This window comes from Diospyros lotus, chromosome 11, assembly GCF_014633365.1.
Source record: "Diospyros lotus cultivar Yz01 chromosome 11, ASM1463336v1, whole genome shotgun sequence".
Lineage (NCBI taxonomy): Eukaryota > Viridiplantae > Streptophyta > Magnoliopsida > Ericales > Ebenaceae > Diospyros > Diospyros lotus.
In genome coordinates, this window is record NC_068348.1 from 21,488,144 (window position 1) to 21,632,322 (window position 144,179).

The window sequence follows — 144,179 nt, forward strand, 5'->3', positions numbered from 1 at the left end:
CACCAACTTTCTTTCTGTGAGCTTAGCAGCATCCTAATAAAAGAATGAATTGGAATTTGGTTTATTTTTATTCCAGTTCAGCTCTAATTTGTATCTGAAATTGGTTCCAGTTTTGAGTTTTCCAATGGCCTGTCCACTCACTTGGCATTATTTCCCCTTCTCTTTTTCTTCTATGTTCTCTTAACAAATACAAACAGTTCCTGGGAACACCCACTATAAAAACTCATCTCCTGTCCCCACCCCATTTAGGAGCCTCAGTTAATCTTCTAAGCAGCAAAGAAATTAAAAATCAGAACTACATATCATTTCTATTTGCAGTTTAACAAGTACTAGCAATTTAATGATTCCATACATATGTTCTCATCCGCAAAGATTTACATTGAATAAAGGAGTCATCAAACTTTGAGTCATTCAACTTTCTTCTATGATAGGTGGACAGGGTTGGAGGGAGGGTTTACCATGTGATTAGCTCGGGATTGTCAGGGAGCTAAGCTCTTTTTCTTGCTCCAAGAGCCATGGAACTGCAGAAGTAACGAGTTGGTAACAACAAATATTGAGCTCAATGCCATCAATCCACCTGAAATACAGCAAGCGTTCAATTTACTGTCCAATGATCTATGTATCAAGAATAGAATATGTAAATCTGAATGCCGATATGTGTGGTTCCATTGCCAATCCTGCAGATATAGTTTGTTGGACAAACCAAAAAGTGGTTGAATACTGTTGCAATCTGCCCATTTTGAGCAAGCCAAGAATTTAACCAACTATAATGTCCCTCCTATTGACCAAGACTGCCCCTTTTACCAGATGGACGATCGATGCGGAAATTATAAAACATAAGATGAGGTTTCTAAACAAATCCAGGAATCCCAATTTGGGATTTTGAATTTCCACGAACATTTGTGTACTTTTATGCTATGGTGAGCACAGGGAAACAATCTTTCAATAACTCCATTACTAGGCTTGGTGGGAAAAGATGATGTCCTGTGTTTGAAATTAAATAGTAGAAATTGCCCTTAACTAAGAGTGTAATAAAAAATTCAAAAATAACGGGCAATAAATTGATATAAACATTAAAAAAATAATATATGTACAAGAACTTAGAAAACAATAGATTAAGTCATAGGTTGAGTAGTGCCTTAATATTTCTAGCCTTGAAGGTATTTCTCCTATTCACAATTGGTATGAAGTTGAACAAAGGAGGGTTGCATTTGGTAGCCAATACCAGGTAAAAATTTTCAAATTTTATATCATGATTCTAGATATTCAGGTAAGCAACCTCCCCTGGTAGGATTAATGCTTGATATTGCTGTTAGCAAACCATAAATTGTCATTAGAAATCTAGGAAGTGGAAATACTTCATTTGGAGTGTCATACCTATGTCAACACATGAATTAGACACAAATACTCATTAGACACCTTGAAATATATGTCAAACATGTCAACTTTCATTTCCTAATTGTTCATAATATTTTAAGTTTAGTTTAGTGATGCAGAAGCCAAACCAAAGAAACAAGGATAATCCTGATTATTTGAAAATAGTAGCAATAAATATTATTCATCAAAGTCTTTCTTTCAATGCTTCTCTAAAGAATTATTTATAGACAACTAATAAATAGAAACCTATTCTAACTAAAATTTCTTGGTATAATCAAATTAAGATTATAAAGGTAATCCCTATCTAATTAGGATTTTAGGAAATAAAAGAAATTAAAAGAAACTTAGGAAACAAATTATAATAAAGAAACTAATAAAACAATAAACAATACTAATTTTTACTGTTACGCCTCAAATATTGTTTCCCAAAATATTTTTCTCTATGATCTTCATCATGAAGTTCCAAATAAGGCACCGTATTTTAGCCTCAGGGATAGTTTGATCACTGTGCTTTAAGAAGGACCAAATAAGACATTGAAGTTTTAGATTTGGGGCCAATTTAGCCCCTATACTTTAAAAAGTGCCAAATAAGCCATTATACTTTCAAATTCAGGACCACATTAGGCATTGTGGTAGATGTTTTTCTAATGTCATCCAATGGCATTTTAATTTTATTAATAACGCCAACTCCATCCCCTTTTAGAATAACCCACATCGTCACAAACATGGACCATACAGTTGCAGTTTGTGCTTTTCAAAGTACAGTGACCAACTTGGTCCTAGCTCTTAAAAGTATAGTGGCTTATCTGGCCCTTTATAAAGTACAGTTGCTTATTTGGCACTTCACTCTTTTAAGTTTTTGACACATTAGGACACAATAGACATGTATGCATACGGGTAGGAGATGTGATAAACATACCTGAGGAACAAATGAATTTCTAACAGAATTTTTATTTTTATAACAAATATGGTAAAATTTTTAGATATATAAAAACAAGAAACACAATTAACCTAATTAAAACACTCAGAAAAATAAGGACATTCTCTTTTTAAATGATGTTTATATTATCTTATATTTTTTGGCTAGTTGATGTTTATATATTATTAGTATGAATTTAATGGTATTTTTATGTTAGTGATAACTTTTCAACAGTTTTCTATATTACCATTACCATAAAATGGACATTAACAAAAAAAGATACAGAGATCTTATGTTTTTTTATTTTACCATATCTGTATCTTTATCTTATTAAATCATATCTGCATCTGGTTTTGGGATATGTACCAAATAATAGTGCAGAATAATCTTAATTACAGGTATAGTAATATCTTATTTACCTGAAAGTGAAGGTGTCATGGCAAAATCGAATTTGGGAAGAAGTACCCCAGCTGCTATGGGAATGGCCACTACATTATAGGCTACTGCCCATGACAAATTTTGATGAACTTTTGTCATTGTTGCTTGAGCAAGATCTAGCGCATCTACTAGCTGCAAGGAACAAATATAATAGATGTTGGTGGGAGAGTTTAATCAAATAAACTAAAATAAGTAGACAGAGATGGATTCTGAACACATTGGTTGTTATTTCTTCCATATCAAGGGTAGCTAGAAATATATTCTAGATTCCAACAACTGATATCAATAGTTCATATAGACCTTTCTAAGTCATAAAATTGTAAGGGGGTCACACTCGAGAAACAAAATATCAACCTTGAAGAAAATACCCATCAAAACAGAATTATATTAGAATATTAATTTAATTTTAAAATACTTGATAAAGATCAACTTCTTGCAAATATAAATCTTATGGGATTTTTTTTTTTTATGCACTGAAAATTCAGACATAGGAAAGCTAAAGAAATTACCATTACATGTGAGTGCAGCACCCCATACCCTCAAAATCGGATAGGGTACTACCACTGATGTGCAACACTCCAAAGTGTCCAATTTCTAAGAAATGAGATGATGGTACCATCTTCTATGAAAAAACCCGGTTTATACCTTTGGAAAATTTGATGTAATCAACAACTAAATTACAATATTCTAACCTTAGTACACTGGCTGTTTATGATATCTATTTTTGCTTCTCTGTGGTACTAGGCAAGACATCAAGAAACATGATTTCTTGCCATCAAGGTTGAGAAATCAACTAGATGCTACTCCACTTTCTGTGGATCTGGAACAGGCTTTGACAAATTATTCACTTACAGCAAGGTAGAATATATATATATATATATATATAGAGAGAGAGAGAGAGAGATAGATACAGACCTGTGAAAGTTTGTTTCCAAGTAGTATTATAGATGCTGAATTTGATGCAGCATTTTCTTGATTTCCAATTTGCAAAGCAATCCCAACGTCAGCAAGGGCCAAAGAGGGCGCATCATTAATGCCATCACCAACCTTCAAAGTATCCAAGCATGTTAGTAGGATTATGGATACTACTAATAGATAATCTATAACAATGGTATATAATTTGGGAATACAATGTCTTGCTTGGCAGTTGCAACAGAGGAGCTAGCAGTGCAGGAAATTTTATGCCTAAAGATTTGCTAAGGACGAGCAAATTATAGATAGGCATTGTATGACCAAACTAATGATTGATAATTTAGACAAGTTTAAAATTTTTTTAAGTTCAATACAAGTTAATGTAGGTTGGTGCCCACATTCAACAACTTACCCAAAGTGATGTTGCAGGCTATGTATGGATATTAAACTAAGCTGATTGATCTGGTGTAGAAAACATAAGTGTTATTTACTGGTAATATCTTTTTGCAATTGCTACATCTGCTATGAGTTCTGTATTGTGAAGCAAAGCCAACAGGAGAAAAACATATCTGCTGATGGAATAACTTACGCCACTGTTATTCAGTTAGCTACTTCCAGAGAGGGTAAGAAGGATAGATAAGAAAAAGGAGAGCTCAAATTAGGTCATCTAGAAATATTCAGAGACTGCCATAATTGACTATACTTTTTGTTCTTCAGCATTGCAGGACGGAACTTCATTTCTTTTATTTTAATACATATATTGTATGAAAATAACTGCCTGACAAGCTATGATGTCAGCCTTATCGTTGAGTTTCTAACTAATCACTTAAGCATTTCAGGGTATCAGAACCAAATTCAAGAAAAATACAAAATTTTTGCATATATATATATATACAAAAATAGCAAGTCAAACCAAGCCAATTTATATATAGATATATAAATTGGCTTGGTTTGACTTACTATTAAGGATATATGGTTTAGCCTTGGATCAAAAGTTTGGAAATAACAATTGCCAGTTCAGCTCTAGGTCTAGTGAAGCTGAACCATGAGAATCCCAACATGCCTTATTTTGTTCCACCTTTGTTAGTAAGATAAATAGGACAGTACAACTAACAAAGAACCAACTCAAAGACTTGTAAACTCAGCAAAACTGAAGAAATCTACACACACTGACTACCCAACAATTAGAGGTTAAAATGAGCAGAAACAGCTTTAAATAGCGCCCCCCCCTCACCAAATTGAATAAAATAACTGAAACATATTGTTCTAGCAAAAATAATAACAAAACAAAGCTAGGAGGCTCTTCTACTAATGTAGCTGGCAAGCAAAAGGAGGATTCCGAGCAAGAACAAAAAGAAAATAATAGGAAGAACAGCGAAGCTTGAGAGAAATTCTGGAGAGATTCATATTTCTCTGGAAAATTGTGAACACTGAATGAATGAACTGAATAATACAACTTGAGTTAATGTACTACCTCGACTAGCTAAAAACTAATTCTCTAACAAACTAACAGCTCAAAGCCTCCTGTCAGTAACAAACTAAAAAATAACTGTTAACAGAACAGAGCCTCCTCTTTCCTTAAATATCTCTATTCTCGCACACTTTTTTCTCAACACCAAGTATCAATATGCTTGCAACAGCTCCAATCAAAAGATTCCACAAATTAGGTTTTCTAGATAAAGAAAAAGGAAAAGTTATCAAATGAGAAAAAAAAAGTTTCATGAATGGATATGGTAGTAGACTCACCCAATGCCACTCTATTGGAAAATTTATGATGATCTTAATATACTTTTTTACAAGATAACCACAAATATGGGGTCAAGCTCTGGGACAAACTTAAATTTCCAATAAAACAAAAGTAAACAAAAGAAAGATGAAAAATGGAAGAAATGTGAGGAGAGACGAGAGATAGAAGCAAACGACATAGATGGCTAATAAGAGAAAATCTATGATCAACTTCCCATGCTTAATGAGGTATAATGAACATAAATGCCATCTCATGCTAAATCTTAAATAACATAAAATTCCCCAAAACCAACAAGAAGTTAATATGATCAACTTCTCCTAACCCCATGTACTTACCTTAATGAGGTATAATGAACATATATACCCTCTCATGCTAAATCTTAAATAACATAAGATTCCCCAAAACCAACAAGAAATTAATTGAACTGAATATCTATCTTCATTTGAAATACCATGGTAAGAGCCAAATTTTGCCAGAGTTACAAAAGATATGGTGATGCAGGACTGCAGATGCAAAAAGTTGAAGAATAAGAGAAGAAAATGGGGGAAGATGGATAAGAAGAAGAATTATAGGGGAGGGAACCCCAGAGAGAGAGAGAGAGAGAGAGAGAGAGAGAGAGAATTCAGTATTCTTATTCAAAATCAATAACCTCAACAATTTATAGGCTAAAACTAAAAGATAAATATTCTAGTTAAAAGTATCCAAGTGAAAAAATAAAAGCTAAAAAATCTAAAATCTAAAATCTAAAATCTAAATAAAATAAAATAAAATAAATCAAAAACTAAATTTCCTATCATATGGTCATGGATAGAGATGGTTGAAAAGCTAGAATTCATGTAACTAACCTCACCTAGTGCAATTATCAATTAAGGCTTCCAATTGTTTTTGTTGTTTGCTTAGTATATCAAGATCTGGATTATTAATCAAAAAATCAAATGAACTAGAAGGTCTGGGATTAAGGTCTATAGCAACCCAGTACATTCACCTTAATGATGGATAAAATACTTAAAAACCCCCTCATACTAAACCTTAAGTAACATAACACATTTCCAAAACCAATAGGAAGAGGGGGTTCATTGAATTTAACATCTTCTTTCATTTCATACATGATAGTAATGGTCGAGTTTTTGACAAAGGTGCTTCCTCAGTATATCAAATTTTGGATTATTAACAAAAGTATCTAAGGAATTAAAGAGAGAGATTCTTAACACATCAAAATTTATGATTTCATTGGTATAGAACACCCTGATTAAAGAGGATTACCATAGCCACGCGATGGCCTGAAGCTTGAAGGGTTGATATGATACCAGATTTCTGTTGTGGAGCCAAGGAAGCATGGATAAATTCACTTCCTATTCCAACTGCATTGGCTATAGTTGCAACTGCATCTTCCCTGTCTCCTGATAAGAGGATTGTTTGGATTCCCTTCTGAGAAAGCCTGCCAGACAGGAGTACAATTTAAGAACACATACTAGAGGCTATCACATGCTAAGGAATGGGAAGTGGAAAAATCTCAGATCAATAAATTCATGAAGAGTGGGATTCCACACTCCTAATGCAAACTGTAAAATAAAATAATGTGAAAGTGTATTTCATAAAAGAGGTGTACAATGACTTATATACATGCATCCTATTCTAATGTAAGGAAACAATACATTCTAGGGATATACACAAAATACATATAAACCATCAAAGTATATATATATATATAGTTAGTTAGTTAGTTAATATAAAGATCATGATCCTCTTAATCCCCGTCAAGGTAGAGCATAAATGTTGATTATGCCAAGCTTGGTGCATATGTAGCTGAAACGAGAACCTCTGAGCGATTTAGAGAACAAGTCAGCTAATGGATCATGAAAACCCACAAAAATGATGTGATAACTGTTGGAAAAATTAAAATCAAATCCTAGAACTTTCTCACATAGCTGAGAACTAAGTGATAAGGTTGCTTTGAGTTTACAAGATTAAAGGATGAGGTGATAAGGCTGTTAGGAGATAAGAAAGGATTACAAGATTACAGAGATAAAGGTGATAAGGTTCCAAGATCAAAGGGATGAGGCAGTTTGAAAAAGGATAATTCCGGCAAGTTTAAAGTTCATTTGATGTACTTTATCTTCAAAATTTGTTCCTGACTTTTAGGAGATATTTTAGATGATTTCTTGTATATATATCCCATACTTGAATTCAATAAGAAATCAAGTAAGCTTTCCAGATTATTCAACTTATTTTATTCTTGTTCATGGTATCAGAGCTTGGTTAATGGCCAATACCAATCCTTCCACCAATTCCTCATCGTTCTCTGCACTAAAGGGTACAACTTCTTCTATACAAAACCCTAACCAGCCATCATCTTTTGAAAATCATTCCCTTTAGATCACTCAACACAAACTAAATGGAACCAATTTCAGATAATGGTTATAGTTCGTCTTCCTTGTTCTCAAGGGTAAAGGAAAAGTAGGGTATGCCACTAGTGCAATTCCAATGCTCGCCTCACAGACATGACTTATGGTGCTTGAGATGTAGAAAATTCCATTGTAATGGCATGGTTAATCAATTCCATGGAACCAAAAATCAGGAGAATCTACTTGTTTTACAAGACAACCAAATAAAAATGGGAGGTAGTGCAAGAAATATACTTAGATTTGGAAAACACATCATAGTGTTTTGAAGTTTAGTAAAAAATCCAAGAAACACGACAAGGGAATAAATCAGTCACTGAATACTACAATTCATTGACTGAATTATGGCAAGAGATGGATTTGTTTTATGATATGGAGTGGAACTATCCAGAAGATGGAGTCAAATTTACTCAAATGCTTGAGAAGGAGTGGATCTTTAATTTCCTACTGGGGTTGAATAAAGAATTGGATAAGGTACGTGGCACGTTGCTAGGCACTAAGCCCTTTCCCACTTTTCGTGAAGTTTTTGCAGAATTTATACGGGAAGGGAGTAGAAGATGGGTATTGCTCACCAGCCCGTCAACTACCGAGTCAGATACATCCTTATCTGCATTGACTACTCATCAGAACAAGACAAACTCTTCAAATCAACAAAATCAGAAAGCTGGTAAGGATCAACTATGGTGCAATTATTACAACAAGCCAAACCATACAAAAGATACATGTTGGAAACTCCATGAAAAATTAGCTGATTGGAAACCACGCAGCCAGAGGGAGTCAAACCAAGCCCTTACTACCAAAACATCCACCGACAAAAGATAAGTCTGGTAATTTAAGCTTGTTTTCTGAACAGATTAAATTGCTACAAAATTTATTGAGCAACCCAAATCTCCATAAGGAAATAGAAGCTACATCCACTCCTTCTGTGGCCATTGTTGCTCATAAAGGTAATAACAGCCTTTCATGTTTTACAAATAGTCATATAGATGAAGGTTGAATAATTGATACTGGTGCATCAGATCACATGATTGAAAATTGAACTATTTTTTCAACTTATGAAGAGTGTGGTGATGATATTAAAATCATCAAGGCAAATGGCTTAGTGTCAAAAGTAGTGGGTCGTGGTTTTATTGCTGTACTAAGACTAAGGTTAAAATTGATTTTCTATGTTCTGAAATTAAACTGCAATCTTGCTTCCATTAGCAAGCTTTCGAGAGACCAAAAAGATGCGGTAACATTTTTCCCTTCTCTTTGTGTGTTTTAGGACATGTCTTCGGGAGAGACGATTGGCAGTGCTAACGATAAAAATGATCTCTACATTCATAACAATGTCGGTTCTACCTCTAACATTCAATTACCTAAAAATGTTTCATTGTCTATTTCTTCACATACAAAATAATGCTTTGGTGTAACATTCAATTACCTTAAAACTTTGTATCCAAACTTGTTTAGCAATAAAGATCCTGTCATGATCCTAGGATTTAGCTAGGGTCTTAGAAGGAATTGGAAGGAATTTGGGGAAGAACAGAGAAGAAATGAAGGGGGAGATTGAACATAATTAGGGAGAAAGTAAAGAGAAATGAGAGGGAGGATGGAGAGAAATTTAGAGAGAAATCAGAATATTTATTTATCATTCCAAACATAATCATCTCTTCTTACAATGGGCCTTTTTATAGGCATAGGTAGCTCCTTAACTAATTTCTAACAGCACCCATGTACTCCTAACAAACAACCAAATATCTCGTACCAAACTAATATAAGTCTATTACAATATTACCCCTTTATTATATCCCTATCATAATATTACCCTTCTAATCCTCCTAGGGACATGACAATTTCCTCCACTTGAAATGTTTCTTGTCCCTAAGAAACTTATTACCACCTAGCCATTGCTTCTTTATCCAATGCCCGCCTTCTCTATTTGATTTTTCTTTCTTTCTTTCCTTGTCCTTCTAGGCCTTTTCTTCTTTCTCGTTCTTAAGTATCCAAGATCAAGCCTCATCGTAATTCAGCCCAGAACTCCAATAGGAGCAATCTGATAGAGTTCAAGTTCAATACTAGCAGCAATTGTTCCTACACCTCCATGGTGCACCACAGCTGCACATTGAAAGATATCAACAGCATCCTCGAAATGTAGCAATGGAGGATTGCAGATTTGCCTTGGATACTCATACCAAGGCCGTTTGTGAGCATTAGCATTAGGAGTTGCTGCAACTTCAATTTCAACCAACGATTCATCCCTCCATGCAGTATACAACAACTTGGATTTGCTAGTGGAAGTAAAAAATAGCACAGCAACAGAAGTTGTGTTCTCCTTAGCAAAACCTTTGGCTTCTTCCGCTATATCCCTTAGCTTTCCTCCAGCTAGTGCTGTCTTCACCTTCTCATTGCCTATTTCATCCCAAGTTAAGGATAGTTCAACCTGCTTCGGAACCAAAATCCCATCGAAAGAATGCCTCTTCTCAACCTCTAGCTTCTTCCTTACTGCCAGTCCAAGTTCATCAGCCTTAGGGTCAATTTCCATAGAGTCAATATAAGATTGTTTAGGTCCTTTGATACCATTTCCCTAATCCCATGCTGTTCCATCAGCATCTCTATCTCTCTATTTCTTCTTTAGTGCCTTCAATGTTAATTCTTATTAGCATCTCTATCTCTCTGGTTCTTCTTCAGTGCCTTCAATGTTAATTCTTGGAGCCTAGCACTATCAGTAGCACGCTTGAGAGTCTTGGGCTGAAGCACCGTCACCATTGGCCTCAACTCTTCGTTCAAGCCAATTAAGAAGCTTGAAACTAAATAGGACTCTGTCAAATAGGGGTTATGATTGAGCATCAAGGCTATCAGCTCTTCAAACCTCAATTGGTACTCCATCACTGACCCCACCTGCCTGATTTTGTTGAACTCCTCCACCACATTAGACCAGCCCCAATCTCCAAGCCCCTTCTTAGGCTGCCTCATTTTAAGGGACTCCTCTTGGTTAGAACTTCCGTGATAATCATCAAAGAATTCCGCGGAAAAGCTATAATGATACTTCTTAGTTAGTATCATTGCAAGCTCCTGTAATTGCTCCTGTAACATATGGCCGGATTCCTTGCTTGTATCATGCACCACACTCCCTGTTTCCTTGTTGTTCCTAGCTGAAAATACAGCCTTCTTTTGCTGCCCTTGAGACTCCATTTGTCTCATGCATGAACTGCTCCCCATGGTCGACTTCTCACCAACGGAACACTGCAAAGCCCAACGAGTAAAAGTCATGTACATTGAATCCCTTATCTCCCTTCGATATTTGCTTCACAACAAGCACCTTGGATAAACGATTGCCTCTCAACACTCCACGGCCTTTATTTCTCAGCAAGATGAGCCACCTACCTTCCCTAATCTGCAATTAATTGCTGATCAGGAGTTTAGGACTGACGGCAATCCAAGCTGATTGCTGAAATTCACTGCAACGGACCACTACAGATCAGTTGTTGCTCCGATTTGCTCCACTTTGGATATGCGAATGTGGCTGATCTGTCCTTGAATTCCGTAACCAAGATAGTCTGAATTTGCTGGAATTCACGTGTATTCCTTCCACTCCCTAGAATTCCGCCCGATTGACGGCATTTCTCCAATGGAATTGTTTGCTACAATCGTTTCCAACACTCGATCACAGCAAATCCAAGATCGCCCAGACTCTCTGTGTGACTGTTGTGATTCAACGACTGCCCCAATCACCGTCCAAGCTCCCAGCCCAATTTGCAATCGTTTATGATTCCAAAATTCACCAGAACTCACTGCTAGTTCAAATCACAACACCCACTGCAAAATAGCGATCACTTCGAATTTCAAGCTGAGAACTGCCTACTCGCTGGTCACGACACCTTCCTTGAGTGATTGTGCTGCACCCACAAATTTTTTTTTCTGGAATTGAGGATCGATTACTGTGGAAGGAGGTTGAGGACCGTCGCTAAGATACAACGGCCAAGATCACCTACTCGACCAAACCATGATCGCTAGAACCCCGCTACACAACCGTGATCGCTTGCTCCTAGCCGTTTGCGTCAACCTCTGGTCACCTCCTCTATCACGGTCGGATATGAAAATCACTAGCCAGATACCGTCCTTCGAAGTCACCTCCAGAAGTCGGCAACACTGAGTTTCACAACCGAGCGTCACTGCTGACTTCGCCTCCAAAAAATCGGCAATACTTCCAATTAGTTCCTTCAACTCAACCACCAGAGTCTTAGCTGAAGTCACTCCTCCAAATCCGAGCTGACACTCACCTCCTCGTGCATCGGAATCAATTTCGAGATTCAAGGGACGTTTTCGTTTTCAAAACTCGGACAATAATGTCTCTTATATGCAACTGAATTGCCAATCAGAACCACCTAACATAACGGATCAACCACCTTCGTACTCACCAGATTTCATCATCGAGAGTCCTTCGTTGGAAATTACCTGCGTCCAGAAGCAGTAGCCCCGACCCAATCGGAATTCGTCTGGCTATCTCGCCGCCAAAATTCGCTTTATCGCAATTGCCAAGGAAAACTGCCCACCACGGTAGTCGCCTTCAACTGGAATCAAATCCACAACCAAGGATTGATTGCTTTGATATCATTTGCCATGACCCTAGGATTTAGCTAGGGTCTTAGAAGGAATTGGAAGGAATTTGGGGAAGAACAAAGAAGAAATGAAGGGAGAGATTGAACAGAATTAGGGAGAAAGTAAAGAGAAATGAGAGGGAGGATGGAGAGAAATTTAGAGAGAAATCAGAATATTCATTTATCATTCCAAACATAATCATCTCCTATTACAATGGGCCTTTTTATAAGCATAGGTAACTCCTTAACTAATTTCTAACAGCACCCAAATATCTCCTAACAAACTAATATAAGTCTATTACAATATTACCCATTTATTATATCCCTATCACAATATTACCCTTCTAATCCTCCTAGGGACATGATAGATCCTTCCTTATTTCAATGTGAACATTGCATTTAAGCTAAACAAACTAGAAATAAATTATCCTTCTCATCTATATCAAATGTCAAAACCATCTCATCTCATACATAGTGACATTTGGGGTTTTGCTCGCTCACCTTCTATCATAGTTTCTAAATGATTCATTACATTTATTGATGATCACACTCGTGTTTGTTGGGTGTACCTTATTGTGATGTTTTGAGAGAAAAATGTTGTGTCTATTATTCACAATGAGATACATATGTATATATACCAATAAGGTACAACTAGGTTTAGCACAAGGTACAATTCTATCTCTAATATATATATATATATAATATATATAATATATGTACAATACTATATATAATATATGTATAACACTAATTCTAACACTCCCCCTCAAGCGGGCGCATATGTATCATATGTGTCAAGCTTGGTACAAATGTAGGCAAGTCGTGGACCTCGTAACGCCTTGGTAAGAAGATCAATCAGCTGGTTATTAGAGCCAACAAATGACGTACTAATCTCTTGAAATATTAATTTCTATCTCACAAAGGTACAACTAGGTTTAGCACAAGGTACAAATCTATCTCTAATATATATATATATAGTATGTACAATACTATATATAATATATGTATAACACTAATTCTAACACTCCCCATCAAGCGGGCGCATATATATCATGTGCCAAGCTTGGTACAAGTATAGGCAAGTCATGGACCCCGTAACACTTTGGTAAGAAGATCAGTCAGCTAGTTATTAGAGCCAACAAATGACAAAGGTATAACTCTATCTCTAATATATATATATAATATGTACAACATTATATATAATATATGTATAACACTAATTCTAACACTCCCTCTCAAGCGAGCGCATATATATCATATGTGCCAAGCTTGGTACAAATGTAGGCAAGTCATGCACCCCGTAGCGCCTTGGTAAAAAGATCAGTCAACTATCATGACCCAAGGAATAATAGAAGGGCATCATTGTAATAAGGTTGCAATGGTTTGTTAGGATATTTTTACAAGTTGTTAGAGCACATGGGTGCTGTTAGGATGCTGTTAGAAATTAGTTAACTAGCTACCATGCCCGTAAAAAGGCCAATTGTAAGAGGAGAGGATAAGCTTGATTTGAATGAATTCTTGATTCTCATTTCTCCCTAAGACTCTCTCCAATCTCCCTCAAGTTCTCCCCTTTTCTCCCATTATCTCTCCCTCTTTCTACTGATTTTTCCCCTCCTACAATTCTAATTTCTTCTCCCAATTCCTATCACAATCCTAACTAATCCTAGGGTTGTGACAAATGGTATCAGAGCAGTCAATCATTGGCTGTGGATTTGATTCCAGTTGAAGGCGACTACTGTGGTGAGCGATTTTCCTTGGTGATTGCGGTAAGGCAGATTTTGACGGCGTGTGGATTTGATTCTAGTTGATTGGAACTTCCAGATGAGCAAGCAAGCCCAACCCAGACGGTGAGAAGCGATTCTGGGTGAGGCAAAGCGTTGCGAATAGACAACGCTCGCGATTGGTGAGGGAGTCCGTCAAATGCGTTCTCGGAAGCTCGTGGACTGCAGTTTGCACATCGTCTGGCGAAGTCAAGTAGCAATGTCGGAAGCGAGTCAAGTTGCTTAAGATGAGGACGAGACTCACTTCAAAAGGCGACTTTGAAGGACGGTAATGGAGTCGACCTCGGCTATCCAAGCAAGCTTAGGGAGTGACAACAGTGACGCAGGTTGGTCAAGCAACTGGAGTGGGTGACACGAATGGCCAGGAGGTCGTGATTTGGACTTGGGAGTGTTGCGACTGTCCAAGGTGAGCATGAGTCCGTCGAAGGTGAAGCAGACGACCTAGGCGCGTGCGACTGAAGCGGAAGACAGGTTGCAGGAGCTCCGCTGGAGTTGACGACAAGGGTGAGGAAGGCTGTCGCAGCCAGTTCAAATGGATTCGGTGAATAGCCCTTGTCAAATGAGGAAGAATTGAGAGAGAAGCAGGTGGTAGCTTCGAAGCGGGAATTCGACTGTCGAAATAGATAGCAACAATTTCTGACGAGCTAGAGTAGCGTCGATTGAACAAGGAGGCGAAGCTGAGCAAGCATTTCGGCTCTGGAATTAAATTTGACGCTGGCCAGGAGAGTGCCGACGGTGATACCGAGCTGAATCTTAAGTCAAATAAGAAGGGCTTAGCTAATCGATTTGGATTGAGGAGACAAAGGTGCCAATTCTGACGTGGAGGGACGACGTGAAGAGGGAATAGGTCTAGGTCTCGGCTAAGAAGCCCGGTAATTTCAGTATTTGATTCCAGCAAGGTTCGGAGCAGCTGGGAGTGAATTTTTGAAGGCGAATTTGGATGGGTGATTCTGGGCTGTGACTTGTGGCGCTCCTTTGCGGTAATTATGATCAAACTTCATTAAGGTAGATCATAATGGAGTAGTAATTTTAGGCGGTGGATTCCAATCGAAATTCTATACTGTGAGCAAAGGGAAACAAAGGTTAATTTTGGCTTTGAATTTTGGTTAACTTGTTTGAAGAAGAGTGGTATGTATTGGTCTTTCAAGTGTCATGTTCGTGAGATGTCGACCATGGGAAGCAGGGCACACATGAAACAAAAGGGGTCTCAATTGCAGTCGAATGATGCTGCTTTTTCAGTGGTTAATTTTCAAGCAAGAGAGCAGCCTCAATTATAGGGGAATAGTGCTGCATTTTCAGTAGAGTGTTCTACTTGTGAAGCTAGGCGAGGCAGTGCATACATGGGTCAGATGAGCCTTCAATTGCAGCAGAAGAAAGCTTCCTTTTCAGTTGGAATGGAGCCTTAATGACAGGCAAAGAAGGCTGCATTTTCAGTTGACCAGAAGCATCAAACATGGGGAAAGGATTTTGCGAAGGAGATCAGCCACGGGAATAAGGAAAAAAGAAGTGGGATTGATGAAGAGTGCGAGGAATTTGGCCGTATGTTCCGTGAGAAGCTACAAGAGTTTGCGATGATACTTATTAAGAAGTATTTTTACAATTTTCCGGTAGAATATTTTGATGATTATCACGGAAATTTTAACAAGGAGGAATTCCTTAGAGTGGAGCAGTCAAAGGAGGAGACAAGATTACGAACGATCAATTCACTGCCTACTCTAGACTTTGGGTAGAAAAAGAAACATTTTGACGGAGGCAGCAGTGACTAGAAAGATGGCTGCAATATTGAGAGTAATTTTGGTGGTGAAAAGCATAATCTCAAGGAAAATTATATTGATTAGGTTGATAGGACAGCAGATCAAAAGGAGCCCACGAATCCTTTTGAAGGAGAAGTGCATGTAGAGAAATATCTCGACGAAGACGGGGAAAAAGAAGCTGCTGGATTACTTGCATGGAATCAAGAGGAACTAACTGAAAAATCAATCAATATTAAGGAAGTTGTTGCTGGAATCAAAGCCAATTTATCAATGGTAACTGTTAAAATATCTGAAGATAGAGATAGGTTGCAGCTGAGATCAAGATAGAGATAGGTTGTTTTTTATTCTTTTATCTTTTGTATTTATTCTTATGTTTTATCTTCTTATTGTATTTAAATTGATGTAATATAATCCTAGATAGAAGGTAAGTAATCTAGTCCTAAAATATAGGATAATTCTTAGGAATCTCTTGTATAAATTTTATTATTGACATCAATAAAATGATAAGGAATACTGGTTCCTTTTTCCCAACATGGTATCAAAGCTTGCTGATCCAAGCCTTCTCTTCTAGTAACCAGTGCCTTCATTGCACAATCCTTTTTTTTAGTGCCTTCATTGCTCGTGCCTTAATAGCACCCGTTTTTTGGGTTCTAGCCATCTAAACCATTCATCATTCTGCTCTTCCTTCATAACCATGTCAGAAACATCAACAAATCCGTCTTCTTCACCATCACTAGAGAAACAGTTCCAGTGGATCAACCTCCTTTTGCCGGCGAACTACCAAGTGTTCACCAATCATACCGGCTAGATGGTAGGAATTTTCTTCAATAGTCGTAGCTAATCAAAACCTTTCTTAAGGGCCGAGGAAAGAGCACTCACCTAACTGGGAATCCTCCACCGAAAACTGACCCAAGCTTCAGTACATGGGATATGGAAGACTCCAGCATCATGTCGTGGCTATGGAGCACAATACAACCAGATATTAGCAGGAACTTTATGTTCCTTAGTACTGCCCGAGAAGTTTGGAAGACTATTTATTAGACTTAAAGGCCAAGGATGCATCTGTAATCTTTGATGTCAAAACAAAGATCAATGGTTCAACGCAAGGCCAATTAATAGTCACAGAGTATTATAATCTGATGCTAGGCCTATGGTTAGAGATCGATCAATACCAAGCTATAAAGATGGTGTGCCAAGCGGATACTACTACCCTCAATCAGATTCTTGAAAGAGACTAGATAGTAGAGTTCCTAGCAAGCTTAAATCCCGAGTTCGATCAAGCACGGGTTCAAATTCTCGGTAAGGATAAATTACCTAGCCTAAATGAGATGTTTGCTATTGTTAGAAGTGAAGAAAATAGGATAGGAGCCATGCTTGGTGGATCCATTATGGAAGAATCAGCACTCCTTTCCAACAACAAATCATAGAAGCAGTCAACAAACCAGAATAAGTACAAATCATAGAAGCAGTCAACAAACCAGAATAAGTCCGGACGAGAAGGGCAGTGGTGCACCTTCTGTAATAAGCCGAGGCACACTAAGGAGACCTGCTTCAAGTTGCATGGGAAGGAAGCAGTCCTCAACAGACTTGGTGGATTCAAGAATATAAGGACTCAAGGTCCTCCACAAAACTACCCTCAAAACTACCTTTCAAACAAAGAACATGAGGGAGAAGCAGAAAAGGAAGAAAGGCCGGGTGCTAGAACTGGCACTGGTGTTGGAATGGACTTCAACCAACTCAATAAAAAGGAGATTAATAAGCTGAAGGAGTTCTTAAAGACCATTTAAGATGGAGGAGCATCCTGCTCTATGGCTCAACAAGGTAAACGAATATGTTTTACTCCTTTTTTAGCCTCCAAAACTGGTAGGAATAACACATGGATCTTGGATTCAGGGGCTACTAACCATATGACACCCAATTTCCAGTTTTTTCATACTTATGAGCCTTTTACATCATCCAAACAAATCACTATTGCCAATGGGACCACAATTCCCATTAAAGGAAAAGGCAAAGTTAACTTTGGTCCAAATTTGTTAATAAATTCGGTACTTTATGTACCAGATTTAACCCTCAAACTTATCTCCATAAAACAACTCACTCAAGACCTCAATTGCAATGCTGTTTTCTCTCCATATGTGTGTAAATTTCAGGACATGGACACGGGGAGGACGATTGGTGTGGCTAAAGAGCAACAGTATATCTTACAAGGGAGGAGCACTAAGCCTAAAGATTAGCTGCAGGCAGCCTACTCAACCCAAAAAACAGCCTCTAATCGAGCTGCCATTTGGCTTCATCATCTTCGCCTAGGTCATCCTCCTTTTAGTTTAGTGAAGGAAATGTTTCTTACTTTGTTTAAAACTCTTGATCCTAGTATTTTTCAGTGTGATGTGTGTGTTATGGCCAGACATCATAGAATCTCTTATTCAATTAGCAATAAACTATCATCTAGACCTTTTGCTTTGATTCATTCAGATGTTTGGGGTCCTTCAAGAATTTTCAAATCAGTTAGGGGGCCAAGTGGTTCATCTCAGATTCTCATTCATAGATGGTTGCACTAGAATGTGTTGGGTTTTCTTATTAAAGGATAAGGCTAGTATTGGGACTGTTCTCCCTTATTTTTGCAAAATGATTCACACACAATTTGGAACTCAAATTCAAAAATTTAGGACAGATAATGCAAGGGATTATTTCAATGCTCACTTACATTGGGATAGTCAGCATAAGTACACTCTTGACTTATTGACTGAGACTGGACTGCTAGGAGGAAAGGGAGCTCAAATTCCAATAGATCCAAAAACCAAGCTATGAGAAAATTACTCTGGAGAAGCAATAGATAAAGGGCAGTTCTAAAGGTTGATAGGGAAACTGATATATCTCTCACATACTAGGTTAGACATAGCATTTGGAGTAAGCCTAGTAAGTCAATTCATGCATAGCCCCAATGAGGAACACATGCAAGCAGTAAGGAAAATTCTTCATTATTTGAAAGCTACACCAGACAAAGGCATTCTTTTTGCACCAGGAGCTATTCTAAAAATTCAAGGGGACACGGATGCTTATTATGGAGGCTCTTTAGTTGATAGACGTTCCACAACTGGGTACTGCATATTCCTAGGAGGAAATTTGGTATCTTGGAGAAGTAAGAAACAAGGAGTAGTAGCTCGGTCAAGTGCCGAGGCTGAATTTAGAGCTATGGCTCTTGGTGTGTGAGAACTCTTGTGGCTGAAAATTATCCTAGAAGATTTGAAGATTCAAATACAATATCCTCTTGAGCTTCTATCCGACAATAAATCAGCAATCAATATTGCTCATAATCCGGTACAACACGACCGAACCAAGCACATTGAGATTGACAAGCATTTCGTGAAAGAAAAACTGGAATCCAGGCCGCTGCAAATCTCCTATGTTTCAACTAATCAACAGGTGGCAGATCTTCTCACTAAAGAATTTCCTATTAGGAAATTTGAGGAACTAGTAAGCAAGCTAGGAATGGAAGACATCCACTCACCAGCTTGAGGGGGAGTGTTAAAATATCTGAAGATAGAGATAGATTGTTTTTTATTCTTTTATCTTTTGTATTTATTCTTATGTTTTATCTTCTTATTGTATTTAAATTGATGTAATCTAATCCTAGATAGAAGGTAAGTAATCTAGTCCAATAAAGTAGGAATGTAATCTAGTCCTAAAATATAGGAGAATTCTTAGGAACCTCTTGTATAAATTTTATTATTGACATCAATAAAATGATAAGGAATACCGGTTCCTTTTTCCCAACAGTAACTAAGGATTCAGAACATGAAAGTAGATTGGATGAGGAGATCTGCAAGATCACACTTTACAAGAGTTGGAAGCTAATAAATCAGGGATTGAAATCACAGCAGCCCCTAATTCCAATGCTCACAAACAGCATTGGTTTGAGCACCCAAGGCAAGTCTACAACTCTTCATCACTATATTTCCAGGATGTTGTTGATATTTTTGCAACAAAGATTGGCCATGGGTTGAATGGGAACACAGTAAAGGCAGCCATGGCTGTAGATTCATTATCCATCCTTGTATTGGAAAGGGAGACCGATTTGGTTGGCCAGCTATTGCAGAAGGTGGGGGCATCGAACTTGAACTCGATCAGATTTCTTCAATTGAAGCTCTAGGCCAAAGTATGCTTGGGATGGACCTTGGAAACCTAAGAACGAAGAAGAAGAGGCCTAAAAAATGCAAGCAAGCAAGAAGAATGAAACGGATTGAGAAAGCGGGTATTGGATGAAAAGCAATGAATAGTTGCTGCAAGTTCTTGGAGACAAGAACTCTATCAAGGAGGGGATAATTGTCATGACTCAAGGAATAATAGAAGGACATCATTGTAATAAGGTTGCAATGGTTTGATAGAATATTTTTACAAGTTGTTAGAGCACATGGGTGCTGTTAGGATGCTGTTAGAAATTAGTTAACTAGCTACTATGCTTATAAAAAGGCCAATTGTAAGAGGAGAGGATAGGCTTGATTTGAATGAATTCTTAATTCTCATTTCTCCTCAAGACTCTCTCCAATCTCCCTCAAGTTCTCTCCCTTTCTCTCATTATCTCTCCCTCTTTCTACTGATTTTCCCCCTCCTACAATTCTGATTTCTTCTCCCAATTCCTATCACAACCCTAACTAACTCTAGGGTTGTGACATCAGCTAGTTATTAGAGCCAACAAATGATGTACTAATCTCTTCAAAGATCAATTTTTGTCTCACAAAGTGACAGTCTATCTCTACGTGTCTCTATGTGTTTAGTCTGTTTATGAAAATCTGGATTAGAGGCAATATGAAGAGCCGCTTGATTATCATAAATAAGTTGCATAGGTCTTGAATCTCTAAATTTCAACTCTGTACGTAAGAAGTTGCTTGAGCCAAATCAACTCACATGTGGCTAAAGCCATAGCTTAATATTCCGTTTCTGTGCTAGATCTAGCCACAACATTCTACTTCTTACTATTCCAAGACACCAAATTTCCTCCAATCAGAATACAATAACCCGAGGTAGAGCGCTTATTTGTGGGACAACCAGCCTAATCTGCATCAGTATATCCAACAACTTGCTTGTGTCCTTTGTTCTCAAACAACAAGCCTTTACCAGGAGCACTTTTAATGTATCTCAAGATACGCACTAAAACGTGTCAGTGACTATCACATGGAGAGTCCAAGAATTGACTTACCACACTAACAACAAAAGAGATGTTTGGCTGTGTGATGATGAGATAATTAAGCTTCCTAACTAGTCTCCTATATCACCACGGATCCTCTAATGGTTCCCCCTATCTTGGTACAAACTTAACATTAGGATCCATAGGAGTATCTATAGGCCGGGAATCAAGCATACCAATCTCTTCCAAAATATCTAAGGCATACTTCCTTTGAGAGATGCACACACCATGGGCAAATTGAGCTATCTCAATGCTAAGAAAATACTTCAACCTGCCCAAATCCTTGGTCTGGAAATAAGAATGCAAATGAGTCTTCAACTGTCGAATACCAACATCATCATCTCCTGTAATAATAATGTCATCTACGTACACCACCAATAATATGACTCCACCAGGAGAATGACGATAGAAAACATAATGATCAACTTCACTTCTACTCATACCAAAAGATTGGATGACCGAATTGAAGCGACCAAACCAACACCGAGGAGATTGCTTCAGGCCATATAAGGATTTCTTCTTGCGACATACCAGTTGGGACTCTCCCTAAGCAACAAAACCAGGAGGTTGCACCATATACACTTCCTTTTAAAGGTCGCCGTGAAGAAAAATAATTTTAACATCCAACTGATAAAGAGGCCATTGTTGAATAGTGGCTATAGCAAGAAAAGCACGAACATAAGCAATCTTAGATACAAGAGAGTGTGTATCACCATAATCTAGGCAAAAAATTTGAGTATAGCCCTTAGCAACCAACCGAGCCTTTAGACGATCAATAGAACCATTCGGACCAACCTTAACTGTAAACACCCACCGACAATCAATAGTAGACTTCCTCGGAGGGAGAGGCACTAGATCCCATATCTCATTAGCCAACAAGGCAGACATCTTCTTATCCATAGCATGTCTCCACCCGGGGTGAGAAGAGCTTCAACATCTGTCTTAGGCATAGAAATAGACGAAAGAGCAGAGACAAAAGCAGAATAAACAGATGACAAACGGTGATAGCTCACAAAAGTATAAATGGGATGAGGATTGCCAGTGGAATGTGTACCACAACAAACAGGAGCTTGGGCAGAGTCGGAGGGAGACGAAATAATGACACCAGTTGGAGAAGGGCATGGGTCTAGAGCAATACCATCATCAGCAATAAGAGTGGGTGAGGGAGGCACTAATGAAGGCTTAGAACGACGTTGATAAGTTTGGAAAGGAACAAGAGGAACATAAACAAGTACTGAGACCAGAGTAGGAAAAGAAGGGACAGGAAGAACCTCATGAATGGAGGAAGAAGACCCATCAGACGAAGAAGAGAAAAAAGGTGTAGACTCAAAGAATGTGACATCAGAAAAGACAAAGTACTTACCAAGTTCAGGGGAGTAGCACTTGTATCCCTTTTGATGGCGAGAGTAGCCTAGGAACACACACTTGATCGAGCGAGGAGACAATTTATCACGACCAAGGGAAAGAAGATGGACAAAATAGGTTGATCCAAAGACACGAGGAGGAATAGGATAGATGGGACCATGAGGAAAGAGTAAAGTATGTGGAATGGCCCCATTCAGAATAGTAGATGGCATCCTGTTGATCAGATAACTAAAAGTGAGAAGAGCGGCATCCCAAAAGACAACAGGCAAATGCATGTGAAGGAGAAGTGTCCAAGCAGTCTCAATGAGATGATGGTTTTTACGTTCAACCACCACATTTTTGTTGCGAAGTACAAGTAAAAGAGAACTGATGGACAATACCCCGAGATGAGAAAAACCTGAAACACATGAGAACAATATTCTTTAGCATTATCATTGCGAAGGACCCGAATGGTACGACCAAATTGAGTAGAGATTTCATTACAAAAGGAAGTAAATAAAGATTGCAATTCAGAACGATCTTTCATTAAGTAAAGCCAAACACAACAAGAATGATCATTGTTGGAGTAGTTTAGTTTGCATGTTGTGTTCTTCTCTTAGCATTTACATATGTTGTTGTTTATTCTTTCAGTTAGCGCTATGTAATAAGCAGTAGTTGTGTTTGTTATGAGTTGTCTATTTAAGCAGCTCATTATTCAGAATCTAATAGAGGCTTGATTTGTTTTTCTCTCTGCTGGAAATTCCGCTCGTATTCTTTCTGGTTTCATTTTGTGCCCTAAATTTTTCATTACATGGTATCAGAGCCTCAACTCTAAATCGATGGCCTCCAATCAAACTCTCAATTCTTCCTCGTCTCCTTCTCCTCATTCTTCCTCCTTGTTATTGACTACATCTCAGTCAAATTTCTCGTCAGTTGCTAAGGCGTTAAATTTCGCCCCGATTAAACTCAATTCTGGCAACTATATCTTTTGGAAGGCACAAGTCCTTGCTATGACGCGTGCCTTTGATCTCGTGTCATTTCTCAATAAAGCGACACCTCCTATGAAGTTTTTGGCTGCATCCGATAGTGAAGAAACATAAGTTAATCCAACATATTTGAGCTGGATTCGATCCGATTAGCTTTTGTTGGGATGGCTGTTCTCAACAATCGATCAAGAGGTACTTGCACAGGTGATTTATAGTGAGTCATCGGCTAAGGTATGGAGTATTCTAGAAAATTTGTACTCTCGCCACACTATAGCTAAATTCTTTCAATTAAAACAACAGTTGCGATCTATGAAAAAGGATTCTCTATCTATAAATGATTTCATTCTCAAGATTAAAACAGTTGGACACGCTTTGGCAGCAATAGGTGAACCACTGAATGACAAAGAATTGTTACTTGCAATTCTTAATGGTCTAGATTAGGAGTATGAGACGGTCGTTAGCCTTATTACATATCAAATGGATGAGATAGACTTGGAGAAGGTACAATACTTCTTGTTGATGCATGAGCAAAGACTTTCAGTCAAAAACTCGGCAGTAAATTTTGATTCGGTCTCTACTATGCATGTAAATGTGGCTTCAATACCTTCTGCTCAGAATTCTAATTTTGGTAGTACTCGAGGAGGGTCCTCTTAGCGAGGCAATGGATATGGTAATAGAGGAGGAGGAAGAGGACGAGGTAGAAATTCTAATAGAAGAATTTACTGTCAGTTGTGTGGTAAGCCAGGCCATTTTGTGGATCAGTATTATCACCAATTTGATAAAAATTTCCAGCGGCCATCAAAGACAAGTTTTGGCAGATCTGATGGTGGTAATCCACCTTAGTTTGTTAATCAGCCTCAGTTTATGAATCAGTATCCTTCTAGAGCTTACTTGGCCTCCTTTAGTGATTCTAATGGGGTCTACACTAATGACATGGCTTCAATGCAAGGCGCTCACTATGGTAGTCCTTCTAATTCTCACACCTGACAACTTTGCAACCTCTCATTCTCTTCCAGATTCAAATTGGTTTGTTGACTCTAGAGTAACTAATTATATCACCTCCAACCTAAATAACCTTTCTTTGCATGCTCCCTATACTGGTGGAGACAAAGTTGCTGTTGGTAATGGTAAGCAACTTCCTATTACTCATGTTGGCACTAGTTATTTGCAATCCCAACCACATTTAGCTCTTCCCTTGCCTAATGTTCTCCATATTCCTAGTATGAAGAAGAATTTGATTAGTGTATCTCAGCTTACTCATAACTATAATGTTGTGGCTGAATTTGATTCAAATGTTTATTTGATTAAGGACAAAGCTTCCGGACTAGTGCTGCTTCGGGGACACCTTAAGGATGGGCTTTATTGGTTGACTCTAGCCTCTTGTTCCGCTGGTGGCAACATTCTTGCTTCATCCCTAGAAACTTCCTTTGCTCCTTCTGCGTTGCTTTCAAATACATGTAATAAACTAGATACATGTACAAGGTCAAACTCATTTTGTCATGAGTCACCACATGTTGTAAATGTTGTTCAGCATACTCAAATTTGCCAATAGTGGCATGATAGATTGGGACATCCTTCTATAAATGTACTCAGATCTATATTGAATAAAATGGGAATTTCTTGCTCCGTTTCAGATTTGTCATTTTGTGATTCTTGTAGGATTGGAAAATTAAGTCAGTTTCCTTTTTCAAGTCATGATATCACTGCTGTTAAACCCTTGGAACTGATTTATTCTGATCTTTGGGGACCTACCCCTGTTTTGTCTGTAGAAGGCTATAGATACTACATCATTTTTGTTGATGCATACACTCGGTATACTTGGATCTACCCCCTAAAGCTTAAATCAGATGCCTTGTCTACTTTTACTATATTTCACAAGTTTGCTGAACTTCAATACAACACTAAGCTTAAGGCTTTGTAAACTGATAATGGGGGGGAATTTCGAGCTTTCCTACCTTGCCTTCAAACTCATGGAATCCAATCTCGATTTACTTGCCCACATACTCATCAACAGAATGGTGTAGCCGAGCGCAAGCACAGACACATCGTTGAGATGGGTTTAACATTGTTGTCTCGTGCTCGTATGCCTCTTTGATTTTGGGTGGACTCTTTCCAAACAGCAGTTCATCTTATTAACTTGCTTCCTTCTTCCTCTCTCAAGTCCTTAACACCATTTGAACTGTTGTATAACAAACAACCTAATTACTTCATTCTCCAACCTTTTGGTTGTGCTTGTTTTCCTTTTCTTCCTCCATATAATCGACATAAGTTTGATTTTTACTCTGCCAAGTGTGTTTTTCTTGGCTATAGTCATACTCAAATCGGTTACAAGTGCTTGCATCCATCTGGAAGAGTGTATGTGTCTCGGCATGTCCAATTTAATCCTAGTGATTTTCCTTATTCTTCTTTGTTTTCTACTTCTTCAGTGCCTAAGTCATCCATCCCTCAAGGGTATTCTATTGCTTTTCTGGAACCTATTTTCACTCACTCTAATTCTTCATGGTGTTCCTCGGTTGCCCCAGTTCCGGTGGGTCTCCACACCGTCTGGTAATCAAAGAAATGTTTCCTCTCCATTTGCAGAACACTTACAGGAGATGCAATCTAATCCAGCTTCTTCAGCTGTATCTGTGCCCCGTCCTATATCTAGTTCAGCACCTTAGTCTCAACCTAAGCCATCTAAACCTGTTCCTGCCCCTTCTTTCATCCTATGATCACAAGATCCAAGTCCAAACAGTTAGTTGCTCCTTCTCCTCATGCCTTAGTGAGTTTCGTTGAGCCTAGTTGAGTTAGTGAGGCCCTTTTAGACTCACGATGAGTTCAGGCCATGAATGAAGAGTATACAGCCTTGCGGAAAAGTCACACTTGGGATTTGGTTCCTCTGTCTAAGGATATGAATCTGGTTGGTTGTAAATGGGTGTTTAGGGTGAAATACAATACTGATGGTTCTGTTCTTAAGTATAAAGCTAGGCTGTTGCTAAGGGATTTCATTAAACTCCGGGTGTAGATTATGCTGAAACCTTTAGCTCGGTTGTTAAGGCTCCAACAATTCGAGTTTTGTTTGCTTTGGTAGCTACCTATGGTTGGGACATCCAACAAGTTGATGTAAATAATGCTTTTCTCAATGGAGACTTAACCGAAACAGTTTATATGGTCCAACCTGAGGGATTTGTTAATACTCAGCTACCTACACATGTTTGCAAGTTAAAGAAGTCTTTGTATGGGTTGAAGCAGGCTCCTAGAGCTTGGTATATGAAGTTGAGAACAACCTTACAGTCATGGGGTTTTGTTCGTGCTGTATCGGATGCGTCTTTGTTTGTTAAGAAGACTGTTGATTGTGTGCTTTATGTGTTGGTCTATGTTGATAATATTCTACTCACTGGTTCTGATAATGATGCACTTAAGTCATGTATTAAAGCTTTGGACACTCATTTTGCTCTTAAAACTCTTGGTTCAGTGAACTATTTCTTGGGTTTTGAAGCTTACAGAGACAACAGTGGTATTTACCTCACTCAAACTAAGTATGTACTTGACTTACTGAAAAAGGCTAATATGCACGATAGCAAGCCATGTGATACTCCTATGGTTGCTGGTGTTTCATTAACAGATGAAGGAGAACTATTTTTCAATCCCTCTTTGTATAGAACACTCATTGGCCCACTGCAATACTTGACATATACTCGTCCGAACATAGCTTTTACAGTTAACAAACTGAGACAATTTTTTTCTAGTCCCGAGGTGCAACATTAGTTAGCTTGTAAGCGTCTTTTTCGATACCTAAAGGGCACAACTGGCTTGGGCTTGGTTTTCCCTCCCTCACGAGATGATTTGTCCTTACAAGTGTACACTGATGTAGACCATGCTGGCTATAAGGTAACTCGTCGCTTTACCAGTGGATTTTGTGTCTTTTTTGGCCAGAATCTTATTGTTTAGGGATCCAAGAAACAGACTGTTGTTGCTAGATCTGTATGAGAGGCCGAATATCGTGCTATTGCCTTGGGTGTGATTGAATTAATGTGACTGAAAACATTGTTTTAAGAGTTAGGCTATCCTTGTGCTGCTGTTCCTATTGTGTGGAGTGATAATTTAGCTGCCAAAAGCATGTCCGCAAATCCAGTTTTTCATTCTCGAACCAAACATATTGAAGTTAATGTTCATCTTGTTCGAGAGAAAGTGGAGAATGGTGAAGTGGAGGTTCGATATGTTCCTACAGCTAATCATGTGGTTGATGTTCTTACAAAAGGGCTGCCTAGAGATCGCTTTAAGTTTTTGCGAACAAAACTTGGTTTGACATTATCTCCTGTGCATGCTGGCTCTATGGTCGCTGAAAGATTATCTACATTTGATCACTTAACCTCAATGGAGTTTGATTTGAGGGGAAGTGTTGGAGTAGTTTAGTTTGCATGTTGTGTTCTTCTCACAACATTTACATATGATGTTGTTGTTTGTTCTTTCAGTTAGCGCTATGTAATAAGCGGTGGTTGTGTTTGTTATGAGTTGTCCATTTAAGCAGCTCATTATTCAGAATCTAATAGAGGCTTGATTTGTTTTTCTCTCTGCTGGAAATTCTGCTTGTATTCTTTCGGGTTTCATTTTGTGCCCTAGATTTTTTATTACAATCATTAATAAATGTAAGAAAATAGGAAAAACCTTGCTTAGACTTGACTTTACTAGGACCCCAAATGTCTGAATGGACAAGATCTAAAGGAGCATCAGCTCATTTATTAAGATGACTAGGATAAGAAGAATGAACATGTTTTCCTAGCTGACAGGACTCGCATTCTAGAACAATTAACGAAAACAATGAATGAATCATTTGTCGAAGAGTAGATAAGTGAGGATGACCAAGCCAAGAATGAATTTGAATAGGAGATGCTTTTGTAGTAGCACAAGTAGATGTTATAGATGATGGCAGGGCAAGATGGTAAAGTCCCTTAAACTCATGTAGGGTGCCAATCGTTCGTCTCGTACTCCGATCCTGTACAAGAACAGATTCAGAATCAAAGATAACAAGACAATTCAAAGAATGAGTGAGACGACGAATAGAAATGAGACTATATGGGCAACTAAGGACATGTAAAACAAAATTAAGAGAAATAGACGAAAGTGGAGTAGTCCTACCGATACCAGTGGAAGGGTTTTAGACCCATCAACCACAGTGATAGGAGGAAGGGATGTAGAGGAATCAAAATGAGAGAATAAGGATTTATTACCATAAATATGCTCTGAAGTTGCTGAATTAAGAATCCAAGGACTAAGTTGAGAATGAGTAAGACAAATATGAGAAGTACCATTGGGTGATTGTGCAGAAGAAGTAGATTCTTGGGCGATAGAAGCTATGGGAGATGAGGCTTGTCGAGTTGCCCGAAGGTTGATGATACTTAGCCAACTCCTCAGCAGAGATCATATATGTAAAGGTTGAGCGCTCAGTGTGAGAAGTATCAGATACCACAGACTGTGCGTCTGTGCCATAAGGAATTGCAACATTGGCCTTGGGAGGGCGACCATGGAATGCTGATAGAATTCTAAGAATACTTAATTCAATAAGCAAAAGTCCAAACCGATTACAGCCGAAGAAGAAAGGAAACAGGGCAATTCGAGAGGCCCTTGATCTCTCCTACTTTCTGGAAAATTCTTCAACCCCCCCCCCCCCCCCCCCCGCTCACCACCAGCACCTCTCTTTTATTCCTCATTCTCTAACGGAATTGGAATCCGCACATGCAGGTTGTTACACAACCTTGCAATTCCTGCTCTACCCCTCATCTAACAGCTCATCTTCCTAATTCCAAAATTATCCTTGATTCCTTGGACGCCTTTGGTATGTCCAGTGAATCGGTGGTCTATCAAGTGCATAACATGTATCCTTGTAATGACCAGGGCGATGATAGTAATTACAATAAGGGTGCCTACCACTGAGACCCTACCCAACACCTCGACCACGACCACCTCCAGGTCCAAACTTAGAGGAAGATCTAGGAATCTGAGAGGTAAGTATAGATCGCTCTCCAATTGAAGCCTCAGAAAATGCTTGTGTACTTTGAAGGATCTGGGCAAACACCTCTTCCATGGTAGGAATAGTAGGACTACTCAAGATTTGAGTGCGAACACCCTCCATATCGAGCCCAAGGCCTATCAGGGTGAGCACCATAAACAACTTGTCCCTCTGCTACTTCTGCTCATTGAGATCAGTTGTAACCGGGAGCATAGCGTTAAAATCTATCACAACATACTGGATACGACCCAAGCAAGTAGGCACATCTGAGTTTCCCCTTTTAATACTGAACAAATTACTAATGATAGTGTATAAACGCACAATATCATTAGTATATAGCTACTGAGTATGAGACCAACTATCGAAACAATTCTCGTAGACACGAAATAAAGGAATTAGATCAACAACTATAGATTGCCATAACAACGTAACCAATTGTGCATATATGCAATCCCAAACAGTCATATATGTTTCATTAATGTCAGAAAGCCTTGTAGTCAAATGGTCACTAACACCATGCCCACGAAACCACATTCGAACAGACGCTAAACAAGACATATAGTTCTTACCATTCAATTTGTTGGTGGTAATGGCGGTAATACCAGATAAAGACGGTACATGGATAGGTACAATCACCGATGAAGAGGAACTTACTTCTTTAGGTTTTAAAGAGGCCATACCGAAAAAACCCAAGCCCAACTAGATAGATAGAACAGATGCTACTGCAAACCAGATCTGACCCTAGATCTGAAATCGGAGAGTTGCTGCACACTAGATTTGAGATTATGAAACCCAGATCTAAGCCGGCCAGGAATAAGATGACCGGATTTGAGGGATTGATGGTCAGATCTAAGGATTTGACAGCTGGATCTGAGAAATGATAGCTAGATTTGAAGACCAACGGCTGGATCTGAGTGACAACAATAGTGGCGGCTCGCAGATCTAGATGACGACAACGTAGATCAGTGGCCAACGGTGGCTATGGAGGCGAGATCTCGAGAGATTCGATAGTCCCAGGTGGCAAATTTGAAGGTCGCAGGGTGGAGGTGACGGCAACAGAAGGGCCTCGAACGACGGCAACTGTGGAGGCAGTAAGACACCAAGGAAGTACAGGCGGTGAGGCAGTGGGGCGACATCGCAGATCTAGGAGAAAGCGATCAGATCTGGGTGAGCTAGGTGCGGATTTGAGCAGTGACGATCATATCCTGGTGATGGCAGATGGAAACGACCACGAGATGTTCTGGATTTGAGAACTGGACAACCACACAAGTGAGATATGAGAAATGGCTGTGAGAGATAGCGACGGTGACGGCAAAACAACAACAACTCGAGACCTCTCCCATATCTAAGAAGTAGCTGCGATCGGCGATGGCAATGATAACTGGGGAAGAGAGATATAGTGGCGACCGCGATAGTGAGGGGAGGCCGTCGACCGATGATGATGGAGAGCCGCCCAACGGCAACTATGATGGTGAGGACTAATTTACAATGGCAGAGAGGAGATTTGATAGTCGACGGTGGCTTCTGGCAGTGGGCAATCAGTTATAACTGATTGCACACCCCTTTCTACAACTAGGTATTGCACAAAGTTATGGGGGAATCTTGTGACATGGAGGAGCAAGAAATCTGTCGTGACTAGGGGTAGTGCTGAAACAGAATACCGAGCAATTGCAAAAGGAGTATGTGAACTCATTTGGATCGAGAGACTTCTAAAGGACCTAAACATTCTTATAACATGTCCTATGAAGTTGTACAGTGACAACAAATCAACAATAAACATAGTTCACAATCCTAAAAAACACGATTGGATGAAGCATATGTGTACTGATAGAAACTTTATCAAGCATGAGATTGATTTTGGAGTTGTTAGCCTATCCTATGTCTCTACAAAGAATCAGGACGCGGACATTCTTACCATTGCATTGTCCAAACTAGGATTCAAGTTCTTAATCAGTAAGTTGAGAATGATAGATATCTATTCACTAATCTGAGGGAGAGGATTGGAAAAATTAAAATCAAATCTTGGAACTTTCTCTCATAGCCGAGAACTAAGTGATAAGGTTGTTAGGAGTTTACAAGATTAAAGGGATGAGGTGATAAGGTTGTTAGGAGATAAGAAAGGATTACAAGATTAAAGAGATAAAGGTGATAAGGTTCTAAGATCAAAGGAATGAGGCAGTTTGAAAAAGGATACTTCCCGTAAGTTTAAAGTTCAGTTGATGTACTTTATTTTCAAAATTTATTCCTGAATTTTAGGAGATATTTTAGATGATTTCTTGTACATATATCCCATACTTGAATTCAATAAGAAATCAAGTAAGCTTTCCAGATTATTCAGCTCATTTCATTCTTGTTCAATAATGCCTCTAGAGAACAACTTCTCTAACCAAATAATAGCTAATCTTGATATGTTTAGTTCTCTCATGGAACAAGAGATTAGAAGCAATATGCATTGTAGCCTGATTGTCACAAACAATGTTCTAAGATGCGCTAGGAGCTAGTTGGCCGCCAGATGGGAGCTTAGCACTTAGGAAAAATGATTTTTTTTTTAATTTTAATTTTTTGATGTTATTTAAGATGAACAAGCAATAATGACGCAGCGTGTAGCGCGAGTGTGAAGAAAACACACCAAAATAAACCCTTGAAAGAACAAACTTCAATGGTTGAAGCTTGACTTTCAAGAGGACGCAAAAACAAGACTGTTTTGCTAAGAAAATCCAAATAGGTTGCTGAAATTTGATTGATTAAAACTTGATTACAAACTCTAGATCCTAGGTATATTTATAGTGTTTAGCTAATTCAAATCCATCTAATATTTGGAAAACAAAATCTAACTAGAATTCTAATAGAAATAAATCCTAAATAAAAGTCAACTAGAATCCTAATAAAAATAAAACTCTAATCAAACATGAAGTAGAATCCTAAATCAAGTAGAAACATGAAATAAAATCCTAAATCAAGTAGAAATATAAAATAGAATCCTAAATCAAGTAGAATTCTAAAACTTAAGAAGTATTAAAATAACATTATGGCACTACTATTTTGGTGATACTGTTTCAGTTTAATTGGGTCGGCCTTGGGCCGAGTCTTGATTGGTGACCGCATAATTCACCTTCACTTGAGAAAAAATTCGACCTCGAATTTTGATCCTGTTTGGACAAATCCACATCCGATAAGTACGAAGAGAGATTAGCCACTTTGAATGTTTAAAAATACCCATATGATTAGGCAAATCCACAACATAAGCATTGTCATTAGTCTTCTTTGGAATCTTGTAAGGACCATACTTCTTTGGCTTGAACTTGTTTTGCTTTCCTGCTGGAATTTGTTCCTTCTTCAAAAAAGATCATAACTTCATCTCCAATCTCAAATACCTTGTGCTTCCTATACTTGTCAGCTGTCGCCTTATATTTCTTATTTGTGCAACTTTTGCTTGACATCTTCCTGAACCGCTTGAACTTTTCTGCTAAGGGAACATGAGCAAAGACATTCCTCCCCTTCTTAGCCATATCAGCATTGGCATGGGTCCAATCATCGCCATGTTTGTTGCCTTCTGCCTCCATTGCATTATTACTGTTAGATTGAGGACGTTGAACCTTCCATCTTAAGTGCTTCTTTAATCTAGTAGATCTTATTGCCTTCGATTCAACCATGCCAGATCTTGAATAAACTGTAGAAGGATTTGCTACCATGACCTCCATCTCCTTTACAGTCGCAAGTCGATAAGAGGAAACACCACCATCCTCGGGTTGCGAAGCAATGCTTGAGCCATCCGGACTGGAAAATACCCCAGTATGAGTCAATAACCTTGGAGTTTCTGTCATGTTAGCAGCATAAATCAGACCTAAGTTTGCAAATGTTGAGGTTGCTGGGACAACATAATCTTCGAAATCAAGCTCCACTTTAGAAGCTTTGGTTTGATTCTTTTCCACTATGGCTAACAAAGTATAACGCACACCTTCTTCCTTAAGCTGATATGTGTTCTTCCTACCCAAGTGCTTAGCATCCACATCAAATTGCCAAGGCCTCCCAAATAAAATATGGCAAGCATCCATATCAACAATATCACAATAGACTTCGTCGGAGTACTTACCAATAGAGAAAGGCACCCTGCAACGTTCATCCACATGTATGCCATCAACTTCTTTGATCCATCCAATCATGTAAGGGCTTGGATGTTTTTCAGGAGTTAACTGCATCTTTGCCACCACGTCTCTTCCTATTATGTTCTCCTGACTTCCACGATCAATAATCAACTCAAAGATTTTTCCTTTCACCGTACATCTCGTGCGAAAAAGCTTATGCCATTGAGTAGTATCTTCATTCTTTTGAGATAGCATTAACTTCCTCACTACACAGGTATATTGCCCGTGTCCATAATCTTCTTCGTCATCCTCCCCATCAGGCCCGCAATATACTTCCTCTTCAGCAACATCTTCCTCTTCCTTTTCTACAATGTTAACTGTTTTTCTCCTTGGACAATCACTAGATCGATGCCCAACCTCATTGCACTTGAAACATTTTAAAAGAATAGGTTTTGCATAAGGATTAGGGGATTTTGGAAGATTAGAAGTAGTACCTCGAATGTTTCCCCCCGTTGTAGCCTTATTAGGGTTGACTGTATGGGGTGGATTGGAGGGTTGCGCTCCTTGAATCGATTTGCCTTTATCAAAAGCTGGTTGTTTATTTTCATTCCCACTATACTGACGATAATTGTCATTACGAGATCTCTCACTTAACATTAACTCAGCCTTTAAAGCTAAGTTCCTTGCTTCTTGCACATTCAAAACCATCTGAACCCCAATTTTATCACGAATAGCAGGCTTCTATCCATTCAAGTAACGAGTTGCTTGTTGATTGTCACTTTCTGACAATTGGTTTCTCTCCGCCAATCGCAGAAAGTCAGAGGTATATTCATTCACACTCTTCATTCCCTGTGCACATCTTTGATAAGTTTCAAACATATATTGTTCATAGTTAGGGGGCAAAAACCTATCTCTTAACAGCTGCTTCATTCGTCTCCATGTCTGAACCGGCTGTCGGCCTTTCCTCAATCTCGTTTCTCTTAATCGTTCCCACCAAACAGATGCACCGCCATTCAACCTGTAAGCCACTAACTTTACTTATCGTTCATCTGGGATCTCCATGTATTCGAAAAAATGGTCAACCTTAGTGATCCAATCCAGGAACCCCTCAATATCAAGATCTCCACTAAAGGTAGGAATATCAACTTTTAGTTTATACTCATCGTTGCCCCAGTGGTTGTGCTGATGCGCATTCCTCCTAACCCCTCTACCACTAGGGTTAGCTATTGCTCGACCAAAATCAACCTCTTCATCGCTATCTTCAATCACTGGTCTTCTAGGATTGACAAGGACATGATTAATGGGTGGTCTTCCCGCTCCGGCTTGATTCACCCCATTATTCAGGTTCCTGTCATCATCAACTTGTAATAAGGTGCCCAATTGGTTGCTATGTTGCTTCAATCGCTGCTGGATAGTACGAGTTACTTCCCGCTGTTCTTCGATTGCTCTCCAAACTGCGGACAACCCCTGATCACCGTCACGAGGCTGGTTGCTACCGTTACCTTCAAGATTGGTCATCTGATTGGTTGATTAACCACTTTGATACCACCTGACGCAGCGTGTAGCGCGAGTGTGAAGAAAACACACCAAAATAAACCTTTGAAAGAACAAACTTCAATGGCCGAAGCTTGGCTTTCAAGAGGACGCAAAAACAAGACTGTTTTGCTAAGAAAACCCAAATAGGTTGCTGAAATTTGATTGATTAAAAATTGATTACAAACTCTAGATCCTAGGTATATTTATAGTGTTTGGCTAATCCAAATCCATCTAATATTTGGAAAACAAAATCCAACTAGAATTCTAATAGAAATAAATCCTAAATAAAAGTCAACTAGAATCTTAATAAAAATAAAACTCTAATCAAACATGAAGTAGAATCCTAAATTAAGTAGAAACATGAAATAGAACCCTAAATTAAGTAGAAATATAAAATAGAATCCTAAATCAAGTAAAATTCTAAAACTTAAGAAGTATTAAAATAACATTATGGCACTACTATTTTGGTGATACTGTTCCGGTTTAGTTGGGTCGGCCTTGGGCCGAGTCTTGATTGGTGACCGCATCAAACAACAAGAAGAAGATGATGCTTGTTGTAACTTGCTGCTTGTTGCAAGTAGCAAGGACGAAGATGGCTTGCAGCAGCAAGGAGCAAAGATGAAGATGGCACAACAAGCAACAAGGAGCAAGGCGACAAGTCCAGATTGCGCGTGACCCAGGTGGCAACAAGTCTGGGCTGCGTCCGATGAGAGAGAGTGAATGACCCAGGTGGCAACAAGTCCAGGTTGCATTTGACGAGAGAGAGTGAACGACCCAGGCGGCGACAAGCCCAGGCTACGCACGACCCAGGTGGCGACAAGTCTAGGTCGCGTCTGATGAGAGAGTGAATGACCTCAGAGGCGACAAGTCCAAGTCGGGCGTGACCTAGGCAGCTAGGCGCCAATCGGGCCCTGTTAATCAGGCCCAATGCCTAGGGGAGTCGATTTGGCCTTAATCATAGTGGCCAAGGGTTGCCTAGCGCCTAGGCGGCCACCTTTTAGAACACTGGTCACAAACCATCTTCATAGACTTGATTTGAATGTCTCCTAACTTCTCAACCAATTATTTCAGCCATATCAACTCACAAGTTGTTAGGACCATTGCCCTATATTTAGCTTTTGCATTGAACCGAACAACAACACTTTATTTCTTACTTTTCCAAGATACTAAGTTGCCACCAACAAACACACAATATCCACATGTAGGTTGCCTATTGCTAGGAGATCCTACCCATTTAGCATTTGTATATACCCATAACCTGACTATGGCCATGATCCCAATATAATCCACCTTGGCTAGGGGCATCTTTAATGTATTGAAGGATGTGAATCACTTCGTCACAATGATTGTCATAAGGTGAATCTAGAAACTGACTTAACCACATTTATAACGAATTAAATATCTGGACGGTGATTGTGAGGAAGTTAAGTTTACCAACAAATAGTCAATAGCGCCTAGGGTCAGTAATAGGTTCCCATGTCCCAGTAATAGTTTGATATTTGGAACCATAGGGGTATCCATTCGCTTGCACCCAAGCATCCCTATATCTTTTAGCATATCTAGAGCATACTTTGAGAAATATAAAAAACTAACATGCTTATTGATGTGGCATAGGAAGTGATTTTAACCAGTTTCATGTTGAAACTGAGGATGAAACCGAATTTAGGAGAAGAAATCTGATATTATTCAAAAGTTGCTCTCTAAACTTAGAACAAGAATATTTATAGGCTAAGCCTAAACCTTAATTAACTAAGAAAAGGAAATCCAAGTTGAATCAGGAAAAAGAAAAACAATAGTTAAATTCTAATTGAAGTAGGAAACATAAGAAACACTAAAAACTGAACGGGCTCATTGGGCTTCTTTCAGACTCTTTCGGGCTGGCTTTTGCTTGTCTATTTGGTCCAAATAGACACTTGCAAGATGTTCCACATCACTTATTGCCTCTGCTTGGGAATGAATTATGACCATGTTTCCCAAGAATATAGTGTCACGAAAAACCTTATCATAAACCTTACCAGCTCTTCTTTCATATGGTAGGGCTCTTTCTTTCAAAATTAGTCCATAACCTTTATCAAAGGCATCAGTTTCCACAAAAATACACCAAGCCAATTGATCCTCTGTCCCCATATTTGCATACTTGAAAGCTCTTTGATACCAAATTAGGTGACAGAGAAGAAATTGCAGAAAAGTAGGAGAGAGAGAGAGAGAGGAAGAACTTAAAGGAGAACACAGAGAGAGAGAGAGAGATGAACCAAATTAGAAGACAATCAACTTCATTCAAAATCAATATGTAAAAACGGAAAGGAGCTAATTTCCCCTTGATTAGTGGAAATTATCTCCAATCTTTTGATTGATACCCCAAATCACTTCCTTGATTGATAGAGTATATTGTAGGAATATTACATATATTCTTCTTTCTTAATTCATTCTTTCCTATTGGGTTGTATTCTTCCTCTATTAAAAAAAAAAGAGAGGAATCATTGTATCATATATACACAGTGAATCAGAGAATTTCTTCTCCATATCCATTTTAGCTTATATAATCGTATCTTTTGTTTACATCAGTATACCTATTTATAGCTTAAAATTCCTGTCAGAAGGAAAAAAAAAGTGAACCTAGTGCATGAGACTCCCACATTGCAGGCTCTGGGGAAGGTCAATTATGTGCAACCTTACCCTTAGTAAAGAGGCTGTTTCTTAACTAGAACCTTTGACCTCACTAAGGAGCAACATGTGACCTAACTTGCGTAAACCCTCACCTTCACTAAAATTCCTATCACAAAAGCTATCAAATTCAAATTACAAAATTCAAACAAACAACAACAATCACAAGCCTTAATGCCACTAGGAGGTGTTGGCAACAAAATTCAAATGAAATTTGCTAAAATCATATCTAAAAAGCTATCAAAACCAAATTACAAAATTGAAACAAAACCTAAGATTCTCATATCTAAAATAAAAGTTAATAATTCAAAGTTTTATCCTAACTGCATCATTATCAAGAAGCCTGTTTTTATAACATAAAAATCCTAATCCTGCATCTGCATATGAATAAAACAAAAGAGAGGTTCTTTATTCTTATTAGCAGCTATTCTTAACATTATATTACTAATGAAAGAGAATGATACCTGTTTATAGTATATACAGCATCATGGCGTAAGTTATCAGATATGGCAATAGCCCCGATAACACCCTCCCCTTCGCGTCCAACATAAACAACTGTCTTTGAATGTTCTGACGATGATATGCCATCTGAGGATGGATGCATCAAAATCTGTTCAAGATTCATTATATCAGCGAGGTCTGCTTTTTGATAGAATCGTTCATGAACCCATTGCAAAGTGCCAACTGCAACCAAATGTCCATCTACTTCAGCTAATGACCCAAAACCTGGCTCTGTTAATTGCCCTTTTGCACTTGGGATATTCAAATTTAATAACTCTGCTTTGGTTATAATAGCCTTGGCAATTGGATGTGATGCTGTTCTTTCGACTGCAGCAGCAATTTGAAGAAGTTCGCATTCATCGTGAACCAAAGTTGCCAATGCAGAGACAGATGGTTTACCTTCTGTGATGGTGCCAGTCTGTAGAGGTATAATGATTTTCTTGAACAATTAGAGTTAATGCATTTGTTAGCAAGTGAAACATATAAATCAATAAACTTTGGCTACCTTGTCTAAAGCAACAGTATCAATGCCAGCCAAATGTTCCAATACATCCCCGCCTCTGATAAGAAGTCCTTGTTTTGCTCCTGCTCAACTCAAGGAACAAAATACTATAAGAAGGACATGTTGCTACTGTCAAGATAAGGATATATCAGAAATATTTATGACACCTGGTTCACAGAAGAATATGGATGATATTGATATACCAAGGTAAAAAATATGAATATATTGATGCATACATCACAAGTATGGACTCTTTTATTCCATAGTCCAGCTTAATAGATAGAACACATGGATTTTCTTGAGCTTTTAACACATAAGCAGAGATTACATCCCACAAGTAGAGTCTACACAGTTCCTCAGAAATAGCCCTTAGAACAGTTGACAATATGAAATAAAAGCAATCAGTCATGCCAAATATCAAATGTATTAGATCATATGTGCCTTGCACTTTGATTTCTAGTGCTTATAAAGAATCATGCTAGATGTACAACTGTTTTGTACATCTTGGGCTACATAAAGGGATATTATGACCAAAATACCCTGCACCTCACATGCGTCTCACGCGCTTCTATGCGTCTCATGAGGGATTTTTTTGTCATTGGTATACCTTTATGTAGCCCAAGGTGTACACAAAGGTGTACCAATAGCATTTTCCGCTCATAAAACCATCACAACCTAGCAAAAATGTCAATTTGCTCTTTCTCAAGGAGAGAGAGAGAGAGAAGATCTAAATTCTCTATTCACAGTTAGGTATATACACAGCTCTATAAAATAAAGGCACTCACTCTGTACAACTGAGAAACAACACAATGCACAACATTACTAAGTTGCATCCTTCTAACACTCTCCCTCAAGCAAACACATATATCATACATGCCTAGCTTGGTACAAATGTAATCAAGCCGTGAACCACATAATGCACTTGTAAGAAGATAAGCCAGTTAATCATTAGTGAACAAATGAAGTACTAATCTCCCCATAAACTAACTTCTGTCCCACAAAATGACAGTTTATCTCTATGTGTTTAATTAGCTCATGAAAAACAAGATTAGAGGCAATATATAGGATTGCTTGATTATCACAAATAAGCTGGATAGGCCATGAATCTGCAAACCTTAACTCCTTAAAGAGTTGCTTAAGTAAAATCAACTCACATGGGGCTAAAGCCATGGCTTGATACTCTGCTTATGCACTAGATCTAGCCACAACATTCTGCTTTTTACTCTTACAAGACACCAAATTGCCTCTAGCCAAGATGCAACAGCCCAAGGTAGAGCATCTATCTATGGGACAACCAGTCAAATTAGTATCGACATATCCAATAATCTGCTTATTTGCTTATGTCCCCTGTTCTCAAACAACAAGCCCTTACCAAGAGCACTCTTAATGTACATCAAGATAAGCACTAAGACATACCAGTGGCTGCCACAAGGGGAGAGTCTAGGAACTAACTCACCACACTAATAACAAAAGAGATGTTTGGGCATGAAATGGTAAGGTAATTAAGTTTCACAAACCAATTTTCTATATTGCCAAGGATCCTCCAATGGCTCCCCTTGTCCTAGTACAAGCTTAACATTAGAATCCATGGGAATGCTTATAGGTCGGGAATCAAGCACACAATCTCCAACAAGATATGCAAGGCATACTTTTGCTAAGACGCATGTGCAGCTTGAGTTACCTCAATCCTATGGAAATATTTCAACTTACCCAAATCTTTGGTTTGAAAATGAGAGTGCAAATGAGCTTCTTACTGCTTGATACCAACCTTATCATCACCAGTAATAATGATATCATCTACATACACCACCAAGCATATAACTCCACCAATAGAATGGTGATAGAAAAACAAAATGCTTAGCTTCGCTTCTAGTCATACCAAAGGACTATATGACAAAAATAAAGCGACCAAACCAACACTGAGGAGATTGCTTTAAGCCATACAAAGACTCCTTTACGCGAAACACTAGTCTAAACTCCCCTTGAGCAACAAACTCAGGAGGTTGCTCCATATACACTTTCTCCTAAAGGTCGCCATGAAGAAAAACATTCTTAATATCTAGTTGGTAAAAAGGCTGCTATTTAATAGCAGCCATAGCAAGAAAGACACAAACAAAAACAATCCAGCCACTAGAGCGAGTGTATCACCTTAATCTAGCCCAAAAATTTGAGCATAGCCCTGAGCAACAAACCATGCCTTTAGATGATCAATGGTGCCATCCAGACCAACCTTAACAGTAAACACACATCGAATATAAGTGACAATTAATCCATGGCTCATTATGCTATAAACATGTTCCTAGCTATAGAGTTCCTAATGTGAATAATAGCAACTCGTAAAGGTTAGCACATCGTTTTCCTCCTTGTTCAATATGAGATGCTAAAGATAAAGGTTAGTGAGTCTCATGCCATTCTATATGAGATATGGAAGGAAGATGAGTGGGTGCTCGTTACATGAACGGGTTCACCGAACAAGACTATTAACATCAAATCACATGAGTTCTTACTTACGGGTCAATGATTCAATGTTAGTTGCATATGTGCAACTAGTCCTTAGACCTGAGATGACATAGATGCCTGTGCATTGGTAGATTAGGAAATCAATGATGCTATATAATTGTTCTAATCAAGAACAATTATACATATCTATGTGCTTAATCTAGTGGTGCATGAGGTATGTGTATATCAGATATGGAATCTATCACTTCGGGGTATGTGAGGAGGATATCTTATAAGATCCAATAATCACTTGACGATAAATCATTAACCTATTATGACGATGGAAAGTGTATTCCATGAGTTGTGTCATTATTCAAGAAGGATTTTGGATTTGGCCATATGATAAGATTGAGAGATTTGACATACTGTCCATGATCTTATATCTTGTCGAGATATAGAATGATAGAGGGACCATATTGCACGGAGTCGTAGCAGAAAGGTTCGCTATACTTGCTTCACATTAAATTGGGTAGTCATGACATATTGTCAGATGTCACTCATGACTTACGAAAATTAATATGAGATTATTCTCGTTGCCAATTCAATTGTGAACCTAGAATCTCCCACCCAAAAGAAATCACTTTACAAGAGGAGAAAGGTAAATTAGTCATTTTAGAAATTACTAATTTTAGAGCGTTTATTTTAAAAGAAATAAGAATAATAAAGTAATTTATTCAAAGTTGGATTAGGATTTAATGCTAGCACATTAAATCCTAAACCAAGCCGTCTTGCATATAGCCTCAAATCTTGTTTTTCATGAGAGGACCAAACACATAGAAATTGACTGTTATTTCATCAGAGAAAAGATTTTATCTGGATATATTGCCACTAGCTTTGTTAATTCAGCCGATCAACGGGCAAATGTCTTCACTATGTCTCTTCAGGGTCCTCGTATTGGTTTTATTTGTAACAAACTTGATGCATATGACCTATATGCTCTAACTTGAGGGGGAGTGTTGGATATGTTGGAACAAATGTAATTAGCATGTGTGTATTAGCCGTCAATTAGCTTGTAATTATGCCTTAATTTTAGACTTAATTATTGTATAACCTTACTATAAATCTCAATAGAAGGGGGCTAGGCCTTATATAGTTCTCTTCTCCTAAAAGGGTTCTCTCTCTTTTTTCTCTCTTGTTCAACAATACACCAACTCCTCAACAGAGATAGTATACATAAGGGTTGGTCTCTCAATATCAAGCATCATTAACTACTCTTTTGCACTCTTAGGAGGCTGACCATGGAAAGGATAGCAAGCTTCCTTATCATGATGACAGTAATTACAAAAAAGTCGTTTACCACCCTAGCCATGTCCAACACCTCCACCACAACCACCACCAAAACTGAACTCAGATGAAAAGCCATGAGTCTAACAAGCCAGAACAGACTACTCTCCAACTAAAGCCTCAAAAAAGGCTTGTGTTCTATGAAGAATCTGGGCAAACACCTCCTCCATAGTAGGTATAGTTGGATTTCTCAAAATTGGCATGCAAATTCCCTCCAAATCAGCCCCAAGACTAGCTAGGGTAAGCACCATAAACAATTTGTCCCTTTGTTTCTTTTGCTCAGCAAGATCTGCTGTAATAGGGAGCATAGCAATAAAATCCATCACAACAAACTAAATTCGACCCAAATAAGAAGCCACATCTGAATCTCCCTTTTGAATATAGAACAAGTTACTAATGATAGTTGATAGATGCACTATATCATTGGCGTACAGCTGTTGAGCATGAGACCAAATATTAAAAAAGGTCTCATAAAGACGAAATAATGGGACTAAATCAGCTTCTATTGCCTGCCAACCAACCGTGCTTCCACTCTATCCCATAAATTCCTATCTGATTCAGCTATATCAGATAGCTGTTTGGTCAAATGATCACTTACACCATGCCCTTGGAACTACATTCGAACAGAGGCAGACCAGGACAGATAATTCTTGCCATTCAATTTGCCAGTTGTAATGGCAGGAATACCAGAAAATGATGGTACAGGCACAGGGGAAGATGAATTCACTACTCCAGAATTTGACAAGGATCTAAGACAAAGAAATCAACTGGAAATAGGCTGACTGGAAATACCTGAGACAGAAATCAACTGGAGATAACACTGTCTAAGTTGTAAAAAAAGCTCAGATTAAAGAGAAATCAGCAGAGACAATTCCAATTCCAGAATTGACAGCAAAACAACAGATCAAAACCCTAACAAATCACAACTGCAGATTGCAACTCCAGATCTCACAACTTCCGATCATAACTCCACAACAGAAGAGATTGTAACTCCACAACCAAACAGATCACACAAAAGAATAGAACAGATTGCACAGCAACCCTAGGTTGCGAAACTCTCTTTTAGATTCTATAGCTCTAATACCGTGTGTGTGTGTGTGTGTACGTGAGTGAGTGAGAGAGAGAGAGAGAGAGAGGAGAAGATCTAAATTCTCTATTCACAGTTAGATATGTACAGCTCCACAAAACAAACAAACCAACTCTGTACAACTGAGAGAAACAGCACTATGTACAACATGACTAAGTTGCATCCCTTCAACACATTCAATGAATGAATCCTTCAATACAACAAAACCCCCAAAAGTACATCAATAAAGGCTTTCCCTAGAAAAAACAGGCTTCCCCTGGCATGCTCAAACTCAATCTGGCTAGAAAATTATCCTTGACTTCATTTCTTCTGAGACATTTGCAATGGAATAACACCTCCTTCTTAGTGATCTGAACAAAATTATCATGAAACTAATACTAATGTTTTAATGAACGTCAAATTGGCAAGTCTTAAAAATCTGTATTTATCAATACAAAGGAAAGCTGAATGCACAGGATAAAGCCCAAGCAAGAAGAAAAGGAAATATTGTAAAGTGAAGATTTCGAACAGAAAGCATAAATATTCATTATGTGCAGCCCTAGTTATAGGGTTGGAAATTACAGCTATAGAAAGTTTACAATATGAAGGATTACAACACATTTAGGAAAGATTATGATACAATGGGATTAGGAAAGATTCCTAATCTGTTTTAAGAAACTAATCTAATCAAAATCTTAAATAAATCATTCCTTAAATAAAGCATTCCAAAACAGGCTGCAACCTCTTCTTCTTTCCTTTCCTTTTATGTTAACACTCCCCCTCAAGCTGGTGAATGAATATCTATCATTCCCAGCTTGCATATTAAATCTTCAAATCTTCTAGTTGGCAATCCTTTTGTCAAACAATCTGCTACCTGTTGTTCAGAAGAAACATAGGGAATTTGAATGATACCTTTTTCAAGCTTTTCCTTTATAAAATGTAGATCAATCTCAACGCACTTGGTCCTGTCATGTTGTACAGGATTATGTGCAATGCTTATGGCTGATTGATTGTCACAAAATAACTTGATTGGTTCTTTGACATCAATCTTCAAATCTTCTAGCACAATTCTCATCCATAGTAACTCACATAGGCCAAGTGCCATAGCCCTAAACTCGGCTTCAGCACTTGACCTTGCCACTATGCTCTGCTTCTTACTTCGCCAAGAGACCAAGTTCCCTCCTAAAAACATGCAATACCCTGTAGTTGATCTCCTATCATTTACAGATCCAGCATAGTTTGCATTTGTATACCCCTGTATATCCAAAACACTTCCTACTTTAAATAAGATTCCTTTACCTGGAGCTATTTTCAAGTAGCACAATATTCTCCTTACAGCCTGCATATGACTCTCTGTCGGGCAATGCATAAATTGACTTACTAAACTCACTGCATAAGCTATATCTGGCTTAGTGTGTGATAAGTAAATCAAACGCCCTACTAACCTCTGATATCTGCCTTTATCCACTAGTGGGCTTTCGGTGTCTTCTCCTAATTTCACATTAGACTCTACTGGAGTACATACTCCTTTGCTTCCCAATAAACCTGTCTCCTTCAAAAGATCCAATACATATTACGTTGGGATAGAAATATACCTTCTTTGGAGTAGGCTACCTCTATTCCCAAAAAATACTTAAGTAATCCCAAGTTTTTGATCTCAAAATTTTGGGCTAGTTTGCTCCTTAGATCTTGTTGTTCATCCATATCATTTCCTGTCACAATGATGTCATCCACACAAACCAACAATGCAGTCATTTTTCCCTTTCCCGAGTGCTTGAAGAAGAGAGTATGGTCTCCTCTACTTTGGTGATACCCCATACACTTCATAGCTTTAGAGAACCTGTCAAACTAAGCTCTTGGTGACTGCTTGAGGCCATATAGTTCTTTTTTAAGTCTACACACCTCATCTTCTTTTCCTTCCTTAAATCCTGGTGGCTACTCCATGAAGACCTCTTCTTCTAAATCACCATGAAAAAATGCATTCTTCACATCTAGTTGGTGTAATTGCCATCCATAGTGAGCTGCTAAGCACAAGAGAATTCTTACTGTGGTCATCTTGGCCACTGGAGCAAAAGTCTCCAGGTAATCAATTCCATATGTCTGGGTGTAGCCTTTGGCCACCAATCGAGCCTTATACCTCTCCAATGAGCTGTTTGCATTGTACTTTAGGTTGAACACCCACCTAGAGCCCACTGGAACCACTCCCTTTGGCTTAGGTACCAAATCTCATGTGTTGTTTTTCTTTAATGCCCACATCTCCTCCTACATGGCTAGTTCCCATTTTTTATCCTTTAAAGCCTCTTCCACCGAATTAGGAATAACAATGGTATCTAGAGTGGTAAAAAAACTTATATGTTTTGAGGACAACCTATGATAGGAGAGATAGTTGGCTAGAGGATGCTGAGTGCATCTTCTAACACCTTTTCTAACGGAAATAGGAATATCTAAATCAGTAGCAAAGGAATGAACAGGATCAAGGGAACAAACCTTCATAGAATCTGGCCGGGGATTGGATGTTGTTTCATGCTGAGAATGAGGCATGAACTGTTGTTTCTTGTGATACACAAAAGGAGAGCCCTTGAACCTTACTGGAGATGTTGATAATCCAAGTTGATGAGTTTGCTTAGGGCTTGGGTACTCATTTGGGACAGAACCAGAGTGATCACTCGAAGATAAGAGGACAGAACCAGTATGCAGGGCAGGATTAGGAATAGAATGTTCAAGGTCTATTGATGTTGAAGAATGTGGACCAAGGTCAAGACTAGGAAGGAGATTGGACACGTGGTCTTCAATCGTATGATTCTCCCCCTGAAGACCAAGGGTAGAATGACCGAAGTAGGGTTGTGACTCAACAAAAGTCACATCTTTTGAAACAAGAAATTTTCGAGTAGGGGGATGATAGCACTTATAGCCTTTTTGTGTAGGAGAATAACAAAGGAAAAGACACCTAAGTGCCCTAAGGTCCAGCTTGTCTCGAGTATGAGGTGGAACATGAACAAAGGCTACACAACCAAAGACCCTAAAAGGAAGAGGGGTATGTAGGTTAAGAGAGGGAAAAAATGTAGAAAGGCATTGAAAAGGACTGTTGTTCCCAAGAACCCTAGATGGTACCCGATTGATTAGATAGGTTGCGGTCAAGATAGCCTCTCCCCAGAAGATTTTTGGAACATTATGATGATGAAGAAGTGTTCTGGTGACATTTAGGATGATGAAGAAGTGTTCTAGTGACATTGAGGAGGTGTCTCATCTTCCGCTCAACCACTCCATTTTGTTGTGGAGTGTTGATGCAGGAAGACTCATGAATAACCCCTTTGTCTTGAAAGAACTTATGCAAGTGTTGATTAAAATAATCCCTTGCATTATCAGTTCGAAATTTCTGAATAGGAGTACCAAATTGAGTTAGAATCATTGAATAAAAGTGCGGTAACACAGTGCTAACAGTAGCCTTATCCTTAAGAAAGAAAACCCAAGTCATTCTAGTACAATCATCTATGAAGGTAACAAACCATCTAACCCCAGAACAATTGAGAATCCTAGATGGACCCCAAACATCCGAATGAATGAGAGTAAAAGGATTGTGAGGATCTTTTATTACTAATAGGATAGGAAACACGACGATGTTTGGAAAGTTCACATACATCATAATGAAAAACACTAGGATCCACATGTTCAAATAAAACAGGAAACATAGCTTTGAGTAAAGGAAAAGGTGGATGCTTGAAGCGGTAGTGATGAAGCCAAATGTCACTACTAGAAGACTGAGAAGTGCAGGCTGATTTAGGCTAAAATCTGGACTGAATGTGATGTGGCTGCAAGGTCTCCTTTCTCAAAACATACAGCCCATGTTTCTCCTCAGCAGCTCCAATCATCCTCCCCGTAGCCATTTCCTGAAACTCACAAGAATAAGGAGAGAAAATGATTTGACAATTTAGATCCTTAGTGAGTTGATGAACTGAAATCAAGTTAGTGGACAAATTAGGAACATGCAAGACTCTTTGAACAGAAAGTTTAGGACTGAGAGTGACTTGTCCCTGACCTTTGATAGGAATAGAAGTCCCATTAGCAATAACAATATGTTTAGGTGTCACAAGAGGCTGATAGGTATCAAAAACATTTGGATTAGAGGACATATAGTCTATAGCTCTTGAATCTAGAATCCATATATCATTCCTATTAGTTTTAGAGGCTGTTAAAGAACTCAAATGGAAACTATTACCTGGCTGATTATTTTGCTGGGCAATAGAGCATGATCCATCCTGAAGAGTTTTCAAGAACATCTTGAGTTTGCTAACTTCATCAGCAAGCTTGCTGATTTCATCAGCTTTCAGTTGATTCTGCTCCAACTCGGGTGCTGCCTCAGTTTTTTCCACCAGTTCTTCTTGCCTATTTGTAAAATAGGCCTGATTTCGAGAGGTCATATTCTTAAAGCCCCCTAGTTTCTGCAACACAGCCTCCTTCCCATGCAATTTAAAACATGTCTCTCGAGTATGCCTCGGCCTCTTGCAATGGGAACACCATAATCCTTCTGTTCTATGTGTTTTGTTCTGTCCATCAGTCCACATACCTTCCTTTCCATGCAACCTACCTTGCACATCACCTCTTCCTTGCAGTGGTTTAAATCTGGACCCTGCTCCTTTGTTTGTAAACATTGCTGATCCTTCAGAAGTCATATCACCCAGCATTGCTGTCCTCCTGTTTTCTTCACTTCGAACAACTGAAAAAAACTTCATTAAGGGAAGGAAGTTTTTCCCTTCCAAGAATCTGCACTCGAACTTGATCATACTCATTATTAAGTCCAACCAAGAACTCTACAACTCTATCCCTTTCAAAAATTGAATGAAGAGTGGCTGCATCTTTCCCACATTCCATTTTAATGTTCTGGTAGTGGTCAAGTTCCAGCCAAAAACCATTCATTTTATTGTAATATTCAGTAATTGTTGAGACCCCTTACTTAGTACTATGTAACTTCATCTTAATCTCGTAAATAACCAACGCATCTTGAATCTTAGAGTAGATACGCCTAACCGTTTCCCATATATCTTTAGCAGAGGACAAGAACATGTAATTTTTACTAACCTCTGGTTGCATGGCGTTCCATAGCCATGACATGATCATGGAATCCTCTATATCCCAAGCATTAAACCCTGGATCAGATTTCTGTGGACTAGGCTCTGTCAAGTGGCGAATCTATCCCTTCCCCTTTAGGAATGTTCGAACTAGCTGTGCCCACTGTAAGTAGTTGCGTCCGTCCAGCCTATATGATTGATGCACCCCTGGTAAATCGCTGGAAGAAAAACCTCCTATTGGAGCATCAACTCCATTATTCTCACCGGATGTCATGGCTGAAATTGGCGTTATTTCTGATATTTCTGACATGATCAGAAAGAAAAATGTCTAGCGATGAAGGCAAAGACAAGAATGAATTTCGAGGCTTGAACGACTGAAAGTATGGCAACAATCGGCCAGAAACAATCAAGGAAGAAGACCAATGAATCAGCAATGAAGGCTGGGGAATGGACTGAAATACAGAAAGCAATGAAGGCCGGAAATCATAGGGCAATTGGAAGTGGCTCTGATACCATGAAGATTTCGAACAGAAAGCATAAATATTCATTATGTGCAGCCCTAGTTATAGGGTTGGAAATTACAGCTATAGAAAGTTTACAATAGGAAGGATTACAACACATTTAGGAAAGATTATGATACAATGGGATTAGGAAAGATTCCTAATCTGTTTTAAGAAACTAATCTAATCAAAATCTTAAATAAATCATTCCTTAAATAAAGCATTCCAAAACAGGCTGCAACCTCTTCTTCTTTTCTTTCCTTTTATGTTAACATAAAGTTATGTGACAAAAATGTGGATGCTACTGTATTCTGTCAGATTTGATTTCCACATAAAATACTGTGAAGATAAGAAAAAAAGGTAACAAAGTATGTACCCAGAGAGGTTCCAACTAGGATTGCTGTAGGTGTGGCAAGGCCCAGTGCGCAAGGGCAGGAGACTACCTGAAGAGAAATCAATATTACTTATTCACAGTTGCATTGATCACTTTTAAATTTTGTTGGGAAACTTGTAAACTTCCACGGGAAGATCACATGCAAGAAGGTAGGTCTACATATACAAGATGAGAACTACAAATGCTAGACTAACGAAGTAATTTATTTATGAGATCATATATCGGCATTACAAGGAAAATTCATTCAGTTAAAAGGATATGTCTGTGTCCATCAACTAGTCAGTATAATTCAGCTTAATTTAAGCAAATCCTGTTGCTAAGCTGGTAAATTTCCAACCTTACCAAAAACAGAAATCCTCATCTTGCAATTGGCCTAAGATTCTCATTTTTCATAAAATATGAAAAAAAAAAATATGAGAGGGGGGAAGAACAAAATTGTAAAAAAGGAGACTTATGAGCAAGAGATAACAAAGATAAAAAGGAAAACAGAAAGAAGGAAAAACTAACTCTTATAAGTTTTATATGGTGAACAAATGAGATACTAGAGTTCCATTTAGATCTAATAACTATTCATAATTGCCCAATAAAACTTGAACCATTGCAACACATTCAAAAGGGGGACTAATGTTGTCTCTGATGTTGAGAGTAAAAATAATAATATAAAAATATAAGTTAACCTTGTATCAACCAACTTAATCTTTTAGATGAGATGGTTGTTAAAATTCAACATCATGGTATTAGAGTAGGCAAAGTTCCTAAGTTCAAATTTTACTGCTAACTCAATATTTAAACAGTTGTACGTGTTCAAACTAGTTATATGGTGAACCTTGACCACATGTGAGGGAGCATGTTGAGAGTAAAAATAATAATATAAAAATATAAGTCAACCCTCTATCTACTAGTTTAACCTTTTAGATAAGATGGAGGTTAAAAATTCAACCTTTAATTCTATGCTTCACCCATTTGATGGATCATATCATGTGATAAATGAACAGAAGGAAAACATTAATAATAGAGTTTATGGTAAGATGAAAACAAGTTCAAGTTTGTAAGGCTCACTAGTTTATAACTCACCAAGACATCCACAGAAAGTTTCAAGCTTAGAAGCAAAGGATTTCCATCAGGTCCAGCAATATCATTAAGCAATACATCTGGAAATATGTGCGTTCCAACATAGTACCTTAACAAATTTACCAGTAAGTGGAAAGAACAAAGCAATATGAGTATATTTTTAGCACCCAAAAAAAAAAAAAAAAACATACGAAAGAATCTTGCTAGTCCCCAGGTCTCTACTTGGTTCTGTAATTGATTTTGATTGAAACAATGTACAAATGTATTGATACAGAATTCTCACAAGAAATCATGCTTTCTCGAGGATGAAGAGGCTTATACTTTTAAATCTTTTAATTGTAGCTATTTCTAATTATTTAAATTCTGTAGCTCCTAAAGAAAGAACATTTGGGATATTAATTCTACTCATATCATGGCTATTTGCATTTTCTTTCTTTCTTTCTTTTTTGTTTTTTTGCTGGTGAAACGGTAAGGCTAGATGACCAAAGGACATCTTGTATATTACCTGGTCCTGCACAACTTGTTGCCCCACCCATGAGGTTAGGCAAGATCTAGCTGACAACCCAATGACTCACAGGGTCAGGCAATATCCAGCTGAAATCCATGAGTACAACGATACCCTACTAGGCTTCCATGGCAATGTCATTAGCCCCTTCACTCCTTAAACCCAAACCATACATGGCAAGGGACCACATGAGACTTTGGGGGCAAGAATGTGAGCCTCACAGGAGGCTTTGCTTTCTCTTTGAGTTAACAACCTGCTTGGATGGAGACTTGAGACAAGTTCGGCTCACTAAAGCTTGCAATCTGTTCAGAATTCATATTAGTTTGGTTGTATTAGGTGCTGGATATATTAGTTGTACCTTGTACCTAGCTTAGGTAACTTGTACATAGCAGTTACAATGTTTTCGTATAAATACTTGTAACCTAGCTTAATAGAATTGTATCAGTTTTTCCCTCCAATCTCCCTTTTACCTCTTCTTTTCTCTCAGTTCTGAATATCATTTCAAGTGGCATCAGAGCCATTGAAAGGTAAATCTGGAAAGTTGGTGCAGATTTGATGGAATTCAACCATCAAATTGTTGCAACCCCAAGGGCATAGGAGTAATTGTTCTATTACAAGTATTTTTTCTTTGTTGTACCTTAGGTTGTGGTAGTATTGTATTTTCAGTTTTTTACTAACTGAAAGGAGGTAACAACCTATAAGTTGGTTAAAGAAGTAGAGAATAGGCAGCTTATGAATGAATTTGAATACTGTTTCTCTCTCGATTCTCCAGAATTCTCCCTCAATTTTTCTGATTTCTCCCTCCCTTTCTATTCTCTCACTCCTGATTTATTCCATAATTCCATTCTCAGTCCTAGGTAAACCCTAGAAATGTGACAACTGGTATTACAGCGAGGCTATCCTCGGCAGTGATTCTGGAAAACTCACAGCAGTTCGGTTCAGATTTTTGAAGGTGAATTCCAGCTGTTGATCCGGACCAACGTTCCTTGGTTGCTGCAATTTAGGAAAGCGAATTCTAGAAAACGGTTTTGGATCAAAGGCACTGAATTCAGGCAATTACCAAGTGGCTAAACGGAGCTAATTAAGTCACGGAAGGTTGAGAAGTCAGGCGATCCAGAGTCGAAGTTGAAGTCGAAGCAGATCTAGAGCAACTAATCCAAGAGGCGATAGCTATAGGTCGATACTCGACTAGAACTCTAACAATTCTTGTTCAACTATTGAGGGCGAAGCAGGCTAGGAGAGTTTCTTCAATCAATTCTTGGCTCGGATTTGAAGGCGGAGCAGGAACTCCAATTATGTTGAAAAAATAATAAAAGAAGATATAGCGGAAGCAATAGTAAAACCTCAACGTTATGTTAAACAAAGAGACAGGAAAAAGAAAATGTGAGAAGAAGAAAACCAGAACTTGAAGAAAGATAACTTCTTCTTATTGAATTGAAAGCTTGCATTAAAGCTCACACTACCCCAAAAGACAAAAATGAAGTCCTATTTATACACAACTTAAATACATAACATCCACCAAATAAAACTGAAAAGGTATAAATAAAACTTTAAATGTGGGATGTTTTGCATTGCAAATTTGAATGTTAAACTTCAATTGCAAATGGAGAATATAACAATGGAGATATAAATAAAAAAACAGAAAATTAAACCAATTTTAATTAAAGAAAAATATCACAAATCTCAACACTCTTCCTTGAGATTTTTCTTTGTCAAACCCAACTTATTGCGTAAAAATTCAAATTGACTACATGGTAAAGCTTTTGTGAGGATGTCAGCAAGCTGAAATTCTAAATTACAACGAGTGAGCTTGATCTCGCTTTCTTTCTTTGCTTCCCTCAACAGATGAAACTTGACTTTAATGTGTTTTGTTTTACCATGCTATACTGGATTGGAGGCGATAGCAATAGCAGACTTGTTATCACAAAACAATTCTGCAGGCTCCTTTTGTTCATATCCTAAATCACCAAGCAATTTGTGAAGCCATATTGCTTGATTTGCAGCACCTATTGCTGAAATATATTCAGCTTTAGTGGTGGATTGAGCTACAACTTCCTGCTTCTTTGAGTTCCAAGAGAAAACCCCAGTGCCAAGAGGAAAAATATAACTAGAAGTGCTTTTAGAATCATCAACACAACTAGCCCAATCACTATCAGCATATCCAATCAATTTCAAGTCACCAATGGACTCAAACCAAGTTCCAAAATCAAGAGTACCCTTTAAGTATCTGAGCACCCTTTTAGCAATACCAAAATGAATTTCACTAGGAGAATTCATATATCTTGAGAGCATACTTGCAACAAACATTAAATCCGGGCTGGATGCCGTCAAATACAACAAACTTCCTACCAAACTTCTAAAAATTGTAGGATTGTCGAGTTTCTCACTATCATTCTTAGAGACTTTTAAATTCAAAGCTAGAGGAGTGGAAACTGCTTTCCATGTGTCTATCTTGAATTTCTTCAAAATGTCTTGGGCATACTTCTTTTGAGAAATGAAAATACCCTTTTCTTCTTGATGAATCTCCATGCCAAGAAAATAATGCATGTAACCTAGATATGACATCTCAAACATCTTTTCTATCTCAACTTTAAATTTTTGTAGCATTTGATGATTATTTCTAGTTACAAGCATATCATCAACATAAAGAGAAAGAATGAGTTGCTTAGAATTATCACCAACCTTCACGTAGAGAGTCGTTTCACTCATACTCCTCCTGAATTCTTGATGAATCAAGTAAGCATCAATTTTACTGTACCAAGCTCATGGTGCTTGCTTCAATCCATTGAGAGCTTTTTCAGATGATACACTTTGTCTTCTTTGCCTTCTTCTATGAATCCTTCAAGTTGGCTTACATAGATCTCCTCAAGATCACCATTCAAAAAAGCTAATTTGACATCCAAGTGGAATATTTTCCACCCCAACTGTGCAGCTAAAGCAATAATCAACCTTATGGTGTCATGCCGTGCAACCAGCGCAAATGTGTCTCCATAATCAACTTCAGGTTGTTGTGCATACCCTTTTACCACCAATCTCGCTTTGTATTTATTGATAGAGCCATCAAAATTATACTTCACCCTAAACACCCATTTCACACCAATGATGTTCTTTCCTTGAGGTTGCTCTACAAGCTCCCATGTATCATTTTTATTGATCATCTCCATTTCAGCTTCCATAGCAGCAATCTAGTCAGCAGATTGTGAAGCTTCATAATAGCTGTTAGGTTCAACAACAAGAAGATTGCATCTTTCATATACATCAGCAAGTGATTTTACCTTATAATTTGGATTGTCTCTAGTGGCTTCAATTGAGGCATCATCATCCAAGGGAGGATCTTGGATACTAGAACCACTAGAATCAATTGAGTTAAAAGAAGACTCAACTAATTCCAAACCTTCAATGTTGGTGGGGGAGTCTCTCACAACTTTTTGCTGCTCAAAATCCCAAAAAGAGTCTTCGTCGATGATGACATCACGACGGAAGATAACTTCTTCAATTTTCATATAAAAAATTCTATACCCCTTGGAATTAGGAGCATAACCAATAAAGATTCCTTTGATCGCCTTCTCATCAAGTTTGGACCTCTTCATAGGAGGAACAAAAGAATAACAAATAGATCCAAAAATCTTCAAGTTTTTAACATAAGGTTTTATACCTGACTAAGCTTCATAAGGAGTCTTGCCCTCTACTGCCCTTGTGGGTAGTCTGTTGAGTAAGTAAACAACAATACAAACAGCTTCTGCCCATAAATTCTTTGGCAATTTCTTTCCAAAGAGTAACCATCTTGACATCTCCATCACAGTTCTATTCCTTTTAGATACACCATTTTGTTGTAGTGTGTAGACAATGGATAGTTGGTGCTGAATTCTGAAATCTTCACAAAACTTGTCAAATTGCTTGGAAGTATATTCCTTCCCATTATCAGATCTCAAAGTTTTGAGCTTGCAGCCACTTTGAGTTTCAACCAAATTAACAAACTTCTTGAAGACGTCAAAAACTTGAGCTTTCTCGCTCAAAAAATAGATCCAAGTCATCCTTGTCAAATCATCAATAAAAAGGATGAAATATTTACTGTTGCCAAAATAAGTGGTACGGATAGGACCACAAACATTAGTGTGCACTAATTCAAGCTTCTCCTTAGCTCTCAAACTGCCACCTTTTGGAAAAGGTAGCTTGTGCATCTTCCCTTCTTGGCAACTTTCACAAATTTGGCCAAAGGAATCAAAATCAGGAAAATCTTCAACCATGTTAGAAAAATGCAAAATTTTCAAAGCTTTGTTGTTGTAGTGGCCAAAGCGTTGATGCCAAGTTTTGCTTTCTTTAACTATGGCATTTAGAGCATGATGGCATAGAGAGTCGTTGTTCAAAAAGAATGCGTTGTCAACCATATTGACCCTTGCAATCTCCACTCCTCCTTGTGGGTCATAAATAGTACAAACATGATATTTGAAAAACACAAAAAAATTGCTATGCATCAACTGAGCAATACTAAGCAAATTTTGAGATAATCTCGGAACAAATAAAACATTAGAGATTTTCTTTTCACCTTGCTTATCATGCATGATGGCATTACCTTTACCTTTAGCTAGTATCGTCTCTCCATGTCCAAGGACCACCTTTGTCCTTATAGATTTGTCAATCTGGCTAAAAAGACTGATATCTTTAGCCATGTGCGTGGTGCAGCCGCTGTCAATAAGCCATGATACTAAGAGGAGAGAAAGTAATTATAGGAGGTGACTTAAATAATCACGTGGGTAGAGACGGAAACGACTATAGAGAGGTACATGGAGGGTATGGATTTGGGGAAATTAATAATGAGGGTAAATCTATTCTAGATTTTGCAATGGCATATGGGCTCATCATAACCAATACTAGGTTCAAAAAACGGGACGAACACTTAATCACATATAAAAATGTCACATCAAGCACCCAAATAGATTACTTCCTAATGAGACAAGAGGACCGGGTATGTTGTAGGGATTGTAAGGTGATACCGGGAGAGTGTTTAACTACTCAACATAGACTTCTAGTACTTGACGTCCAAGTAAGAAATTGGAAGAGAAAAAATCACATAAAACAAAATTCAAGAATCAAGTGGTGGGATTTAAAAGGGGAGAAACAACTAATCTTCAAAGAAAAATTAAGGGGTAGAAGAGAATGGAATGGAGAAGGACAGACAAACCAAATGTGGAGAGAAATGGCTAATGCCCTGAGAAATACAACAAAGGTAGTGCTTGGAGAGACAAATGGTAGAACCCCTAACCTTAAGGAGTCTTGGTGGTGGAATGAAGAAGTGCAATTGAAAATTAAAAATAAGAAAAATTGCTATAAGGCTGTATATCAGTGTAATAATGAAGAAAATCAAAAAAATTATAAAGAATCAAAAAAGGCAGCAAAAAAAACTGTTAGTGAAGCAAGGTCAAAAGCATACGAGAATCTATATAAACGACTTGATACAAAAGATGGAGAAAGGGATATATATAAATTAGCTAAAGCAAGAGAAAGAAAAACAAGGGATTTAAATCAAGTGAAATGCATAAAAGATGAAAATCAAAATGTATTAGTGAATGAGGGAGCGATTAAGGAGAGATGGAAGAAGTATTTCACAAAATTATTCAATGATGATGGCGACACAAGAGTTAGGTTGGGACATCTTAGTAACTCCAAAGGGAACGTTAGCTATACATTTTATCGACGCATAAGTCCAAATGAAATAAGGCAAGCATTAAAAAAGATGAAAAATCATAAGGCGGTGGGATCGGATAATATACCAATAGAAGCATGGAAATGCATGGAAGAAGTGGGTATCTCCTGGCTAACAAAATTATTTAACGTGATTCTTAAATAAAAAAAGATGCCAGATGAGTGGAGGAAGAGTACTTTGGTCCCTATATATAAGAACAAAAGAGATGTTCAAAACTGTGAAAATTACAGAAGAATTAAGTTAATGAGCCATACCATGAAACTCTGGGAGAGAGTAATAGAGCAGAGGCTCAGAAAAGAAACAGAGGTCTCAGAAAATCAGTTTGGTTTCATGCCCGGTAGGTCAACAATGGAAGCTATATATCTACTGAAGCGCCTAATGGAAAGGTATTGGGATCATCAAAAAGACCTACATATGGTGTTTATAGATCTAGAAAAGGCCTATGATAGGGTCCCTAGAGAAGTATTATGGAGGGTTTTAGAGAAGAAAAGAGTCCGAATAGCCTGTATACAAGCCCTTAAGGACATGTATCATGGTGCAGAGACAAAGGTTATAACATGCGGAGGGGATACTGAACCGTTTAAAATTACAATAGGATTGCATCAAGGTTCTGCACTAAGTCCGTACTTATTTGCTTTAGTAATGGATGAACTCACTAAAGATATTCAGACAGAGGTGCAATGGTGTATGCTATTTGCAGACGACATAGTGTTGGTGGATGAAACAAAAGAAGGAGTGAACACTAAGCTTGAGTTATGGAGAAACAATTTAGAATCTAAGGGATTTAAATTAAGCAGAAAGAAAACAGAATATATGGAATGTAAATTTAGTAAGAATGCAAGAGTGGGGGATGTTATAATAAAATTGGAAGACCAAATCTTACAAAGAAAATACCATTTTCGATATTTGGGATCAGTGATTCAAAATGATGGAGAAATTCACGAGGATGTCACACATAGAATTAAGGCAGGTTGGCTAAAATGGAGAAATGCATCGGGGTGTTATGTGATGGTAAAATCCCATTAAAATTGAAAGGAAAATTCTATAGAACAACTATAAGACCAATTTTGTTGTACGGCTCAGAATATTGGGCAGTCAAATACCAACATGAACAAAAGATGAGTGTAGCGGAGATGAGGATGTTAAGATGGATGTGCGGCTATACAAGAAAAGATAAAATTAGAAATGAAGTTATTCGTAATAAGATAGGAGTAGTGCCAATAGAGGAGAAGGTGAGAGAGACTAGACTAAAATGGTTTGGTCATGTGAGAAGGAGACCAAGAGACGCTCATGTGAGGAGAGTTGATGAAATGGAACAATTAATCAAAAAAAGAGGTAGAGGCAGACCTAAGAAGACTTTGAGGGAGACATTAAAGTTTGATATGAAGTGTATGGATCTCAATGAAGATATGACAAAAGATAGAAATACATGGAAGTCTAGAATTCATGTAGCCGACCCCACATAGTGGGATAAAGGCTGGATATGTTGTTGTTGTTGTAATATTTCTCAGCATGATTGGTCTTTTTGTAGAAACAGCAAGGAGGAAATTTTCCCCTCCTTGATGCTCCTTTTCCCTTACTCCCATGATCTTCAATTGCCTTTCTATCATCCCTTGCAACAGGTTTCTTGCCTTTGAATTTGGCATTAAAGGCATTATGGATTGCATCTCTTTGCTCTCGGGCTTGTAATTTGTTGATTAACTCAGCTATAGAGAGAGTAGTTAAGTCACAGGACTCCTCTATGGCTGAGATCTTTGACTCAAATCTGTCAGGGACACTTACCATTATTCTTTCCACAACCCTTTGATTTGGAAAATCTTCACCAGCTAATCTAATTTGGTTCACAATAGTCATCACTTTGGTAGTGTACTCCTTCATAGTGTTTGAATCCTTCATCTTCAGCATCTCAAACTCTCTTTTGAGACTTGTTAATTTAACAGCCTTCACCCTTGTGCTTCCTTCAAACTCCTCTTTCAACTTATCCCAAGCTTTCTTAGTCGTGTCACAATCAATAATCCTTGCAAAAATAGGATTTGATAAAGCAGGTTGGATTTGCTCCCAATAGAGGATCAGCATCATTCAAAACGGATTCCCAAAGGCCAAGTGCTTTGAAATAGGATTGCATTTTAACAACCCAAAATTACCGTTATCACCATTAAATTGTGGGGGTGTGGAAACACCAAAATTAGAAGACATGTTGTAAAGTATAAAATTGGAATTCTCTTCTCTCAAACAAAATCACAGCCCTTTAGGCTTTGATACCATTGTTGAAAAAATAATAAAAGAAGATATAGCGGAAGCAATAGTAAAGCCTCAACGTTATGTTAAACAAAGAGATAGAAAAAAGAAAATGTGAGAAGAAGAAAACCAGAATTTGAAGAAAGATAACTTCTTCTTATTGAATTGAAAGCTTGCGTTAAAGCTCACACTACCCCCAAAGAAATAAATGAAGTCTTATTTATACAGGACTTGAATACATAACATCCACCAAATAAAACTGAAAAACTATAAATAAAACTTTAAGTGCAAGATGTTTTGCATTCCAAATTTGAATGCCAAACTTCAGTTGCAAATGGAGAATATAACAGTGGAGACATAAATGAAAAAATAGAAAATTAAACCAACTTTAATTAAAGAAAAATATCACAAATCTCAACAAATTCAACTTCTGAGGGCGAAGCAAGATCACTTCTCAACTATTAATTTCCAACAGTACTTGACCGTTGCTTCCAAACACTTCTCGGCACTTAATGTTCGATTGGTCCTTGGTTGTGAGTTAGGCGGTTTGCAGGCGACCTTCAGATGCTCTTCACAATGGTCAGTTAGTCGAAGTTTGGGGCGACATCAGAGATGGCAGAAGGTGCACGAATGAGGCAAGCATTGGTTAAGGAAGAACAAAATTGGATGAAATGATTGGAAACCAAGACAAACAATCTGTAAATAGGCTTAGGACAACTTCAAGTGGAGGCAGGTTGCTATTGAGCAGAATGCACCGGAACAAGAAAAGCAGTCACGAAAGAATGCGCAGGGACAAGAACAAAAATCAAGGAAGCACGCAACCAACTCGTCAACTTCACCCACAAGCTAGATGACCTACTAATTTTGATGTCAAAGAAATTCCAGATCAACCTACTAGTGGAACCTCTTTCAAAATCCACTGTTGAACTGATTCTACCAGAAGCTGGAATCGTACCTGTTATCTTAGGTTTGCAGTAAGAATCAAATCAGGCAATTTTGGATGCCAAGGTAGTTGCTGGAAAAATTAACGTGACACCATTGGATGAGGTAATTGTTGAAGCTGAAATTGAGATGTAAGCTAGCAATCTGAAAGCCAAAGATGTTGGAACAGAAACGATCACAACAACCTCAAATTTTGAAGATCTTAAATATGTTTTTCTTGAAGGAATAGACAATCCATCATCAGGATTGAAAGACGTTGCTGAATTTCATACTAGATCAGGTAACTTTGACTGAAAAATCAGTCAATTGTGAAGAAACCCATGCCTTAATCGTAATGAATAACCAATGGAGAATTCAAGTTCGGTTAGAAGGTGATGGAGGATGCTTGCGTTTGGAAAATTTTGATCACATTGAAATTCTCCAGCAATACATTCATGATCTGTGTGATGTTTTGAAGGAAAAATGTTGTGTTCACTTATTCAAAATTGGTATATCTATATATACCAATAAGGTACAACTAGGTAAAACACTAGGTACAACCCTATTTCTATTATATATATATGTACAACACAGTACATAATATACTAATTCTAACACTCCCCCTCAAGTGGGTGAATATATATCATATGTGCCTAGCTTGGTACAAATATAGGCAAGTCGTGGACTCCGTAATGGCTTGGTAAGAAGATCAGCCAGCTGGTCATTAAAGCCAACAAATAACGTACTAATCTCTCCATAAATCAATTTTTGTCTCACAAAGTGACAATCCATCTCTATGTATTTGGTCCGCTCATGAAAAACTAGATTAGAGCCAATATGAAGAGCCGCTTGATTATCACAAATAAGTTAAGTTGCATAGATCCTGAATCTCTAAACTTCAACTCCGTAAGAAGTTGCTTAAACCAAATCAACTCACATATGGCTAAAGCCATAGCCCGATATTATGCTTCTGCACTAAATCTAGCCACCACATTCTGCTTCTTACTCTTCCAAGACACCAAATTTCTTCCAATTAGAATACAATAACCCAAGGTAGAGTGCCTATCAGTGGGACAACCAGCCCAATCTGCATTAGTATATCCAACAACCTGCTTGTGTTCTTTGTTCTCAAACAACAAGCCTTTACCTGGAGCACTTTTAATATATCTCAAGATACGCACTAAAGCATGCCAATGACTATCACATGGAGAGTCCAAGAATTGACTTACCACACTAACAACAAAAGAGATGTTTGGCCGTGTGATAGTGAGATAATTAAGCTTCTCAACTAATCTCCTATATCGCCAAGGATCCTCTAATGGATCCCCCTGTCCTGGTACAAGCTTAACATTAGGATCCATAGGAGTATCTATAGGCCGAGAATCAAGCATGCCAATCTCTTCCAAAATATCTAAGGCATACTTTCTTTGAGAGATGCACACACCATGGGCAGATTGTGTTAAAGAAAATATTACATAAGCTGCTTTCGATTTTACTGTTATTCATTTATATTGTATATGTTGCTTTCTGTTGTAGCAGCAGTGTTTTAAACTTGCGCTTCTTATTTGCGCTTCTTGTTATTTCCTTTATTATGTCGGTAGTTTTAGACTTGGCTAAGTAAGTATATAATCAACCTAGTCTTGTTTTTCTTTTGATTATTCATTCATTGGAATATTCAGAGCATTTCTTCTCCTCATTGTTTGCGTTCCATTCTCTGCCCTAGCTTATTTTACAGATTGAGCTACCTCAATGCCAAGAAAATACTTCAACCTGTCCAAATCTTTGGTCTGAAAATAAAAAATGCAAGTGAGTCTTCAATTTCCTAATACCAACGTCATCATCTCCTGTGATAATAATGTCATCTACGTACACCACCAATAATATGATTCCACTAGGAGAATGGCGATAGAAAACAAAATGATCAGCTTCACTTCTACTCATACCAAAAAGGTGGATGACTAAATTGAAGTAATCAAACCAACACCGAGAATATTGCTTCAAACCATATAAGGACTTTTTTAGGTGACATACCAATCGGGACTCCCCCTTGAGCAACAAAACCAAGAGGTTGCTCCATATACATTTCCTCTCAAAGGTCGTCATGAAGAAAAACATTTTTAACATCTAGCTGATAAAGAGGCCATTGCTGAATAGCAGCTATAGCAAGAAAAACATGAACAGAAGCAACCTTAGCCACAAGAGAGAATGTATCACCATAATCCAGGCCAAAAATTTGAGTATAGCCCTTAACAACCAACCGAGCCTTTAGATGATCAATAGAACCATCCGGTCCAACCTTAACTGTAAACACCCACTGACAACCAACAATAGACTTCCCTCGGAGGGAGAGGAACTAGATCCTATGTCTCATTAGCCAACAAGGCATACATCTCCTCATCCATAGCATGTCTCCACCAAGGGTGAGAAAGAGCTTCAGCATCTGTCTTAGGGATAGAAACAGACAAAAGAGCAGAGACAAAAGCAAAATAAACAGGTGATAAACGGTGACAGCTCACAATATAAATCGGATGAGGATTACGAGTGGAACATGTACCACGGTGAACGAGAGCTTGGGCAGAGTCAGAGGGAGACGAAATAATGGCACCATTTGGAGGAAGACATGAGTCTGGAGAAATACCATCATCTGCAATAGGAGGAGTGGGAGCTAAAGGCACTGATGGAGGCTTAGAACGACGCTGATAAGTTTGGAGAGGAACAGAAGGAACAAAAACAGGTATTGGAACCAGAGAAGGAAAATAAGGGACGGGTAGGACCTTATGAAGGGAGGAAGAAGACCCATCAGATGAAGAAGAGAAAAAAAGGTGTAGACTCGAAGAATGTGACATCAGAAGAGAGAAAGTATCTACCAAGTTCAAGGGAGTAGCACTTATATCCTTTCTGATGACGAGAGTAGCCTAGGAACACACACTTGATCGAGCAAGGAGAGAATTTATCATGACCAGGGGAAAGAAGATGGACAAAACAGGTTGATCCAAAGACACGAAGGGGGATAGGATAGATGGGATCACGAGGAAAAAAGTAAAATATGTGAAATGGCCCCATTCAGAATAGTACATGACATCCGATTGATTAGATAACTAGAAGTGAGAAGAGCAGCACCCCAAAAGACAGGAGGAACATGCATGTGAAGGAGAAGTGTCTGAGTAGTCTCAATGAGATGGCGGTTTTTACGTTCAACTACCCCATTTTGTTGTGGAGTATAAGGACAAGAGAACTAATGAACAATACCCTTAGATGAGAGAAAAGCCTGAAATGCATGAGAACAATATTTCTTGGAATTATCACTGCAAAGAATCTGAATGGAATGATCAAATTGAGTAGAAATTTAATTATAAAAAGAAGTGAATAAAGATTCCAATTCAATACGATCTTTCATTAAGTAAAACCAAGTACAACGAGAATGATCATCAATGAATTTAACAAAATAAGAGAATCCTTGTTTAGACTTGACTCTACTAGGACCCCAAATGTCTGAATGGACAAGATCAAAGGGAGCATCAACTCGTTTGTTAACACGACTACAGCACGACTAGGATAGGAAGAATGAACATGTTTTCCTAGTTGATAAGACTCGCATTCTAGAATAGTCAACAAAGACAATGAAGGAATTATCTGTCGAAGAGTGGAGATAAGTGAAAATGACCAAGCCGCGAATGAATTTGAAGAGAAGATGCCCCTGTAGTAGCACAAGTAGATGCCGTAGAGAACGACAGGGCAAGATGGTAAAGTCCCTCAAACTCATGTCTAATGCCAATTGTTCATCTCATACCCTGATCCCGCATAAGAACAGAATCAGAATTAAAGATAACACAACAGTTCAAAGAACGAGTGAGACGACGAATAGAAATGAGACTATATGGACAACTATGGACATGTAAAACATAATTAAGAGAAATAGATGGAAGTGGATCAGCCTTACCGATACTAGTGGGAAGGGTTTTAGACCCATCAGCCACAATGATAGGAGGAAGGGACATAGATGAATCAAAATGAGAGAATAAGGACTTATTATTAGAAATATGCTCTGAAGCGGCTGAATCAAGAATCCAAGGACTAAGCTAAGAATTAGTAACGCAAATATGAGAAGTACCATTGGATGACTGTGTAGAAGAAGTAGATCCCTGGGCAATAGAAGCTACGGGAGATGAGGCCTACCAAGTTGCCCGAAGTTGACGATACTCAACCAACTCCTCAGTAAAGATTGTATATGTAGAGGCTGGTTGCTCAGTGTGAGAAATATCAGGTACCACGAATTGTGTGTCTGTACTCTCAGGAATTGCACCATTGGCCTTAGGAGGGCGACTATGGAGTGCATAACATGTATCCTTATAATGACCAAGGCGATGACAATAGTTACAATAAGGGCGCCTACCACTACGACCACGCCTAGCACCTCGACCACGACCACCTCCAAGTCCAAACTTAGAGGAAGATCTAGGAATCTGCTGAGAGGCAAGTATAGATCGCTCTCCAACTAAAGCCTCAGAAAATGCTTGTGTACTATGAAGGATTCAGGCAAACACCTCTTCCATGGTAGGAATAGTGGGACTACTCAAGATCTAAGTGCGAACGCCTTCCATATTGGGACCAAGGCCTGCCAGGGTGAGTACCATAAACAACTTGTCCCTCTGCTTCGTCTGCTCATTAAGATCAGTTGTAACTGGGAGCATAGCATTAAAATCTGTCACAACAGACTGGATACGACCCAAATAAGTAGGCACATCTGAGTCCCCCGTTTTAATACTACAAAAATTACTTATGATAGTGTATAAACGTATGATATCATTAGTATATAGCTGCTGAGCATGAGACCAAATATCAAAATAGTTCTCGTAGACATGAAATAAGGGGATTAAATCAACATCTATAGACTGCCATAACAACGTAACCAACTGTGCATCGATGCAATCCCATACAGTCTTATCTGCTTCAACAATGTCAGAAAGCCTCTTAGTCAAATGGTCAGCAACACTTCTGTATGTATTTGGCATCAACTATGCATCAATGCGATCCCATACAGTCTTGCCATTTTGAGCCTCTTATCTCTTGATGGGATTTGGGCTCGCTATCTCTCCTATATACATATAGAACATTTCTGTATGTATTTGGCATCAAGAGAGAGTTAAGGAAGAAATCATTGTACACAAAATAATTACATCTTAGTGGATTCAAGATTCTCCATCCGGTGGATGTAGGCTTACACCAAACCATGTAAATCTCTCGTGTTCTTATACTTCTCTTCTATCATACACAGATATATACATAGAAGTTTGGATTCAAGCAATCACAAACTGATATCAGATCCGTCTTCATCGGATTCTCAGATCTTCGGCAGCTGCCGCCTTCATCATTGACGACTTCATCTTTATTGCTAGCATCTTGTTCTTAAAAACCGGTGACTGTTCATCTTCCTAGACTGTCCACCATCACAGTGCCACCATTATCACCGCTGGTTGTCACAGTTTTCATCACTGCCTGTAGTCATTCTGCAAAAGGCTTCATAGTCAGCATCTCTCGCTGTCATTGGTCGTCGGCACAGTCCCTACACGACATCACCAGCTCTTCATTCCTGACGGCTGCTCATTTCTAGTGACTGTCGTTTCATCTTTCCAGTGACCGTTCTTTTTTGGCGAAACTACTGCTTGATTTTTCGGCGCTTTTTTGTTGTTGGCGACTGCTTGCGACTCTTTGTCTTTTCCTTGGTGACTATTCGTTCTCTCCCAGCAATGTAGCTTCGAATTTTTGGCAACTGCTCATAATTTTTCCAGTGAATATTGTTCTCAGTGGCTGTTCGAATTTCTGGTGACCGTGCTTGCTTCTTCCAGTGACTGTTCGTTTCATCTTTTAAGTGACTGTTTGGTTTCCCTGGTAACTGCTCACGTTCTGGCAACTGTTCCTGCTACTTTCCGGTGACTGTTGGCATTTCTGGCGACTGTTTTGCTTCCTCCGGTGACTGTTCACCTTTCCAATGAACCTTCCTGCTTCCTCCAGTGACTGTTGGCCTTTCTGGTGACTGTTTAACTTTATGGCGACTGTTCTTGCTTCCTCCAGTGACTGTTGGACTTTTCCAGCGGCTGTTGCTATTTTTCGGCGACTGATCATGTTTTTTCGGTGACTGTTCAACTTCCAGTGACCGTTCATCTTCATTTTCGGTGACTTCCTCTTCTTGTTCTCTTTGTGTTCTCCACAATGTTTGCAACCAGATTTGACATTGAAAAGTTTGACGGGAGGACTAGCTTTGCATTGTGGAAGGTTAAAATGCAAGCCATTTTGATACAAAATGGCCTGCACAAAGCTCTGGGGGAAAATCACAAGTTGCCAAGCACTCTGACTGCAGAAGAAAAGGAAACCCTCAATGATAAGTGCATGTCTTCCATCCAGTTGTGCTTGTCAAATGAAGTTCTTAAGGAGGTCATCAAGGAAGATATGGCTGCTGGACTTTGGGCAAAATTGGAGTCGTGTACATGACCAAGACTGACTGACAAACTTCATCATAAGCTACGATTTTATGGATTTCAAATGGAAGAAGGTACATCAATCAAAACCCATATTAAAGAATATAACTCAATTTTGTTGGATTTGGAGAATCTTGACATTGAAAAAGATGAGGAAGACGCTGCCCTGAAATTGTTGTGCTCGTTACCACCATCCAACAAGCATTTCTGGGACATAATGATTTATGCTTTAATCGCATGCCTTCGTCTGTCCTTGGGGGGGATATTCCCTACTCTGTGTTATTTCCTTCTCAATCTCTATTCCCTATTGAACCTCCTATCTTTGGTTGCACTTGTTTTGTCCATGATGTCCATCCTTACTTGTCTAAATTGGATTCAAAATCTCTTAAGTGCATTTTTCTTCGATACTCTCGCACTCAGAAAAGGTAACACTACTTTTCTCCTACCCTTGGCTAGTACTGGGTCTTTGCTGATGTTACCTTCTTTGAGACCACACCGTTTTCCACTGAACATGAGTATGTCCTTGAAGATGATGATATTTTGGTCTACACTATGACCACTCATGTTGATCCACCTATGTCTCCTAACACACTTACTCTTCAAGTGTATTCTCGCAGAGCTTTGTCTTCACACCCTCCATCAACTTCTTCTTTGTCTGCAGATCCTTCTATCACCACGATGGCCTTGGTTCTTTCATCTCCAGATGTGAGCCTTGACCTTCCCATCACTCTTCACAAAGGTAAACGTCAATATGCTCATCCTATATCTTCTTTTGCTTCTTACACACATTTGTCTCCCACCCTTTAGTGCTTTATTTCATCTTTAGATTTGGTCTTGATTCATAAATGTTTATTTGAAGCTCTTTCACACCCTGGTTGGTGTGGGGCTATGGTTGATGAGATGCGGACCTTGGATGAGAATGGTACTTGGGATCTAGTTCATTTACCTTCCGGGAAGACGACTATCGGATGTAAATGGGTCTTTGTTGTCAAGGTTCTGATGGTTTTGTGGCTCGACTTAAAGGCCGTTCGGTTGTAAAAGGGTATGCTCAGACCTATGGTGTTGATTATTCTAATACATTTTCTCTAGTGGCTAAACCTGCTTCTGTTCCCCTATTTATCTCTTTGGCTACTACTAATGATTGACCCCTTAATCAACTTGATGTCAAGAATGCTTTTCTTCTTGGTGACCTACAGGAGGAAGTTTATATGGTGCAACCACCTAGGTTTCTTGCTCAGGGGGAGTCAGGCAAGGTCTATAAACTTCAAAAATCCCTATGTGGTCTAAAATCGAGTCCTCATGCTTAGTTTCAACAGTTTAGTGAGGTTGTTCAAGAGTTTAGACTTAAAAAAAATTCCTATGATCATTCTGTGTTCTATCAACAATCGAAGTTTGGTATAATATTGTTAGTTGTATACGTTGATGATATTGTTATCACAAAGAGTGATAATGCAGGCATTATAGCTCTTAAGTCATTCATCAAGTTGAGATTTCAGACTAAGGACTTGGGAGAGTTGAAATATTTATTGGGAATTGAAGGAATGAGATAAAAAAAGGTATCTTTCTCTCTCAACATAAACATGTTCTTGATCTTTTGATTGAAATAGGGAATCTGGGGGTCAAACCATGTAGTGCACCAACGATTACAAACTTGCAACTTACAACCGATGAAGGACAGTTGTTTGAAAATCCTAAAATGTATAAAAAGTTGGTTGATAAATTGAACTATCTAACCGTGATTCATCCTGATATTGCTTATCATGTCAGCATGGTAAATCAATTTATGTCCTCTCCCATAATAGCTCATTGGACTATTTTAACGTAGATTTTGTGTTACCTAGAAAGAGCCCCAGGACGTGGTATCTTATATAAAAATCATGGGCACTCTAATGTTGAAAGCTACACATGGAGTCTTTTAAGGTTGATAGGAGATCGACAACGGGATACTATGTCTTCGTTGGTGGTAATTTGGTTTCATGGAAGAGTAAGAAGCAGAATGTGGTATCTCGATCTAGTGCGAAGTCAAAATATCAAGCAATGGCACAATCAAGGTGTTAACTTATGTGGATCCATCAACTAATGAGCGAAATTGGATTGGTCAATTCTCTACCTATGAAGCTATGGTGTGATAATCAAGCTGCTCTTCATATTGCATCAAATCCAATTTTCCACGAGATAACCAAACACATTGAAGTTGATTGTCATTTCATTTGAGAAAAAATCCAACAAAACATTATATCAACTGGTCATGTCAAGATAGGCAAACAACTAGGTGATATATTCAAGGCATTAAATGGTTCTAGAATTGACTATCTATGTAACAAGTTGGGCATGATTAACATCTATGTTCCAGCTTGAGGGGAGTGTTACAAAAACTAGATCTATGTAAATACAGAAAGTAGAATATCTTAGGGTATAGAGTATATATATAGGTGTAATATGCAGCAATATGAATATACTGAAAGCATTTTCATCCATATTCTTACAGGGACATTTGCACACATCTCAGCCCACTATAGCCCCTAGCCCATTAGCTATAGATCCATTCAATTTGTCCCCAAAACTTTCTAGCTTCTGTAAACAACCTAAACTTTCATTTTGGGTTCGTTCTCATGCCATATTCATGTATAACTAGACCTTATGCCTTAAAATCTTTGCCCACTTATTCTAGCAATTTTCAGACAGCTTAAAATCTTTGCCCACTCAGGGCATAGAATGACTATTTTGCCCTTCAACACATTTGATCTATTTTACCCCTTCTTATCTGATTCTTGAGTCTCAATGTATTCCAATAATCCAATTTCATTGAATTCCAGGTTTCAATTATTTGGGGAGTCAGGCAACTGACCGAGGACAATTCAAAAGAATGAGAAGATAGTCCAATTTCCTAATAAAGTTGAACTGTAAGGCAATTTAATTGAGGAAGGAACTGTTGGATAACTTTTCAAATTCAAAATTAGATGGTAATAAATCCTCTTATTAATCCAATCCTACATCAGACAAGGATAGGAAACCTAATCCTTACCTATAAATAACCCACTTAATCTAAGATTGTGATGTGCCACAATTAAATACTCAGGATTATTTGAGAATTATAGTAATCTGGTTGTTTGTGTTGTATGAGTTGTGAGGATTTAGTGTATTATGCCATTTTTTAGTCATGGATGTAGGTCTATTGAGAAACTAAGCCCCGTTAAATTTTGTGTCCTCTTTCTTTATTTTTCTATGCAATTTGTGTGATCCAATCCTGACACTAATGATTTCCAGCCTCATCTTTCTGGCCTCCTCCCCTAAAATGTTAAAAGTACATGATAAAAACAAATACATAATCAAACTCATACCAAAAGGCAAATGTCATGGCAGATAAAGTCATCACACTGTACACAAATGGCCCGGCAATTTTATCTGCAAGCCTTTGTATAGGTGCTTCATGGCCTTGGGCTTCCTCAACCTGAAATAAGAGTATATAAAGTTCGAAGAGGGTACAAACTAGATAGAGTAGGTAAAAAACTAGTTAAAAACTCCCATTGTAAATCCAAATCATTTACCAAAAACATGACATTAAAACATCAATACCATATGTTGTATGCCACAAGTGTAGGGAGGTAGTATTTCTAGGAGGATCCTTCACCATTATGGGCCAGATAAATTGTTTTACAATAGAATAGAGTGCATAATGAAATAAATGGATACTGACCAGGCGAACAATCTTGGCTATTGTTGAGTTGGCACCAGTAGAAGAGGCTTCAATCCTTAAAGGTCCATCCTAGAGGAAAAGAGAATAGCTTTTATGACTAAAAATCAAATAGAAAATTCTATCAAACAAAATAAACAAAATAAAAAATGGTTAATTACAAAGAACCTCCATCATCTATTTCCTTGTATCACTTAACCCCTTGAACCATAAAAATGTGCATTTAGACCCCTCTAATATAAAAGGAGGATGAGGGTAATTAAGGTTTTTTTTTTTCCTCAATGAAGAGGGTAATTAAGGTTAGCACTGTTAAATGAAGATGTTAAGATTGCATTTGGCTCTCTTCAATAAAAAGAGTTAATCATAGTGACCGCTTTCATCTGTAACTTTATCTTGTCCAACCCCTGACTAAAACCACTCATTTACACCTCTATTTTATTTGGAATGCTTCAATTATCTGCTCAGAGTCAAGAGCCAACTTCTTCTTAATTATGTAGATAGTCTTCTCCAAAATTCTACTTTCAAAAATAAAAGATATTTTTAAAACCACAATCCTTCCTCTTCAATTTAAAAATAAAAGATATTTTGGTTGAGTAGTCAACCATTGCAAAAGGACAAAAATACCCTTATGGTACAAATATGTAATAAAGTACTCTATAGAAGTAGATATTCACTTATGTTTGAATGAACAAGACACCTCTAAAAAAAGATACAGTTATTGCAAAATTTTAGTTATTTTATTAAGAAATACTATTTTTAGTAACATATCATATCACATGTTTAAAATCCTTCCACTTTGTTGGGTGGATAGATAAAAAAATTTATTTATAGCATTTCAAACAAAACTAAAGGGTCTACATATATGATGTTTAGTCCAAAGTGGTTAAGTGATATAAAGGTATAGATGGGGGGGGGGGGCTAATTCTTTATTTTTCCAAAACAGCATAAAATTGTCAACTCCTCCATTTAATAGTGTTAACATTGTGAAAGAACATTAGTCAGTCTACTATATGCGACTGAGTATGTTATATATATGCAAGCCAAAGAACACATGAGGTGGCATATATATGTGAAATAAGCTGAAATCTTGGAAATCCTACTTCAATTTTATTGAATTCGAGAATGGTATATATATACAAGAAACCATCTAAACTATCTCCTAGAAAACAGGAACAGATTTGAATTTAGACTTTAGAAGATAAACAAATCAACTGAAATTTAAAATTTCTGGAGTTATCTTGTTCTTTCAAGCTGCCTCATCCCTTTAATCTTGGTAACTTATCTTTGTTGAAAGATAAAGATGCGGCCAATCCTAAAGGATTAAGGAGATGTTCTGTGGATTAGATGAGAGGAAGATAATTCTCCCAAATTATCCTCAAACTGATCTTGTATATCTTGTGTGTTATCTATAGATTAGTTAAAGTTATTTTATCTTGTAATCTTGTGCTAGAATTTAAGAGTTTATCCAGTAGCTAAAATTTAGGAGATAAGTTTGTATCAATCTAGGAGTCTTGTGTATTTAATTCTAGCTGCTAATGAAGGAAAGACACGATAGTTTTTCATTGTTCTACCGAATTTCTTCATGGTATCAAAGCTCAGTTCCAAGCTTCTGTGGCCACCAATAATTTAGAGTTCTAATTGCAAAAGAACTCTTTAAGTTGCGCCATGGCTGATGATCCAACAGCCAGTATGGGAACTTCTATCCCTCTTCCAACTAAGAGCAGTCTAGTCCCTGCAACTTCTTCACAGTCTCCTGCAGCCTTCAATGGATCTTCCTTACAGATTACTCTACACATGCTGAATGGAACCAACTTCCGAGAGTGGTCCCAATTAGTTATGCTTGTGATTAAAGGAAAAGGGAAGGTAGGCTATTTAACCGAAGAAACCATAAAACCTAGCCAAGATTCAGCAACATATGGAGTATGGGAAGCTGAGAATGCCATTGTCACGGCATGGCTAGTAAATTCAATGGAGCCAAAGGTAGGAAGAACTTACCTCTTCTACAAAACATCAAGTGAGATTTGGAATGCAGTTCGAAAGATCTATTCAGATCTTGAGAATATTGCTCAAAGTTTTCAAATTCGATCCAACATTCGATCAACAAAGCAAGGCAACAACACAGTAACTGAGTATTACAATACCTTGACTGAATTATGGCAAGAGATGGATCTCTTCCATGAAATCACATGGGAATGCTCGGTTGATGGGAGGAAGTATAACAAGATGGTGGTTAAAGAAAGGATATTTGAATTCTTACATGGTCTAAATTCAGATTTGGATGAGGTAAGAGGACAATTGCTTGGGACTAAGCCCTTTCCATCTATGAAAGAAGTGTTTGCTGAGGTAAGACGGGAGGAGAGTAGAAAGAAAGTGATGCTACCCAGTGGTTCAACAAACGAAGGAATGTTACAAAGTTCTACCTTGAACATATCTCGTGGCCGGTCATCTATCACAGCTAAGGGAGAAATACAGCGAGATAGGCAATGGTGTGACCATTGTAACAAACCCTATCACACTAGGGACACCTGCTGGAAGTTGCACGGGAAACCAGCCAATTGGAAACTGAGAAACCAACGGAAGGGAGTGCAATCCGCCTATATGGTGGAATCTGAAAAGGGGAATTCAGCACCAACAACGCCAGTCTCTTTAACCCCAGATCAACTAGAAGTCCTCCAATAGTTGTCGAATCAACAGTTGTTGAATCAGACCAAGATGCAAAAGACAACAGAAAATATGGACAACAATAGCAATTAGGTGGTATCCTTGGCTAAACAAGGTAAGATCAGTCACTCTTTGTTCTCCAAAAGGCTGTCTATAGGGGTTTGGATTATAGATACAGGAGCATCAGATCACATGGCAGGTGATCTTAAAATTCTATCCAATTTTAAATCTTGTGATCAAAATATTACTATATTTATGGCTGATGGAACTAATACTTTAGTCCAAGGAAGGGGCACAACTTATGTAGCAGGGCTAAGATTAGAGTCAGTTCTTTATGTGCCAAATTTAAGATGTAACTTGTTGTCAGTAAGTAAGATTACTCAGGATAAGGATTGCTCAATGATATTCTCTTCCTCTCATTGTGTTTTTCAGGACAAATCTTCAGGGAAGATGATTGGCAAAGCTGAAGAGAAGGGAGGTTTATATCAAATTGCCAATCTGGATCACCAAAAGAAGTTTAGGTCATTTGTTCAATCCTCTTTAGCTGCAGTTTCAGAATCTAATTTAATGTTATGACATCAAAGATTAGGGCACCCTAGCTTCGAGTTTCTTAGAGTCTTGTACCCTTCAATTTCTATCAATAAAATTTAGGATTTCTATTGTGAACATTGCATTCTTGTAAAACAAACTAAGAGCACTCATCCGAAACACTCCTACAAACCATCTCAGTCATTTCATTTAGTCCACAGTGACATTTGGGGACCAGCCAGACTTTCAAGTTTAACAAACACTCGGTGGTTCATCACCTTTATTGATGATCACGCGCGAGTTTGTTGGGTCTTCCTCATGAAGGACAAATCTGAAACCTATATGGTTTTCAAGAGGTTCCATCTCATGGTCAAAAATATTTTCCAAGCTTCCATTCATATTTTAAGAAGTGACAATGGTCGAGAATACTTCTCAAATGACTTTAACCATTATCTAAATGAGCACGGTATTGTTCACCGAAGCTTTTGCCCATACAAACCCCAACAAAATGGGGTAGCCGAGAGGAAGAACCGGCATTTACTTGAGATAGCTAGGGCTCTTATGTCCACCCAATCCGTTCCCAATTCGTATTGGGGAGAGGCTGTTTTTACAATATCCTATCTCATAAATCACCTTCCTTCAAAGACCTTGAGCTTTAAAACTCCCTTAAGTGTCTTTCTTAAAGCTGGCCCTCACTATTCCAGGGCCTTAAACACTTTTTCTCCTAAGGTCTTCGGGTGTACCTCCTTCATACACCAAAACCAGTTAAATTCATCGAATTTTGACCCAAAAGCACTCAAATGTGTGTTTGTTGGATGCTCTCCTACCCAACAACCCGTAAGTTCTTCATTTCTTGCGATGTCTCTTTTCTCGAGAATCAACCGTTCTTCCACAATACTACTCAACATGAAGATTCAGTACACAATTGGAGTATAGTCATCTTCGTGCCTCTCAATCCCCTTACTAGTCTTCCTTCCACTGAAGCTCATTAGCCTAGACCTACCCATTCTCGAGCATCCATCTCCCCATTCCTATATCGTCAGGGGGGGGGGGGGGGGGGAGAAAAAGGAGACCAAAATCCAACAGGGTGATCAAGACTTGACTAAACCTTTAAAGGTTTATTTTAGAAGACCTAAAGCTGCTCTTTAGTCAACCAATCTGTCCAACCTGGAGATAAGTCCAGACAAAACAGTTGATACTTGCTGATGATCTAAGTGTTCCAATTGCCTTGAGGAAAGGTAGAAGGATGTGCACCAAGCATCCTATTACTGATTTCATCGAGTACTCAAAATTGTCTCCCTCTTTTAAGGCATTTACTTCCATTTTAGACAATGTAGCTATTCCTAAAAATGTTTATCAAGCATTGTAGGATGAAAACTGCAAAACAGCAATTATGGAAGAAATGGCAGCCTTGGAAAAAAATGGTACATGGGAAATTATGGATCTTCCAGAGGGAAAGAAGGCAATTGGCAGCAAGTTGGTGTTCACTCTGAAGTATAAATCAGATGGAAGTCTAGAAAGGTATAAGGCAAGGCTTGTAGCTCAAGGATTTACTCAAACTCAAGGCTTGGATTATGAAGAAACTTTTGCTCCCATGACCAAACTCAATTCAATCCGGATTCTACTGTCCTTAGTAGTAAACTTGGACTGGAAACTGCACCAATTGGACATCAAAAATGCCTTTCTAAACGGAGACTTAGAGGAGGAGATTTACATGAGGATACCACCGAGGTTTGAGAAAGACACTACAAGAGATAAGGTATACAAATTGAAAAAAATCTCTGTACAGCCTAAAACAATGACCTAGAGCTTGGTTTAAAAGATTTAGTGATACTCTATACAAGCTGGGATATAAACAGGGACAAGCGGATCACACCCTCTTTACAAAAATTGAGAAGGATGGAAGGAGAACAATTTTAATAGTCTATGTGGATGATATCATCATCACGGGAGACAATAACCAAGAAATTGAGAAGCTAAAAGAACAGTTAAGACATGCCTTTGAAGTAAAAGAGTTGGGGGGACTACGATACTTCCTTGGTTTGGAAGTAGCAAGAAGTAAGGATGGCATTTTTGTATCCCAAAGAAAGTACAAGCGTGATTTGCTAAAAGAGACGGGCAAACTAGGGTGTAAACTAGCAAGCACACTGCTAGAACCTAACTGGAAGAATAGAGAAGGAAAAGAAGAGCATCCAGTAGACAAAGGCATGTATCAACGGTTGGTAGGCAAACTCATTTATTTGTCTCACACAAGGCCTGACATTACCTATGTTATGGGTATTGTTAGCCAATTCATGCATTCACTAACTAGGAGACACTTGGAAGCAGCCTATCATATCCTTAAATATCTTAAGGGAACACCAGGTAAGGGTCTGCTATTTACAAAAGGTCGAGACAAAGGAATAGTAGGCTATGCAGATTCCGATTGGGCAAGGGCTGTGGAAGACAGCAAATCCACATTTGGCTATTATACAAAATTATGGGGTAATTCGGTGACTTGCCGGAGCAAGAAACAACAAATGGTAGCTCGTAGTAGCGCTGAAGCAGAGTATCGCTCAATTGCTCAAGCAATTTGTGAAATGATATGGGTAGAAAGGTTGCTGAAAGATTTGTCTATACCAGTGTCATCCCCTAAGCTTCTTTATAGTGATAGCAAATCAGCTATCAACATTGTTAAGAATCCGATGCAGCATAACCAGATGAAGCATGTCCGAATTGATCGATATTTTGTCAAACAAGAGCTAGAGGATGGAAACATTAAGCTGACTTATGTCCCAATAGAAGATCAGCATGCAGATATTTTGACCAAAGCTATGGGAAAACAAGGCTTTGAATCGATAAGGAGCAAGCTGGGAATATTTGATATATATCCCTCAGCTTGAGGGGGGGGGGTGTTGAAAGATAAAGATGCGGCCAATCCTAAAGGATTGAGGAGATGTTTTGTGGATTAGAAGAGAGGAGGATAATTCTCCCGAATTATCCTCAAACTGATCTTGTATATCTTGTATGTTATCTATAGATTAGTTAAAGTTATTTTATCTTGTAATCTTGTGCTAGAATTTAGGAGTTTATCTAGTAGCCAAAATTTAGGAGATAAGTTTGTATCAATCTAGGAGTCTTGTGTATTTAATTCTAGCTGCTAATGAAGGAAAGACATGGTAGTTTTTCATTATTCTACTGAATTTCTTCAATCTTATCTTCTAAGCTGCCTCATCCCTTCAATCTTGGAGACGTATCTTATCTCCAACAATCTTATCCCTTTAATATCGGGCATTCCAGTTATCCGTTCCAACACTTCCCCTTAAACTGGTGAATAAATATTTGTCATTCCCAACTTGCCAATAAGTGATTCAAAACCTGAACTTGCCATAGCTTTGGTAAACACATCAACAATTTGACTTTTTGTATCGATATAGGACAGGTTAATTCCTCCTCCAATTTCCCACTTTATGTAACTTCGATCTATTCTCACATGCTTCATTCGATCATGCTGAACTGGATTATTAACAATACTAATTGCTAATTTGCTATCATTGTACACTTTTGTTTGTTGTGACAAAGGAAAATGTAAATCTTCCATTAACTTTTCTAACCAAATTACTTCACAGATCCCTTGAGCTATAAGCTCATAATTCTGCCTCAGCACTGTTGCGGGCAACAACTGACTGCTTTTTACTTCTCCATGTAACCACATTTCCCTATAACTTAGTGCAAGAACCTGAGGTTGACCGATTATCTTCAATAGACCCTACCTAATCTACATCAACAAAACCCTCAATTCCTCTTTCACCATTTTCCAGAAATAATAGTTCCTTTCTAAGTGTCCCTTTTAGATATCTTAGGACATGAATAGCAGCATTCATATGTCTTTGGGTAAGAGAATGCATATATTGTTGGCTTATCGCACTCACTACATAGGCTATATCAAGCCGTATAAGAGATAAATAAATTAATTTTCCCACTAACTATTGATATCTTTCTTTTTCTACTGATGCATCATCATTGATTTCTCCAAATTTCTAGTTTTTTTCTACTGGTGTTCCAGCAGGTCTAGAACCTAGCATACCTGTTTCTTTCAAAAGATCTAGGTCTTTAAATATCTTATCTCCAAATTTCTATTTTCTTTGTGAGATGAAAATGCATGTTTTACTCTGAGCCACCTTCATTCCTAGGAAATATCTCATTGTTCCTAGGTCTTTAACTTCAAATTCAGATCTGAACTACTTCTTTAGGTTCTCTATTGTCTTGAATATCATCCCCTGTTACTATAATATCATCCACATATACAATCAAGATAACCTTCTTTCCATTTGCTACATGTTTTGTAAACAATGTATGGTCCGCTTGCCCCTATTGATATCCTAACTGATTAAGAGTCATACTAAACTTCTTGAACCATCCTCTTGGTGACTATTTCAACCCATATAAAGACTTCTTAAGCTTACATACTTTTCCAACCTCCATTTCTTGCTTAAATCCAGGAAGAACCCTCATATAGATTTTCTCATCCAGTTCTCCATTGAGGAAGGCATTTTTAATATCTAATTGATGTAAAGGCCATTCCAAATTAACAGCAAGAGGGAGTAATACTCTGACATAATTTAATTTAGCCACAGGAGCAAATATCTCTTCATAGTCAATCCCATAGGTTTGAGTGAAACCTTAGGCCACTAATCTAGCCTTATATCTATCAATACTCCCATCAGCATGATATTTCACTGTGAATACCCATTTACATCTAACCACACTTTTATTGGAGGGTAACTATACTATGTCCCAGGTATTGTTACCAACTAGGGCTTTCATTTTCTCTAAAATAGTAGTCGGCCACTTAGGATCCTTCAAAGCACATTGGATGGTCTTAGGAATTTCAATCTTGTCTATACTTGGAATAAAAACCCTGAATTGTGGAGACAACTTTGAATAAGTCAAATGATTAGAAATAAGGTACTTAAACACAAGAATTTACCCCCTTTCGAAGTGCTATAAGAACAGCTAAATCATCAAGCATTGTAGTGTCGTCCTCGGGTGGACTATGCTCCAAATCCAATGCTTGGCAGTGCTGAGGTTGCCGAGGATCTTTATGCAGCCAAGAATAAACCATAAGAGTTTTCGGGAGCTGTAAGGGGGTTTTCAGGAGTTGTAATGGAAGTAGCAGGAGCTATAACTAAATTTTCAGGAGCAGTTGTCAATGAGTTTTTAGGAGTTGATGTTGATGCTCCCCCTTGAGAACACATTCCCAATTGAGAGTCAATAGGGTCATTCATGGGAAGAGACCAGGTGGGATCCCAATGCCAATCTACACTTGCAGTCTCTCCTGGGAAAGAGGTGTGAGGATAAAAAGGTTGATCCTCATAAAAAATTACATCATAAGACACAAAACTTATGAGAGGAGGGACAATAGCACTTGTAGCCTTTTTGGGAAAGAGAATACCCAACAAAGATACACTTAAGTGCTTTAGGTTCAAATTTTGTTCAAAAGGGATTGTGGTTGTGAATATGCATAGTGCAACCAAAAACCTTGGGGGAAAGAGAAGTAAGGAGACGAACATTAGGAAACAGATCACGAAGAGTGCTGAGGGGGGTTCGAAATTGAAGAGCTTTGGAGGGAAGACGATTGATGAGGTAAGAAGCTGTGAGATTAGCTTCCCTCCAGTAGGAATTAGGAACATAACTAGTGAACATCATAGCTCAAGCAAACTCTAGAAGATGTCTTTTTTTTCTTTCAGTAACCATATTTTGTTGAGGGCTATATGGACATGAACTTTAATGGAATATGCCATGTTTGGAGAGATATTAAGTGAAATCATGAGAGAAATATTTCACAACCATTATCAGTTCGAAGGACATGAATGGAAGATTGGAATACATTCAAGATAAGTTTGTGAAACTGTTTGAAAATGCTACTAGCCTCAAATTTTTCTCTCATGAGATAAACCCAACAAACTCTAGTATGATCGTTAATAAAGGTTATAAACCAGTGAGTACCAAAGAGATTTGAATGTCAAGCAGAACCCCAAATATCACTATGAATCAAATGAAAAGGTATAGATGGTTTGTAGGGCTATATAGGATAATGAAAGCGAGGTTGTTTAGCAAGAATACATTGCTCATTAATGAAAAGACGAGGGTACAAGGATTTTAGATATGGAAAACTAGGGTGTCCTAGGTGTTTATGCCCCAGCAGTGCATTGGCATTAGTAGTTATAGCAACAACTAGTTTATTTTTTGGAGAATTTTGAATTGCTGGAACATCTCCTGAAATATAGTAGAGACCATCTTTTTCCTAAGCACTGCCAATCATCGTCCTGGAAAATACAATAAGATGGAAATTATAGATTTCAACTTCAATTTCAATAAACTAACTATTCCAAACCCTAAGGCAGGAGAGGTTGTGCCATTAGCCATAGAAATATTAATGGTTGTGCTATAAGTTGTATAATCCGAAATAGAATTGACCAAACTTGTCATATGATCAAATGCACTTGTATCCACTATCCAAACATGTTCGAGAAGTTTTTGAGATATCATTGAGTACTGAAAAATGCCTTGTTAAGCCATTAAAGTTGTTGCTTAGAAGTAGCAGGACTCGAGGGTTTTGTACATGTGCTTTGATTTAGTGATTTGTACAGGGCTTGAATTTGCTTAGTTGATAGATTTAGGTTTGTGTTTTTTTCAGTTTTAGTAGGAGCTTATGTAACATAGGCTGGTCGAGTTGTTTCTCGTTTATTTCGTGGCTTCCAATTTGTTGGCTTGCCATGAATATCCCAAAATGTTTCTCTTGCATGGTATGGTTTATTAAAGTGCTCAAACAATTGCTTATCCTTTCCTTGATCCCTTGATAGAAAACCTTCTCTTTTGATTGTAGCAAGAGCAAAATTTTGAGGGCCTAAGTGTGAGTCTATAGGTTGGGTGAACATTACCTTCTGTCTGCTTTCCTCTCTCCTTACTTTAGCAAATACTTCTCTGAGTGTAGGCAAGAGTTTAGTACCTAACAATCTTCCATAAACTTCATCCAAATCCGAGTTAAGACCATGGAGAAAATAAAAAACATGATACTTCTCCAACATTTTATTATATTTTGTACTATCAATTGGACAATCCCAACAAATATTGTAGAATAAATCCATCTCATGCCATAATTCGATCAAAACATTATAGTATTTTGTAACATTAAAGTTACCTTGTCAAGTTGTACGAATGGATGACTTGATTTCAAAGCATTGAGAGATATTTTCTAAATCTGAATACATCTCTTGTATTGCATTCCAAATTTCCTTTGCAGTCTTGTAAAAGAGATATGTTATACCAATCCTCGGCTCCATAGAGTTGACAAGCCACGCCACAATAATTGAATTTTTTGCTTCCCAGGTGCCATAATTTGCTACTATATTTGATGGGGTAGGAATTGTTCATGTCAAATATCTGGCTCTTCCTTTCCCTTTGATCACTAGTAACACTGATTGAAACCGCTCTCTAAAATTACTCCCATTTAGTTTATGTTGAGTAATCTATAGAAAATAGTTGTTAATGGGGTTTGTAGAAAAATTTGACTATGAATGAGGGTTAAAAGAACTAGTGGCTGGGGCATCAGTTGTTGTTAGGGTTGGTTGGTTCCCAGCCATGTTTCATTAATTGAAGAGCTTGGAGCTTAAGATCTAGGCTACTAGGACTTTGGCTCTGATACCACAAAATAAGTCAAAATATTGGAAAACTTACTTAAATTTTATTGAATTCAAGACTGGTATATATATATACAAGAAACCATCTAAGCTATCTCCTAGAAAACAGGAACAAATTTGAATTTAGAAGATAAAACAAATCAACTAAAATTTAAAATTTCTGGAGTTATCCTCTTCTTTCAAGCTGCCTCATCCCTTTAATCTTGGTATCTTATCTTCTAAACTGCCTCATTCCTTTAATCTTAGAGACTTATCTTATCTCCAACAATCTTATCCCTTTAATATCGGGCATTCCACCTATCCGTTCCAACAATATGGATTTACAAAAACACCCTCATATAAATACAACTATACACTAACACTCCCTCTCAAGTTGACAATGGCATAAAGACAAGAGGGAGAAAAGCTTGAGGTAGTATGTGATTACCTAGAACTTTAGGTTGGTTATGCCTCTATCTGGAAGTGATCAAAGAAATGGATCTACTTAGCTAACTGAAGTAAATGGGATCAGATTTATTGAGTTGATAAGTTCTGTCCAATCTACCAGTAATTTTTAATTCAAATGTACAAAGTATGCCCAATCATTTGAGGGATTTAACTGAGTTCAATACTTGAATATCTTCATTGTCACTGAAAAGATTTAGCAGCATAGTTCTATCTGCCAAAGGAACTGATGAAACAGACCTTGAAATAGTTAAGATAATGCTACCCAACTATAATGATATAGTGTCTTGATGTATCTATGATACCATACCCAGTTTATTGTTCCAGCAGAGACGGTAAGGCCTTCTTCCTTAAATACAGGAAGTGATTCTCCAGTGAGCATGGACTCATCCACAACACTTCGCCCTGCAAGAACTATCCCCTGTGGAGGCAGTCCATAAATTAGAATTAAAACACAAACCCTCATATTTTACATATAGAATCAAGAAACCAATGGCATCTAGATTAATAAATATTAAAAACAAATGATAATTACACTTTCACATAATGTTAGGGGTCAACCATTTAAATATAGCAAAAATTGGAGATTTGTGCTTGAAGTGCTAGTTAATCACTCTGTAAATGACAGCCTGGTGCTGCTTCAACCTCTTCTCTTTTTAGTTTCTTTTTGAATTGCAGATAAAGATATTCCAGTTTATGACAAGCTGAGAATAAAGGCGAAAAGTACAAACAGTTCACCAAAAACAAAATTAACAATGTTACTGTTGCACAAGAAGAGATTAAATCTGAGGTTTACTGATTATCATTCTCTCCATAAAAAGTCGCTTATGGACGATGCAAATTGTCAGAAAATTTTGTGTGATGCTTACAGAGAGAAAACCACGTATTGCTACAAAGCCTTAAGTTTAAAAAGTGATTTACATTAAACTGGTGATAAAAGGTGAATAAAAAAAACCACTATAGGTACAAGTTCTGTAAACTCTCCAAAAATTGTTTTCTAATCAATGACTGATTCACAATGAAGTTTCAAACCTAGAATTGAATCTACTTACATCGACAGGTATGGTTTCTCCAGGCAAAACCAACAGTGTGTCTCCAACCCGAATATCATCAGTTGGGACCTCAATGGAAATTGCATCTGAGCAAAGTACACTATCATTTGATGAATTGCAGCCTGATGGGGTAACCACAAGCCTTGATTGAGTTGACAATAGTGACTGAAGAAATACCCAGTAGTTTGTCAAGAAAGAAGCTCTAGATACATATGGATTCAACAAAAAGTGCATAAACTCTAAATATTTCACACACAGAATTTGACATAGAGTTGAACCAGATATGATTCCAAAACCAAAGGGGAACAGATTGTGGAAGTCAAATTGTGGAAAAATAGCAATCAGTATTTGTGTCACCCAGTGATGCAACTACCAATTAACATTCTTCAAGAAAAGCCAATGAAGTAACAACATGAATAAATAACTGATGAAGCATTGTTAAAAATTAGCAGGTCCAACCATGGCCAACAATTTGTGGACTTTGGGGACTGCAGCATAAATGCATCCCACAAAAAAATATAAAGGCAGGATGGTTAAATTGAGAAGTGTGTTTGGCATTTTACATGATAACAAAATTTTGCTAAAGCTAAAAGGAAAATTTTATAGGATGGCTATAAGACCAACTTTGTTGCATGGAATGGAATGTTGAGCTTTAAAGCACCTAAATGTGCAAAATATGAGGATACTTATGATGAGGATGTTACAATACATGTGCAATCATACAAGAAAGAATAAATTAAAAATGAGGTCGTTTATAATTGAAAAATATGTTGATGGAAGTTTTCAATGAGAGGAATAAACTTCCTTAATGTCATTGATCCACGGTATGCAAATATATACAAAAGGTTTCTAAGAAATCTCCTAATATTTAGGACTAGATTACACTCTTAGTATTTAGGTATAGATTACAACAACATATTTTAGATTATGATCAATCTTAAACTAGGATTTCCTTATTTGACTTTAAGGAATATCCTTATCCTCCCAGCTGGATATCTTCTTCATTTTTATCTTTATCATCTTCTCTTCTTATCCTCTTAGTTTAAATTTTTTTCATCTTCTCCAACACACCCCTTAAGTTGGTGAATAAATATCTATCATTCCCAGTTTGGCTTGAATAAATTCAAATCCTTGCTTCTGCACTGTTTCTTGCAACCACTGATTGCTTTTTACTTCTCCAGGTTACCCAATTCCCCCATAATTTTGTACACCAGATGTAGATCTATTGTTTTCAATAGAACCAGCCCAATCAATGTCTACAAATGCATGTATTCTTGTGTTTTGACTCTTCTTAAACAAGAGTCCTTTTCTAGGTGTTTCTTTCAGAGAATGTGATAGACAGCCTCAAGATGTCTTCTTGTAGGTGAATGCATGAACTAACTTACTATTCTTACAACATATGTAATATCAGGCCTTGTGAGTGAGTGATAGATCAACTTACCCACCAATTGCTGACATCTCCCTTTATCTACTTGATACTCCCTCTTGTTGTCTTCTTTATTCTTCCAGATAGGTTCCAAGGGGGTACTAGTAGGTTTGCATCCAAACTTACTAGTTTTTTTCAACAAATCAATCGTGTATTTCCTTTGAGATATACAAATCCCTTCCTTGCTTCTGGCTACTTCCATCCCAAAAAAATATTTTTAACTCCCCCAAATCTTTTACTTCAAATGCAGCCCCTAGTTTTCCTTTTAAATGCTCAATTTCCAATGTATTGTCTCCTGTGATGATAATGTCATCCATATAGACAATAAGAACCGTCTTCCTACCATTTGCTTCAATTTTTGTAAAGAGGGTATGGTCTATTTGCCCTTGTTTGTACCCTAGCTAAATGATGGTGTCACTAAACTGCTTGAACCAAGCCCTTGGAGACCGCTTTAGGCCATATAGTGACTTATTTAATTTGCATATTTTTCCTCGTGTTTTCTGTCTCAAAACCTAGGGGTATCCTCATATAAATTTCCTCTTCTAGCTCCCCATTCAAGAATGCATTCTTGATATCCAATTGATGCAGCTTCCAATCTAGATTAACAGCTATTGAAAGTAACACTTGAATAGAATAAAGCTTGGCCACCGAAGCAAAAGTTTCCTCATAATCGAGTCCTTGGGTTTGGATAAACCCTTGAGCTATTAATCTTGTCTTGTACTTGTCAATGCTTCCATTTGACTTGTACTTGACAATAAATACCCATTTGCTACCAACAACTTTCTTTCCCTCTGGTAGATTGACAATATCCCAAGTGCCATTAGCTTCTAGGGCTTGCATCTCATCCCTTACTGTGCTTTCCACTTCTCATCTTGCAATACATGATGTATATCCTTAAGAATCACTATATCATCAATGATGACTCTAGAGATAGCTTTGGATATCCCACATAATTTGAAATAGCGTGCTTTGTACACAATCTCACCCCTTTTCTTAGTGCTATTGGGATATCAAGATCATCAAACCTGTTAGATGTAGCCTTTTCCATATTGCTACTGCACTCTATCTCTAGACCTATCTCTGGATCAGACATTGGGTTTGGCTAAGGGTCACGAGGCCTTCTAGAATATACCAAAGTTTGTTTATCCAAGGCTGGATTTTCTTGAATCTGATCTACCTTCCCCTGAATTAGACAATGAAGTTTGATTAGGAATAAGAGTTTCAGGGACTGATTCAGTGGCAGTAGGAGATTCAAGATCTTGGATCATGGGTAGAGGCAAAATAGAGTCCCATTGTTCCTCTGCACTAGGCATTTGTTCCTGCAAAGGATTGGTGTGGAAAAATGATTGATGTTCAAGGAAGGATACATCACATGATACAATGAGACGTCTTGTAGAAGGATGGTAGCACTTGTAGCCTTATTGAGTGGGAGAATACCCAACAAATATGCATTTAAGGGTTTTAGGTTCAAGTTTAGATTGAGAAGGTTGATACTTCTACACAAACACAGTGCATCCAAACACTTTCGGTGACAAAGAGTTGAGCACCATAGAATGATGGGGATAAAAGTCAAGGAAGACACTCAAGTGTTCTAAAGGCAAGAACTTTTGAGGAAAGGTGATTAATAAGGTAGGAAAAGGTAAGAATAGCTTTCCCCTAGTATGTGTTAGGGAACGACCTTGTGAACATAAGTGCCCTTGTTGTCTTAAGAAGGTGGCGGTTTTTTCTTTTTGCCACCCTAATTTGCTGGGAATTGTAGGGGCATATACTTTGATGAATAATGTCATGTGCAGCTAAATAATGACCGAAATCATTGGAAAAATATTACCATCCATTATCTGATCTCAAAACATGGATTGAGGCTTGAAAGACATTGTTTATCATTTGATGAAACCTGTTAAACACAACATATCCCAGAGATTTGTCTTTCATTAGGAACACCCAACTAACCCTTGTATGGTCATCTATAAATGTGATCAATCATCGAGTGTAAGTTAAATTAGGAGTCCTTGCTCGTCCTCAAATGTCACTATGAATCAAATAGAAAGGCTTTGTAGGTTTATATTCATGAGAAGGATGAGAACTTCTAGTTTGTTTAGCAAGAATGCAGTGTTCACAATGAAACGAATGACTGCTTTTATTAATGAAAATATAGGGATACAAAGCTTTATGATAATTGAAACTAGGGTGCCCTAAACATTGGTGCTATAACATAAGTTCAGAATCTGAAATAGTAGACAAGGAGGATTGGATTTGTGACCTAGATCCAAGGGGTTGTCCAAGCTTTAACATATAATAGAGGCCTCCCTTTTCCTCAGCACTGTCAATTGTTTTTCCCGAAAGAAGTCCTGAAATTCACAATAGGAATGAAAAAATGTTACCAAACACTTCTTTTCTTTGATTATTTTACTCACTGACATTAGATTGCACTTTAAAATAGGAACATATAGGACTGACTTTAGCTTTAAACCTACCACACTAGCTATACCTTTCCCTTGAGTAATGGTTGTAGTACCATCAACCATTGAGATGGTTAAACCTTGAGAACAAGGTTCATAAGGTGTTAGAACCTCAAGAGATCCAATCATATGACCTGAAGCATCTGTGTCAATTATCCAACAATCCATAGGGAATTTGAAAGAGATTAAAGAGTGTCTATGGGTTAGAAGCTTCTGTTGTCTCCAGTTTGGTAACCTTAGATTGGCTCAACAATTATTGTAAGATCTCCAACTAATCTGCAGATAGAACCAAGTTGGTTGTCTTTTCAATCTCCACTTCTCCCCCATAGGCTGTTTGATTTCCTTTCCTCTGATTTCTACGCTTCCAATTTGCTGGTTTTTCATGTATTTTCCAACAAGTTTCCTTGGTGTGATATGGCTTGTTGCAGTGATCACACCATGGTTTGTCTTTTTGGGGTTCTCCTTTGAATGGATTAGGTGGTTTTATCCTTGAGGAGACAAAATCTGATGTTTGTGAACTTGCATCAGAATTGGGTATCCCTAAAGGATTCAACAACACCCTTTTTCTGCTCTCTTATCTCATGACTTCTGCAAAAACTTCTCTTATTGATGGAAATGGTTTGGTTCCAAGTAACCACCCTCTAACTTCATCAAGATCAGCATTAAGTCCATGCAAAAAATCAAACACCCTCTCTTTTTCTATCAAATTTTCATATTTCTTCCCATATTCAACACATGCCCATTTAATGTCATGGAATAAATCCATCTCCTGCCACGATTATGTTAAAGCATTGTAATATTCAGTAACTGAACTATTACCTTGTCTAGTTATTCGAATTGTAGATCGGATCTGAAAACTTTGGGCAGCATTTTCCATGTAAGTAAATTTCTTAAACAGCTTCTCAAATCTCTTGAATTGTCTTGTAGAATAGATAAGTCCTTCCAATCTTTAGTTCCATAAAATTGACCAGCCATGCCATCACAATAGAGTTTTCAGCTTCCCACACACCATAGTTTGTTGAATTTGTGCTTGGCTTAGAGGCTGTCCCAGTTAGGTATCCAACCTTGCCCTTTCCCCGAATTACTAGCAAAACTAACTGGAACCATTCTCTAAAGTTGGTTCCATTCAGCGTCGAGGGTGATTGGAGATGGTGCAACTTGAGTATTCCTTGTTGGAGGAGGTAAATTGTTTGAAGCTTCACTTGCTGTCTAAGATTCAGCCATATCGTGAGCTTAAGGGAGTCTACAAGTTGTAGGAAAGGGAGAATAGGTAGAAGATTTTGCCACGGAACCGTGGCTCTAATGCCATGGAAAATATGTTGGTGGAAGTTTTCAATGAGAAGAATAAACTTCCTTAATGTCATTGACCCACGGTATACGAATTTATACATAAAAGTTCCTAAGAAATCTCCTAATATTTAGGACTATATTACATTCCTAGTATTTAGGTATAGATTACAACATCATGTTTTAGATTAGGATCAATCTTAAAGTAGGATTTCCTTACCTGACTTTAAGGAATATCCTTATCCTCCCAACTATATATATTTTTCATCTTTATATTTATCATCTTCTTTTCTTATCCTTTCGATCATAGCTTAAATTTTCTTCATCTTCTCCAACTATAATAAAAGTGAAATAGCTCACATTGAAGATAAGATAAGTAAGACCCGACTAAAGATAGTGTCGTGAATCAAGACCATAAATCAAGGAAAGTATCTTTGTTATAAATCAACGAAGAAAGATTTTCCATAAATCAAGAAAAATATCTTTGCCATAAATCAAGGAAAGAAGATTTGTCAATTAATATGTGAATAGATGTAATTAACTATTATTTAGGCCTTAATTTTAGTATAGCTTACTATAAATTTCAATGGAAGAATGCTAGACCAAATATAGAGTTATACTCCTAAAAAGGGTTTTCTCTCTTTTCTATCTTGTTCAACATTGTTTTTCTCTTTTTTCCACATGGTATTAGAGCCTAAAAACCCCTAGGACTCTTCTTTCTAAGGCTTCATCGCTAACTACTCTTCTGTTGCTACTGACAGCCATCATGAGCAGGCTTCATTGATGCAATAGTACATTATTTCCCATTCTTCCCTTGGGCCTTCCCATTAACCGAAGATGTTAGCCACCACTAATAAAGCTAGTTCCTACGATACAAGGGAAACATCAACACCCATGATGCTTCAGCCATTGGGAGAACTGCAGCCAATCAATGCTGCCTATCGGTTGGATGGAAGGAATTATCTTAAATGGTCTTGATTAATTCGAACCATTTTGAAAGGAAAAGGGAAGATTAACCATATTATAGGAACCATACCAAAGAAAGGAGATCCAGCCTATGCGGCATGGGATGGAGAAGATTCCATGATCATTGCATGGCTGTGGAGTTCCATGGCTCTCGAAATCAATGATACCTGCACGTTTTTGTCAACAGCAAAGGAGGTTTGGGAGTCTATCCAACAAACCTACTCGAAGGTGAAGAATGCAGCCCAGATCTATGAGTTGAAGACCAAAATAGTTGCAGCAAAGCAAGATAACATAACTATCATTGAGTATGCCAATTTCCTAAAGGGACTATGGCAAGAAATGGATCACTACAGGGTAATTGAGATGAAGAATAGTGATGATGCAGCCACCTTGAAAGCTTTTATAGACAAATATTGCACCTATGATTTTCTTACAGGTCTAAATGTGGAGTATGATTAGGTAAGAGTTCAAATCCTAGGCAATGATGACTTACCTTCACTTAATGAAATGATTTCAATTATTATAGCTGAGGAAAGCAGAAGGGGTGTCATGTTGGACCCCAAACCAGTTGAGGCCTCAGCAATGGTGGCAAAAGGAGGAGGAAATTGTGGGTTTAAGAAGGACCAACTATCGGGAGAAAATGGAAAAACAAGTCTCAAATCCATGGGCAATGACAACTATGAGAATATGTGGTGTACTTTCTGCAAGAAACCACGACATACTAGGGAGATGTGCTAGAAGCTACATGGAAAGCCACTAAGCAACTAATGGGGAAATAGAGGTGGACAACATCAGTATAGGAGCCAGGGGCAAATTAATATGGCAACTCCACAGGAGGAAAAACAGTCCCATGAACCAAAAGAATTCAACAAGGAGAAAATTGAAAGGTTGTGGTACCTTTTGAAACAAGTCTTAGAAAAATCGGGATTGCTTGCTTGATTTGATATTGAGATGGCTTTGAAAATATATACAAGTTACAACTTAATCTCTTTCCTATAAAGTAGGAAAGGATTTTAGTAATCTACTCCTAAAAACTAGAAATAACTATCTCCTAAAGTTTAGGAGATAAAAACAGATATAAAATACAAATTTACAATGACTAAAACATAATTTAAATAACTTAAGATAATCTGATTTAATCTTCTTTGCACAACTTTCACGCTACTCTTTAATTTAGACTTCTTCTTCCACTGGGAGCCTTATTTCCGTTCAACACTCTCCCTCAAACTGGTGAATAGATAGAAGTCATTCCCAGCTTGCTAATTAGGGACTCAAAACATGATCTTACAACTGTTTTTGTTAGAACATCAACTACTTGATCAGTAGAAGGTATATAGGACAAATTTATCCCTCTTTCTTCAATTTCTCGCTTTATAAAACTTCGGTCTATTCTCACATGCTTCATTCGATCATGTTGTACCGGATTTTTAACAATACTGATAGCTGATTTGCTATCACTAAATACCTTTGTTTATTGAGACAAAGGCATCCCCAAGTCTTCCATTAGCCTTTCCAACCAAATCACCTCACATATCCCATGAGCAATTGCACGGAACTCAGCTTCAGCACTACTACGAGCCACAACAGATTGTTTCTTGCTTCTCCATGTAACTACATTTCCCCAAACCTTGGTACAATACCCTGAGGTTGACCGGCTGTCTTCTCTAGAACCAGCCCAATCAGCATCCACATATCCTTCAATTCCCCTATTTTCGGTTTTCTTAAACATCAATCCTTTTCCTGATGTCCCCTTTAGGTATCTTAGAACATGTTGAACATCCCTCATGTGTCTTTGAGTAGGAGAATGCATGTATTGACTGATTACACTTACTGAATAGGCTATATCTGGCCTTGTTAGAGACAAATAAATCAATCTCCCTACTAACCTTTGATACCTCTCTTTTTCCACTAGAGCAACATCACCATTTTCTTCAACTTTCCTTCCCTTTTCCAAGGGAGTTCCAGCTAGTCTACAGGCCATCATTCCTGTATCTTTTAGCAAATCCAGAGTATATTTTCATTGTGAGATGAATAGGCCTTCTTTGCTTCGGGCAACTTCCATGCCTAGGAAATATCTCATGGTTCCTAGGTCTTTTACTTCAAACTCAACTTTTAATTGCTTCTTTAGGTTATCAATTTCCTGCAAATTATCCCCTGTCACAATAATATCATCAACATAAACAATCAAAATCACCTTTTTTTTTTTTTAATGGGTTTAATAAACAAGGTGTGATCATATTATCCTTATTTATACCCTAATTGGTTGAGAGTCATGCTGAATTTATGAAACCAAGCCCTTGGTGACTGCTTTAATCCATAGAGAGATTTCTTTAGCTTGCATACTCTTCCATTATCAACCACATGCTCAAAACTAGGGGGAACCTTCATATAGATTTCCTCATCCAAGTCACCATTAAGGAAAGCATTCTTAATGTCAAATTGGAAGAGGGGCCAATCTAAATTCACAGCAATAGATAATAATACCCGAATAGAATTTAACTTGGCAACCGGTGCAAATGTCTCCTCATAATCAATCCCATAGGTTTGAGTGAAGCCTTGGGCAACCAATCTAGCCTTATATCTTTCAATGCTCCCATCTGCATTATGTTTTATTGTAAATACCCACCTGCATCCAACCGGCTTCTTGTTAGGAGGCAGTGGAACAATCTCCTAAGTCTTGTTTCCTACTAGGGCAGCCATTTCTTCCATCACAGCCACTCTCCACTTGGGATCACTCATAGCATTCTGAATATTTTTAAGAACTTCAGTGTTGTCAATCTTGGCCACAAATCCCCTGAACTGTGGAGATAATTTGGCATATGTTAAATGGTTAGACATAGGATATTTGACACAAGACCTTACCCCTTTTCTCAAAGCTATAGGAGAAGCCCAATCCAAACCATCTTCCTCTCTAGCATTGCTGTCAATATTGTTTCTGAGTGTAGCAGTCCCCTCATCATTAACCATATTTTCTTCTGATGGACCAACATCTGAAAGTAATGGCTAGTTTTGCTTTGGTTCTGGCCGGCCTTCCTTTAGGTCTTCTAGAGTAAGTAAACAGAGGGTTATCAGTTGCTGAGGGAGGCTTATGAGGACCAAATTTACGGGTAGAACCTGTTTTCTCATGTCCAGAATGATGAAGAGATTCAGAGGTATGAGAAATAGAGGAGGAATCAGCAGGAGCAGGCTCAATAAGGGAAACAACCGGTTCTGCAAGTGTGTTATCACAAGGTGCTGAGGATGCTCCCCCTTAAGAACACACCGGTAGGATAGGATCAATGGGAAAAACAAAGGGAAGAAGATTAGCAGGGACTGGTTTTGTACCTGTGATGGGATAAAAGGGAATATCCTCGTAGAAGGTAACATTGGTAGACAAAAAATCTATAATTTGTAGGACAATAGCACTTGTATCCTTTTTGAGAGGGTGAATACCCAACAAAGATGCATTTGTGAGCTTTAGGGTCCAATTTGGTTCGAGATAGAGCATTGTTGTGAACATACACAATGCACCCAAAGACTTTAGGATCAATTGAAAAAATGTTAAGAGGTATTCAGATATAGAGTGCAAAGAATGCTAAGGGGGGTTTGAAATTACAAAGTTTTGGAAGGTAAACGATTGATTAAATAAGCGGCTATGAGAACGGCTTCTCCCCAATAGGAGTGAGAGACATTAGTGGTAAACATCATAGCTCTTGCCACCTCTAGAAGATGTTGATTTTTTCTTTCAGCTACCCCATTTTGTTAGGGTGTATATGGACAAGAGCTTTGATAAAAGATACCATACTCAGCCAAGTGGTTTGTGAAATCATTGGAGAAATACTCTCGGCCATTATCAGTTCGAAGGATTTTAATAGAGGTTTGGAACATATTCATAATAAACTTATGAAATCTTTTGAATATGTTACTAGCTTATGATTTTTCCCTCATTGAATACACCCAACAAGCTCTAGAATGATCATCAATGAAGGTAATAAACCACCTAGAACTATTGATATTAAGACATTTAGAGGGTCCCCAAATATCACTATGAATCAAATGAAAAAGATTAGAAGGCTTATAGAATTGAATAGGATGATGTGATCTAGGTTGTTTAGCAAAGTGCATTGTTCACATGAAAAAATCTGTTCTTTATTGCTGAAAATATTGGGATACAAAGATTTGAGATAAGGGAAGCTAGGGTGTCCTAAGCATTTATGCCATAACAAGACCTTTGCATTGGTAGTCACGCTTAAGACAATTTTATTTGAAGAAATAGGAAAATCTTCTGCAAGACAATAAAGGTTGTCCATCACCTTAGCATTGCCAATCATCCTCCTCGAGGCTTGGTCCTGAAACACACAATAGGAAGGGTAGAAAATTACATTGCAATCCATATCCTTGGTGATTCGAATGACTGAGAGTAAGTTATGTTGCAAACCAGGAACATGTAGTACAGAATTCAACCTTAGGTTAGATATACATACTGTTCCCATTCCCATAGCAGGTGAGGTGGTTCCATCAGCCATAGATATATTGAGGGAGGAGTACATAGGGTATAATCAGTCATAGAGCATGTAGAATTTGTCATATGAACTGATGCACCAGTATCAACTACCCATATGTTATTAGAAAACCTTTTAGAGGCTAAGGAGTAGAGCTGGGAATTACCTTGCAAGGCTACTAATGCAGTGGACTGTGGATTAATAGTGCTGGATTGGGTTGTACCTTGATTAAGAAGCCTATATAAGGCTTGTATCTGATCTTCGGATAGGTTCAAACTAGGTTTAGTTTCTGCTGAAACTTCTGCATTATATGCAGATCTGGGGCTCTCCTTCTTGGATCGTGGCTTCCGATTTGCTGGTTTGCCATAGATTTTCCAACAGGTTTCGTTAGTGTGATAGGGTTTCTTGCAATGGTCACACCATATTTTTTCTTTACCTTGAGTCTTGGAAAAAAATTCTCCCTGTTTGATAGAGGCAAGAGTCGAGTTTTTGGTGTGGCAAACCAGGGTCGGTTTGATGTTCAAGCATCACCTTACGCCTGTTTTCCTCCCTTCTTACTTTTGCAAACACTTCCTTAAGAGATGGTAAGGGCTTTGTGCCCAAGATTCTCCCTCGAACTTCATCCAAATCAGGATTAAGGGCATGTAAGAAGGCAAAAATTCGATCTTTTTCTATCATCTTATTGTATTTGTTGCTACCTGTTGGAGATTCCTAACTGATGGTATAAAATATATCCATTTCATGCCACAATTCCACCAAAGCATTAAAATATTCAGTAACACTGCTCATACCTTGTTTGGTTGTCCTAATGGCAGATCGGATTTCAAAGTAGAGGTGTCAAAAGGGCCGGGCCAAAGCCCGGTCTATTACTGTTCAAACGGGCCGGGCTGAGCCAAAGAAATTGGGCCCACGACTCGGCCCGGCCCGTGGCCCGTTGGGCCCTTATGGGCCAGTAAGGCCCTTACTCATTTTTTTTTTAATTTTGTTATTCTTTAGTAATTATTGATATTGGATACTAAAAAATTTAATTTCGCAATATATATAAATAATAACCATCAATTTATTTAAAATTTTTAAGTTAAATTTTTTATATATTTAAATTATAAATAAACATTCTCCTTTTTATATGTACATTATTTTTCATATCAATTCACAAGAAAATTTATAAGGTATATAGAATTTTGAAATATAAAATGATGAAATAATATTTAAAACTTAAGAATTAAGATAGAAAATATTTTAAAAAGAAAAAAACTAATTTTTATATATGTATTATTTTGATATTTATATATGTATATATTATATGTATTATTTTTAAAAAATTATTTTAAAAAAAGAAAAAAAATAAGCCGGGCCCGCTAGGCCCTGTGGGCTAAGGGCCCGGCCCGGCCCTCTAGCCCACGGGCTGGCCCGACTCGGCCCGGCCCCTTTGTAAGGGGGTCGTGGGCCGAGCCGGGCCCTATCCATGGCAAAAGGGCCCGGGCCCGGCCTGACCCTTTTGACATCTCTATTTCAAAGCATTGAGAGGAATTTTCTAAGTCCGAGTACATCTCTTGGACTGATTCCCAAATCTCTTCTGTTGTTTTGTAGAATAAGTATGTCCTCCCAATTTTAGGCTCCATAGAGTTGATCAACCAAGCCATGATAGTGGAATTTTTTGCCTCCCAAAGACCATAGGTGGCTGTCGTGGATGGTGGAGTGAGGATAGATCCGGTTAGATAACCAGATTTTCCCTTGCCCTTGGTCACTAGCATTATCGATTGAGACCACTCTCTAAAATTGCTCCCATTTAGCTTGTGCTGAATAATTTGTAGAGGGTTGTTATCAATAGGTATTGCAGAGAAATTTGAAGAAGACAGAAATGGGGGAAAAGTTCTAGGAGAACTGGTGGCTGAGGCTTCAGTTAGGGTTGGATTTGGGTTAGTTTCGACCATGATCGAAACTGAAAGAAAAACACTGCTACTTCTGATCGAACCAACAGCTCTGATACCATGAAACAAGTCTTAGAAAAATCGGGATTGCTTGTTTGATTTGATATTGAGATGGCTTTGAAAATATATACAAGTTACAACTTAATCTCTTTCCTATAAAGTAGGAAAGGATTTTAGTAATCTACTCCTAAAAACTAGGAATAACTATCTCCTAAAGTTTAGGAGATAAAAACAGATATAAAATACAAATTTACAATAACTAAAACATAATTTAAATAACTTAAGATAATCTGATTTAATCTTCTTTGCACAGCTTTCACACTCCTCTTTAATTTAGACTTCTTCTTCCACTTGGAGCCTTATTTCCGTCCAACACTTTTTAAGTACCCTTGAGGCACCATCCTCTTCAGGTGCATGCTCATTGCAACAATCAGGTAAAACTCCAATTTCACATGCTTTAAATGCTTTTGATACATCCCTTAAAGACTCCTGGATTATTGACTCCAAAACCATAGACCATATGACTCCTTCCTCCTAGTTTTTTCTCTCATACTCACCCTATTCTAGCAATCAAAAAATTGCTATAGCTGATGGTTCTTTGATCACAGTAGCTGGAATAGGAGGGATCAAAATTAGCCCTTCCTTGACCCTAAAAAATGTCTTTCACGTGCCTAAACTGTCCACCAACCTAATCTCCATATCCAAGCTATCCTATGACACTAATTGCAGAATGTTTTTTCTTCCGACTTCTTGTTGGTTTCAGGACAAGGACTCAGGACTGATGATTGGACATGCTAAGGAACGAGATAGCTTATACAATCTTGAGAAATTACCTGTTGGCAGGTGAAAGCAACCCTTAACATGTCTTTCAGAACCACATATACCCCACAAGGATACTATTTGGTTGCATCATTACAGGCTAGGACATCATGCTTTTTCTACTCTTAAAATCATGTTCCCTTCATTGTTTCAAAACCTTGACATTAGAGAGTTTCATTGTGATGTCTATGAGTTTGCTAAACATAAACGTGTTGTTTTTCTAGCTAGTAATAATAGATGTCTTACTCCTTTTGAATTGATTCATAGTGATATCCTGGGTCCATCAACCATTCCAAATGTTTCTAGGGCACGCCGGTTTTTTCGTTCATTGATGATTGCACAAGGGTTACATGGGTCTTTCTTCTTAAATCTAAATCTAATATAAATGATATTCTTCTCAATTTCTTTTCTATGATCCACAATCAATTTGGGGCATAAATCAAACCGTTTCGGTCAAACAATGCAAGGGATTATTTCAACCAAACCTTTTTCCCAGTATTTCCTTCAACGGGGAGTTATTCATGAATCATCGTGTGTTTCTACCCATCAACAGAATGGGATTGCAAAATGAAAGAACAACCATCTCCTAGATACTACTAGGGCATTGTTGTTTCACAAAAATGTGCCTAAACAATTTTGGGGAGAAGTTGTCCTCACAGCTACTCATGTCATAAACTGATTGCCATCTCAAGTGTTACATTTTCAAACTCCAATGGTAGTCTTATCCCACTTTTGTCCTGCTTTTCCTACCACAAATCAGCTTAGTCCTAAGGTATTCGAGTGTGTTTCATTTGTTCATGTTTACAACCCTCATTGAGGGAAGTTGGATCATATAACTCTTAAGTGTGTCTTCGTGGGTTATTCTTCTACACAAAAAGGGTACAAATGCTATCATACTCCGACTAAAAAATTTTTGCTTTTTGCGGATGTTACCTTTGTTGAAAATGAACTCTATTTTACTCACCCTTCTCTTCAGAGGGAGACCTTAAGTGTGGAAGATAAGGATGAGTTGCTCCTTCCTAACTTTTTGCAGCTAACTCCAGCTCCTAAACCTCTACTTGAACAATTTGCATTTGAACCTTCCCTTGACCTATTGCCCGAACCTGCATTTGACTCTACTTAACAAGCTCATGAATCTAAATCCTCCCTCCAACTTGTTCTCCAAACTGCCGAGGAGGAGGCCACCACTGACAAATGATTTCTCTAGATTTACTCAAGAAGAAATAATCTAGAACTCGAACCAAGGCTGCAACTGTCATCAGTTCCAATGCCTGGAAATGAGGTAACATCTATTGACTCATCTGCTAATGTTGATTCAATGGTTGTGTTGCGCACAACCAACACAAACCTTCGGGTATTCACAGAATACATTCAACCATAGACTCACGATAGCCAAGATAGAAAGCGTAAAACATACACAAATAGAAACGAAAAGGAAACGAAGAGCGAAAAGAGGCGAAGATTTTTACCGTGATTCACCTCCAAAAGAGGCTACGTCCATGTTGAGCTCTGGTGAGAAGAGCTCACTGCACTAAAATGATGAATCGGAGATTACACCCTCAAACCCTCACAAAATACTCTCTGTACAACAATGGTTCGCTAACAAAATTGCCCAATAACCACAAATACAGATTAGAGGCAAAACCTATCGAGCCAGAGAACACAACAAATCTATACAGAGCATTTACAGAGTATGAGAAAGAGAAAACCCACTAGAAAACCCTAGCCCGAAGACCAGATGGAAACCCTCTTTCTCAATCTTTCTTCTCACCTTTTCTCTCTTTTCTTCGTCTGACTAATCATATCCCGAGGAGAGATTAATAGCGTCGATGGATGGCTAGGATTGCATCTCATAAAGCTTGGATGAGCGGCTGAGATCAGATCATGCAACACGATCAATTATTCCAACAGAAAGGCAGACGGGCAAGGAGAGCAATCGGGCGAAGGATAATCAGACGCCTTTAAGGAGCAGCAGATGGTTACCGCGTGTTACCATCCAGCAAGTGCCACATGGCAGCCTGCGGTTGCCACACGCGGCCATCCAATCTACTAAGTATAACGACACCGTTTGGTGCTTCAACACCATCAGGTTGATATTGACCTTCCTATAGCACTAAGGAAAGAAGTTAGAGTGCACAAAACATCCCTTATATCCACTCTCTCACTTTGTATCCTTTAAAAGATGCTCTCCAACTCATAGAAGCTTTCTTACAAACATACACACAACATCCATTTCTACCACATTATCAAAGGCTTTAAACTGTGAAAATTGGAGGAATGCCATAAATGTTGAAATGTAGGCTCTTGAAAGGAATAATATATGGGAAATTGTGGATTTACCAAAAGGGAAGAAACCTGTTGGATGCAAATGGGTCTTCACAATCCAGTATAAAGCAGATGGGACACTTGAAAGATACAAGGCTAGGTTGGTAGCTAAGGGTTATACCCAAACACATGGAATAGACTACCAAAAAACCTTTGCCCCGGTAGTCAAAATGAACACGGTGAGAATTTTTTTATCCCTAGCAATTAACTTTGATTGGCCTTTGTTATAGTTTGATGTGAAGAATGCTTTGCACGGAAACCTTGAGGAGGAAATTTATATGGACATATCCCCAGGATTCAACAAAAACAAACCTAGGAGTAAGGTTTGTAGAATATATGGCCTAAAACAATCACTTAGAGCTTGGTTTGGGAGATTTTCCAAAGTAATGCAGGCCAAGGGTTTCAAACTGAGCCAAGGGGACCACACTCTATTTATAAAACACTCAAGTTCAGATTTTATCGCAGCTCTTATTGTTTGTGTTGTTGATATTATAGTGACAGGAAATGATGAAAAGGAGAGGCAGATGTTTGGCTGAGGAGTTTGAGATCAAGGAACTAGGGAATTTAAAATATTTCTTAGGTATTGAAGTGGCACGGTCCAGGCATGGGATATTTATATCCCAACACAAGTATGTTCTTGACCTTTTAAGGAATACAAGGAAAATGGTTTGCAAACCAGCCAGCATTTCAATTGATCCTAATCACAAACTGGAAGAAGCAAAGGGAGACAAGGATACCAACAAAGAAGCCTATCAAAGATTAGTTGGCAGGTTGATTTATCTATCTCACACAAGGCCAGACATAGCCTATGTAGTGAGCATAGTAAGTCAGTTTGTGCACAAACCCAATGAGCTTCACCAGCAAACAGTCTATAGAATTCTGCATTACCTCAAAGGAACCCTAGGAAAGAGAATTTTGTTCAAAAAAGGGGCTAAACTTACCCTAGAGGCCTATACCGAAGTAGAGTGTGTAAGTTCAATGGTTGATAGGAGGTCTACCATAGGGTATTACACTTTCTTGGGAAGAAATCTAGTTACTTGGAGGAGTAAAAAGAAGACTGTTATGGCTAAGTCGAGTGCAGAATCGAAATTTCAAGCAATGTCACAAGATATATGTGAGTTGCTATGATTGAAAATTATTGTTGAAGATTTGGGACTCAAGTGGGACAGGTTTATGAAACTCTATTGTGATAATAAATCTACTATCAACATTGCACACAATTCTGTACAACATGACTAAACAAAACATATTGAGGTTGATCGACATTTTATTAAAGAGATACTGAACAGAGGGCTTATTTGTACTCCTTATATACCAAGTGAATCCCAACTAGCTGATGTTCTAACCAAGGAACTCCCTAGTCTTGTCTTCCACAAGATTATAGCCAAACTGGGAATAGATAATGTCTATGCACCAGCTTGAGAGAGAGTGTCGTGAATCAAGACCATAAATCAAGGAAAGTATCTTTGCCATAAATCAAGGAAAGAAGAGTTGTCAATTAGCATGTGATTAGATGTAATTAGCTATTATTTACGCTTTAATTTTAACCTTAATTATTGTACAACTTACTATAAATTTCATTTGAAGAATACTAGACCTAATATAGAGTTCTACTCCTAAAAAGGGTTTTCTCTCTTTTTTATCTTGTTCAACATTGTTTTTCTCTCTTTTCCACAAATAGTTTGGTTATATAAGAAGGTAGATAGAGGTTTCTATGAGAAGAATGGAACTGGAACAAGTATTTAGAAAAAGAAATAGAGGAAGATAAAAAAAATCTTAATAAGAAGCTCCTAGGTAAAATATGAGCTATATAAGGGTCTTAAAAATATATGGCCATAGATAAAGATAGTCTTATATTAGAATTCACGTAACCAACTCCACTTTGTCAGATTAAGACTTGAGATCTTATTTTTTATTGGTTGATGTCCACAAAAAAGACACGGATTCAAAACAAAAGCTTTTCATATTTTATTTTTTTAGTATAAAGTGAGCCCACAAAAAATGGATCTAACTAAGGTTTTGGGCACTTTTAATTGCATCAATTTTGTCTTTGTATGACAGTTTTTACACAATACGAAAATAGTTTTGAAGTTATATTCATTCATAAAAACTTACTCAGTGATGTAAAAGATTTGTTGATTTTAGCTAAATATATTTAATGAAAATTATGGGTTGAAAGCACCCAAATCTCATACCACATTCAGTCAATTTGTACCAATAAATAATATTATTCTTGAATATATTATGAAGATAATAAAATAGCACATAGACACACACAAACAAAGAGAATGTGAATCAATGTCAAATAAACCTGCATATTAGCATGTCATGGTAGTACAACTATAATAACAATTTTTTTTATTTTTGCATATTCTTGATAACCAGTCATATGCAATAAAACATATTATATGTGCATTTTATTTTCTCTTTGAAGTTCTAATAATTATGGGAAAAGTAGTTGGTATGTGCAACCCACATGCGTCACCACTAGTATAACAGAATTGCATGGTTTGCTATGTAATGTAAATTGCATAATATTATACACTCAAGGGATATTGCGACTTACCATGAGTTCATTCATATCACTGGATGCCTTAAGCCTGGCTTTTTCTTCCAAGGAACGTCCAAGAAGCACAAAACCAAGAAGCATTACCTGCATACTACAAAAAAACACTAAACATTCAAAAGAATATATAACAAAACCAAGATATTTAGCAACGTATACATGTTTTGCTTGATAAAGAAGTACTAACCATTCTAACACGTGTGTGTGTGTGTGTGTACATAAGTTCACACCATGATAATGTTGGTGGATTTTAGGTATATTGGTTATATTCGACCAACATATTAGTTATAACAAGCAAAATGAGAAGAGTAGTAACTGCTCTTCAATATCCATGCATCATGCATTCACACTGTTAAGAGGATTGTGATACTTGATTATGATATTTATATTGAGTAACTATATATGCTTAGATAATTAGTATGTACTTTGTAGATATCTCTAGAATATATTGTTTCCTTGCATTAGAATAGGATACGTGTATGCAAGTTCTTGTGCACCTTATTTATGAAATACACACATTATTTTATTTTCCATGTATCAAAGCCAAAACCCTAATTAGAAACCCTAACCCTAGCATCTTAAACAGTTATTGCCAACATCTTCGTCTTTGCCAACGATCATCATTGACAACAATGTCCCCTTTTGGCAACTTCAACCTAGATCACAATGTCTCCTTCTGCCAACAACTATGACGCAACACAACACAAGCTAGATCTTGTTCGCAATCGATTTGCATCTCTTCTCAAGTTTGTCTCTAGCCTCTAGCCATCAAGTAAAATCCGACGTTAATAGCCCTAGATTTGCCCATATCTGATGCCAACAACCCTAGATTTTCCTTGATTCGTGCTCTTTTCATAAGATCTAGGCCCTCCTTGCACCAAAAACTCATATCCAAGTGAATCTTTGCTTCTTAGATCCATCGACAACTCAGGGTTTTAGGAACACTATAAGATGTGTCCTGTATATGTTGGAATTTAAACTTGCAAATCACTAAGAAAAATCTTGAAGATGAATTTTTTGTGTTGTTATGAATAATTGTTTGGGTTGCAAAAAGATCAACACGTCATGCTTTCATTGATTTTGATGACCATAGGAATGCACATAATGCTATTCATGAATTGGATGGTAAGAATGGTTGGAAAGTTGAGATGTCTCACAACTCTAGAGATAATGGTGGTGGACGTTGTCATCCTCGAGCCACTAATACAACCTAATTTGTCATTGATAGTAAATCGAGACACCATAGCCCCTAGTAGATCTTCTTCAGTGACTATCTCAAAAGAAGAGTATGCCCAATTCCTCTAGTTCCAAGTAGCACAAAAAGACACTTCACCCGTAATAACTTTTGCTTGCTTTGGTAATCCCACTACTTGTTTTACAAAGTCTTCATCTTCCCTTGGTCCATGCATTTTTTACTCGAATGCTACTAACCACATGCCGCCTAGTAATGATTATTTATTCTCTCTTATCAAAAGTTGGGGGTCTCTACCTACTTTTGCATTGGCTTTCTCAACCCTCAATCAAGGGTGTATTAGTAGTGTAGAACCCCTTCCTACTTTACCCTTGTTGTTTATTTTACATTTACAATAATGCGCCTCTAATTTAATTTCTGTTAGTCAACTCAAATGTGATCTTAATTGCTCCATAACTTTTTCATCCAATTTTATCTCTGTTTAAGATCGAAGGATCGAAAAGACAATTGAAACCAGGCATGAGTCTCATTGATTATACTATTTGTCTTCATGTACTCCATTTGCACTACTAGTTTACTACTACTTCACCCCTACAAGTACATTGTCAGTTAGGACATCCATCTTTGTCTATGTCACAACCCATTAGAGGCCCATGATTAGAGTCTAACCCTTAACAAATCAAACGCCCATTAGGATTAAGCAAACCTTTGTACGTATCATATCATGACAATAATAACAATAGTTAATAACTGAATCATAAGAATATCCATTCCAAAAATAAATTAAATAACCATCTATACAGTTCTATTTCTTGCCAGTAACAATCCCAGACCAAACTACTAAGAATATCAATTTTAACACCAATTAGAACAAAGTGGGACATACCAAATAGAATAACTAAGCTAATTTGAACTGAATTGAACTTGACTTCTTCGAACAGTTTAATGTCTCAGTTCCACACCTGACTTGCTACCTATAAATTTAAAAGAATCTATAATGAGTTGACACCCTATGAACAAAACAATATAAACAATAGGGAATCAAGACATGCAATACACATGAGCTTTTATTCAAAAAAAAAAAATCATGAAATAAATGCAAGAAAAATTATCTTTCAAAATAAGGAAAATAAATTCCTTTCCAATAAAACGATTTTATTTGTCAAACTAATCAAAAACTTTAAATTCATGGGAGTCCACTAAGCAAAATAAATCCATATAACAATCATTGGCAAACTCACACAATTAGTATTACCCTTGCTAATTTGGGTTGTCAAGGTTGTTTATTATCGTTAACTTGTATCATCATATCAAAAGGTTCTCCCAAAACATTTATCATATGCATAAATTCATGTATCAATCAACTGTACTAAAAATTCCAACGTAACTAATCAATCATTAACATTTAACAAACTAATTCCTAATAAACAATCAAATTCATAGTAATTATTAATTAACAATTGAATAGGCAAAAAAAGTAATAAAGGACTTGTCCTGGCAATCTAAGCTCTATAATTTTAAGATTAACAATTTGGAATAAAGTAATAAATGTAGAAAGGGAGAAAGGAAAGCAGTATTCCTACACACTTTATTGATATGAATCAGAAATATTTATATAAAGTTTCCTAAGAATTCTCTTCAGATGTAGGACTAAATTATAACCCTATTATCTAATACTAGATGTTATTCTACTAGATTACAACACTAAAAGATAATACCAAAATAATCTAAGAAATAATATAAGATAATACAAAGCAAAATAAATAAAACAAAATAACAAAAATAAATAGAAAGATGATAATGGATAATCTTCAAGGCCCAGCTCAATCTTATTTTATTTCTTCAACACTCCCCCTCAAGCTAGGGAGTGGATATCAATCATCCCTAGCTTACTCACTTAAGCTTCAAACTAAGTACTATGGAGACCTTTGGTGAGGACATTTGCCACTTGTTGAGTAGATGGAACATAGGAAATCTACAAGAGACCTATATCCAATTTTTCTTTTAAGAAATGCCTATTAATCTCGATATGCTTTGTTTTTTCATGTTGCACCGAATTGTGGACTATCCTTATAACCGATTGATTATCTTCCAAAAGTTCAATTGGCCTTGGCACTAAAATTTTTAAATCTTCTAGAAGGATCTTGACCCATAAGAGTTCACACACAGCTAGAGCCCCATAGCTCTAAACTCAGCCCCAGCACTTGATCTAGTCACCATCCCTTGTTTTTTACTCCTCCAAGATATCAAATTCCCTCCTAGGAATACACAATACCTAGTTGTGGATCTCCGTTCAACTAAAGAACCACCATAATCAGCATCCGTATAGCCTTGAAGCCTCAAGTCTGTCCTAGGAGTAAATAGAATCCCTTTTTCAGGTGTAGCTTTGAGGTAACATAGAATCTTCCTAACTGCTACCATATGTTCCTAATTCCTCATTAGGATCATGCATAAACTAACTGACTAGGCTGACAGCAAATGATATGTCAGGCCTAGTGTGTGCTAGATATATTAATCGCCCTACCAAGCGCTGAAATCTCCCCTTGTCTACCTCTTGACCACCCTTATTTGCTTGCAGTTTTGTATTGGGATCTACTGGTAGCTAATAATGCCCGACTTTCAAATGTGCTTGAAAATGAGGGCTATTTAATAAGAAGCAAAAGGAAAACAAAAAATCCCTTTCCATGGTTGTACTTCTTCCCTATCTATGTGAATTAACAATACAAAAGAAAATGAACCGTAAAGGAATGCATTCATAAGTCATAAAGTAAAAATCAGATACCATTAGAGAAAAGTAATACACAATGGTTAATTGGAAAAAGCATCTCAAATGAAAGATCAAAAATAGGATTTATGTGCTTGAAGAAAATCAAATATTTCTTATTATGTTGAATACCAAGAGTTTTATGACACTTTTGATAATTAAAACAAGAACTTTGGTGGCAAAAACTAAAAATCTTAAAAATTAAATAACACAGCAGCAGGTTTATATAAAAGTATTCCTAAGAGGCAGAATGTAATAAATCACCGGCTCATCAAAGAATGTAGCATTCCAGTCCAGCTCAGGGTTAAGAAGTGACACCTGAAAGACAGAAGCTTATTAGTAATTTTAGAACTTGGAGGGCAGGGAGAGCAAAGTGAAAGCATGATGAACAAAATGAAACATATATCTTAGCATCTAAAAGGAGCCTCACCGCACTTATGACGAATGCAGCAATTGATCCAAATCCCACAAGAGAATTCATATTTGGTGAACCCTTTGTGAATGCCCTTAAACCATCAAAAAGCAAGTCTGTAACATTGTCATTGTATGGATTTTAATCAGCTCATGAAGTAGGCTTAAGGATTATATTTTTCCCCAAACAAGCTAACATACAAGACAAACACATCATAACATATACAAACTTATGATTGCAAGAAAACAACTAGATAAAACATTGATAAATTATATAAAGCAGATGATTTCTGGTCCACCGTGTCTTTTAATATTCTATGCAACCAATAGATTCTAAATAGTGTTGATCTAGCTGAGGCCTTTCCCTGCCAAGTTAATTTAAAAAGAGGAGGGGATTTGGGTAGCCCATTGCATCCCAAAGCCCAAATTATATGGGGGCCTTGTGTAAAGGGACTGGGAGCCACATGTGCCCATAACAGCACTCAGGGACCTCCATATAATGCGGGCCTTGGCCATAACATTCTCTCTCTATACTCTTTGCCATACGAACTCTCCATTCTTAGTTATTTATGATTCCTTGCTAAACCCTACTAATTGGGAGTCAATCAATTGTGCCTTCATTTTGAGGTTGGTTATTCGAGCTCTCATCATTGAATCTCTCCAAGTATGTGTGTTCTTTTTTATTATTGCAATCCCTCTCGATCTCTTCTTTTCTTCAATGTGTTAACCAGAGATTCTACCTTTCACCCACTAATAAAACCTTCCTCCACTACCCCAATAACCCTAGCTCCCCTTTCCACCATAACCATTAGCCTTATTGTGTAACTCAAAATCCTTTCACTCTTGTAAACATCAATACTAGACTTGCTCAATAGACCGCTACAAAAAGATGGGGGGAGGAATGGTGGCCCTAGCATATTTTTGGGTGGGTAACCGCCACCAAAATCGAGCAACAATCCTCACATGCTCACATGTGCCACCACATATGTTCATGTGCACATGCACAACCACATTCAGTTTCCAAGAAACCTAATTAATTGGTCTTCTATTCTTCTTTGGTAATGCATATAGCATTATCTATTCTGGTTTTAGCTATCATGGATGTGAGAGTGAGTGGGAGAGAAAACTTGCGAGATTAGCCTCTCAATTCTATTTTTAGACTAATTACAATGAATGAGGCCTAAAATTAAGGAGACTAATTACCTTAATTATCTGCTAATTACCTGTTAACTATATACACATTCCTAAATACATGAAAGGAAATAAATCACAATAAATCTAACATTCCCCTTCAAGCTAGAGCATATACATTATATGTGCCAAGCTTAGCTTGTTACAAATGTAATTTATCCAATGACTCCTAAGTGACTTGGTGAAGGCATCTACTAGTTAATCATTGGAGTTAACAAACTCAATGACAATAACACCTTCAGCTATTTTTTCTCTGATAAAGTGATAATCAATCTCAATATACTTGGTCCTTTCATGAAATACTAGATTGGAGGCGATATGGAGGGCAACATGATTGTCACACACAAGCTTCATTGGAGATGCTTCACACAACTTTAGTTCTTATAGGAGGTGCTTGAGCCATATAAGCTCACATGTTGCATTAACCACGGCTCGGTATTCTGCTTCAACACTCGACCTTGCTACCACATTCTACTTCTTGCTCTTCCAAGAAACCAAATTACCTCTAATCAAAACACAATACCTTGAAATAGATCTCCGATCAAAAGGAGATCATGCCCGATCAACATCTGAATAGGAACAAATCTCTAAGTGTCCCCTATCCTCATAGAGCAATCCTTTCCCTAGCGCACTCTTGATATACTTCTAAATACAAAGAACAACATCCCAATGAAAGTTGCATGGGGAGTTAAGAAATTGATTGACCACATTCACAAGGAAAGAGATGTCTGGTTTCGTTATTGTGAGGTAATTCAACTTTCCCACCAGTCTTCGATATTTCCCAGGGTCTGACAATGGCTCCCCCTGACCTAGTAAGAGTTTGACGTTAGGATCCATTGTAGTGTCAACTAGTTTGGAATCTAAAAGACCAGTTTCTTCCAAGATATCCAATGCATACTTCCTTTGTGATATAGAAATACTATCTCTCGACTATGTCACCTCAATACCCAAGAAGTATTTGAGTTGTCCCATATCTTTCGTTTGAAAATGTTTGAACAGGTGCCCCTTTAGCTGTTATATACCTACCTTATCACTCCCAATGATGACAATGTCATCTACATAAACCACAAGGTAGAAGCATCATTGTGATGGTGAGTGCTAGTAAAAGACAGAGTGATCGGCATTACTCCAGGTCATTCCAAATGCCTAAACCATGGTTACTAAATCAACCAAACCACGCTCGAGAAGATTATTTCAATTTATAGAGAGACTTATGGAGTTTGCAAACTAACCCAGACCCCCCCCCCCCCCAAGCAACAAAACCAAGTGGTTGCTCCATGTACACTTATTCCCACAAGTCACATGAAGGAACACATTTTTAATATCAAGCTGATGAAGTGGCCAATTATGCATAGCAGCCAAAGAAAGGAATAGACAAACAAAGTCCATCTTGGCCACCGGAGAGAATGTATCATTGTAATCCAACCGAACATCTGAGTGTACCCTTTAGCGACCAAACACGCTTTGAGACAATCCATGGTTCCATCAAGGCCAATCTTGGGAGTAAAAATCCATCGACAACCAACTATGGTCTTTCCTTACGAGAGAGGAACTAGTTCCCATGTCACATTGGGGTGAAAGGCTTTCATCTCATCAATCATGGCCTGGCGCCAACCAAGCTGGGATAGAGCTTCACATGTATCTTTAGGAATAGGGACAAAAGAAAGACTCAAAACAAAGGCTAGGCAAGTGATAGGCAATCATATTTCAAAAGAATAAAATTACAAGGATATTTTTAAAATCATTGATACAATATGGAAGTGTCAACGTCATTATCCTCTACATGCAACTAGTAACTTTTTTAATCCAAAATTCTTTTATGATAATCTGAAGTTAGAGTTTGATGAGGAAGTAATATCGAGGTTATATGTTTTTCATATCAAAATTAGTTCCAAGTCTTAAAGTGCAAGACAAAATAATGGGTGAATTATACACATACGAGAAAGCATAACGCATTTTTAGAATTCCAGTTGCAATTAGAGCAAGAAAAGCTAAATCTCCAAGTAATAATTATTAAATTATTAGCTAAGTAGATTTTGTTAATGGGCTTGTTTCCTTCATAAATAAGTCAAAAACTCCCCATTAGTAAGTCTGTTTGGTCCTTGATGTTGATCAGTATTCCCTAGTTCTTCCTCTTGCCTGGGTTTGTCAATATTAGCTAAATATTAAAAATCAACAACAATGTCTCCACCTTCTTCCCTCAAATCCAACATTGTACCAGCAATATCAGTCTACTGCACTGACACCTCTTGTATTTTGGTACTAATATTCTCCCCCTAAAGAGGTGATTGGTTGGACTGAAAATAACTGTCTTCTTCTCTAAATGTGACATCCATACTTACAAAAAACTTCTGGGTAGGTGGATGGTAGCTCTTATACCCCTTCTATGTAGCAGAATACCCAATGAATGTACATTTGAGAGCTCGAGAGTCTAATTTGCTGGTTGTAGGAGAGTGGTTTCAAACATAGCAGGTGCAGCCAAATACCTTGGGAGGGATAGTATAGGAAGAGACTCCCATTAAGAGCTCCAAAGATGTTCTGAAATTGAGAGTCATGAGTGGCATCCTATTGATTAAATAGGCAACAATAAGAACTACATCACCCTAGTAAACTTTGGGAACATAGCAAAGAACATTGACCTAGCAACCTCCAAGAGATGTTTGTTTTTCCTTTCTGATACACCATTCTGAGCAGGGGTATCAACACAGCTAGTTTGATGTATGATTCCATGATCTCGAAGATAGTCTTGGAAAGCAACATTATTATATTCTAAGCCATTATTACTTCTGAGGACTTGAATTTTTGTATTAAACTCTGTTGAAGTTTTGCATTGAGTACATTCTAGAAGATCAAGAAGAATCAAAATAAGTCGATTAGTTAGATTGGCGATATAACCGACAATGAGTTAGTTAGGTTAGTTCTAATTAAAACGGTTATGTAAGGGTAGTATAGGCTTTGTGTTGGTTTTTAAACACCCTTGTATTTTCCACCCAAATCATTTATAAATAGAGGGCATAGGCAGTCGCATGAGATCATCATTCATCTTTATTCTCTAATTGTGTACGAGTGCAATGAAATTGAGAGAGGAAAGGCTAGAGCAGTTAGTTCTTTGTAATCTCCATAGAGAATTGTACTTGTGAGCGAGATAGAGAGGGTTTCTTGTGTACTGATTTCTTCAAAATTTCTAGTGGAATTGCTCTCGGATCGAGGCTGGATGTAGGGCTGTTTCCGCAGCCTGAACCAGGATAAATTGCGCTTGTCTCTTGTTGTGGTTTGGTTGTTTCTTTCCCTTACCTTTTACTGATTTATATTATGTTTTCTGATTTTTGTTGTTTTGAATTCATTTCAAGTGAGAGAATGTGTGAGATTGGCATTGAATTGAGAAGATCCTAGAGCTCTTAATCCTAACAAACTGAGTAGTTACCATCTTGTAAAAGGACTTGAAACAACAACCAACTTCACTTTTATGTGTCATGAGATAAGCCCAAGTTGTTTGACTAAAGCAATCTATAAAGGTAATAAACCACCTATATCCAGTGAGTGTTTTAACCCTACTAGGTCCCCAAACATCTGAATGGACAATCATGAAAGGCTTAGTGCTCCTTTTATTAATTGCAAGGTAAGTACTTCTTGTGTGTTTACCAAACTCACAAGCTTCACAAAATACAATGGTATTACTGCATTGTTTACTCAAACTAGGAATAATCTTCCCTATCACTATAAAAGAAACCTAATTTTTTATGCTACTGCATTAGCTCCTTCTCAGTTGAGTTCAGTTGGTTAACCTTTAGAGCTTGGTCTTTAGGCTGAAAGAATAATTTATTGTCCAGCAAGTACAAGCCATCAACTAATCTACCAGAGCCAATCATTTTTCCTGTGCTCACCCCCTGGGAAACACAATGGGTAGGGAAAAAAATAACTTTACGGTTTAGGGATTTTGTGATAGAACTTACAGATAGTAAGTTATTTGCAAAATGAGGAACATGAAGAACAAATGACAATTTGAGGTTTTTATTACAATTAATAGTCCTTTTTCCATAAATAGGAAAGAGGGTACCATCTACAATTCTAACCTTTTCCCTACCGGAACATTGTGTACAGGTCAAATAGGAATTAGATAATCTAGTGGTCATATGGGCTGAAGCCCCAAAATCTATCATCCAAGTTGGTTGTTCTACAAAATTTGAGGAATAGAATGTTACCACAATACCTTGAGTAGGAGCACTACCAGCTTTACCTGCCTAGGCAGAATGTGATGTAGAAGTGATGCTTGAGTCCATCCTCATCTTAGCCATCAGTTGTTGTATGAAAATTAATTCTTCCCTTGAGAGAGAAGTTTTTTCAAGTTCTGATTGTGGCTCCCCTTCAATTTGGACAGTTTCTGACAGATGAATTAGATGATGTCCCTCCTACCTTTTTTCCTTCCCCTTAGTAGCTCTGCCATGAAGAGACCAGCGAGTCTCCTTTGTATGCCTAGGTTTTCCACAATATTCACATATCAACAGATTCTTACTGATACTCCCATGGTCGGTAGGGGTTCTATCAAATGACCATTTCACCATCATAGCTAATGTGTTTGTTGCAGCAGGCTGGAGCATAACACTCCTCCTGCTCTCTTCTTGGTGAACATAAGAATAAGCCTACTTCAAGGTGGGAAAAAGCTCTCTACCCAAAATCAGAACACTTATTTGGTCAAACTCTACATTCAACCTAGCCAAAAAATCAAATACTCTTTCTTTGTTAATATTTTTTGGATCTTAAAAGCATCCTTAGGACATTCCGCCTGGAAATCTTAATAATAATCTAACTCTGCCATAAAATGTTTAATTTAGCATAGTATTGAGAAACTGACCACTCACCTTGTTTAGTTTCATGAACCTTTTTTTGGATCTCGAAATTTGTGCATCATGTCCTACTTGAGAGTAGGTTTGGGATGCAACATTCCAAATCTTCCCTGTTGTATCAAGCAGTAGATATCCCTTGGCAATGTTTGGCCACATTGAGTTAATCAACCAAGACATCACAAGGGAGTTCTCTATCTCCCATTGTCGAGCTTGTACATCTCCAAGGGCAGGTTTTTGACTTTTCATACCAATGATGTAGTCTTCCAATCCTCAGGCTTTGATGAACAATTTGCAGGAATAGGACCGGGCTAGATAATTACTTCCATCTAATTTCACTGGGCTAATCAGCAAGGATGGATTTTCAGAGAGTACTGTAGTTTTAGGCCCCTCACTAGGCACTACAACCCCTGTAATACTAGATGATCTAACCTCCTCTTTAGACATTTTCGCCCAAACTATTGTCTTTTCTGCACCTAGCCTGATTGTGGCTCTGATACCATGTAAAAATAGCAGCAACTAGGCTTTGAAAGTGTAGGCAAAAAAGACTACTACCTCTTCGGTTATCCTCTATTTATAACCTCAGAATTTACAATTTAAGAATCTAAAAGAGGAAAGAATACATAAGGAAAATATATACAAGTGTTAGAAGATGTGGCTGATTCATATTCCTTATGAGGCTGATTCATGTTAATTCATATTCCTTATGAGGCTGATTCGTATTGTTTCATATCCACGGGAGTCCATGAGAGATTTATTTAATTACTTTGCTTTCCTTATTTAAGAGATTTGATTGTATATTATGTCTTGTATCTTTTTTGTATATTTCTTTCTATATTCGGTTGTTGTAGCCTTCCTTTTATTTCTTTCTAGATTTGGTAGTTTCCTAAATCTGCATAAGATAGGCTGTATAGTTTCCTAAATCTGCATAAGGCAGGCTGTGCCTATGCTGTATAAATTTACAGCTTGTGCTGCATCTTAATGATAAGTCAGGTTTTTTATTCTTTTCTTGACATGGTATCAGAGCCTTAGGATTAGTCCTAGGCCTGTCGAGATTGTAAAGCATGGCGGCCGAAACTGAAAAATCAGTAGGCATGACTGATGTTACAAAAAGTTCTAGTCAAGGCACTAGAAGGGAACTTTCGATCAGTCATAGTATTGGAGGAGAACTTCCGATTGTCCAAGCAGCCTATAGGTTGAATGGCAAGAACTACCTCAAGTGGTCCCAACTTATCAAGACTTTCTTGAAAGGCAAGGGAAAATTGAGTCATTTGGAGGGATCTGGACCGCAAGAGACTGATCCTATGTATGGTGCATGGGATGAAGAAGATTCATTAGTCATGTCTTGGCTATGGAACTCCATGAATCCGGAGATTAGCGATACCGTTATGTTCTTAACAACGGCAAGGGAGATATGGGAGGCGGTGAAGATTACCTATTCGAAGGTACGTGATGCCGCTCAGATTTATGAACTTAGGACCAAGGCAGCAGCAACCAAGCAAGGGAATCAGTCTATCACCGAATATTCCAACTTGTTGCAGACCTTGTGGCAAGAATTGGATCACTATCAGTGCATCCAAATGAAATGCAGTGAAGATGCAGCAGTCCAAAAGAGATTTGTAGAGAAAGAGCAAATATATGATTTCTTGGCTGGACTAAATTTAGAATATAATGCTGTTAGAATTCAGATTCTTGGTAAGCCTAATCTACTCTCCTTAAATGAAGTAATTTTTATTGTACGTGTAGAAGAAGGTCTAAGAGGAGTTATGTTGGAGCATAGTCACTTGGAGAATTCAACTCTATTGACTCTAAAAGGAGCTGGACGTGAAAGAGGGATTAAAGAAGATAAAAGATTCATGGATGCAAGCTGGACCACAAAGAAAAATAGTTTGTGGTGCACTTTCTGTAAGAAGCCAAGGCATACAGTTGATAAATGTTGGAAGCTTCATGGGAAGCCAACAAAAGGAGGACAACAACTTAAGGCTAAGGTTCAAGCCTACACTGCCAATGGTCAACAGCCATCTCATATGACCAACTACAGTGACCAAGAGCATACAAAAGGCAAAGAAATAGGATTGATGGGGCTCAAACAGGAGGAGATTGAGAAGTTAAGGAACCTATTGGGGTCTCTTGAAAAAGAGCAAGGTGTCAGTGCTTCAAATCTTGTCTTCACAGGTATTACTTTCAATTCTTGTTGCTTAAATGCTTCAGATTTAAGTTTTAAATCACACTGGATACTTGATTCCGGTGCAACTGACCACATAACCCATTCTTCACACAAATTTCTAAACTACAAACCATGCCCCAATACTAAAAAGATTGTGTTGGCTAATGGATCTCTAACTACTGTTGCTGGAATAGGGGATATCCTTGTTAACAATTACCTAATTCTGAAAGATGTTCTCCATGTCCCAAAACTCTACACCAATCTCATCTCTATTAAAAAACTGACCCAAGACACTAATTGTCGTGTCATCTTCTATCCAAATTTTTGTGAATTTTAGGAAAAGGACACGAGGAAGAAGATTGGGCATGCTAAGGTGAAAGAGAGGCTGTACTACCTTGAAGAGTCTAGTGGGCTGAGTGATAGAAAACATTTTTCTCCTATATCTTTTTTAGCTAAATCCAATAAGGATGTTTTATGGCTTCATCATTTTCGCCTAGGACATCCATCCTTTATAGTTCTTCGGTCTATGTATCCCTCTTTGTTCAAGGGATTAGATAATAGTGATTTACACTGTGATGTTTGTCAATTTGCTAAGTATAAAAGAGTTTCATTTCCTCTTAATAATACTCAATGTGCTCTTCCTTTCAACTTAATTCATAGTGACATTTGGGGTCCTTCTTCTATTCCTAGTATTTCGGGTGCTCGATGGTTTGTATTGTTTGTGGATGATTATACCCGGGTTGTGTGGTTGTATCTTCTAAAGAACAAATCAGAAGTATGCACCATTTTTCCTAATTTCTATACCATGACTAAGAATCAATTTGGTATTGGAATTAAAAGAATGAGAACTGACAATGCCAAAGATTTTTTCAACCAAACTCTATCTCTTTTCTTTCAAGAGATGGGTATAATTCATGAGTCTTCTTGTGTTTATACCCCTCAGCAAAATGGAGTAGCTGAGAGGAAGAATGGACATTTGTTGGCAGTTACAAGATCCTTGTTATTTCACAATAATGTGCCTAAACGCTATTGGGGAGAAGCTGTCTTAACAGCCACATATCTCACCAATAGGCTTCCTTCTAGGAATCTTGACCTCCAAAGTCCTCTTCAACTTCTTGCTAAGGCATTCCCAGAATTTATTCCAACAAATCTTTGCCCAAGAGTGTTTGGTTGTTTGGTTTTTGTTCATAATCATTCTCCTCATAGAGGGAAATTGGATCCTAGAGCCCTTAAGTGTGTCTTTGTTGGATATTCCTCCACTCAAAAAGGTTATAAGTGTTTCCATCCTCCATCCAAGAAGCTGTTTGTTTCGGCTGATGTAAGCTTGGTGGAGGACCAATCATATTTTGATATGACTGATATTAAGGGGGAGACCAATTCATTGGATGAACAGTCAAGAGAATTCTATTTCTCAAATTTTCCAATTTCTTCTTCTCCTTCAAATCATCCTCAAGATTTCTTAAATCTGGTTCCAAGAGAGAATGTTCACTCTTCTTCTCACCCACTGCAAGTCTATTCAAGGAGAAAAGGTCCTGATTTTATCTCTAAGCATGCTGAATCATCTAATCCTTGTGTAGATCAGTGCAGCCCTCAACCTGATTCACCCAAGAGTCCTAATTTACTTCAACCTACAGTCTCTACTGCTATACCAGAACCTATTTCAAGCAACACCCAGCCATCTAACCCACTTTTGGATGCCCTAGACATCCCAATTGCCTTAAGAAAAGGAACCCGAGCCTGCACAACATCCCCTACATCTATTCCTTAGTTATTCTAAATTGTCTCCGACACACAAGGCCTTATTGACCAACCTTAATTCCATCCCTATCCCAAAAAATCTATCTGAAGCTTTAAGTAATGATAATTGGAAGGAGGCCATGAAGGTGGAGATGACTGCTCTTGAAAAGAATCAAACCTGGGATTTAGTCCAGCTACCTAAAGGAAAGAAAACTGTTGGATGTAGGTGGGTATTTACAGTGAAATATAAATCAGATGGCTCTCTTGAAAGGTACAAAGCTAGGTTAGTGGCCAAGGGTTATACACAAACATATGGTGTGGACTACATTGAGACGTTTGCTCCCGTCGCAAAAATGAATACTGTCAGAATTTTGTTGTCTTTAGCAGCTATGTTGGACTGGCCATTGTATCAATTTGATGTTAAAAATGCTTTTTTACATGGGGATTTAGAAGAAGAAATTTATATGAAAGTTCCTCATGGTTTTGGATTGACTAATCATGGAGAAAATGTTGTATGCCGATTGAAGAAAGCCCTATATGGGCTGAAACAGTCTCTCAGGGCTTGGTTTGGGAGGTTTACAAAGGTGATGCTTGGTTTGAACTATAAACAAAGTCAAGAAGATCATACTCTTTTTATTCATCATTCTAAAACAGGTAAACTCACTGCTCTATTAGTATATGTTGATGATATCATTGTGACAGGAGATGATAAAGACGGTATTGATGCCTTGAAAAAATGCTTGATTCACGAGTTTGAAATAAAAGAGCTAGGCAATCTAAAATATTTTTTGGGTATTGAGGTGGCTCGATCTAAGGAGGGTATCTTTATTTCACAACAAAAATATGTGCTGGATCTTCTACGGGAAACTAGTATGTTGGGCTGTAGAGTAATTGATACTCCAATTGAACAAAATCATCATATTGGTGCTGACCTCGAAGAAGGGGCTGTTGATCGAGCATCCTACCAACGGTTAGTGGGGAGGCTCATATATCTTTCTCATACAAGGCCAGACATTGCCTATGCCGTGGGCGTAGCTAGTCAATTTATGCATAACCCCAAAGAAAGTCATCTTAAGGCTGTACACCGTATTCTTCATTATCTTAAAGGCAGTCCCGGTAAAGGCATTTTATTTAAAAAAGGTGGTCACATGTCTGTGGAAGCATACACTGATGCAGATTATGCTGGATCCCTTGTTGATAGATGGTCAACCTCGGGTTATTGTACGTTTCTTGATGGTAATCTTATCACATGGAGAAGTAAGAAGCAAAATGTGGTGGCTAGATCTAATGTGGAGGCTGAATTTAGATCTATGGCTTTGGGGATTTGTGAGTTGTTGTGGCTCAAAATAATCTTGGCAGATTTACAGATCTGTTGGACAGCTCCTATGCGGTTATATTGTGACAACAAATCTGCTATTAATATTGCCCATAACCCCGTCCAACATGATAGGACTAAACATATTGAAGTTGATTGACATTTCATTAAAGCGCAACTTGAAGGTGGCTTGATTTGTACTCCATTTGTTCCTACTGGCGAACAACTTGCTGATCTATTTACTAAAGGGGTTTCGGGTAGCATATTTCACAAGCTTCTATACAAGATGGGAATGTATGACATCCACACTCCATCTTGAGGGGGAGTGTTAGAAGATGTGGCTGATTCATATTCCTTATGAGGCTGATTCATATTGTTTCATATCCACGGGAGTCCATGAGAGATTTATTTAATTACTTTGCTTTCCTTATTTAAGAGATTTGATTGTATATTATGTCTTGTACCTTTTTTGTATATTTCTTTCTATATTTGGTTGTTGTAGCCTTCCTTTTATTTCTTTCTAGATTTGGTATTTCCTAGATTTGGTAGTTTCCTAAATCTGCATAAGATAGGCTATATAGTTTCCTAAATCTGCATAAGGCAGGTTGTGCCTATGCTGTATAAATTTACAGCTTGTGCTGCATCTTAATGATAAGTCAGGTTTTTTATTCTTTTCTTGACAACAAGAAACATCCTAATTATAGTTTATATACATTCACGATTATTTTAGATTGATTGCTTTGATGTCTTCCTTGATTACTATCATAGAATCAGTCATTTACAATCTTGCACCACTAGAGTCAACATTTCCATAATAACCATATACTTACAACTGTAACAGTTATCTTGCTTGCTATCCTTACTTGAGATTCCAATAGTATATACATTTAGTTTTTTAAATATATTTTTTGTAACCATTTTTAATTTTCATATATTTTTTAGTTTTTAATTATAAATTATATATTTAGTTTTTATATGTATTTAAGGTTTAATTTTATATATTTTGTGTAAGAGAGAGAGAGAGTTTAAAATTTCCAGGGGCATAATGGTCAATTTACACAATCTGTTAAGGGTAGGAGAGGTCATTGCCATTTTCGAACAGTCAGGATATTTTTGTCTTTTCACCTAACCTCAAGGGTGTCATGTGTATAATTTACCATATTTTAAAATATCAGATACTAATTTGCAAAATCTATGTGGGGGTGGGGGGGGCGCGGTGGCAGGGGGAGAATTGCTCACACCATGATTTCATGTTTTCCGTTTCATGTCAAGTGTCGTTTTCCATAACTACAGAGCCTAAAATATTTGTAAGGTGATCTAAAGACTCTCATTTTGCCCTTTTTACAGAGAATACATGACCTAAACATTCTCTAAGCAAGTTGATTCAGCCATGAAATGCTCAAGTTACCCAACAGAAAATTTAAAATAAAAGAACCTACAAAGACGTGAAGAACAAATCTATTATCACTCTTTAAATACCAATTATAAAGCAAAAAATTCGATTTAATTTACTTCACCTGCTCAAAAAACTATCTTTGTGTGTGTTTGATAAGAGGATTAAAACCTCAAAAAAAAAGCTCAAGGAATACAAGTTAAACTAACAAAATTAAGAGATTGACAAGAGTCCGAGACCAACACTGACCTCGTCCAGGTCCCAGTAAAGCCCCTACAGCCAAGCCACCTTTCACGTACGAATTATGAAGTACCTCCCAAAGTGATCCTAAACCAGAATATAAGACAAAAGGGCAAACTTAAAATTAAGGCCTGCAGACCCTTAAGTATTTAATTAATCAACAGCCACTTAATTAGTTAATTAATCAATTTAAGGGTCAGCATATTACCATGAGCAATATGAATCCCAAGAGAATGCAAGACATGCGAAGCGTGTGATCCACAACAGAGAGCCACCAAAGTCCAAGCGAAAGTCACCTTGTTCCGATTCTCCACAAGCAAAGCCTCCTTCTTCTCCACAATCTCCTTCCACTTGCTCACCTTCTCCTGCACCCCCATCCCCGAAACCCTCCTCTTCGACGGAAACCCGCACTCGCTCAGCCTCCGGGCCAAATCCTCCACCACATCTTCCTGAATTTCAACGGGCTTCAACCGGACAGCCACCGTCTCCGTCAGCATGTTCACCACCGCCGACTCGACTCGTTCGTCGGACGAGAGAATCGACTTGACGCGGGACACGCACGCGCCGCACATCATCCCGGTGACGTCGATAAGCACCGATGACGACTCGCCGCCCCATTGTTGCTCTTCCTGTGGTCGAAACCCCGGAGATGGAGCTCTAAACTCAACGGCCTTCGCAACAGTAACGCTGCCTGTTCTCCGTCGACGTTGCGGCCGGAACACAAGTTCCGGCGTAGGATACCGCCTCCGATCGAAGAGAGATCGTCGCTGAAGATTACCGAATCGAGTGAGGTAGAAGCGGCTGCTGAAGCGGAGATTGGGGCGAGGCGAGAGAGGAATTCGGAGGAGCTCCGTTGTCATTTTTACAGACCGTTGAGAAGACAACGACGAGGACGAGCTATTTGACTGATTGGGATTGTGATCGCAGGGCTGAGGACTTGGGATAATGTGATAGCGAGACACGTGGCAGTTCGCCATTCATGTTCCAAGGTTGATTCCTTTGGCTGCTAAACTGCGGCTCGCCTCACCTTAATTTTTTTGTGGTCAAACTGAAAGGCAGATTGCGTGGTCGGCTTACTCATCTCACTGTCTCGCACACATTCGTCTAGCAAGCAAGAGTTATGCTATCTGTTCACATGGGCCTTTACACAGAGAGTTACAGGAGAGGATGTATCATAATAAATTGAGGTAATTTATTACGAGAAAATGAAAAGAGAGACACGAGGCAGGAAACGGCCAAGCCCCTCTTCTCCATCGGCGAAGTCACCATTCTCCGTCGATGAAGTCACTGCTCCCGTCTCTCGTTTTTGGATCAGCGTCATCGTTCCGGTCAATTTGCCTCCCGCGATTGCTCCCGTCTCCGTCGTTCCTCAACCTTCTATCTCCGGCTTCCCCGAGACCACTTCTCCACCATGAGCTGTAGTGCCACCATTCTCCTCCCGATATCACCATAGCCACCGCCTCAAAGATCCCCGTGAAGGCATCGTTGTCACCGACCTCCCCCTCTTCATCTCGCTTGGCATGGAGGGTGGTCCGATTCACCTCAAGTGCCCGCCGATGCCCTTTTTCGATCAACACCACAAAGGCACTGCTGCTTGACGATTCAGATCTGCCTCCCTCTGATCTCTCTATTTACCTCAATCTCTGCCCATGTCCCGATCTCCCTGTTTCTGACAAACCGTGGTGTCGCTGCAAGCTCACATCGGGAGTTAACACCGGCAACACTATTGATTTTGTACTTGGCCGATTTCATAACTACCGATTTAAGTCACATTCGTATTTGTTATGAATAGAAAAAATTTCATTTGCTAACAAAAAGAGAGAATAATTCAAAAAATATAGAGGCTGTTTGGCTTCGCGATTTGACCGTTTATAAGTCATTTATGTAGTGGATTCACTATGTTGCGTTTGTGTTTAAGTATTTGGTTTAGCATTTTAACTTATACGTTTTGCCATTGAAAAGCTGCTATAGTAGCGTTTAGCAAAAGTTGGTGCCCCTAACTTTGCTAGAAAACGTTGATAAATTGACCAAGAAAAATACTAAAATACCCTCAAATATTTTTTATATTTACACGCGTACCCTTCATTATCGTTGCATGATACATCTTCTCCCTCAAAGCTATCTTCCGATCATCTTCTTCAGAACCTCTGCTCTACCATTACCGTCGCTGCACCGTCGCCCCTTCTCCATACCATCGTTGTCGTCGTCCAACTAGGTCATCGCAGCAACCTCATTCCAGATTCGGGTTGCACCATCACCGATCCTTCTTCCAGATTTGTCATCACAAGCCGCCTTCGATTTTGGGTCACGCCATCACTTGCTACTTCCTTCTTCTCCGATCTGCCGTTACCACATCCTTCTTCTCTAGATCCGTCATTGTCGTTTCCTTCTTCTCTAGATCCATCGTTGTCATCTCCTTCTTCTCCAAATTTGCCTAGCTTCCTCTCCAAATCGGGCGTCATCGCTGGTGGGTCTCCTTCTTGTCGCGCCATCACCCCCTCTTCTTCATCAGTTTATATTATATATATTGTGTATTTTTTTTGTATTTATATATATATATTTTATTACAACTTATTTTTATATATACGCTGTGCATTTTTTGTATGTCAAGTTTCTTTCCGTTTCTTTTGTGTTTCTTTTATATGTCAAGTTTTATATATATATAATTTTCATCAGTTTTATATGTATATATTTTTTTTATGTCAAAAGATAATTATTTAGAAATGATATTACAAAAATTATATCTTTAAAGTTTTACAAAATATATGAATTTCCAAACATTTTTTGAGTTAATAAAAAATTAGTGTAATTTATAGGATGTAAATAGTAATTGTTGTAATTTAGTAAAATTTAAGCATCTAATAGTAATCCTCATGGCCCAAATTTATTAATAAAAATGAATTCTAAAATATTTCAATATTATTTTTTATATTGATTTTGATGTTTTTCCATTTAATCTAGTATTGAAAATCAAATTTCAATAAAAATATCTATCCAAAATATCTATCAAATTTAATATTTATGTATAAGTATTTTATAATGTATCAATATATATATATTTAATATTTTTATGCACTAAACCAAAATTTATAAACCTAAAGTATTGTATTAATATTTTTTTGATAATTATATATAATTTATTGACTTGTAATTGTAAGTATTCTATTAATTATAAATTAATTTATAACTTATTTGATCAAAAATAGTATTTTTAAGCTTTTTAATTATATTATTTAGCATTATGTCTATTTTAGTCTTTTTGTCAAGTTTTAATAACTTATCAATTTTTACAAACCAAACATATAACTAATAATTGACAACTTAAAAGCACATATATCCAAACACATTATCAACTTAAACACTATCTAACTTTTAAATTAAAAGCTAAATTACTTAAAAGTTATTAAAAAAAATGCTAAGCCAAACAACCTCATAGTCATTCTAATCTGTTGCATTCACAATTCTGAGTCCAATTAGCAAAAAAAACAAACATATTACACAAGATAAGCACTGTAGAAGACTACGAGAGAGATGTTGCACTCTATAGATTTTGGAGGGAGAGGGGGAGACTTTAGATAGGGGCAAATTAATCAATTTATCCTCATCTATAACTAATTTATAAAGAACCATCTGTACAAATAGCATAACTCAGTAGCAAGCAGTGGGTGATGGCACGAAACAGTATTGTTTTTGTTTTTCCTTCTTTATTGTTTTTATCGAATTTTGATTGTATTTTTAGCTTTGATCTAATCTCACTTAGATTGTTAAAGGTGATGCAAATCCACTCAATTTATTTAAAAGTTTAATTTCATCTTATTTAAAATATAAAGTATTTTTATTGTAAGAATAATTAAAAAACATAAAAAATAACATAAATATAAATGAGATTTTTTTTATAGCTATCTCCTATTCTTGGAAATAGAATTGATATGTTGCCCGCTGGCAACACCTGGGCCCCACACTCCACCCGCATCGCCCTTCTTCACTTGGCCCCCATCTTGTGCAACCTCTCTTAGGACTCACGTCAAGAAAGATATTAATCCTCTATTTTGACAATATAACGTGTTTTTGAAAAAGTATAGTAATTGAACATGCATGATCATGAAAATGGTTTTAAACCTTTTTATGGTGTATCTATGTTAATTTTGAAAATCAATAAAATATTTTTTATGAATGCACTAATTCTCCAATGTATGTTTCGTAGATCTTTTTAATTTTTTTTTTTTATAAATGTAAACTTGAAATGGTGTGACAATTTAAACTCAAAATTCAATAGATGTACTAATTAACCTTGTGATGATGTAATGAAAATTGACACTTTTGATGATACATACTCATCATTGGTGAGATTAAATACCAATCATGATAACTATTTCGTTTCTTCATCAGCTTTCACTACACTTTCTAACTATAAATATGGTTTAACAAAAATAAACTATTAGGGACCATCATTGAACCATCATGAATGGCGAGCATTGGGAATTGCATGGTCAAGAGATAAGGGGGAAGGAGATAAGATAGATAAAATAGAGAAAGAAATATAAAAGAAATAATTTAAATATAATAATAATAAGATAATTTTTAAAATAAGTTACAATCGAATGAAGTCAATATTATTTCTCAAAATATATCGATAGTCGATACAATTTAGGCAACTTTAGGAATAACATGTGAAATTTACCCTTTAAAATATTGTAGTTATTATTTTTGAATTTTTGCTAACATTTATGTCAAATTTATTTATTACAAAGTCATTATGAATTTTTTTCAATCACAAATATGAATTCTATTAAATGATAACTATTGAATATATCAATATTCATTACCTTATGAGTATATGAGTTAGGGGTTATACAAAATACATAGATTAAATGATCCTTACCTATACCTTATTCATTATCATCCTTTGTAGTGCCAAAGCACTATTGTTGGTTAATATTTTTTTTTATGTCTTTTTTATTATTTTTTAAAATTTATGTTAATTTTTAACGTTATTTTAATTATTCCGTAAATCAAAAGGAGGCACTACTCTTTCTTTTGGACCCAAGGCCCATCCCCGACGGGTTGATATGGGCGGAAGACCATGTGATTCAACCCAATTAACCTCAAATTTAATTAAGTTAAGTTGGCTTCATTTGATTTTGTCATATGTCTAAGTCGATTTCAAGTTAAAATTTCAAATTGAATATATTTGGTATAGTTGAGGTTTATATCAAATTAAAATTAATTATCATAAACCTTGAGTATAAAAAAACTTTTTTGTTACATCAAATTAATGTAAGGGAAAAATGGTAGAAAAAGAAAAACCAGTTGAACACTCAATTCAATCATTATTCATAAGATATACTGGGCATCTATTCTTTGAACTTTGCCCCTTCAATTCAACCATCTCTTAAATTTTAAAAATCTCTAAATTAGTTATTAAACTTTTAAAAATTAATAACTCCACTCTTCAATTACTGATGATATTAAATAAATGAATTGTATACTCTTAAACTATAGCATTTTGACCCACCCATTAAACTTTATTTTTTATGAAATCAATTCTGAGCTTTTTTAAAAAGGCCCGACACTACCTATATAATAAAGAAAATTAATTAAATTGATTTAAATAAATATTAGGGATATTTTTTATTTGATTTAATTCAATTAATATTGTTTCTTATAAATATAATATTTTGGCTCTTTTAGGTGGATTATGGTACACGGACGAACTCGGTGACAACTGGGTTGATAAAGAGAAATTCTATTGGCAACCTGCGAAATTACTCAATATAACCCGTTGTTTTAATTCCTCAACTACCCTTCATTAAAAAGCTTTTATTACCCTTACCTAACTACTTTTTTTCAACTACTTTCTTAACTCTTCGCAACCCAATCTCCCATCACTTTCATTAAATTTTTACGAACGTTTCTGATTTTAAGTTTCGCAGCCCCATCTCCGATCACTTTCACTAAACATTTGCGAAGGTTTCTGATTCTAATCACTTATAGCGATTACCTTCTTCTTGTTTCTGTTAATTTTAACTTTTCTCTATGGATGATTATATCCAAAAATTGATGAGATGGGAAGAGTTTTATGGAGAAGATGATGAGCACCAGATCGTGCATAATGAGCAGGTGGACTACAATGAATCACACCAGCAGCACGTCAATATTCTGGTAATGTATTTTAGATTGATGCATGATGCTGAGAATCACTACATGAATGGCTAACTGATGCTGAGAATCACTACATGAATGGCGGCTAAGCTTCCGACACATTCCAGTCGGGGATACCCAGGTTCCCTGACTGTAACTTTTCGGGGAACCCGAGCTTCCCCGACGCATTCCAGTCGGGCATACACAGCTTCCCCGACCAGTCAGGGAAGTTGGGTATGCCCGACTGGAATACGTCGGGGAAGCTCGGGTTCCCCGAAGAGTTACAATCGGGGAAGCTCGGCTTCCCCGACTCTTAGCCGTCGGGAACCCTTGGGTTCCCCGACTCGAGAGAGTAGGGAACCAGAACGTTCCCCGACAGCTACGAGTTGGGGAACCCGAGGGTTCCCGACTCGTTACAGTCGGGAAACCTCAGGTTCCCCGACTCGCAGCTGTCGGGGAACGCTTGGGTTCCCGACTCGTTACAATCGGGAACCCAAGCGTTCCCCGACAGATGCGAGTCGGGGAACGCTTGGATTCCTGACTGTAACGAGTCGGTAACCCGAGGGTTCCCGAACCCGAGGGTGATCTCTGTTTTTTTTTGAATGGCCCGAACCCGATTTCATTATCCATTTTGTTATTTTTAATTCATATATTTTTATTCATATTTTGGTTAAAGCACAACCCATTTTTAATTTATGTATCCTATTTTTGTTTTGATAATAGGGATTTGATCATCAAAATTTAGAGAATTTAGAGAATGAGAATGGCGTATCGTTTGATGCTAGTCAAACTTTTGTTACGAATCAGATTTTCAGTAATAGGGAAACACTGATCGAATGGGTTAAGACAGTTGGAAAAGAAAATAGAATGGTTATTGTTATAAAGGGTTCTGAATCTGGTGGTATAGGAAGAAAACCTAGAGTTCGTCTTGCTTATGAACGGAGTGGAAAGTATAAATCATCAAAAAAAGGAGATGAGACAATAGGAGAAACAAATCGTAGGATGACAGGTTCTAAAAAGTGTGGTTGTCCATTTGAGTTACTTGGTGTTAAATTGTCAAATGAATACTGGATATTGAAAGTTGTATGTGGATTGCACAATCATTTACTAGCAGCTCAACTTGAGGGTCATTCATATGCTGGCCGACTTACAGAGAAAGAGAAACAAATTATGATAACAATGTCTAACAATCTTGTGAAGCCAAGAAATATTTTAATGACGTTAAAGGCAGAAGATAAAAAAAATGTGAGTACCATCAAAACTATATATAATGCACGGCAAAGATATAGAGTCATGGATAAAGGTGGTCGATCACAAATACAACAGTTGATGAAAAAATTGAAAGATTGTAATTATGTGGAGTGGCATAGAAGTGATACATTATCAGATTGTATCACAGACTTATTTTGGGCTCATCCGATGGCTATAGAGTTATTTAAAACATTTCCCCATGTGTTAATAATGGACTGTACATACAAAACTAATAGATATAAGTATCCACTGCTAGAGATCGTTGGTGTGATGTCAACTGAGCTAACTTTTTCTATTGCTTTCGCATTTATGGATCATGAATATGAGGATAATTACACATGGGCAATGGAGAAATTAAAGAGTCTAATAACTCACAATACATATCCAGGAGTAATTGTAACTGATAGAGAATTGGGATTAATGAATGCAATACAAAAAGTGTTTCCAACCACGAGCACCTTGTTGTGTAGGTGGCATATATCAAAAAATGTGCTCGCCAAATGTAAGAAATTATTTGATAGAAAGGAGACATGGGAGAAATTTATGTTAAGTTGGAACCTGGTTGTTTTTGCGTCGACTGAGGATGAATATGAACGTCGTCTGTATGAGTTAACACTTGAGTACTATGCATATGAGGGCGCACTTAATTATCTGAGAAATACATGGTTGAATGATTATAAAGAAAAATTTGTTGCAGCATGGACAAATAGAATAATGCATTTTGGCAACGTTACTACGAACAGGGCTGAGAGTGCACATGCAAAGTTGAAGAGACATCTTGGATCTTCTCAAGGTGACTTAGAGTCATCATGGACAATTATCAACAGTCTTATTGAGTTACAACATGTAGAGATTAAGGGGTCGTTTGAAAAAAGTTTAATGTTGGTGCAACATAACTTCAAGCCAGCAATTTTTAGAGAATTGCGAGGTGTTATATCGAGAAGTGCATTGAATATGGTACTAATGCAGTCGCAACTTGCTTATAAAATTGGGATAGACAAAGTTTCATGTGGATGTGTGATTAGAAGCACATATGGTTTACCTTGTGCACATAAAATTGCAGAGTTCATGGTACAAGGACGGCCAATTCCTTTGTCAACTGTGCATCCTCATTGGACAAGGTTGCAGTTAGTGCAGTCAGCTTATGATGGTGTGTCATCGCAGGTAACGATTGAGCCAGAAATAGAGAGTATATATAAAATGTTTTATTCAGAAACGGAGCCAGGGAAACAAGTATTAAAGCAAAAGTTGAGAGAAATAGTTAATCCAGACACAACTTCACTACAACCACCAACCATGAAAGTTAGGACGAAGGGTAGGCCAGCATCGAAGAAGAAAATTCAGATTGATACATCCACCAAACGTGATCCGTCCTTATTTGAAATAGTTCAATCTAGTCAAGACAGTAGATCCCTAGCAACATGGATATCCAAGAGAAACACCAACCGACTCAAGGGGTATGATGATTGTTTCCCACCACAAATACAACCGTTCTTGCATAATATTGTTAATGTAGAATCAGATGGACATTGTGGATTTCGCGCGATAGCAGGGTTACTTGGTATGAGTGAGCACAATTGGAGAGATATTCGTTTTAGTCTGATAGGAGAGTTGCAATCTTTTCGTGCGATGTATACGCAAATATATGGATCAGAAATGCGTGTGGATGAGTTACTACATATATTATATTGCTTTGATAACATTGCACCGTGCGAGCATTGGATGACTTTACCTGACATGGGCCATTTAGTTGCTTCAAAATACAATGTCGTATTGGTGCATTTGTCACGGATCCAGTGTCTTACATATCTTCCACTTAGATCGATCCCTCCTCCAGCAGTACAACACAGGATGATTACTATAGGATTTGTGAATGATTGTCATTTTGTGCAGGTATTCTTACTTATTTTGGTATTTATTTGTTTATATTGTGGATTTCATACGTTTGTTTTAATAATAATTTTTGTTGCATATGTCATTTATCAGGTATTCCTTAAGCCAAGGTCACCAATTCCTCCCGTCGCACTGAATTGGTACAGATTTCGATGTGATAATGCACGTGATTGGGAAATGCCATACATATCCAGAATTCAAGCATTTTTATCTCTAGTAGGTCAAGATGTGGCAACACAGGAAGTTTTTGACTTATCTGACACATGATTCTTACTCTTAGATTGTGTTTCCAAATACGGCTTAAGGCGATGATGATTTTTCGGGCAAGTTTAATTTTCATAGGCTTCAGCCCGTGATTGAAACATTAACTCATATCACCACTTATTGGCAGCCCAATTTGAAGTCCATAAGCCTATTTACTATCTCTTTAGAGGAGAAATGGGCATAAGCCCATTTGCTCAAGAGATGGAGAAGCCTAGCCCATTACGTATGATAGCCATCATTTCGGCCGAGAGAGGAGGACAGTTGGGCGATTCAGGGCTGGGTTTCGTTGGGCTTAGTGGTCTTATTTTTAGAGTTACTTAAGTGGTGATTTGTTATTCATATCTGAGCCTTTCTATACTTTATATATATTTTCGCATTTTATTTTGTGAATTATATTGCACTAATATCTTGTTTTATATATTTCCTATTCACAAACCTATTTCACAAAGATATATTTGATTTAATTGGCCCATAATTAAAGTTTATGATATAAAGGAGTCTGATGTAAATAAGTTTATAATATCTTATTTTATAGATCACTTATATCACATATAAGTATTTAAAATAAGTTTTGTTAGTAACAATAAAATTACTTTTCGAGTTATAGAAATAATTTTTAAATAAACTAAGAAAATTAAATCCAAACAGAAAAGGGTTGGCACCATTTATATCTTAGCGACATATCCGAACCTCATCATAAGTAGTCAAATAGATAAGACTCTACTCACTATAGCAAATACAAATAGTCTCATATTACAAAAAAAAATTAATCTCTATCAGTCCTTTTTCTTGTCTCTTGAGGGGGGCTTGGGGCTGGATGATGTGGATCTGAACTCGTAGGTGGTGGATTTATAATTACTGCCGGAGGTGATGTAACCACCGTCGGTGTTCGTACCATACTAGAAGGTGCTTCGCGAAATACTGTATATGCATGAGACCCAGTAGAAGAAGACCCAGTACGAATAGTCAAAATATCATATACCTGAAGACATGCCCGTCTCCACGCATCTACATCTTGAGTGGATCCACCTGATATGACTTGCCTAAGAGGAGACAGTGATGCCATGATGCGCTACAAGATAATTATTTTAAATATAAAAAACTAAACATAATATATTTAAAAAAATTACAATTACAAAATTAATCTTACCACATCAGCAAGAGTCACTCTATCATGATCACCTCTGTCAAACCCGGATCTATTTGTAGGATTTTGTATGACTCAATGTGTAATGCGATGATACCATGCCAAGTAGTCTTCACTGCACTCCCATGGCACTAGGGCAAGTCCACCCCGACGGTGTGCTGGCAATAAGTGAAAATCCCAGCGAGACCAACTATCATTGATAAAATCATAAATTACCTTATATGTTGTCGTAGCTCTACCCCGCTTGGCTTCAATAGGAGATAATGGAGGTGGAGGTATATTCTACCTATGCCCAAATTGTCGCAGAACCCTCTCCGGATGATATGGCTCAATCACGCCTCCACACTTAAGACATCCGGAGAAGAATGCAATCTCATGGAGTGGGTGTTGTGCACGATGCCTCCTATATGGTGTCCATATGACCTGCACATGTTTTAGAATTTCAATGATGAGCAATATTAAGTTGCAAAATATAATGTGTGAACAGAATACCTGATCTTCAGTTAAGTCATCAAGTCGCTCTCGCAAAGATTGCAAAGAATCGTACTCACGAACAGGAAGCCAGCGATGAGCCCTAGGCAACTCGTTAGTATATGATAAATTATGTTTACTTCTAGTCAATGGAAAATGTTCGTATATCCAAGCCTGTATACATTTAATGTAAATAATTGTTAAGATATATGGAAAGACATAGTAAAAATATGCACAAAATAATAAAATTTAAATTATTACCTCAAGTAATGTTAAATATCCACAGATTCCCTTGACATCTCTTCTACTCGCGATACCTAGCTGCTTATATAAATATGCCAAACAAGCAGCCCCCCATGCATACGTACCAGATATACTTAGGTCTTCCAACAATGCAAGATAGGAAATCGAAATCATGCTACCACTCTTATCCACAAATAATGTACAACCTAATAAAAATAACAAATATGCCCTACTAGCATTGTACATCTCTTCATCTGGAGCTGAATTTGATACGTTCATAAATGTTCTTCTCAGCCAATCTAATTTCACATACGGTCCCCGAGTCTCAGCTATCTGGCCTGCTGCTTCTACTACTGAGACCCCAAGTAAACGACAAAGTAAATTCTGAGCTTCATTACCTGTCAAATGAGGGACTGATACAGGGCTGCCAGCAACTGGTGTCTTCAGAATAGTGGCAACGTCATCTAACGTAAGTGTCATCTCACCAAATGGTAGATGAAATGTGTTAGTCTCAGGTTGCCATCTCTCTGAAAAGGCTGACACAACTGTAGGATTCACAAATCAATACGTGGATTCTATCAAAGGTGCCAACTGAGATCTTACAACAATATCATAAATACGTTGCTGATTTGCCAATGGCCAATCAGGAATTCTTTGTCCATGGCTATTACACTTTAATACACCTCTTTCCTATTACATAAAAATAATAAAATAATTACTAACATTATAATAATTATTTTAAATGTAAAATTATTTTTATAATCACTTACCTCTCCAGCCCATATGCTAACAGCAACATGATTTTTAAAACTCTTTAAAATGGATGGATCTTCAGGGCCTCCCAAAAATAGTTCGGTAGTATCGTCCGGAGCACTAGTAGATGGCTGCTCCGGAGCACTAGTAGATGGCTGCTCTGGAGGACTAGGAGGTGATGAGTCCAAAGTACCTGGCTGCTCAGAAATGTGCGCCTTTGAAATAGATGTATCAGCCACAGAATGACCATCATGGCCCTCTACCCCCCTCCTACCTCCTCGTGGAAGCTGTCGGACGCTGACGAGCTCCCTCTACTCCTCCTCCTCGAGTGCGTGCCATACCTATAAATGAATGTACCATATTAGTCATTTTTAAAATAATAGTAATCTACTACAAAATTAATTTAATTCATATAAGAATGTTATATGAAATGTCTAAATGCATTATGACAAATAAAATTGTTTATAATAAAATTAATAATAATTAGATTTATTAGAAAGGTGAACTGTAAAATTATAATTAATATAAAAAATAACATGTGAGATTAATATGAAATCAATCATATTTAAAAAAAAATTCAAATGGCACAAAACTAAAAAAATAAATAAATAATTATACATTTATTAATAAATTTGGTTCCGGTTTCTCCAACCCGGAATTGCGGGTTCGAGAACCGGAATGGGTTCGGACCCCCGCACCGCGAGGTGCGGAGCCATCTCAATCCCCCGCACCTCGCGGTGCGGAGGTCCGTGACTGACGATGGCGGCCATGGCGTCTGCCATCGTCGCCGCCAGGGTAGGTGAATGGGGTTTCTAAAACCCCCGCACCTCGCGGTGCGGAGGTTCGTGGTGATGATGGCGGCCATGGTGGCTGCCATCGCGGCCGATGGTGATGCCACCATGTGCGATTATTGAAGAAATTAAACATTGAACAGAAGGCGTACCTGATTTATCAGTCCGATTTCTTCTTCCTCGCGGCCGAAGATTGCTAGGGTTTGTTTGAGAAATGTGAGAAATTGTGTGGTTGTGTGAGGGCATATTTGGGAATTTATGGGTTGTAAATAGTAATTCTCGTGGTTGCAAAGAGTAAAAATAAAAATTCAGTCCAACGGATTATATTGAGTAATTTGGCGGGTTCCCAATAGAATTTCCCGTTGATAAACCCAGCCAAAATTACAAGTTAACCTTCAGCCAAAATTACAAGGATACCCTCGATAACTTTTCAGCGCATAAATACGTTCTCGCCTCTCCTAATTTGATCGTGCGCTCTCTCTCTCTCTCAATTTGGGCGTACACACTCTCTATCTCACTTTATCTTTCGCTCTCTCTTACTCTCTCCATTCTCACCGTCTCCAGCTGTTCCCCCATTGCCGACGGGTGTGTGTGTGTGTGTGTGTGTCTCTCTCTCTCTCTTTGTATTTTTGAACCCATCGCATCTTCTCCAGCTCACTTGTCTCTATCGGAAAGAAGAACCCTAGCGGTGTGAGAGATCAGACGCCCCCACCCCACTGGCTTCATTTTCCCCTTCCGCTGGCGATGAGCTCTGAAATTTTCGGCAGAAGCAAGAACCCTAGGCAGAAATCAATCAGACGCCTCTATTCTTTCTCTTTCTCTCTTTTGTTTCTCTCCGTGTTCTATGCTTCTTCCACCAAAACGAATAAGATAGCTTCTGGGTTCTCAGAAAACCCAACAGTTTCTCAAATTAAGTCGTTTCAGATAACCCATTATGAGTTTGCTTTTCTATTTCTGGTGCAATACTTGGCTGAAACTTCTTTATCTGTTTTCTCTAATTCTATTTCTACTGTATGTTTTTATATATTTTTTATGTAATAGCTGCCTGTATGTTTTTATGTAAAGACATTAATGGAAGACATTGGTAGGGTTGGACCATATTATTAACAGAGATATATTTTTGTTCAAACCATATAAAAATCAAGAAACATAATCTCGTTTTTATGTTTTTACATTGGTATGTTTTTATGTTTCTTGATTTATATGGTCCAACCCTACGAACGAGAAGTTTCAGCCTCTAATGCTAATAGAGAGATATTTTAATATTTTTATGTAAAGCCAATAGAGAGAATTTTTTATTTTTATGAATCCAACAGAGAGAGAAGTTTCAATGTGGTCTGGACAAAAATTGGACAAGATTTGTTTTCTATTTCTACTGACTAATGTTGTTCTCAGATTTGGATATTCCAGGCAGCAAATTTGGCACACTAAAGTTGTTCTCTAATTCTTTGATTTTGCTTAGACTGTATGTGGAAGTGATAACTTTTATAAACAATGACTATCTATCTCATCCATTAAAGCCTTGTTGTTAGACTTGTTGGAAAAAAAAGAAAAAAATTCTTTACAGTCTTTCTTTTTCGTTGAAATGTTCTTTATGATCTTATTAGGCAATAAGTTTTAACCAGTTGTCTGAGTCTTCTGTTTTCCATGTTAACATACTTTATGGGTCCAGAATAAAGCAGGAAATAACTTAGGCATAGATGTATAGTCTAGGTGGCGAATTGATGCGAGTAGTATGATTGTCTAGCTCAGTCACTTGTGTTGGATTCAATGTGGTCTGGACAAAAACTAGTTTGGATGCCTACCCCTAAACCAACATATATGTGTTGAGTCTTAAAGAACAGGTTTCTTTTTTGGTTGCCTAAAATATCTAAATTAAAACTTAAATGACCTGGTAATTGGCAATTATTAATAACATTTTTTATGGTGCAAATTTTATGATGCAAGTGATGTTCTGTTTCTTCTGTCTTTGTGCATTACTGTTAATCATTCTCTGATGTTTCTTCTACTTGGTTATTAGATCTATAGATTTGTCTGATGTAGCTGTAATTTTTTATTTTGAAAAGGCTATCATTGCTATTAATTTGTGTGCTTAGTCAATATTATTATTGTGTCAGTGCTATAATATGGTAAATTGTTTTTGGGGTATGGTTGAGATAGATTTATTGGGCTTGGTTGTCTTGGTTTGTTGTTAATACAAGTTGTAATGGTAGGCTTGAACTTAATAGTGTTGAGGATTTTTTATATTTATGCAGTCTTTAAAATTGTGCAGTGCGTTTGCATATTTTAGAAGGCAATCAATTTTATTTTAAAAGATGAAGGAAACCAACAATAAGTGATATAGGTATGTTTGATTTTTTCCTCCAAATCTAGCACAACTTCCTTAAACTACAACCATTCAAAACAAGAAAAACAAAATCTCTGTGAATAATATAAATAATATATGTAACATTATATTCTCATGTGATTTTTTTTTAAGAAGGAAATCATATTGTGCTTGCGAAATAATTAGAAGATAATGAGGAAATTTTTGTTAATAATGAGGAAATTATCAAAGATAATGAGTGTCCTGTATTAAACGACTTACTACTAGAAGAAGACAGTAATCTTGTCCCTAAGGTTGGAATGAAGTTTAATGAGGAGAATGACGTTTTTGAATTTTACAAAAGATATGCTTATCATTTGGGTTTTCCTGTTAAAAGAAGGAATTCGAAAAAAAGGTGATAACGGGGTGGGAAGATATGTGGGATATGCATGTAGCTGAGAAGGCAAAAGGAATATTGAAGCTAGCACCTCTCTGAAGCCTCAACCAACTGTTCAGTTAGGGTGTAAAGATAGGATAATAGCATGTTCAGATGTTTTAGGAACATGACGAATAACTAGTGTCTATCTTGAGCATAACCATAAAACAAGTCCAACCAAATCTAGGTTATATCAATGCAACAGACAATTAAATGAACATGTGAAACGACAGCTTAAAGTTAATGATATAGCTGGAATTCCATTACAAAAAAGTTATAATTCAATTGTTGTTGAAGCTGGTGGCTATGAGAACCTAATATTTGTGGAAAAGAATTGCATGAATTACATTGATTAGGTAAGGAAGTTAAGACTTGAGGAAGGAGATGCTGTTGTTATTCAATCTTACTTTTAAAAAATGCAAACCTTTTGTCTGGGTTTTTACTTTAGTGTGGATTTGGATGAAAAATATCGATTGAATAACATCTTTTGGGCTGATAATAGGTGTAGACAAGCATTCAAGGAATTTGGTGATGTTGTCACATTTGACGCCACATACCTGACCAATAGGTACGACATGCCATTTGCTCCATTTGTTGGTGTAAATCACCACAGATAGTCAACACTGCTTAGATGTGGTATAATTTCCAACGAGGACACCAGGACTTTCGTGTGGTTGTTTAAGACATAGCTTGAGTGTATGGAGGATCAGACGCCTGCATGAATAATCACTGATCAAAATAGGGCCATGAAAAATACTATTGAGATAGTCTTCTCTAACACGAAGTATAGATGGTGTCTGTGGCATATATTAAAGAAGCTGCCTGAAAAATTTAGGAACCATAGTTGTAAGGCATATATTCTTTCGGTCGTACATGATGCAGTGTATGAATCACAGAGTCCTGAAGAATTCGAGCAGGCCTGGAATTCAATGATTGAGAAATACGCACTACATGACAATGATTGGTTGTTTGGACATTACAAAGAAAGAGGATGATGGGTCCTATGTTTGGTGAAAACTAGTTTTTGGGTAAAAATGTCAACAACGCAGGGGAGTGAGGGTATGAACGCATTTTTTGATGGATATGTACACTTGAAAACCTCGTTGAAGCAATTTGTTGAACAATATGAGTGGATAATGAGGTGTAAAGTTGAAAAGGAGTTTCAGGCTAATGTAAGGTCATTTTCTCATATGGTCCCACGTGCATCGAGGTATGCCATTGAAAAACAATTTCAAGAAGTGTACACAATTGCAAATTTCAAGGAGTTTTAATAAGAGTTAACTGGGAAGATGTTTTGCTAGATTGTGTCTACCAAAGAGGGACAGTTGGGTACAAGGTACGAAAAGATATCATAATTGATGAAAGAGTGAAGGAAAAAAATATTCGATTATTTTTGAGAAAAAGATATGTGATATTGTTTGCAACTGTCACATGTTTGAGTTTAAGAGAATAATTTGCAGATATGCTGGCACAATATTGATCCAAAATGATGTCAGATCAATTCCTGAGAGGTATATATATCTTACGGTGATGGAGGAGAGATGTCAGTAAATCCTACATGAGGGTCAAGATCAATTACAACAGTTGGATTAGTACGCCTAGTCAGTGAAGATACGATCAACTGTGCAGTGCATTTGCAACTTGGTAGCAGACGACGAAGAATGAACCCGGGCAACTATGGAGTGGGTCCAATCTCAGTTGAATGCATTGAGCGTATCCAATGAGAATCCAAACTATGGTAGCAATAAATATGCTCAACATAGTGTGCAAGAACAAGTCACTCGTTGTGGAGAAGCAACAACAACTTCAAGCAGACAAATAATGGAATCAATATGCTCTTAGAGAAAGAGAGCCCCTAGGAAGCTTCGCAAAAAGGGCCCATTAGAAACACATACCAAGAAAGCTAAGGTATGTTTTTACGTATTTTTTACTTACATCAAAGTAAGATATTGTGCTTGAATTCTCAATTGTAATGGCAGTTACTTTCATTTGATGTCTAGGTGGGATCTTCAAAATCAAACAAAGGCAATGCCCCGAGTCAAAACATTGTCGAAGATGATCAAGCATTCAATCAAGCTTTTTCACAAGATGCATAGTATCAGGCACTTCCACCAATCTCCTACTCACAACAAGTGATGATAAGTAGTTAGATAAGATTTGGGTAATAATATAACTTGGATTTAAAAAAAAATCGCAATATCTTTTAGGTTATATGCATGCATCTTTTTACAACTAATCTCTTTTGCTATAGATTACTCATTATCAAACTTGGAATGCTGCTCACAAAGTGTCTATGATGCCTACCTTTGGCACAAGTCATCCCTATATGCTAATGTACCCACCCCATCGATAATCCGATAACAACCTACTAGATTTTTGAGATCATTGTCTGTCCCTAAAACTTGTCTCTCTTCTACATATCATCTTTATGTATACATACGCTAATATTTTGTTTTTAACCTCAATTTACTCATTATTCTTGTATTTATTTCCATCCATCTTTATGTATACATGATGTTTTGGCCTTAGTTTATGATTTCTGGCTTGCATAATTCATCATAATTCTCTTTGACACATTTCCTTGTGCTTTTGTTGAAGCAGGGGACTCTGTATGATTCAAGACTATTGTCATCTTCACAAAAAACAACCAGTCTTATGTAGAATATTGGAGATTGTGGATGTGATAGCCTTATGTAGAATTGTGGATATGAGTTGTAATATTCTACTTTTGTTTTTCTAATACTTCAAAATGTTGGAGATCCTATCAAATTTGTTTATCGATGTTTGAATTTTGCAATTATCCTTTATTGACGGCTTCAAGACTTCAACTCTAGTTACTGTTATCACCAAGTGATAATGAGGAAATGAATTGTTTGGTTCCTCATGTAAACTATTTTATTAATATGTGTAAATTGGTATGTAAGTGAATTTGATTTTTTTTAAAGGAAGCCATAAGGCTATAGTTATGGGCTTGGATTCACAAATGGTGCTCGTGTAAATGTGTATAGATGAATTAGTAAGATTGGAACTTTGAGTCTCTTTATTCAATGAAATGCAACACAAGTTGAATGGTATTGTTTCCCAGGGATTGTATACTTCTTGTTTGAAATTAGGCTACTACCACGTTCATGAAAATACATGTATTTTACTTTTGGTTAAGTTTACTATCAAACTGAACAATTTTTGCCAGGACTAGTACGCGAGTGCACTGTGTCCATATGGTTCACCTAATATTCTCCACAACCAGCCTTCTGAAATCCATCCATACAATTATTTATCATCACAGGATGCAATTCCTGGAGCAAGTGATATCAAGACATGGAAAATGGTTCTCTTTATTCATTTTATGGTAAATAAATACTTTACAACACATGCACTAGAGGTTTTGAGTATATTAAGGGCAAACTTCATGCATTGTATCCAACATTCTGCATTCATTAATGGCTTATTTATCAGGTGGCTTGAACTTGATTGCTAAAAGGGTATACAAACTTCATGTGAAAAACATTATTGCCAATTATCTACTGTAAAATACTCCAGCATCATTGCCAGGTATCTATTGTGTTTCTGGTTCTTTTTCTTTACCATTTTCCATCCCTAAATAAACAAATTAGGATAAGCTCCTTGAGGAAGAAAGAAAACTAAGCTAAACATATTTTAACTTTTACGAATAACAAAATGGTAACTTATGGATGCTTTCATCCTGAATCGTTGCACTACATGAAGCATAAGTCTTTTTGGACAGATCATTCTCAAACAAATAAGATTTATAGTAGATATAGAACTAGTATTGGAATTCCTATTCAGTGTCTAAATCAATAGGCCATATGGTTCCACATAATGTTGGCATTGGAATACACAAGTTTTCCATTGGATGATCTTAAGGTAAATATGGTGGTACCTCTACAGTAAGAAAATGAGATTAAATAATCAATTTGCATGTAACAAGCAAAGTTTTACTAATATAGATTATCTTTTACATTAAAGTCAAATACTTAAATGTACTACCATCGTTTTTTGTCAGCCATACAATCAATAAAAAATAACTCAATCCTAACACAATTAGAACCCTAACAAACTTCATTTCTTTCGTCTTATACTCTTGAAGCTTTATTTTCAATTGAAAGTTCTTTCCTGTTCTTTCTAAAGCTTTAATATATTTTCTTTTCTCCTTAAGGTTTTTTCTTCAAAAGCCCTCACTTGGTCTTGAAGTAATCTCTCATTTTTTATCTATTTATGCCATGTTATGTTTTAACTTATCCAACAAAACTCTGCATAATATTTTCTCACGATTGGTTCGTTCATCATCCGATCCATTGAAACCATCTGCAATCATCATCTTGTCCACCAAACCATCTAACAATCAATCTTAAGAAAATCATTAACAATTATTTTATTTATAAGATAAAAATTACCTTCTAGAATCGACATCGCAAGAATCTCCTTCTAGGATTAGATTTAGTCCATAAAGTATAGCACCAAACATGCACACCATACTCACACATGATTCCTTGATGCGAGGTTGAAGAGTTGATTGAAACTTCACCCATTTATAAATTGGATGTCATCTTACTAAAATAATTAAATTTGAAAAAGATTATTTCCTTAAATGATTGTACTTGAAATATTTCAACACTGTTAATATCCTCCCATTTATACACTAAAAAAATATGTAAATAACATGATTAAACAATACAAATTTATATCAAGTATGTTAAAAAATTACTAATACATTCAAAATTAACTAAAACATAACATTAATTATTTAGCAATTTACGAGGAGAAAAACACTCCTCAAAGGAGACGACATAGTAAGTTACGATGCAAGATGAATTTTAAGTCCTTACATCAATCATATGCATAGTCAAGCTAATTATCATTCATAGAACAAACTAATCCAATTGAAAGCTAAATCATGAAGCATATCAATACCTAAATTTAGGAAATGTGATCATCAAACCATAAAGCAGAACAAAAGTTTTTGAGGGGATGATGCACCGGTTAGTTGAGCTCGTAGATTGTAGCCTCCACAAACATGAAAATCAACTACAATGGCACAACATAACCACTTTAGAATGAGATTACATTACACAGACAATTAAACAAATGGAAGATGCCTAAATGAGTATCACAAGTAGACAGATCTACATAGCAAACATAATTTTTTTCTAGTTACCTTCAAAATCTGAATTTGAACTTGTGAACTGATTCGAGTGCATGACATAGCAAGCCTAATTGAATAAGAAATAGTTATGGCATCCAGTAGCCACTGGTAGCAAAAAAAAGACTTGACTATTTATAGATTTTCAAATGAAAAGAGACCACTAAAACAACAGTATCTTTCCTTTGTCTTCTCTGTTTTATGGTGTAATATCCTAGTATTTTGAGAATAATAATAATTAATTTTTTTGTATTTAAAATATTTTTTGACATCCATTAGAGATTATAATTGAGAAAAGTAATGGATTTAGAGTTAGTGGGCTAAGTTGAAAAAGAAAAGACTAAGTAAATGAGCTTAGAGTTAGTGAGCTAAGTTGAAAAAAAGGAAAAACTAAGCAAATGAGCTTAGAATTAGTAGGCTAAAAAAGTGGGCTTAAAATTAATGAACTAAATGAAAGAATAATTTATTCAAAAGAAGATTTAGTGGAAGATAATTAAAGTGAAAAAATAATTAAAGATAGTAGGTGAAATAATTGAGAAATTTGGGAGACAAAGTAGGATGTGGACAAATAATTAAAGATTATGGGAGAGATTTAGTGGAAAATAATTAAGAAATATGACAAAATAATTAAAGATAAGAGTTGAAATAATTGAGAAATGTGAGAGACAAAGTAGGGTGTGGACAAATAATAAAAAATAATAGGTGAAATAATAGAGAAATGTGAGAGACAAAATAGGGTGTGGATAAATAATTAAAGATTATAGGAGAGATTTAGTGAAAAATAATTAAGAAATGTAACAAAATAATTAAAAATAGTGGGTCATTACAATTATGCTAAGCTTAATTTAACTTTCTATAAATAAAGGAAACTTGAAAGGTTTGAGAACTTAAATTAGAATGAGAAAGGTTGTAAGAAAAAAGATTTGAGAGTGAGAGAGAGATTTGAAAAAAAGAAAAAAAGAAAATATGAAAAACAAAATATAGAGAAAAATATCAAAAATTCTAAGAAAAATCCTATAGGCTGGGTTTAGTAGTTCGTGTGAAAATTTGTGGCAGAAGACGTCGTTGGATAAGCAAACCAAGACTTTGTTGTAGTATAGAAGAATACCGAATTGCTTTGCGAGAATGTGAGTTATCTTTAAAAATTTCTTTAAAAATTCCAGAAATATGAGAATGATATTTTAGAATTGTTGATGATGAAATTGGAAGAGAAATACATTATTGGTATTTATTACAGATTTTTGAGGCAATAGATGCTTGAAAATCAAAGAGAAAATGAGAAATAAATAGAACATGAATTCTGAAAATTATGAGAAAATTTCTGGGGTTTAGGAATATTGTTTTAGGAATTATTATGAAAATAAATTGAGAAAATTTTATAAGAAAGTATTTATTTCATAATCTTGAGGAAATAATAGGAGGAAATGAGAGAAATTAGAAAAATTAGAGAAAATTAGAAATATGATTTTTTTTAAGTAATTATGATGCCTAGGGTACATCAAAGTTCATAATTGAATACAATTGGAAGTCCGACGCGAATTTTGAGGCAAAATTATGCTAGGGGCAAAATTATCTTTTTGTAAGGCAAGTGGTACTTTTTAACTGAATTTAGTTTTATGAAAATGCTTGGTTTGTAAGTGGTTCGATCTAAAATCCGATTTTATGTAAATAATTTTGTCATATTGTCATGCCTTGATATGAGTATGTCTTGTAGATTGCATTTACATGTTTTGATTTATGAAATATGCATATGGGCTGACTGCACTCTCACCCTGCAATTAAAACACAATAAAAACAAATCATAATAAAACTTTTATATTTTTTTTTATTTTAGTGAGAGGTTTATACTCGCCAGTGTACGAGTGCAGTTGTAGTCCAAATTTAAATTTATATTTTCTGGATGAATCCAGGTCGTCCACTGAGAGATTTATTTATGGCAAAAGAAAAAGAATGTCACACACACGCACACGCATTTGGACAAATTGACAACAAGATTTTTTTATGGTTTTGTTTTTAGACAACAGATACTAGAAAATAAAGTAAGGCAAAAATTGAAATAAACATTAAACGTAAAAATATGAATTTGGATAGTGCTTGAGTTAAGACAATTTCAGTACCAACCCGTTGATTCCCAAAGTTTAGCATAAAAGATTAGCAACATTAATTTAATTTCAGATATGAGGGTTTGTTATTAAATGCAATTAGAGATGATGATAGTTCTAGGTTAAGCAATCCCCATACATGATATGCGGGATTCTAATTTAAGCAACTACCATAAATCCAATTACAATTAATATACAAAACAACTAAATTAATCATCTGGGTTTGGGTATGATAGCGTTTCCAGTTCTAGTAACTCTCATACATGGCATGAAAGCTCTAAGTTAGGCTTACGCTCCAATCCAAACCTAGTGATTTTTTAATAATTAATACACACTCATACTGAAATTTAAATTAAGGTTACTTATTTAAAACGCAGCTTTCTTTGGGAATCATTGGCGTTAGACACTGTCCTTACCTTAACCCAAGATTAGATTTAGCTACTCATCTCCATTAAATTAATTGACAGGAATTTAAATGACATAATTTAAATAACAGAATTTAAATGACAGGAATTAAAATAGAAGAAACTAACCGGCCATTTAGGCTGTAAATAATTAAAATACAAGAATTAAAAGTGCAGGAATTTAAAGGCATAAACTAACCGTCCATTTAGGCGGTGAACAATTAAATGACAAGAATTAAAATTGCAAGAATTTAAAGGCAAAAACTAACCGTCCATTTAGGCGGTGAATAATAAAGTAATAATAAATGACATAAGAATTTAAAAGAAGAAAGGAAGAAAGTAAGATCACAAGAGAAAATACTAAAGAAAATGAGAGAGAACAAAAGCAATTCTCAAAGAGAGAATTCTAAGGAAATAACTAAACTTTGATTCAAGAATAATAATCACACTTACAAATGCAATCAAGTGATCTATTTATAGGCCACAAGATGCAATACAAACCACACAATTTCAATTATTCAACTAGACATAATTATATCTAATGGGCACTCACACACTTAAAGTTAAATGGATTTTAGCTATAATACACACCTAATATTAAATGGATTTTAGCTAAAATACATACCTAATAAAGCACTCATAAAGTTAAATGGATTTTAGCTATAATATCCACCTAATAGTTAAATGGATTTTAGCTAAAAAACACACCTAATAAAGCTCTCACATAAAAAATAAAAATAGATTTCTATAAATTGGTTTTTAATCTTCATTAGGATTAAAAATAATCCTTGGGCCTTCTCCAAATAATATTTTCCATGGGTTGCTCAAATTGGGCCTTAATTCTTCATGGGCTTGAATTCTTCATGGACTTGATTTCTTCATGGGTTTGATTTCTTCATGGATTTGAATTCTTCATGGATTTGATTTCTTCATGGACTTGAATTCTTCATGGGCTTGAATGCTTCATGGCTAAAAATAAAAAAAATAATTTAATATTATTAATAAATTATATATTATATATATGTATTACACATAGCACACATATATATTAGATTATATTATATATATAGTACATGCATGCATATAATGATGTATATGTATTATATATAATTTTATATATTATTATTATTTACTTTAGAACTTCATTTCATTTATCTTTCAATTTAAACTTGCATATAACCATAAAATATATATTAATATCTAATTTAAACCATATTTAAGATCGAAAGAAGGGTATAATTATAACAAAATTTTTACAAAATTAACCACTAATCATGGGCATGATGAGATTCACGGTCATACGTTACATGGGTTTGGGATTAGGTACTGGCGCTATTGTTTTGCCAAGGGTGTACCCATACACCCCGGTCTGGCAAGGAGACTGTAAAAATGGAGGGTAATCTTAAGGTGCAGTCGACTCAAATATGAGAGTTATGATGTTATGTGCATTACATACATACATGAGCATTAAATGTTTTGTTCCCTTACTTAGATGATTCATCATCTAACTTGGGTTTTGCCTCTGAAATATTCAAACGTTCTAGATGGAGATTGTAGTAGAAACGAGGATGAATAAGGCATAAAATGTCACGTAGCAAAGTCTATGATGAGTTGAATGTATGTTATATAGCCTATGTATTGTTACTTTGAATTCTGAACGTTTTGAGAAATGATGATGTATAGTCTCATTTATAGCTAATGATGATGTATAACCTTATTTATAGTTAATGAGAATGCAAGAATTGATATATGATTAATGTTAAGATGTTAGGTTCGATTCTAGCTTCCGCATTTAATGTTTGTGTTGATTCTCTTTCGAGATAAATATATGAAAATTTTGGGATGAATAAGAGCAATGATATGGTTTAATTTTAGTAGTATTAAAAAAAAATTTATTATCCCAGAATTGTCCTAAGTTATAACGCGCTCGAAAAATGGGGCATTACATATGGGATTATGATATCCATCAATGATTAAAATAATTTATCTATTCTGACTGATGTTTTGCCTTTGTTAGAGTTTTGATGATGAAAAACCATTATATTTTGATGATTTTTATTATCTTAATGCTCCAATTTAGATGATGTTTTAAGCAATCTCAAATGTTTGTGGTCAAAGTATTTTCCAATATATATATGTTGTTTATGATTTAGGAGATTGGAAAATGAAGTTAAAAGTATTTTTGTAACATCTGTCGACTAAGTGTTAAGTTTTTCTAAGAGTATAGTTGACTGTGTCTATGCTCTGTCGACTATGCTTGTGAATAGTCGACTATGTGTCTATGCTCTGTCGATTATGCCTTGAATAGTCGAGTATATTTTTTGACCTGTTAACTATCCTCATGGTTCCGTCGACTATGAAAATTATTCTATCGACTATGTGTATGTATGATATTATAAGTTTTCTTTCATATTTTTGTTCTATCTACTATGCCTTGTTTTATTTATGAATCTGTCGACTATCTATTGTTTTCTGTCGACTATCTCTTTTCACAGAAAGTTATAACGGTTAGTTTCTCAGTCTCCAATTGTCACAAAACGACTAGTTTTGGGCAAGACTCTTGGGATGCTTATAAATACTCATCAAGGATGATCAAGAGAAGGCTAATGGACGAGAATGAGTTGATCTAAAGATTACAAATCTTTTTATTCGAGCTTACAGTGTTTGTGCTTTCATTGTTATATTTTTCTTTCCAAGGCTTTGTTCAATTATTGTTAATATATTCTTAAGTCTTGTATTCATGGTGAGAGAACTTGTAACAAAGAGTGTTTAACTCTTAGCTTCTATTTTTCATTTGTATTGTTTTTATTTTCTTAATT

General features: G+C 37.2%; 2 protein-coding genes and 1 long non-coding RNA gene across 5 annotated transcripts; 1 reads left to right on the forward strand and 2 right to left on the reverse strand.

Moving 5' to 3' along the window:
- Positions 1-282: 282 nt before the first annotated feature.
- LOC127813427 (copper-transporting ATPase PAA2, chloroplastic) lies at positions 283-119,724 on the reverse strand. 3 transcript variants are annotated; one of them, XM_052354387.1, is made up of 18 exons: positions 118,207-119,724; positions 118,008-118,085; positions 105,134-105,231; positions 104,968-105,021; positions 100,748-100,834; positions 92,918-92,953; positions 82,488-82,652; positions 81,746-81,856; positions 70,124-70,192; positions 69,768-69,877; positions 50,586-50,691; positions 49,494-49,560; positions 38,706-38,785; positions 38,164-38,618; positions 6,657-6,831; positions 3,650-3,781; positions 2,716-2,866; positions 283-577 (listed from the first exon to the last, which is right to left on the reverse strand). In XM_052354387.1, the coding sequence occupies exons 1-18, from the start codon at positions 118,973-118,975 to the stop codon at positions 480-482; spliced, it is 2,841 nt and encodes a 946-aa protein (XP_052210347.1). In that variant the 5' UTR covers positions 118,976-119,724; the 3' UTR covers positions 283-479. The 3 variants fall into 3 exon arrangements, with proteins under 3 accessions (XP_052210347.1, XP_052210348.1, XP_052210349.1); XM_052354388.1 differs by lacking the exon at positions 92,918-92,953; XM_052354389.1 differs by lacking the exons at positions 82,488-82,652; positions 92,918-92,953 and having other exon boundaries at positions 118,207-119,723.
- A 6,380-nt stretch (positions 119,725-126,104) lies between these two features.
- LOC127812772 (uncharacterized) lies at positions 126,105-127,550 on the forward strand. The gene is made up of 2 exons (XM_052353299.1): positions 126,105-127,283; positions 127,377-127,550. The coding sequence occupies exons 1-2, from the start codon at positions 126,105-126,107 to the stop codon at positions 127,548-127,550; spliced, it is 1,353 nt and encodes a 450-aa protein (XP_052209259.1).
- Positions 127,551-128,923: 1,373 nt separating this feature from the next.
- LOC127812672 (uncharacterized) lies at positions 128,924-129,536 on the reverse strand. The gene is made up of 3 exons (XR_008025978.1): positions 129,427-129,536; positions 129,187-129,339; positions 128,924-129,117 (listed from the first exon to the last, which is right to left on the reverse strand). It is a non-coding gene; the product is annotated as an uncharacterized LOC127812672 (long non-coding RNA).
- Positions 129,537-144,179: the final 14,643 nt, after the last annotated feature.

Coding starts and splice junctions, on each gene's coding strand:
- LOC127813427 (XM_052354387.1), bottom strand. CDS start 118,975: ATGGCGAACTGCCACGTGTCTCGCTATCACATTATCCCAAGTCCTCAG. Junction 50,692..69,767: donor GCCATGACATTTGCCTTTTG/GTATGAGTTTGA, acceptor AAATTTGTTAAG/GTACTATGTTGGAACGCACA. Junction 49,561..50,585: donor AACTTTCTGTGGATGTCTTG/GTGAGTTATAAA, acceptor ATTTCTCTTCAG/GTAGTCTCCTGCCCTTGCGC.
- LOC127812772 (XM_052353299.1), top strand. CDS start 126,105: ATGCATTTTGGCAACGTTACTACGAACAGGGCTGAGAGTGCACATGCA. Junction 127,284..127,376: donor ATGATTGTCATTTTGTGCAG/GTATTCTTACTT, acceptor GTCATTTATCAG/GTATTCCTTAAGCCAAGGTC.